The sequence below is a fragment of the Bufo bufo genome, chromosome 2 (assembly GCF_905171765.1).
Source record: "Bufo bufo chromosome 2, aBufBuf1.1, whole genome shotgun sequence".
Classification (NCBI taxonomy): domain Eukaryota; kingdom Metazoa; phylum Chordata; class Amphibia; order Anura; family Bufonidae; genus Bufo; species Bufo bufo.
Window position 1 is genome coordinate 773,184,265 of NC_053390.1, and position 144,179 is coordinate 773,328,443.

Genomic DNA, 144,179 nt, shown 5'->3' on the forward strand with positions numbered 1-144,179 from the left:
ACGTTTCCACATCCCAAATACCTTTTTATAATTTTTTTGCACATACACTTACAAATCCTACGCTACTGTATGTGTTACATACTTTCAAATATATAACATTTAATATGAAGAAAGCGAGCAGTAAGGGACAGGAAAGTGGCCGTGATGCTGATGGTGCACGCAGAGGCCGTGGCCCTGGGCGCATTGAAACTGTGCCTGCTGCCAAAGTACAAGAAAAGAATTTATCCAAGATACCTAGCTTCATGTCCCAGTTTGTAGGGCGGCACAAGACAACGCTCTCGAAGTCAGACCAGTGCGACCAGGTGGTCGGTCGGATTGCAGCAGATAATGCTTCCAGTCAGTTAAGTCTTCCACCAAGTCCAGTCTCAGTAGCCAAGAGTCTGGTCAACACAATCCTCACCCTGATCCTCCTTCCTCCCACCATTTACAGTCTGGCCAAACAAGTGATCTCACACTCCGATATTCCGAGGAGCTCTTTTCAGGACCATTCCTTCATTTGGGCCTCTCAACAAGCTCGCTTGAAGAGGGACATAAAATCTTGTGGCCTGATTCCCAAACTCTTGAGCATCCACCACAGTCACAAGAAGATGACGGTGGGGAACGGCAATTAGTGTTTCACGTGGTGGATGATGATAATGAGACACAGTTGCAAATAAGACAACGGTAGAGTTGAGCGGACACCTGGATGTTCGGGTTCGGCAGATTCGGCCGAACTTGAAAAAAATGTTCGGGTTCGGGACCCGAACTTGACCCTGAACCCGAACCCCATTGAAGTCAATGGGGACCCGAACTTAAATGGCTCTAAAATAGTCCTGGAAAGGGCTAGAGGGCTGCAAAAGGCATCAAAATGTGCTTAAAGAGGACCTTTCACCTTGAAAAACATTGTGAACTAAGTATGCTGCCATGGAGAGAGACGCCCGGGGATCTCACTGCACTTACTATTACCCCTGTGCGCCGCTCCGTTCTCCCGTTATAGGCTACGGTATGTTCTCTCACTAAGTTATAGTAGGCGGTGTCTGCCCTTGTCCTGTGAGCGTCTCCTTCTCCTAGGCTGCAGCGCTGGCCAATCGCAGCGCACAGCTCACAGCCTGGGAGGTTTTTTTCTCCCAGGCTGTGAGCTGTGCGCTGCGATTGGCCAGCACTCCAGCCTAGGAGAAGGAGACTCCCACAGGACAAGGGCAGACACCGCCTACTATAACTTAGTGAGTAAAGATACTGGAGGGGATAACGGGAGAACGGAGCGGCGCCCAGGGATAATAGTAAGTGCAGTGAGATCCCCGGGCGTCTCTCTCCATGGCAGCATACTTAGTTCACAATGTTTTTCAAGGTAAAAGGTCTTCTTTAAGAGCATGACAACTGTTCTGCAAACAAATGTGGATAGGAAAATGACTTAAAATAACATAAAATACAGAAAAATTTAAAATAACAATCTGGATCTAGGAGTAGGAGGTTGAAAAAGCTGTGGATGGGTGTATGTGGCGGTGTAGATTGACGTGGCGGTGTAGATTGACGTGGCGGTGTAGGTGGAAGCGGCGGTGAAGGAGGAATAGGTAGCCAACACTGATTTGTGTTATTTTTTATTTTTAAATTGGGGTATCCCCCAAAATATTGGGACATATAACAAAATAAAACAAAGAATAAGTGCACTTGAGTACAAGAATGGATGGTTGAGGCTGGTATAAATGTCTATTCTGCACAAGGTACGGACAAGTCCTGTGGGATCCATGCCTGGTTCATTTTAATAAACGTAAGCTTGTCCACATTGGCTGCGACCTATGATAATGCTCTCTGCCATACTAAACACACGTTCACACTATACACTGGCTGCAGGGCAGGTCAGCACCTCCAGGGCTGACAAAGCTTTTCCACATTTTGGCCATGCTAACCCTGCCTTCTCAGGTGCTGGTGGTGCCCCAGCTGCGTTGGCGACCTCTTCCTCCTCCTCTGCCTTCGCCTTGTGCTTCCACTGTGCCCCCGCTGTCAGGTGGGAATGCTTTCATCAGCGTGCGCTTGTAGTCGCGCATCTTCCGATCAGTAACAGAGGTTTTCACTAAATTTAGTTCCCTGTCAGCAATGCAGAGCAGGGGTTCATTCATGGCAAAAGGGGGTTCATGTCACCCAGCAATAGAACACAGGATTTTGAGCGATTTAGGTCCCTGTCACCCAGGCACAGCAGGGGTTCATTCACGGCAAAAGGGGGTTCATGTCACCCAGCAATAGAACAGATGATTTTGAGAGATTTAGGCCCCTGTCACCCAGGCACTGCAGGGGTTTGTATACGCCAAAAATGGTAAAATGTCATCCGACAATTAAAAATAAGATTTTTTTTAATTTAGGGCACTAAAATTGGCAGTTTTTTTTTATTAAAATGGCTCTGAAATAGTCCTTGAAAAGGCTAGAGGGATGTAAAAGGCAGTAAAATGTGCTTAAGAGCATGGCAACTGCTCTGCAAACAAATGTGGATAGGGAAATAACTTAAAATTAAATAACTAAAAATTACAAATTATTAACCTGCAACTCAGAGAAGGAGGTGGATATGGAGTCGGAGGTTGAGGAGGCGGCAGTGCTTGAAGTGGGCCGGAACGCGGCGGTACTCAGTACCGCCACTTCCAAAAATTGCCCTGGAGAGTACCAGCACCTCTCCGTGCGCCCAGTACGTGGGTTTCCGGTACCGGAGCGCAGCGGAGAGCTGGCAGTATCTCCTCCCTAATGTCGTTGGCTGGGCAGCTAGTGGAGGGGGGCGGGTCGTTGCAGAGTACGGCTCAGGCTGGCGCAGGCAGGGAGTTGACCTCACGTTAGGTGACGTCAACTCCTTCACGCGCGCCTGTGACTGAGGAGCGATCAGTGCGGCGACCAGTGACTGGTCCTCCTTGGAGTCAGGAGTCGGACGGTGCAGCAAAGAACATCGACTTTGCTTTGGAATCCAACTTCTGAAGAGTACTGGTGAGTGACAGGCACCCACCCTCCCCCCACACACATTAGTTCCTCTCTGTACCAGTACCCCCCCCCCCCCCCCCCTGGCAGGGGGGTACTGGTACAGAGAGGAATTAATGTGTGTGATGAGGGGGGGGGGGGGGGGTCTGATGTGCAGGGGGGTACTGGTACAGAGAGGAACGAATGTGCGGTGGTGGGGGGGGGGGGGGGTACTGGTACATAGAGGAACTAATATATATGTGTCTGATGGGTGGGTCTGATGTGTAGGGGGCCCCTGCACATCAGACCCCCCCATCACACACATATATATTAGTTCCTCTATGTACCAGGACCCCCCCCCCCCACCACCGCACATTCGTTCCTCTCTGTACCAGTACCCCCCTGCACATCAGACCCCCCCCCCCTCATCACACACATTAGTTCCTCTCTTTACCAGTACCCCCCCCCCACCACCACCACACATTAGTGCCTCTCTGTACCAGTACCCCTCTGCACATCAGACCCCCCATCACACACATATATATTAGTTCCTCTATGTACCAGTACCCCCCCCCCCCCCACCACCGCACATTCGTTCCTCTCTGAACCAGTACCCCCCTGCACATCAGACCCCCCCCTCATCACACACACACACACATTAATTCCTCTCTGTACCAGTACCCCCCTGGCAGGGGGGGTACTGGTACAGAGAGGAATTAATGTGTGTGTGTGTGATGAGTGGGGGGGTGGTCTGATGTGCAGGGGGGTACTGGTACAGAGAGGAACGAATGTGCGGTGGTGGGGGGGGTACTGTACTGGTACATAGAGGAACTAATATATATGTGTGTGATGGGGGGGTCTGATGTGCAGGGGGGGGGAGCACCGGCGCCTAATAGAGTACCGGCACCTCTTTTGGCCCACTTAAAGCACTGGGAGGCGGTGAATGTGGTGTTGTAGGTGGAGGCAGCAATGGAGGAGGAACAGGTAGCCAACAATGTTTTTTTTTATTTTTTATTGGGGTAGGTAGCCCCCAAAATATTGGGACAAATAAAAAAAAAGAAAACAAAGAATCATTGCACTTGACTTGAGTACAAGAATGTATGTTTGATGGTGGTATAAATGTCTATTCTGCACAAGGTACAGACAAGTCTGGTGGGATCCAGGCTTCGTTCATTTTAATGAACGTGAGCTTGTCCACGTTGGCTGTGGACAGGCGGCTGCGTCTGTCTGTAATGACGCCTCCTGCCGTGCTAAATACACGTTCAGAGAGTACACTGGCTGCAGGGCAGGCCAGCACCTCCAAGGCATACAGGGCAAGCTCTGGCCATGTGGACAATTTGGAGACCCAGAAGTTGAATGGGGCAGAACCATCAGTCAGTACGTGTAGTCGTGTGCACAGGTACTGTTCCACCATGTTGTTCAAATGCTGCCTCCTGCTAACACGCTCCATATCAGCAGTTGGGGCCGGTTGTTGCGGCGAGGTGACAAAGCTTTTCCACATGTTGGCCATGCTAACCCTACCTTCTGAGGTGCTGGCGCTGACACAGCTGCGTTGGCGACCTCTTCCTCCTCCCCTGCTGTCACGGCTGAGGATGGGGGAAATCCTCAGCCGTGTGGAGCCCGGTGATGTTATGGCTGCTTGATGATGTTATGGCTGCTTGACCAAGAAGACAGGATTAGGGAGCAGGTCACCTAAATGCATCCCTAACCTGACCCTGGCTCCTAGCTACATGAGCCAACCTTGATGGTAGGAGGGCTCATGCTCCGGAACCTAGAAGTCCCTGCTAGCCCTCAAGATGGCCCTAAACTAGGAGCTGAGTAAGACAACCCACTCCTCCTAGACACGGAGGAGCAGGAGTCTCAATGGCCAAGCTGCTGGAAAAGGGGAGACATAAACAGCTGTATGGATATGGCAGGCGAACAAAGAGTTCCACCTACCTGCCACAGCCTTGCTGACTGGATCCCTGTGTAAGCAGGGTGCAGATCACAAACGCATCCCCACACAGGGACCCAGATCCATAGCTGCACAAAATCACATGTAAAACATCAAACGGACATCACACATAACTAGAAATAAACCTAATGGGACATTATGGTTATGACCACAGGGGTGGCTCTTACTGGCAGGTAGTAAAGACAGGAGGCTGCTTTCAGCTAAGCATGGCTGAAGCAACCTGCAAACCTGCAAAAGCAGTGAGGCTTTATAGGCCAAGAAGCCACACCCCACAGTCGGACACACCCAGTGAGAAACACACACTAGGAAGGGGGTTAACCCTTCCAGCACCAGGGAAGGGAAACTCACATTAATGGGAAGTGCACAAAATACATACAACGTGCATAACATACACACACCTAACATAAAGAACGTCAGGTGAGACCGCATGCCAGGGCAGCAAGCTGCCTAGCGACGCTCAGGCTGCTCTGCTGTTAACAACAACACTGGTTGCCCGCGGCAACCACAAGTGAGGCCACAAACAAGCGGCCCTCACCCGTGGTTGAACACCCATACAAAACCGCAGGCAACAACATGCGGTAAAGGAGTCACGGTCATGGGCATGGCCGTGACACCTGCCTTCGCCTTGTGCTTCCACTTGTCCCCCGGCGTCAGTCGGGAATGCTCTCAGGAGCGCGTCTACCAGCGTGCGACTGTAGTCGCGCATCTTCCGATCACGCTCCAGTGAGGGAATTAAGGACGACTCATTGTCTTTGTACCGGGGATCCAGCAGGGTGGCCACCCAGTAGTCAGCACACGTTAAAATGTGGGCAACTCTGCAGTCGTTGCACAGGCACTGCAGCATGTAGTCGCTCATGTGTGCCAGGCTGCCCAGAGGTAAGGACAAGCTGTCCTCTGTGGGAGGCGTATCGTCTGCGTCGTCCGTATCCCCCCAGCCACGCACCAGTGATGGGCCCGAGCTGCGTTGGATACCACCCCGCTGTGAACATGCTTCATCCCCATCCTCCTCCTCCTCCTCCTCCAGTAGTGGGCCCTGGCTGGCCAAATTTGTACCTGGCCTCTGCTGTTGCAAAAATCCACTTTCTGAGCCACTTCTAAAAGACTGGCCTGAAAGTGTTAGAGATGACCCCTCTTCCTCCTCCTCGTCCTGGGCCACATCCTCTTCCATCATCGCCCTAAGTGTTTTCTCAAGGAGACATAGAAGTGGTATTGTAACGCTGATAACGGCGTCATTGCCACTGGCTATGTTGGTGGAGTACTCGAAACAGCGCAACAGGGCACACAGGTCTCACATGGAGGCCCAGTCATTGGTGGTGAAGTGGTGCTGTTCCGCAGTGCGACTGACCCGTGCGTGCAGCAGCTGAAACTCCACTATGGCCTGATGCTGCTCGCACAGTCTCTCCAGCATGTGCAAGGTGGAGTTCCACCTGGTGGGCACGTCGCATATGAGGCGGTGAGCAGGAAGGCCGAAGTTACGCTGTAGAGCAGACAGCCGAGCGGCAGCAGGATGAGAGCGCCGGAAGCGCGCACAGACGGCCCGCACTTTATGCAGCAGCTCTGACATGTCGGGGTAGTTGTGAATGAATTTCTGCACCACCAATTTCTGCACATGCGCCAGGCAAGGGATGTGCGTCAAACCGGCTAGTCCCAGAGCTGCAACGAGATTTCGTCCATTATCGCACACCACCAGGCCGGGCTTGAGGCCCACTGGCAGCAACCACTCGTCTGTTGTTCTATACCCTGCCACAACTCCTGTGCGGTGTGGGGCCTGTCCCCCAAACACATCAGTTTCAGAATGGCCTGCTGACGTTTACCCCTGGCTGTGCTGAAGTTGGTGGTGAAGGTCTGTCGCTGACCGGATGAGGAGGTGGTAGAAGAGGAGGAGGAAGATGAGTAAGAAGAGGAGGCAACAGGATTCAAAGAATGATGCCCTGCGATCCTTGGCGGCGGAAGGACATGTGCCAAACAGCTCTCCGCCTGGGGCCCAGCCACCACTACATTTACCCAGTGTGCAGTTAGGGAGATATAGCATCCCTGGCCGTGCTTACTGGTCCACGTATCTGTGGTTAGGTGGACCTTGCCACAGATGGCGTTGCGCAGTGCACACTTGATTTTATCCGATACTTGGTTGTGCAGGGAGGGCACGGCTCTCCTGGAGAAGTAGTGGTGGCTGGGAACGATGTACTGTGGGACAGCAAGCGAAATGAGCTGTTTGAAGCTGGCCGTCTCCAGCAGCCTGAATGACAGCATTTCAAAGGCCAGCAGTTTAGAAATGCTGGCATTCAGGGCCAGGGATCGAGGGTGGCTAGGTGGGAATTTACGCTTTCTCTCAAAGGTTTGTGAGATGGAGAGCTGAACGCTTCCATGTGACATGGTGGAGATGATTGGTGACGGAGGTGGTGGTGTTGGTGGCACATTCTCTGTTTGCTGGGCGGCAGGTGCCAACGTTCCTCCAGAGGCGGAGGAAGAGGCCGAGGCAGCAGCAGAAGAGGGAGCAGGAGGGGCCTGAGCCCTTTCTTGGTTTTTAAGGTGCTTACTCCACTGCAGCCCGTGTCGCATGTAGATGCCTGGTCATGCAGGTTGTGCTAAGGTTTAGAACGTTAATGCCTCGCTTCAGGCTCTGATGGCACAGCGTGCAAACCACTCGGGTCTTGTCGTCAGCACATTGTGTGAAGAAGTGCCATGCCAGGGAACTCCTTGAAGCTGCCTTTGGTGTGCTCGGTCCCTGGTGACGGTGGCCAGGAGCAGGCGAACTGTTTTGGCGACGGCTGCTCTGCTTTTGCATCCTGCTCCCGCTTTTGCTACGCTGTTGACTCGGTCTCACCACTGCCTCTTCCTCCGAACTCTGAAAGTCAGTGGCACGACCTTCATTCCATGTGGGGTCTAGGACCTCATCGTCCCCTGCATCGTCTTCCACCCAGTCTTCCTCCCTGACCTCCTTTTCGGTCTGCACACTGCAGAAAGACGCAGCAGTTGACACCTGTGTTTCGTCATCATCAGAGACGTGCTGAGGTGGTATTCCCATGTCCTCATCAGGAAACATAAGTGGTTGTGCGTCAGTGCATTCTATGTCTTCCACCCCTGGGGAACGGCTAGGTGGATGCCCTTGGGAAACCCTGCCAGCAGAGTCTTCAAACAGCATAAGAGACTGCTGCATGACTTGAGGCTCAGACAAGTTCCCCGATATGCACGGGGGTGATGTGACAGACTGATGGGCATGGGTTTCAGGCGCCACCTGTGCGCTTTCTGCAGAAGACGGGGAGATAATTTGAACGTGCTGGATCCACTGTCGGACACCCAATTGACTAGCGCCTGTACTTGCTCAGGCCTTACCATCCTTAGAACGGCATTAGGCCCGACCAAATATCGCTGTAGATTCTAGAGGCTACTGGGACCTGAGGTAGTAGGTTCAGTAGGACGTGTAGCTGTGGCAGAATGGCCACGTCCTCTCCCTGCACCAGAGGCTCCACCAACACCACCACCACGACCATGACCGCGTCCCTTATTAGATTTTTGTCTCATAGTTAGCCTCATAATTAACCGCCAATATAAACCCTGATGTAGGGTATTGCACTCTATTTTAATTTTTTTTAACTCTATATGACAGCGGTATTTGTGGCCTAAATGTGACAGTCACCTATGCACGTGTAATCCCAGATGTGCAGTATATCAGAGGGTTTTTTCACCCTAACCAAAAAGCTGTATTTCTGTCCTAAATATGACAGTCACTTATGCTTGTCTAATCCCAGATGTGCAATATATTAGAGGGTTTTTTCACCCTAACCAAAAAGCTGTATTTCTGTCCTAAATATGACAGTCACTTATGCTTGTCTAATCCCAGATGTGCAATATATTAGAGGGTTTTTTCACTCTAACCAAAAATAAGTTTTTCTGTCCTAAATGTGACAGTCACTTATGCATGTTTAATCCAGATGTGCAGTATATGAGAGGCTTTTTTCTCCCCAGTATGCCAAAGTGATATTTATGGCCTAAATGTGACAGTCACTTATGCACGTGTAATCCCAGATGTGCAGTATATTAGAGGGTTTTTTCACCCTAACCAAAAAGCTGTATTTCTGTCCTAAATGTGACAGTCACTTATGCACGTGTAATCCCAGATGTGCAGTATATCAGAGGCTTTTTTTACCCCAGTATGCCAAAGCCGTATTTATGGCCTAAATGTGACAGTCACTTATGCTTGTCTAATCCCAGATGTGAAGTATATTAGAGGGTTTTTTCACCCTAACCAAAAAGCTGTATTTCTGTCCTAAATGTGACAGTCACTTATGCTTGTCTAATCCCAGATGTGCAGTATATCAGAGGCTTTTTTCACCCCAGTATGCCAAAGCTGTATTTCTTGACTTGCAGATAGCCTGTGCTGGTGCACTATCGTTGCATAAAATGGCTGCCGATCATGAATTGATATTGAATAACTGAAGAAAAAACAGTTCATTTTCAGCAGTAGTTGGCTCAGGGCAGGCTTAAAAAATTGTGCACTGCAGAGTGACGGGTGGCGCTACGTGACTCCAGCTTAAATAGAGGCTGGGTCACATGCTGCAGTTGGCCAATCACAGCCATGCCAATAGTAGGCATGGCTGTGATGGCCTTTTGGGGCAAATAGTATGACACTTGTTGATTGGCTGCTGTGCAGCTTTTTAAAAAGCGCCAAGAAAGCGCCGAACACCGAACCCGAACTTTTACGTAAATGTTCGGGTCCGGGTGCCGAAAAACCTAAAGTTCGGTACGAACCCGAACTTTACAGTTCAGGTTCGCTCAACTCTAGTCAACGGCAATTAGTGTCTCAAGGTTGTTGTTAGGTCAACAAGTCAGGAGGATGACCAGAGTGAGGAGGTGGTGGACGATGAAGTCACTGACCCAACCTGGGAAGGTGTCAAGACGAGTGAAGACAGCAGTACAGAGGGGGAGGGATCCGCAGCACCGCAACAGGCTGGAAGAGGCAGTAAGGTGGAAAAAGGGAGAAGGTGGGCCACACCAAACAGGCCCGCAACTGTTCCCCGGAGTACCCCCTTGCGGCAATCTACCTTGCCAAGGGGTAGGTGTTCCACAATTTGGCGCTTTCTTGAGGAAAGTGCGGACGACAAAAGAATTATAATTTGCAACCTGTGCCATATAAAAATGAGCAGGGGCGTGAACACTAGCAACCTTACCACCACCAGCATGATCGGCCACATGGCATTAAAGCACCGTAATAGGTATGCCGAAAGCCTGGGTCCACAGTCAGTGTCTGCGGGTCACACCACTGCCTCATCTTCCCCTGTGTTACGTGCTGGCCAATGCCCTGTCGAAGGCGCAGGCCTGGATGCCTCCCGCCCTGCACCTGGACCTTCGCAAGCACCATCAGCGACCACATCTACTTCTGTGTCCCAGCGCAGCGTGCAAATGTCCTTACCCCAGGCATTTGAACGCAAGCGCAAATTCCCAGCCACCCACCCACAGACCATAGCACTAAATACGCAACTTTCCAAATTACTTGCCCTGGAAATGTTGCCATTCAGGCTTGTGGACACTGAGGCCTTACGCAGCCTGATGTCGGCGGCCGTCCCTCGTTACGCAGTCCCCAGCCGCCACTATTTTTCACGGTGTGCCGTGCCCGCCTTACACCAGCATGTGTCTCATAACATCACCCGTGCCCTGACCAACACAGTTACTGGGAAGGTTCGCTTAACCACTGACACATGGACAAGTGCTTTCGGCACACTGGGTAAACGTTGTGGAGGCCAGGAGCGAGTCGTTCCCTGGGATGGCACAGGTGCTACCGACGCCAAGGATTGCGGGCCCTAATTCCATCAGGGTTTCCGCCAGCACCTACGTTAGTGGCTCCAACCCCCACTTCTCCTCCTCCGCCTCCTCCTTCACTTCCACCTCCGAATTATCCTCTTGCAGCACCTGTCAGCCATCAATCAGTAGCTGAAAGCAGTGTAGCACTGCAGTGGGGAAGCGTCGACAGGACGTGCTTAAGCTGATCGGCTTAGGTGACAAACAGCACACCGCTGCAGAGCTGTGGCAGGGGATAAGAGACTAGACTGAGCTGTGGCTCTCGCCACTCAGAACCAGGAATAGTTGTGTCTAATAATGGCCGTAACTTGGTGGCGGTTTTGGAGTTCGGGAAGCTCACACACATCCCATGCATAGCCCACATCTTCAACTTAGTGGTTCAGCGGTTTCTCAAAACCTACCCCAATTTGCCTGAGCTACTGGTGAAGGTGCGCTGCATTTGTGCCTATTTCCACAAGTCATCGACAGCTTCCTCCGGTCTGTCAATTCTGCAGCAGCGATTACAATTGGCAGCTAACCGACTCTTATGGGACGTGAGCATGCGCTGGAACTCGACGTTCCACATGTTGGCCAGGCTTTGAAGCAGCAGAGGGCTGTGGTGGAATACCAACTGCAACATGGTCGTCGCCTTTTCAGTCACCTTCCGCTCTTCACAAGCGAGGAGTGGGCATGGATGTCTGACCTTTATGAAGTTTTATGAAACTTTGAGGAATCAACACAGATGGTGAGCGGCGATAGCGCTATCATCAGCGTCACCATCTCACTTCTGTGTTTACTCAAACGCTCGCTGCTCACAATTAAGGCCGATGCTTTGCATGTGGAAGAGGTGGAAATGGGGGAAGACATTACACAGGGTGAAAGCCAGACCACCCTCAGTTCGTCTTCTCAGCGCAAATTGGATGATGATGAGGAGGAGGAGCAGGAGATGGTTACCTACACTACCGCTACAGAGGGTGGTGCCCATGGAAGTTAAATTCCATCTGTTCAGCGTAGATGGGCAGAAGAGGAGAAAGAGGATGAGGAGATTGAGAGTTATCCTCCTGATGACGACAGCGATGTCTTACCTGTTGGGACTCTGGCACACATGGCTGACTTTATGTTAGGCTGCCTTTCCGTGATCCACGCATTTTACACATTTTGGACAACACTGGTTGTTCACCCTTCTCGACCCCCACTACAAAGAGAACTTCTCATCTCTCATTCCTGTGGTGGACGAGCAAAATGGTGCAATACCAGAAGATCCTTGTGGAAGAATTGCTCCAAAAATTTCCAGCTGACAACACTGGCTGCAGATTACGTAGTTCCTTTGGCAACCAAGGAGGGGAGATGAGGGGAACACACAGCAGTTCCAACAGAGGCAGGGCAACACTCTTTAAAGCCTGGGACAGTTTTATGACACCCCGCCAGCACCCTTACCCTCATGCGCAGCCTAGTGTCACAAGGAGGGAACATTTTTGGAAGATGCTGAAGGAGTACGTAGCAGACCGTGTCAGCGTCCTCAGTGATCCCTCTGTGCCTTACAACTACTGGGTGTCCAAGATGGACACGTGGCACGAATTGGCGCTCTATGTCTTGGAGGTGCTGGCTTGCCCTGCAGCCAGCGTTTTGTCAGAGCAGGTATTTAGTGCTGCTGGGGGCATAATAATATACTGCACATCTGTGATTAAACGTGCATAAGTCACTGTCACATTTAGGACAGAAATACAGCTTTTTGGTTACTGGGGTGAAAAAACCCTCTATTATACTGCACATCTGTGATTACACGTGCATAAGTCACTGTCACATTTAGGACAGAAATACAGCATTTTGGTTAGGGTGAAAAAACCCTCTAATATACTGCACATCTGTGATTACACGTGCATAAGTCACTGTCACATTTTGGCCATAAATACGGCTTTGGCATACTGGGGTGAAAAAAGCCTCTAATATACTGCACATCTGGGATTACACGTGCATAAGTCACTGTCACATTTAGGACAGAAATACAGCTTTTTGGTTAGGGTAAAAAAATAATAATATACTGCACATCTGGAATTAGACGTGCATAAGTGACTGTCACATTTAGGCCATAAATACGGCTTTGGCATACTGGGGTGAAAAAAGCCTCTAATATACTGCACATCTGGGATTACACGTGCATAGGTCACTGTCACATTTAGGCCATAAATACGGATTTGGCATACTGGGGTGAAAAAACCCTCTGATATACTGCTCATCTGGGATAGGACGTGCATAAGTCACTGTCACATTTAGGACAGAAATACAGCTTTTTGGTTACTGGGGTGAAAAAACCCTCTATTATACTGCACATCTGTGATTACACGTGCATAAGTCACTGTCACATTTTGTCACGGCTGAGGATGGGGAAAACCCTCAGCCGTGCGATGACAGAGGATGGTAGTCACGTCTTGGCCAGAACCACAGAACTAGGGAGCAGGTCACCTCCTATTGCCTCCCTAATCTGACCCTAACTCCTAGCGACATGAGCCGACCTTGAAGGTAGGAGGACTCATGCTCTGGAACCTCGGGTCCCTACTTGCCCTCCGCCGGTCCCTACGCTAGGAGCTGGGTAGACTACCTGTTCCTCCTGGACATGGAGAAATAGGAGTCTAAAGATGGCCAAACTATAAAGACAGGGGAAACGGAAACAGGCATATGGCAATGGCAGGTAAGTGCAACTAGTACTAACACCCACCTGCCACAGACACAGGGCCTGGGACCCAAGTATCAGTGCTGCTGTCCACAAACACTAACGACAGAGCACACACACCACACAGGACACCAGGAAACCATACGCTGCAAAGAATAGACATGACACACAAACACATCCTAATAACATTGTGTATAAACAATACATAACAATTTGTTTATGACCACAAGGGTGGCCCCCACTGGCAGATGGAAATACCAGGAGGGTTTCTCCAGCAAAGCATGGCTGAAGAACCCCTCAGCTTCAGATCTCCAAAGAGGCTTTATAGCCCAAAGTGGCCACACCCACACAGACACACACAGGAGAGGGAATTAACCCTTCCAACACTAACAGGGAGTGAAACCACTTAAAGGGGAAGTGTCCAAATGCACATCACACTGTAGCTGTTACCGCAGGCAACGACATGGGTGGCAACCATGTCCTGGGAGTCAGCCAGAAGGCCGAGACACTGCCACCACATGTACACATACCAAACGTTGCCACGGGCAGCCACAGTGAAGGGAAGTGTCACAGTGCACACCTAACATAAACCTAGTGCACACCAGACATACAAAGTGCATAACATACACACACACACCTAACAGAGAGGTTGCTAGGTGCAACCGCATGAACATTGCCGCAAGCTGCCTAGCACCAGCTCAGGCTGCTCTACTGCGACAATACCCAACTACTTGTTGCCCGTGGCAACCACAAGTGAGGCTACACACTAGCGGCCCTCACCTGTGGTTGAACAACTAAACCAGACCGCCGGTAACCGCATGCGGTAAAGGAGTCACGGCCATGACCATGGCCGTGACACATTTAGGACAGAAATACAGCATTTTGGTTAGGGTGAAAAAACCCCTCTAATATACTGCACATCTGGGATTACACGTGCATAAGTCACTGTCACATTTTGGCCATAAATACGGCTTTGGCATACTGGGGTGAAAAAAGCCTCTAATATACTGCACATCTGGGATTACACGTGCATAAGTCACTGTCACATTTAGGCCATAAATACGGCTTTGGCATACTGGGGTGAAAAAACCCTCTGATATACTGCTCATCTGGGATAAGACGTGCATAAGTGAGTGTCACATTTAGGCCACAAATACCGCTGTCATATAGAGTTTAAAATAAATAAATAATAGAGTGCAATACTCTACATCAGGTTTTATATTGGCGGTTAATTATTTTTAACATACTTAACCACTTTTTACTTTGCCTTGTGAACGCTATGAGACAAACATCTAATAAGGGACGCGGTCATGGTCGTGGTGGTGGTGTTGGTGGAGCCTCTGGTGCAGGGAGAGGACGTGGCCATTCTGCCACAGCTACACGTCCTACTGAACCTACTACCTCAGGTCCTAGTAGCCGCCAGAATCTACAGCGATATATGGTCGGGCCTAATGCCGTTCTAAGGATGGTAAGGCCTGAGCAAGTACAGGCGCTAGTCAATTGGGTGTCCGACAGTGGATCCAGCACGTTCACATTATCTCCCACCCAGTCTTCTGCAGAAAGCGCACAGATGGCGCCTGAAACCCATGCCTTAAGTGCTGATAACTTTAAAACGCTTTGACTTATCCAGGCCGTTCTGAGATTGTTTTTTCGTCACATATTGTACTTCATGACACTGCTAAAATTGGGTCAAAAAAGTAAATTTTTTTGCATAAAAAATACCATATTTGCCAAAAAAAAAATTAAAATTTGCAAATTTAAAAGTTGCAGTTTCTCTACTTCTGTAATACATAGTAATACCCCCAAAAATTGTGATGACTTTACATTCCCCATATGTCTACTTCATGTTTGTAGCATTTTGGGAATGATATTAAATTTTTTGGGGATGTTACAAGGCTTAGAAGTTTAGAAGCAAATCTTGAAATTTTTCAGAAATTTGCAAAAAAACTATTTTTAGGGACCACTACAGGTCTGAAGTCACTTTGCGAGGCTTACATAATAGAAACCGCCCAAAAATTACCCCATTCTATAAACTACACCCCTCAAGGTATTCAAAACAGATTTTACAAACTTCGTTAACCCTTTAGGTGTTGCACAAGAGCTATTGGCAAATGGGGATGAAATTTGAGAATTTCATTTTTTTGCCTAATTTTCCATTTTAACCCATTTTTTCCACTAACAAAGCAAGGGTTAACAGCCAAACAAGACTGTATCTTTATTGCCCAGACTCTGCCGTTTACAGAAACACCCCATATGTGGCCGTAAACTACTGTACGGGCACACAGTAGGGTGTAGAGTGCAAGGTGCGCCGTTTGGTTTTTGGAAGCCAGATTTTGCTGGACTGTTTTTTTTACACCGTGTCCCATTTGAAGCCCCCTAATGCACCCCTAGAGTAGAAACTCTATAAAAGTGACCCCATCCAAGAAACTACACCCCTCAAGGTATTCAAAACTGATTTTACAAACTTTGTTAACCCTTTAGGTGTTGCACAAGATTTAATGGAAAATAGAGATACAATTTCAAAATTTCACTTTTTTGGCAGATTTTCCATTTTAATATTTTTTTTCCAGTTACAAAGCAAGGGTTAACAGCCAAACAAAACTCATTATTTATGGCCCTGATTCTGTAGTTTACAGAAACACCCCATGTGGTCGTAAATCATGTTTTAGTGTTTCCATAGTCTAAGAGCTATAGTTTTTTCAGTTTTTGGACGATTATCTTGGGTAGGGTATGATTTTTGCGGGATGAGATGACGGTTTGATTGGTACTATTTTGGCATACATGCGACTTTTTTGATCACTTTTATTACCTTTTTTGGGAAGTAAGGTGGGCAAAATTTCAATTTCCTCATAGTTTTTATTTTTATGGCGTTCACCGTGCGGGGAAAGTAACATGACCGTTTTATAGATCAGGTCGTTATGGACGCGGCGATACCAAACATGTGTAGGGAATTATTTTTTTTCATTTTTAATCAGTGATAAATGTGTTTTTTGATTTTTACTTTTTTTTTACTTTTTTTCACTTTTTTTTTTACCCAGACCCACTTGGTTCTTGAAGATCCAATGGGTCTGATGTCTGTATAATACAGTACAGTACACCATATAGTGTTTTGTACTGTATTTTACTTACACTTTGTCTGAACAGATCTACATGGCAAATGTCGGCTAAAAGCAACAGAAAGACTATGATCAGTCTGCAAAAGCAGAACTCTTAAAAATCGGTAACCACGTGTGACTGAAAAATAATCATCGCACTACTAAGCTGGATAGTAAATGGGAAAGAGAATCCTACGTCATCACAGCTATTTCTAATCGTGAGACTGATATCTACGAAATCACCAAAGAGAACAGAGCACCACAAATAGTGCATCGCAACCGTCTCAAGTTGTGTTTGAAAGAAATTATCCAAGAAGAAGCTCCAGCTATAGAACAATGGTCCGAAAAGTCACCTGACCCAGTGGAACCAACACAGTCTATTGGAAACCTAATATTAGACTCAGAACCTCCACACTGGTTCTTTACACCGTGGCTTAACCTCCTTGTTCCCGCAAAGACTAATACAGCCCCACTTCAGCCAGAAGAACTACCTACTGAAGAATCCTCACTAGCTCAAGATGTACCAAGTTACCTAGAGCCAAGACCTGTAGAATCACAGCCACTTCGGAGATCTGACCGGATTACCAAGGGAAAACTACCTGCCCGATACCAGTATTAACTGTTACTGCATTCCTGCATCATTTGGAGCTACAGAGCCAGGGTAAGAAACTCATTGCTTTGATTATTTGCCTTGCTCTAAGGACTCTCTAAAGACTCCTTTGCCGTTGTTTTCAACGTTCAAGTCATGTGCCCGGAGATGGACTTTCCCATATTAAAGCCCTCTGTGATGTTCTACAACCATTATGCTTCATGCCCAGGGAACGGACTCATGCCCTGTGAGCCTCCTGAGAAGTTTACTTTTTGGTTACATTATGGACTATCCTGGTCTTTACTGTTCGCTGTGCCCAGATCCCCAGTTACAAGAGAAACTATGGCCCTTGTCATTTGTTTTATATTGTGATGCTCCTGATATATATATATATATATATGCCTAACCCAATTCTCTTATAGCCAAAGAAAAGAAACCACAAGAATGGTGTAATGGTACTGTGTATATGCATGCATGCTCTTTTTATATTTTTCCGGTGATGCATCATCGTAGCAAGAGTGCGCCAAGGACGACTTACATTAAAGCAGGGGGGGATGCAGTGTCATGAAACACACTGCTTAATACTGTGATTATGTTTCATGTAAATTGGGCTTGTATAGGAATTCCAATAAAGTTTCCTTAGAATTAAAAAATAAATACATAAATAATAAAAAATATAAACATCATGGGCATCGCCGCATCCAAAAATGCCCATACTATTAAAATCTAAAAATATTTTTTCAATACGGCGAATTGCGTTACAGTAAAAAAGTATCAAAATGGCCGATTTGCAATTTTTTCATTGCATCTCTTACCCCAAAAATTTTTATAATAAAGGGTGATCAAAAAGTCACACACACTCCATAATATCAATAAAAACTACAGATCGTCTCGCAAAAAATTAGCCCCCACACAGCTCAGTAGACATAACTATAAAAAGTTACGGGGGTCAGAATATGGCTATGTAAAAAACTTTTTTTTTTCAAAGTTTTTATTATTTTTTTCTGTATTGAAACACACAAAAAAAACTACACATATGTGGTATCATTGTAATCAAACTGACCTAGAGAATGAAGGGCACAGGTCAGTTTTGCCACAAAGGGAATGCTGTAGGGACAAAACCGGTAAAACGGTGGGGGAATTACTTTTTTTTCCAATTCCACCCCATGTGGGTTTGTGAACAGAAAAGTAAAAAAGTTATGGCTCCAGGAAGATAGGAAATAAAAATAAAAACGCGAAAACCTCCGGTATCCAAAGGGTTAAACCAATACATTGTTTCGTGGAGCGTACAATGACAACCGACATGGTGGAAATTACTGGGGTTTGTCACCCGGCTGTTATAGGGTCCTCTTACTGGCATTGCTACGAGAGTAAGCTGGTTTACCATTTACAACTGGGTGGCAATCCCTGTAGGAATAATAATCCTGGCCATAGTGGCCGTCACCCAGCTTTCCTAGGAACAGATATAACTACGAAACTGCTAAATAGAACTTATAATAAGGGCACCGGAGAGGACGACTTGAGAATTTCTAGTTACTGGCTATATTTTCTCTAAGAGGAACTGCTCCTTGTATGTTTCAAGTTCTTCTAAGAATGGGGAAGAGAGAAATGTCCCCCGTCGTCTACCACTGTTCCTGTGCTGTCAGCTCGGCCATATACGGACTACTCCACCCAGCAGAATAAACCTGTGCACAGGACAGCCACATTTGGTAAAGTTCCATTCATCGGGGAGTGATAAGAGCTGATTATTATCTGAGACCTATGTGACAGCAGCTACATATAGCCATGAGCTCACGCTGCACACCGGTGACACATGTAACACGAGTACCTCCAGTCACCGCTCCTCATCAGTCACAGCCCATAGCCGTCCACGCCGCTCCTTTTATAGGGCTCCATAAACACGGGGACATATTTAAACTGAGAATTTCTCTTTCCTTCTCTGACTGGACATCCTTCACCAGAACAGAGTAAAAGAACCTAAGTGGTAGACACTGAAACTGAAGGGTTTTTCTGTTTTGCCCACAGTAAAGATGGTGCCAGCTTTGCCTGCCTTAATGATATGGCAGCCATATTTAAAGAGGGAACAGCCCTTCCATCCATAAATAGGAAGCATATCATACTCCAGCGCTAAAAACCACAAGTCCCACAATGGATTACATGCCATGTGCTATTACTCAGATGATTTCATAAAAGGTTACCAAATAAGGCTACTTTCACACCAGCGTTTTTGCTGGATCCGTCATGGATCAGCAAAAACGCTTCCGTCGCGATAATACAACCGTCTGCATTAGTTATGAACGGATCCGGTTGTATTATGTCTTCTATAGCCACAACAGATCCGTCATGAACACCATTGAAAGTCAATGGGGGACGGATCCGTTTTGTTATTGTGTCCGAGAAAACGGATCCGTCCCCGTTGACTTACATTGTGTGCACCACATCGCAAACAGAAAAACGCGGACAGGAAAGCGCAAGTGTAAAAGTAGCCTAGTGAACAGCAGATACACCTTGATGCATATGGAAATTTAAAGAAAGTCGAATGAATGAATTGATGAATGGCTGAATGAATGAATGAATGAATTGGGATTTCAATATATATGTATTTGCGCAGATTTAAAGGGGTTGTCTCGCTTCAGCAAGTGGCATTTATCATGCAGAGAAACTTAATACAAGGCACTTACTAATGTATTGTGATAGTCCATATTGCTTAATTTGCTGGCTGAATTGATTTTCACATTACATTATACACTGCCCGTTTCCATGGTTACGACCACCCTTTAATCCAGCAGTGGTGGTCGTGCTTGCACAATATAGGGAAAAGCGCTGTACTGTGGGAGGGCACTTTTTCCTATAGTGAGCAAACACGACCACCGCTGCTGGATTACAGGGTGGTCGTAACCATGGAAACAAGCAGTGCATAATGTGATGGAAAATTAATCCAGCCAGCAAAGGAGGCAATATGGACAATCACAATACATTAGTAAGTGCCTTGTATTAACTTTCTCTACATGATAAATGTCACTTTCTGAAGTGAGACAACCCTTATATAATATAATTGTACCACAGTGCTAGCTCTATAAATGATATGAACTACACCACTGTGTCTGAGGGAATGAAGATGAATTGATCTCTGTAATGATGGCTCCACTGATTGGGTAGGAACACACAGCGAGGCCGGGCTCTAATTAATCTGTGTGGTCGGTCCGTATTGTTAATAGCTGCACGGCACCTTCAGTACAGCGCGACCATGAACAAACCAGTGTGGTCTTCATTAGATTCATTAGAGCCACCACCGGGGCGTTACAAGTGCCGCGTGACCTCGCCGCGTGGTCGTACCCTTATGGTAAATGAAGCTAGCACAGGTAAAGATCGTTAAAACCACAAAACTGTGGTCATTTGTGGTAAAACCAGGGCACATCCGCAGCATGTGAATACAGAACTATGTGGTTTGAATGAATGAGCTTTGGCTGCACAACTGTAAGGGAAGAATGAAGCCTGCTGTCCACGAGGAAACAATGGATGGGGATTACTACAGTGGTCCTTCAAGTTACCATATGACTTGGTTCCGGGACGACCATTGTACGCTGAAACCAATGTAACCTGAGTCCATAAATCTATGGAAAACCAGTTATTGGTTCCAAACCTTCAAAATGTCATCCCAAGATAAGAGAAAATGAAGGTTTACGAAAAATAAGCAGATAACTAAGACAGATAAAGCGAGTCCTCACATATAAGGCTAGGTCTAAACGATGACATTCTTCGCGCGATATTTTTAATAATGGCAGTCTATTGTGTGGCACTGCAACATGTGCCCTATCTGTCGCGCGACAAATGTCGTCATGTAGACCTAGCCTAAGGGTCCATTCACACGTCCGTTTTGGTGTTCCGCATCCGTTCCGATTAAAAACGGAACGTTATGCGGATCCATTCATTTTCAATGGAATCCGCAAATAATCGGAGAGCACTCATGGTGCTCTCCGATTCCGTGATTCCGTTCCGTGGGTTCCGTTATTCGGATCCTGGAAAAAAAATATACCCTGTCCTACTATTTGTCCGATTTTGCGTTCCGTCATCCCATTCTAGTCAATGGATCCGTCAAAAAATCGGATGACATGCTAAAAGCATCCTCATGTCATCCAGATTTTCGGATCCGCAAAAAACAGGAACGTTTATCTGGAAAGGTAAAAATACTGACGTGTGAATGCACCCTTAGAGTCAGGAGTGGCTGCTGGAAGCTGGAAAGCACTATCTACGGTGAGGACAGGAGCTTCTTCAGGGTCCTGTACAATATACACAGTAATAACATGGAGCCGTCCACATAGGAGCAGCTCATCCTGACAGAGGTTAGGCCTCTTTCACACGAGCATGACGGATTGGCTCCGGATGCGTTCAGGGAATCTCGCACCATTTCGCAAGCAAGTTCAGTCAGTTTTGTCTGCGATTGCGTTCAGTTGCTCCCGCGCGGGTGCAATGCGTTTTGATGTGTTTTTCACGCGCGTGATAAAAAACTGAAGGCTTACAAACAACATCTCCTAGCAACCATCAGTGAAAAACGCATTTCACCCGCACTTGCTTCCGGATGCAATGCGTTTTTCACTGAAGCCACATTCACTTCTATGGGGCCAGGGCTGCGTGAAAAACGCAGAATATAGAACATGCAGGGTTTTTCACTGATGCGTGAAAAAAAACCCACTCATGTACACAGACCCAATGAAATGAATGGGTCAGGATTCAGTGCGAGTGCTATGCGTTCACGTCACGCATTGCACCCGCGCGGAAAACTCGCGCGCCTGAAAGGGGCCTGAGAGCAGTACAGGACATGTAATACCGCACTGTACTGTAGAGAGCGGCCACTACACCGCCAGTACAGGTGCTTTACCAGAGAAACGCCCATGTTGGTTGGAGTCTGAGGCATTGTATCTTCAGTCTAGTTTTCAATTGCGACGGCCAAAGAAAGACCATTGTGTCACGAGAGGGCAAGGAATGATTATACACAGAGAACGGACTAAGGGTCCATTCACACGTCCGTTTTTTCTTTCCTGATCTGTTCCGTTTTTTTGCGGAACAGATCTGGACCAGATCTGGACCCATTCATTTTCAATGGGTCCTGTAAAAAATCGGACAGCTCAATGTGTGCTGTCCGTTTCCGTTGTTCCGTTCCGCATGTTCGATAAAATATAAAACATGCCCTATTCTTTTCCGCAAAATTCGGATCCTGGTACAATACAAAGTCAATGGATCCGCAAAAAACGGAAGACATTCGTATGTCATTACGTATGTCATCCGTCTTATGCGGATTCCGTTCCTGGAAATTACATTTTTATTTTAGAAACTTTTATTCACTTTTTTTTTTTCTTTTTTTTTTCAAAGAAATCCAAACAACTTTATTTGCTTATTGAAATGTATACATGTTTCCGTTTTTTGCGGATCCGCAAAAAACGGATGACATACGGATGACATACAGAAACATTTTCAGGAACAACGGATCTGCAAAAAACGGACCGAAAATCGGGATATAGAAAAATACTGACGTGTGAATGTAGCCTAAGATGGTTACGCTGCTATGTATGAAAAAAGACATAAAGAACAGGGACAGAATGAATGAATTAACCCCACCAGAGCGTTTAGCTTGGGGGGAAGCATGGGGGCAACGACACCTTAGGTAGATTTAAAGTTAGGGGCAGCTTCGGGTGCTCTTTCTTACCTTCCCTGTCTCTCTTTTCCCGCCTTTTTTCTATTTCAGGTAAAATCACCTCAGAAAGCAGTTTACCTGCATTCTAGATGATTCCGGCTTCTGCGAGTCAAGAGTGCAGCTGATTGGTCGCTGCCTGTTGCTGGGGGAGATTTCCAGCTCCCTGATTTGTTGCTGGTCTGGAGGCGGGAATCTGTTCCCTCTTATATTTGCAGGTTGGGCGGAGCTGGCTCAGATGTGCCTGAAGAATTGACCAGCGCCCCACCCCACCTTCCCTACCTGTCGCTGGGCTTTATTAGAGGGGTAGTGTCGCTCAGCTCATGCTGAGTGGATCTTGGTCTTTATATGGTTCATTTATTATTGGTCTTTTGGTATCGGTTATGGTGGTATTTTTAAATTAATTCATTTATTTAATTTATTGTTGTAAATATTTTAAGTGACCCTTAATAAAGCACAGCGGCCATTTCCTCCACTATGTTGTTGGTGTCAATTATTTATTTAGTGTCCAAGTTAGTATTAGAGTCTGTCATTTGCCCCCATGACCGATGACATGTATTATTACTAAAGAACACTGATATTTATGGGAAGTAAAGAATGAATTAAAGGGGTATTCCGGCTGTTTGAAGTTATCTCCTATCCACAGGATGGAGGATATATATTAGATGGGTGGGGGTCCTACCGCTGGGACCCCCACCGATCACAAGAACTTGCCCCCTGCAATGAACGGAGTGGCCGCTCCCACATTCGCGTGGCCGCTCTATTCATTTCTCTGGGAGTTCTGGCGAGTACAGCGCTCACAGAAATCCCATAGAAATGAATGGAGCGACTTGCACGCACGTGTGACCGGCCGCTCCATTCTTTTCAGGGGGCCGCAGGGGGTACAGGGGTCTCGTGATCGGTGGTGGTCTCAGCGGTAGGACCCCAACCGATCTAATAATTATTCCCTGTCCTGTGAATAGGGGATAACTTCTAACAACCGGAAATACCCCTTTAATGTTTTTGCTTATATTTTTGTGGATAGATATTGGTTACACTCATTTCAATAAGGAATTCATGGCAGAATGAATGAATGAATGCATCAAGTTCTGTATGTCTATTTATTATCTATATTATTATGTAAGTGACTGGAATGAATGTTGTTACATTGATCTCCATGGTAACAGAAGGCTGTGACTAGAATGAATGAAATCTGTTACATTGATCTCTATGGGAATGAATGAATGAATGAATGAACACTGATTTGTGGCTGGAATAAATAAAGAATGGTAGTCTCCTATCTGCACGGTGGAATGTCCGTCCGTCGGATAAACCCCGGTAAATGATATACCAAAAAATGACCACACAAGAAACTTCACATTCTAGTGGAATGCCATAAAAGTACAAGCTAGCCCGTAGTAAATATGGCGCCGGCGGTCTCCCCGCCTCCGTGGTGACGTCACGGCAGAGTGACAGCGCTGAGCGTGGGGGGAGCGGCTGGAGGAGCGCTCGTTGTTGACCATATATGGTCAAAGCCACAGGGAGACGTCGCAGCTGGGCGCTCGGCTGAGGCTTCCGGGTTTGAATCGCTGGGCGGCCGGGAGCAGAGGCTCATCCATAGACACTCCGTGCAGGCTCCGTACTCGCAGCAAGATGCCCTATGAGCTGAGTAAGTGACCGGGGGGAGCAGGGGGGACACGGTCCGTATGAGCGGGGAGCCGTGACGTCAGCACTGTGTGTATACACCTCGCCCAGCGCCGTGTACCGCAGCGCTCCGCACTTGTCAGGGAGTTTCCTGGCGCTCCCAGCCTGTTGCAGTCATCTCCTCCGGCTATAGACGAGGATGATGGTGCTTCTCCAGCCCAGGCCCACCCATGGGTGTTATCCCTGTAGGCAGCAGTGTGTGTGCGTGTGACTGTGTGTGTGTGTGTATGTATGTATGTATATATAGTGTGTGTAATGCTGCACCCAAATGCTGTAGTGACATCAATGTATCTCAAATCCAGAAAACTGAGCAACCTCATATAGACGTAACAATGTTCTGGTATGGCTGCTGTCTTATTTATGTGCCTGTGGCCGGCGTGCCGCCTGGAAGAGGGGGTGCTCCCCCTGGGGGGGGCTGGCATGGTGCCTGGAAGAGGGGGTGCTCCCCCTGGGGGGGCCGGCGTGGTGCCTGGAAGAGGGGGTGCTCCCCCTGGGGGGGCCGGCGTGGTGCCTGGAAGAGGGGGTGCTCCCCCTGGGGGGGGCCGGTGTGGTGCCTGGAAGAGGGGGTGCTCCCCCTGGGGGGGGCCGGCGTGGTGCCTGGAAGAGGGGGTGCTCCCCCTGGGGGGGGCCGGCGTGGTGCCTGGAAGAGGGGGTGCTCCCCCTGGGGGGGGTCGGCGTGGTGCCTGGAAGAGGGGGTGCTCCCCCTGGGGGGGGCCGGCGTGGTGCCTGGAAGAGGGGGTGCTCCCCCTGGGGGGGGCCGGCGTGGTGCCTGGAAGAGGGGGTGCTCCCCCTGGGGGGGGCTGGCATGGTGCCTGGAAGAGGGGGTGGTCCCCCGGGGGGGGGGGGGGGGCGGCGTGGCGCCTGGAAGAGGGGGTGGTCCCCCCGGGGGGGGGGGGGGCGGCGTGGCGCCTGGAAGAGGGGGTGGCGCCTGGAAGAGGGGGTGGTCCCCCTGGGGGGGGGGGGGGGCCGGCGTGCTGCCTGTTGCAGACTGTGGGACTCTGTCAGGATGGAGGGGTGCCCTCTTTCCCTCTGTGCTCTGGGGGCTCCCCACAAATAAGCTGTCATGTTTGTGGGGTGCCCCGTTTGGGGAGGGGTTTCCTGTGAAAGCTACTTTGGGCCCTTTAATAAGAGGTATAAATAAAATGGTGCATACATCATTGTGGGTGTCCTGTTGAGGTTTGGGGTGCAGCAGTGGGTATACGGTCCATGTGTTATGTGCCATCTCGCTGACGCAGGCGATTCCTCGGTTATACGAGTATTGGACCGCTGCGGGTTTATTACGGTTTGTCTGTTCTTTATACTGTGTTTCTGTGATTATCCGGAATATTAGGTGACTGGTATGAATCCTGCCCTGTACTGGGATCCAGTTGTTTCTTACATGATGCGGGTTTGGTATCTGTGCACTTAGTAACTTTTGGGGGGTAATGGAATTAACTACGGCGGGGATCAGCACTCCAGCTGTTGGGAAACTACAACTCCCAGCATGCCCACTTTCTCAGCTCTTCTCAGAACATCCATAGAAGTGAATGGAGCATGCTGGGAGATGTAGTTTCACAACAGCTGGAGTGCCGGAGGTTGCTGATCCCTGATCTACAGACGTGGAGGTAATATAACGAGCGTGCCCCGCAGGTCGGATGTGGCGCCGGAGCGGCGATGCTTCCTGTAGGGCACAGATGATATTTGCCATATAGAAGCTTTTCCAGGATTAGGAGCCTCTGACCTGGTCATGGCCATGGTCGGTCCCTCTCCTTGTATTGGTGTCTGGTGAACCGTTGCCTTGTTCAAGTTCTGCTATTTTCTGCTGCACTTTTTTTTTTTTTTTCCATTTCAGTATCTCTGCTTTCCGGCTGTGAATATTGCCTCCCACAGTTGTAACGATCCTCTGTGACCTGAACAGTCAGGACTCCACGCGGCCCGTTAATTTTCTAAACGGATACATTGTAACAAAGTATAAAGGGTCCTTTACACAGGAGGAGAATCCCGCAGATAATCGCTAAGCAGTGTTTATAGGAACGCTCGTTGGCGATTATCTGGCGGTGTAAATGTGCCGCCATCAGATTGTGCAGTGTAAACAGCACCTGCTGCCGGCAAACTACGAGTCTGTGTGGGGACGAGTGAAGGCAGTAGCGATCACTGCTCCCTATACTGTGGAGGAGATCACTACATGTAAATGCAGCGCCCTTCTCCACTGACGAGCAGGCGGTTTCCCAGAAGGAACGCTTTCTTGCTGACAATCTGCTGATCTGTCGTTCCGTGTAAAGGGTGGGTGTTACATTGATCTCTATGGGGATAGAATGAATGAAGTATAGTGTAATGATATGGGGACAGAATGAATGAATGGACTATAGTATGCTGTTATGGCGATATAATGAATGCCGTATACGGTGCTATGTTGCTAAAATGGAGTATAGTATAATGCTCGGTGCTATGTGACTAGAATGAATGGGGTATCGTGTGGTGGTCTGTGACTAGAATGAATAGGGTATAGTATGGTGGTCTGTGACTAGAATGAATGGGGTATAGTATGGTGGTCTGTGACTAGAATGAATGGGGTATAGTATGGTGGTCTCTGGCTAGAATGAATGGGGTATAGTATGGTGGTCTCTGGCTAGAATGAATGGGGTATAGTGTGGTGGTCTCTGGCTAGAATTAATGGGGTATAGTGTGGTGGTCTCTGGCTAGAATTAATGGGGTATAGTGTGGTGGTCTGTGACTAGAATGAATGGGGTATAGTGTGGTGGGCTGTGGCTAGAATGAATGGGGTATAGTATGGTGGTCTCTGGCTAGAATGAATGGGGTATAGTATGGTGGTCTCTGGCTAGAATGAATGGGGTATAGTGTGGTGGTCTGTGGCTAGAATGAATGGGGTATAGTATGGTGGTCTGTGGCTAGAATGAATGGGGTATGGTGGTCTGTGGCTAGAATGAATGGGGTATAGTGTGGTGGGCTGTGGCTAGAAGGAATGGGGTATAGTGTGGTGGGCTGTGGCTAGAATGAATGGGGTATAGTGTGGTGGGCTGTGACTAGAATGAATGGGGTATAGTGTGGTGGGTGGTGGGCTGTGACTAGAATGAATGGGGTATAGTGTGGTGGTCTGTGGCTAGAATGAATGGGGTATAGTATGGTGGTCTGTGGCTAGAATGAATGGGGTATAGTATGGTGGGCTGTGGCTAGAATGAATGGGGTATAGTATGGTGGGCTGTGGCTAGAATGAATGGGGTATAGTGTGGTGGTCTGTGATCTCTATAGGAATAGAAGGAATGAATTACATTTCGCACTCTTCTTCTGTTGATGGAACGTGGATAGTCGGGAGTCCCGCACATCAGTCACTGACCTGTATTGGGGATGAATTAGGAATGACACATTGCTGCCAGTGTGAATGGATGGAGTTCAGTGGCTAGAAGGGATAAAGATTGGTCTCTGTGGGGATGAATGTGACCGTGTGGATAGATAGACGGATACCTATGGAAGGCGAGGAATGAATGAAGAGTAGACATTGGGTGCAGGATGGTGATGACTGAATGCTGCTCTCTCTGTGGTCAGGATGAATGCTACATCAACGCAGTGGACCCTTTTAATTCTGAGAGGTCGGACCCCACTGATCATAAAATGGTGGAATGATTTGGGAATAGCCCTTTAATGCTTGAAGCTTATGCCGTTTCTTTCTCCTTTAGAACATGTGTTTGCCAGCCTTCCTCAGACGGAGAGAGGGGTGGCCAAGGTGCTCGGAGGAGACCCCAAGGGCAACAACTTTCTGTACACGAATGGAAAATGTGTGATCATCAGGAATATAGAGGTACGGAGACCTTCTCTGCTCCTGTCCATCCACCAACCCGGATCCTGCCGTTAGAGGATGTGGGAAAATTGCATCTTGTCTACATTTTTCTCTCCTCTTAAAGGGGCTTTTCCTGAAATAATAAAAAAAACTATAGCCCCAAACCCTTATGTACGTTGGCCAAGGGTTAAAAAGGAGCCTTCACCTCTCCTGACATGTCTGTTTTTGTAACTGCTTGCACCCCCCATGTAATAACAATTCTGGAGAATATATTCATGACTCTGTGTTGTGCCATTCCTGCTAGAAACTGCTTTAAAAAATATTTTTTTTGCTGAAGTATGTAATAAGGGAAATAAGTGCCGCAGTTGTAGGGTCCCATACAGTACATGGCGGAGTATGTAGGAATATCTCTGGGATCTCCAGCCTGTACGGGCCATGTAGGTATGTGCCGCAGTTGTAGGGTCCCATACAGTACATGGCGGAGTATGTAGGAATATCTCTGGGATCTCCAGCCTGTACGGGCCATGTAGGTATGTGCCGCAGTTGTAGGGTCCCATACAGTACATGGCGGTGTATGTAGGAATATCTCTGGGATCTCCAGCCTGTACGAGCCATGTAGGTATGTGCCGCAGTTGTAGGGTCCCATACAGTACATGGCGGTATATGTAGGAATATCTCTGGGATCTCCAGCCTGTACGGACTATGTAGGTATGTGCCGCAGTTCTCTGGGAGCTCCAGCCTGTACGGGCTTGTTCTCCTGAGTTGGGAGGCAGTGGCCGCTTCGCACTGTGAGCCTTTCACTCTCCTGCCCGTAGGACGTACGTAACTGAGGTGAGTCAGAGCCGCGCCCGCAGACTTCACTTGTGTGATTCATTCCTGAGAGGGCTAGTCTGAATATACCCACTTATCTTCCAGCTAAAACTCATGTGACTGCAGGAAATCCCAAGCACCCCTCAGGGGCCTAGGGCGCTGAGACATAAGGAGTGTTTGTCAGGAGAAGGGCTCGTTCACACGACCATATGTCTTTTTCAGTGTTTTAGGGTTGTTTTTCCTGGATCTGTGTTATATATAATTTTTTTTATTTATTTTTTTTCAGTAGTGGTTCCGTTCTGTTTTTCCGTTCTGTTTTTTCATATGGCATATACAATAATTACGTTGAAAAAATTGGTCTGGGCATAAAATTTTCAATAGATGGTTCCGCAAAAATTGAACGGATACGGAAGACATACGGAGTACATTCCATGTGTGTTTTTTTTTTTTTTTTTTTTTTGACTTGAATGGAGCCACGGAACGTGATTTGCAGGCATCTATAGGACATATTTTATCTTTCAACGGAATGGAAAAATGGAAATACGGAATGCATACTGAGTACATTCTGTTTTTTTTTTTTTCCGGAACCATTGGAATGAATGGTTCTGTATACGGAACGCAAAAAGTGTCCTGTCAACAAGCCTGAACTGTGGACACATGATTGCTCTTTTCCTGGCTATGTTCCCTCACCCCCATGACCCAAATCTCTGCTGCGTGTGTGAGAAATGATTGTCTCGCAGGTGTATATAAGCCAGTTTACGTGTTAGTATTCGGTGCTGTGAAGTATTACGATCATGAAAGGGGTTGAAGGACTATTCTTGGAGTGCTTCCACATCTGCCATTTTGCAGCCTTTGAAGCAGGGGTCAGGAGTGGATTGTAAAGAAAATGTTCTTCTACAAAAGTCGCACATGGCCATCAATATAGGCAAGGGTTCCAAAAACCGGTACCCCGGAAGGGTTCCTTTTGATTTTTATTTTATTGTTTTTACCAGGTAGTGATCAGGTCTGTTTTTTGTAGCCAGACCTACTGAAGTAAATGCCATACATGGACCTTCAGTGGTCGTGTCATGAGGAGGATCCTGGTCAGTGTGGGTCCCAAGAGTCAGACATTTATCATCTATTCTGTGGATCGGTGGTGGTGGCCCCAGTAGCCGGCTGTGCTGCTGTTATGGCGGAGAACACTCTGCAGCCTGTCAGAGCGGACCTGATGCATTGCTGACATGGCGGCGGTGTGGGTCTAATGCTCCTACCCGTGCAGTAAGCCTGTGCACAGCTGGAGATCCCCGATCTGTTGATCTGTAATGGGGATGGATAGAAAGCAGGAATTGGAGAATGAATGCCCCGGCTCGTAGATCCGCTTTGATTCCTTGGTTTTATGGTGTTAAATACAATTTCTCTCCATACGTCTGAGACTTGACACTGCTTACCCTGTGACAAGAGGCAGCGCGTGTAATGGGGCCGGGGCTCTTTGCACCTTGAACCTAAGATAAAACGTGCTGGGTCTGTATGTGGCAGTCATTACCTACCTCTCTCTGATCTGCTGTGTTGTCTTATTCCTCATCGTAGAACCCGGCCATTGCAGATGTCTACACCGAGCATGCCCACCAGGTGGTTGTGGCCAAGTACGCTCCCAGTGGGTTCTACATTGCATCTGGAGGTAGGTTACTGCAAAGCATGAAGAAGACTATGACAACTGCTGATTAACCCTTATATAGTAAATGCCTGATATAAATACCAGTACAGTTAAAGGGTCTGACCACTATTACTAGCTGCACGTGTGCTGGTGATAGGCATTATTAAACCATGGCCGCCGGTGAGCCTAATTTAGGTCTGGTTACCTGTTTCCCGGTGCTGCGGTTCCATGGCCGCTGATGGAGGAACATGTGACCCCGTCCCACCAGTCAGCAGCCTCTATTCGCTTACAGCGGGGATGCGCAGGGACCTAGCACATGCGCGGTCTGTACCCTGTGTTAGTGACAGGACTGATATGTCCCTCCATCAGTGGCTAATGTTGGGAGCACGGCGCCAGGAAGGGGACCCGCAAGTAAATATGAATTAGGCATCTGAAACCATTAGAAATCTGAGCCAGTGGTTTAATAATGTCTGTTACCGGCTGCATGTATGGACTACTCAGCTCGTAATGGACAGTGGCCAACCCTTTTTAAAATTTCCCATAATGATGGAGCCGCCCACTGTATAGTGTCTGGCACCAGCGGCTACCTACAACAGTCACGGTCCCCACTGATCTCCTATGGATGACCTAGCCTGAGAATAGGCCATCATTATCCTTTCACACAGGAAGGATTGTTCCCGATAACTGGCCCAAACCTCAACCTATGTGCACTCATTCCCGATATTTGTGACTATGCGCAAAGCTATTGATTGTCTGGTGACTTGATCATGTCTGTAGCACATCGTCCTGTGTGAACAAGGATATGCTGCCGGCAAACAATCAATCTGCCTGGGAAGGAATGATCGTTTTATCTCTTTCATCCCTATACAAAGGAGGATGACTGCTGCATGTAAGTGCAGCTCACACATGTGGGCAATGCTCGGGCACTAACAGTACGCTCCCAATCATTTCCCTGCGTGTCAGCTCTTGTAAATTGGCCCTTTTTCCTCTTACTAGTTACAGTGGGACAGTATTACGTAATTTACCAGGAAGCCGTACTATTTGTGCCTACATCATATACCGAGAACTAGATTGAGGAAGTACTGTCTGTGCCTATATCCTTTTATACAGCGAGACAGGATGGCAGTACTATCTGCCTACATCATTTACTGGGGGAGACCGGGTGGCACTACTTTTTATGCTGGCATCATTTACTGGGAGAGATTGAGATGTTGTACGGTCTGTGCCTGCATCGTATACAGGGACCTAGAGTGAGCTAGTACTGCATGTGCCTTTATATAGAGCAAGGCAGGATGGAGGTACTATCTGTGCCTGTATCCTTTTTATAAGAGACAGGGAGGCGGTACGGTCTGTGCCTATATTATTTAATGGAGGGAAAAAGGAGGTAGTGCTCTTGGAACAATACAGGCACCACTATGCAGTTACTGCTCTTCCCCTCACAGTTTTGAGTTTCTGGCTGAACGAGACATTTACAAGGTGTGGGCTGCCACCCGTCCATCTAGCACTCTCTATGTTTTGCAGTTCAGGTGTCCGGTCCTCTCTGCAGCGCCACCACAGGGGAAATAAAGCATTACAAAAGAACCTTTGAAATCTATAGGCTGGCTGACCGAGAGACCTCCATCCACTAACTCCATGTATAATTTCCTGAGAGAGAGAATTTGAAAATGGATTCTGTAGATCAGACCCCCGTTATTTCCGTGGGCTTCTCTCTTCCGCGGTCGTAGGTGGGCTTCTCTCTTCCGCGGTCGTAGGTGGGCTTCTCTCTTCCGCGGTCGTAGGTGGGCTTCTCTCTTCCGCGGTCGTAGGTGGGCTTCTCTCTTCCGCGGTCGTAGGTGGGCTTCTCTCTTCCGCGGTCGTACGTACGTGGCAGGCTCAGAAGATGTTGTAGGGAAGGGAATAAGTGAAAGGAGTAGACGCAGCTGGTTTTTCCAGCTCTGTGACAATGAATGGCAGCAGACTGTGTACAAATGACCCTTCATTATTCAGTAGGCTCAGTGGCGTCACACGTAATGTGATGATTGAAGTGTCCGTGTGCTTGTTCGTCAGATATCACTGGTAAGCTAAGAATATGGGATACCACGCAGAAGGAGCATCTCCTGAAGTATGAGTACCAGCCGTTTGTGGGGAAGGTTAAGGACATCGCCTGGACAGAGGACAGCAAGAGGCTTGCCGTGGTCGGGGAAGGAAGAGAAAAGTAAGTAGCCTTGAAGGATGTGCTGCTGTTTTAGGTCATGTGTGTATCCTGATTAGGGATGAGCGAATCGACTTCGGGTGAAACATCCGAAGTCAATTCGCATAAAACCTTGTTCTGTTACTGTACAGCGCTCCGTACAGTATTAGAATCTATTGGCTCCGATGAGCCGAAGTTATTGCTTCAGTTCTCTTGAAACCGAACCAGAGTTCGGGAAATGTTTTTTACAGTACAAATTAATTTATGAAGTTATTACCCGAAGTCTCGCGAGACTTCGCAAAGCAATAACTTCGGCTCATCGGAGCCAATACATTCTAATACTGTACAGAGCTCCTGCTCCGTACAGTATTGGAACGAAGTTTTATGCGAATCGACTTCGGATGTTTCATCTGAAGTAAATTTCGCTCATCCCAAATCCTGATCTTTGTGGTTCTGAAGTCTTGTAACCTTCACATGATAAAGAGTTATTTCCTTTAAACTTGCATTCCCAGCAATGGATGCTGATAGGTGAGATTATCAGAGATGGGGAAGTGTGTGCTCAAAACAATGGACGTCTGAAAAGTCTTCCCTCCTGGCTGTGTCTCTGTTCAGACTTCTGGCAGAAGGCCCAGCCGGCATCATCATCGATGGTGTGCACTTTGGCAGGGATCCTTAAAGGAACACTAAACCTAGAAAAGTAACAGTTATCGCTGCCCTCACTGCTTGTCAGTCTTCAGCACTTTCTGCATGATCCGCACACAGTCTAGGCGAAATCCCTCTGGTTATTCTACAATTGATCTACTCCATCTTTGGCTGGTGGCTGGCTGAAGGAGAGGAGCTTTAAAGAAGGACTGGCTTAACAGCATTTTTGTCCTTGGGCAGACAGGCCACAGCGTGGAGAACATGGCTGGCCTGGAGCACAGAGCAGAGATATCTTTTATGTAGTTCTCAGTTTTAAAGGGGTTCTCCGGGCTTTTAATATTGATGACCTATCCTCAGGATAGATCATCATTATCAGATCGGCGGGGGTCCGGCACCTTGCCGATCAGCTGTTTGAAGAGGAGGCGCTCCCCGTGCCAGCGCTGCCTCCTCTTCACTGTTTACACCTAAGGATCCATTCACACGTCCGTATGTGTTTCGTGGATCCGCATTTTGCGGACCGCACATCGCCGGAACTTAATAGAAAATGTTCTATTTTTTATTTTTTATTTTTTTCGGGAACGGAATTGCGGACCCGGAAGTGCGGATCCGCAATTCCGGATCCGGGCAGCACATAGTGCGGCTCCATAGAAATGAATGGGTCCGCAATTCCGTTCCGCAAAATGCGGAACAGAATTACGGACGTGTGAATGGACCCTAACCGTCTCAAGTGTATGGGAACGATCCGTCCCATTGAAATGAATGGGATGGTTAGGTGTAATTACACCTGCTGCAGAGGCGACGGCAAGAAGGTCAACAGTGGCTGGCACGGCGCCCGCCTCCTCTTCAAACAGATAATCGGCAGGGTGCTGAGGATAGGTCATCAATATTAAAAGCCCGGAGAACCCCTTTAATTGTAGTACAAGACAAAATCGGATCAACGGAGGAAGGCTTGGGATTATTAGTATTATTTTTTTGAGCAGAGCAGTAAGGACGCTCGTAGACGTGCGAGATATGACAGGACTCCATGTGTCTCTGTACAGCCTCATAGTTGTGTGCAGGAGGCTTTATGGAAAAACCTAGATATTTGGAACTTTTAGATTGTCTATTGAATTAAAATACTTTTCTGGTCAGCCATGGTCTATAGCAGTAGTCCCCAAGCTATTTTTGTACACGTGGCTTTAAAAAGCTGTATACTTCACTAAGGCTACTTTCACATTAGCGGCAGGCTGTTCAGGCGGGTGAAGAGCCTGCCGGATCCGTGCTGCCGCTAGATCTGTGTGGAGTAGCGGTAAGAACGGAAGATCCAGTCCTTTTGTGGTGTAGTATCTGTGCCGGCATGACGGGCCGTACATCCTCTGACTTGGATAGCTGACAGTATATTTAAGTGCTTTGTCATACCCTCCAAGAACCGGCTCTTAATCTTTCGCACAGTGCATTGTACTCGTTCCAAGGTGTGTGGTGGGAAAATCCTTAGAGAGTAAAAGCTTATATTGGTGGGCTTTAGCTTTAAAGGGGTATTTTGGGATTTTTACTTTCAGAAAACTTTTGATATGTTATAGGGACATGCCAAAAGTTTTGGTTGGTGATGAGACCCCCACCTATCTCTAGAATGAGGGGAGAGAAGCTCTCACTTAAGACGATCCCTTAGCTGCACGACATGAGCCCATAGACTTTCTATTGAGGAGGGAGAACGTGCTAAGCGAGCGCTTTTCTGCCCTCGTTCTAGAGAGCGGGTCTCAATGCTCAGACCCCCACCAATCAAAACTTTTGGTATGTCCCTATAACCTATCAAAAGTTTTCTGAATGCACAGTGACCCTTTAATACTGATGGACTATCCTCAGGGATCTGCCGCCCTGCACCCGCTCCGTCCCCAGGACTACAGGTTCATGCGTTGTGCTGCGGACGGAGCTTGTAACTGTATCGCTGCTTCCATTCACTTCGGTCTCTGTCTACTACACAATAGATGAATTTGTGTAGTTTCAGTGCCAGAGCTACCAAAACCAGCCGATCAACGGATGATAGGTCACCAATGGTGAATTCCTGGAATTGCCCCTTTAAGGCTACATCTATACAATGAGGTTTGCCTGATAATGGTACTAGGCTAGAGCCGCTGCTACATTATGTGAGTACTTTTACACTTCATACAAATCAGTGGAAATTGCTGGACACATAGCAGCTCTGTAGGGGAGAGCATTCTCACTTGAAATGCACGCAATGCCTCTCAGGTCTGCGGCCCTTGTGGGGAAAAGTAGTACTACACGCTATGAGCACGGGTAGTGACGGATGCCCTGCTAGTGGCTCTCCTCCTCCTGGGCATTTTATATTGCCCATATCAAGAGATGAGACGCCGTGCAAGGCCTTGTGAGGGGAAGCTGTGACGTGGACGTGGTGACATCACTGGTTGGAGAGACTTACCTGCCATGTCATTTCTCTAATGGATGTGTGAGGGTGCTGTGTAGAAGGTTGGGTTGTGCATGGTCTGTCCTTCCAATCGGATCATAAACATCGCAGTGTGTGAAATCTGGCGTTCTATAAAAGGCAGCGTTCAAAATCCTGTAATGAAGGTCGTCGTTATCAGATCAGCGGGGGTCTGAGTCCCGGCACCCCGCCGATCGGTGCCATCACATGGCATAGGAGAACGCTGCAGTGCTCACGGACTGCCATCCTCTTCCAACAGCTGACCTGGGACCCAATCCTATGTGACTCAGTTATTGTAATGAAAAAGCAATTTCAGACGAGCGAGCGTGTGTCGCACTCAGGACTCGCAGGGTAGCACCCGTCCTGAACTTCCAGCACTGCCGGGGTCACATAGCATTATATTGATTTTATGATGCTATGTAACCCTTAGAGGTCTGGAATGTATTGGATAACACTGACAGCATTATGTCACCGTTATCCAATACATTCCAGACCTCTAAGGGTTACATAGCATCATAAATCAATATAATGCTATGCGACCCCGGCAGTGCTGGAAGTCTGGAGCGTGACACTCGCTCGTCTGAAAGTGGCCTTATAATCTGGTGGATCGTTGCTGAGCCAACCAGTCTTTATTGTACAGTTTTGTGATCCTAAAATGTAAACTTAGAGAATGTTGTTGTTGTGTTTTTAGGGGGATCACTGTGTCCAGAACCTGTTCGTTCAGGTCACCCGTGATTATTTCAGCTCCTCTACTCTGACGGTGATGGCTAACCTCCGGCACTCCAGCTGTGGTGAAACTACGACTCCCAGCATGCTCCATTCATTTTTGTGGAGTTCTGCGAACAGCCAAGCAAGTGTACATCTTGGGAGTTGTAGTTTTACCACATCTGGAATGTCGGAGGTTAGCCATCACGGCTCTATGACATTGATGCACCTTCAATGGAGGCAGACCACACAACTGCTACGGGGCCCTGAGGGAGGAGAGGCCCAGCATTTTCAGGGGAGCTCAGTATTTTAGCTTCCATTTCAGTAAATGGTAACTGTATAGATTCCTATGCACTGAGCTCCCTCTAGTGGTGGCAGCCAGCTTTGTAATACATTGATAATTATAGCGTTCAGAATAAGCGCTGTACTTATGAAGCATCTATTCAACCTTTTCCAACATAGAAGTCGGATAAACTGAGTGAAGTGGAAGGTGACTTTTTATTACTTCTCGTACATTGTGGCTGTATCACTAAGCTATACCACCTCTGGGACCTGCACCCATCTCTAGAATGGGTCCTGCAAAGTGAAGGACATAGACATTTTAGGGTCCATTCACACATCCGCAGTGTTTTGCGGATCTGCAAAACACCGGGCCGGCACCCCAATAGAAATGCCTATTCTTGTTCGCAGCTGCTGACAAGAATAGGACATGTTCTAGTTTTTTGCGGAGCCGCGGACCGGAAATGCGGATGCAGACGGCACACTGTGTGCTGTCCGCATCTTTTCCTTCCCCATTAAAAATGAATGGGTCCGCACACGTTCCACACCCAAAGTGCGGACGTGTGAATGGACCCTTATGGGAATGCTGACAATATCATTTCAGTCAGCCCCATAGAAGTGAATGGAATGGTGGATGCCCTTGCGTGGATTGCTTCCCATTTAGTTCTATGGGACTTCCGAAAAAAAGCTGACCTCGCTGCTCTGCTATTTTGTCAGTCCCATAGAAATGAATGGAGGGCGACTGCGCATGTGTGTTCCACTCTCCTTCACTTTGAGGGCTCTGTTATAGAGATGGATAAGGGTCCCTCCCACCTCTGGGACACTCTCTCTGTTTTGGTATTTGGGGGCATATCCTAGCGATATGCACGCAATGTATGAGATGGGCCTTAAAGGATAACTGTCGTGTTTTTTTTTTTTTTTTTTTTTTGGGAGTATTGGATTGTGGTGATTAATATCACCTTGGTGGCCCTATTTCAACCTTTTCACTGTGTATTCAATTACCCCTTGATTCCACATTTTTGTTCCCTGTACTGCCTACTTTTACCTGTGCTTAAAATAGGGTTGCTAGGCATGGTCCGTCTATGTGTTGAAGGACGGAGTACGCAGCGTGCAGGCTCACATTACTGACAGCCAGGGACTGTAAGTAAATGATTAAAGCCAGGTCCTCCCCAGCAGCTGATAACAGTGCCTGGGCTGTGTGCACTTCTCCCTGTCCCTGCACTTGGCAGACACTCCCTCACTCAGCAGAGCTGGAGAATGCAGAGTTGGAGCAGCGCAGACCAGGGAAGGGAGATCTGCCATCTGCTCAGTGTATAAATGAAAGCAACATGTGGTAAGAGGACCCCTTTGTGCTGCAGGAGATTAACCCTTTAGGGGGAGGGCTCTGGTTACTGACACTTTTGGGGGGCTATTGTTACTGGCTAGTGAGGGCAGGCGGGATTAGCCTCACGGTGAGGGCAGTGGCGGCCATCTTTACTGAATAGTGAGATTGCAGTTTTATGCAGACTGGTTGCTAAGGGCTGAATCTTATTAAATATGGGGTAAGTCAGTCTAATAGTAACTGATTCTGGAATATCATGTTATTAGTAACTACATATATGAAAATGGAAATTAGGGTCTAAATGTGACAGTTATCCTTTAAAAAAAAAAAGTCAGAAATCTGGGGGGGTTCCTCTTTTCTTTGCCTAAAAGTGTTTGTCCCATGGGAACCTGGATGGGGCCCATACTGAGAGCTCATGCACATGACTGTTACCTGTTTTGCGCCCTCTCGCCGCAGATCTGCAAAACACGGATACCGCCCCTCTGTGCGTTCTGTCTTTTGTGGAACCGAACCTCTTGCCCTCTATAGTACTGTCCTATCCTTGTTTGTAAAACGGACAAGAATAGGAGATTTTTATATTATTTTTTTTTTTCTCCAGGGGGCCGCGCAACGGCCACTCAGATGGGTCCGCATCTGATTCGCATTTTTATTTTATTTTTTGTTCATGGGACCCTCCTATGAGATCTGTGTATACCCCGGCTTCACAGTCATGGCTGAAGTGTGGTGTGATGTCTGTGACTGTTCCTCGACCCCATGAGTTGTTTCCTTTGTAATAGGAACAGACGGGGCAGCACGCTGGCTCAGTGGTTAGCACTGATGTCTTGCAGCGCTGGGGTCCTAGGACAACATCTTGCAGCTCTGAGGTCCTAGGACAACATCTGCATAGAGTTTGTATGTTCTCCCCGTGTTTGTGTGGGCTTTCTCTGGTTTCCTCCCACACTCCAAAGACATACTGATAGGGAACTTGGATTGTGAGCCTCATTGGGGACAGTTGGATGCTAATGTAAAGCGCTGCAGAATATAGTAGCGCTATATAAGTGCATTAAATAAATAAATACCATCCCAGAAAGACAACAAATGTTGCTATGGCAGTAATACCACTTGAACCCGGTCATAGGGTGCTGCAGAATTGTTTTCTGCTATGTACGGGGTGGAGGTATTTTATTAAGGGCTCATCCACACAAGCGTCCATGTGTCAGCGCATCTCCTTTGCCTTCTGCAGTTTCTCTTGTCTGTACCTGGTCGCAGGCCTATTGCAATGCACTCGCATCATCATGTTAGCGCTATGTATTAACCCATGTTCAGATAGGAACTGACTGGTCATAAATTACTATGATGCACTCACTTTGGGTCAGGGGAGCTGTGGACGAAATATGGACCGTCTAGCATATGCAAATGACATGTTTTAAACCAAATTTTGATGTAGCGTTTGTTTTCTGATAACCCCTCATACAGGACAGGGATCGGCAACCTTCGGCACTCCAGCTGCTGTGAAACTACAACTCCCAGCATGACAAAATGCTTGGCTGTTCTCCTAACTCCCTTACAAGTCAATAAACAGCTGGAGTGCCAGAGGTTGCTGATTCCTGATATAGGAGTGCCTTCAGGACCCTGGGATTTTCCTTTTTTTTTCGTTTTTCACTCCCCGCCTTCCAATAGTCCTAACTTTTTTTTAATGTTTCCATTCACATAGCCTTATGAGGGCTTATTTTTTGCGGGACAAGTTGTACTTTCTAATGGCACCATTTACGGTTGCATACCAAGTAGTAGGAAGCGGAAAAAAAATTCAAAATGGTGTAGAATTGGGGAAAAAACGCAATTCTGAAAGGTTTTTTATTTTTTTTACATTGTGCTCTATGCGGTAAAATTGACCTGTTATCTTCATTCTCCAGGTAAGTATGGTTACAACGATACCAAGCTTGTATAAATTTTTCTTGCGTTTTAATACAGATTTTTTTTTTTTTTAAAGGGAATCTGTCACTAGCAATTTACCAATTTTTTTTTTTATGAATCCATGTTTAACAGAGTACCTTTTTTCCATCTGTTTGATTCTTTTGATTGTCAGTCTTGTCATTTCTTCAAAAAATCGATTCTTGTGATATGTAAATGATGCTGTAAGGAGCCCAGAGGGGCGTTCTTCTTTCTCCACGGTGCCCAGGAACGCCCCTCTGAAGTGCCGTGCCCGCCGAAATTTCAAATCTAATAACGCCTCAAAGTTCATCTAAATCCCCTCCCAGAGGCGCGGCTAAGTGCTCAACACCCCCCCTCCTCAGCGCCGCGCTCTGCGGCAAACACCCCGATCCTCCTCTCGCCGGCATCCCAAATCCCGCGCAGGCGCAGTGCCGGCGATTGCCTGCGTTATGATGAGATGAGTGACGGCACTGCGCCTGCGCGGGATTTGGGATGCCGGCGAGAGGAGGATCGGGGTGTTTGCCGCAGAGCGCGGCGCTGAGGAGGGGGGGTGTTGAGCACTTAGCCGCGCCTCTGGGAGGGGATTTAGATTAACTTGGAGGCGTTATTAGATTTGAAATTTCGGCGGGCACGGCACTTCAGAGGGGCGTTCCTGGGCACCGTGGAGAAAGAAGAACGCCCCTCTGGGCTCCTTACAGCATCATTTACATATCACAAGAATCGATTTTTTGAAGAAATTACAAGACTGACAATCAAAAGAATCAAACAGATGGAAAAAAGGTACTCTGTTAAACATGGATTCCCTTTAAACCTTTTGAGGAAAATACATTTTTTTATAATCATACTCTGACCCCTATAACTCTTTTGTGGTTATCTGTACGGGGCTGTGTGAGGGCTCATTTTTTGCAGGACGATCTGTTCTTTTCAGTGATACCAATTTGAAGTGTGTGCCACTTTTTTTGATCACTTTTTATAAAAAAAATTATTCGGTAGTTGAAGTGACAAAAAATGGCAAATTGTCTGTTTTTATTTTCCTGTTACGCCATTTGTCATATGCCATTAATATTGTGATATTTTATTGTATTGGCATTTTCGCAAGCGGTGATGCCCATGATGTTTTTTTTTTTTTTTATTGGTTAAGTATTTTTATTTTAAGGAAAGGGGGGTGATTTGAACTTTTATTTATATTTGTAAAAACTTTTACTTATTTTTTTTTTTTAAAAATTTTTTTGTCACCTTGAGTGAAAATAACTGCCAATCATTCGATTGCCCATAGTGTTCATTGATGGCTAAATAGCCATCATTGAACACTTCATTTGCACTATACGAATATAAGGCTGCCACCTAGTGGCCTGTATTGGTATATTCATCTAATTGACTCTGAAGCCTGCTTGAGGCTTCGGTCGAATATCACAATGTAACAGGCTCCCCGATCCGGTCCGGTAACAGCGTTCCCCCGACTGAAAAGCGCGCGACTTTCGGTTCCTGGCTGATCAGATGCTGTGGTCACATTTGACCACTGCAGCCTTATGGCTGATCGCATACATGTGCCATGTGTCTCTGCTATTTAAAATAGCAGAAACCCCAAGCCTAAGGCACCCGCTGCACGTGCGTGCGGGCACAATGTTTGGGGACCGGACCTCCGCTGTACATGTACAGCAGAGTTCCTTAAGGGGTTAAAAAACACCATCAGTAGATACTGGGGTTATAATTATTGATTATTGTACTGCATGAACTAGATAGGCAGGAGTAAATCATTAAAAAAGGGTTTATTTTTCTCATGTGGCATATGAACACTCCTTTACTGATTGGTTCTGTCCTCTTCTTCTCTTTTTTTAGTTTTTTTTTTCTCTTTATATTACTTAGTGTTCTGTATGCGCAGTGTCGTCATAGTGTTCCTTCCCTGTGCCGTCATCAGCATCAGGGAACTTACTGCGCATGCGCTAGCTCGCGCATCGCGAGATTACGGCGCTCTAGCTTTGTGAGGTCGGGGAGCAAGGAGGAAATTCGGAGGATGCGGGGCGGTGCTGGGCTCCTTCACGATGGACTCATCTCAGGTTAATTTGCATATGTATCAAGTCGTTTTTTTTCCCCACAATAAAAGCACACAGAGCTTTGGGGACTGGGTATTACGGATGTGCTAGCGGCCATCTAGCAGCCCTTGTCCTCAGCTCTATACCCAAAATCCCGGTGACAGGTTCCCTTTTAATAGCTTCATGCATTCCCCGTGTAATAACAATCTATTCTTATGACTATGTTGTGCCATTCCTTTATTATTTTTACTATAAGTTATGAATGAATTGCTAGCAGTCTGCAGTAAGGGTACACAGGGGTGGTAACCAGTTGGGGGAGTGTACCTGCACAGATTCGCTCTATCCAATCAGTGCTGCCATTTTCAGATTGTGCAGGTACACCCCCCAACTGGTTACCTCCCCTCTGTACCCTTACTGCAGACTGCTGGCAATTCATTCATAACTTCTAGTAGAAATAACAGAAGAACGGCACAACATACAGACATAAGACATAATTGCATATTTAGGCTACTGATGTTTATTATTCTGTATGTGATTTGTCTGTGTTATCTTATATTTAATCACACTTAGTAAATATATTTATTCACTTGGCCTGCGTAAGCTTATTCATTCTCAAATCTATTGAATTCATGTTATAACATGTCCTTTCCTTTGTAGATCAGTGTGCAAAAAGTAGGGGTAGAAAAAAAAACACCGTAAAAAATATAACTTTTTTTTTTTTCCAAGTATGGCCAAAAAAAAACAACTATGGATATCTATGGAACAAAAATGCAAGAAAATTAGGCAAAAAAGCCAGACTCCGAGCATGCTGTGATTTTTTTTTTTAAATTCCATTGATCCAAAAAACACAACACAAGTGAAGAAAAATGGCAAACCCCCATATTTGTAATGTGTGATTCCCATAGACTTCCACAAAAACACGAAACAAAACCTGCTGAAACCACCCTAAAGGGAAAAAAAACAGGTGCCCATAGCAGTCAGTCAGGTTAAGGACTATGCGTTTCTATGAAGCCTGAGTGACTGTCACTAATGAAATGCGTCAGCTAGAAATGGCCAATTGCATAAGTACCAACCTACATTAGGTGATTGCACAATTGGTAATGGGTTTATAAGCGGAAATTATCCAGAAAACTCTGAGCTGATGTGTTTTTTTTTTTTTTTTGTTTTTTTTTTTTGTTTTTATATGTGAGCTTGTTAAGTCCTATGGGCAGTGTATTTCTGCTTTGGATCATGTGTTAAACACTTTTCAACCCTTTTTTAATTTTTTATTCGATCTGGTGCTTCCGTGCCCGGCAGCTTTGCATGTGTTCTCCACTGTGTTATATAAATTACTTATTTGTGGTTTGTCTCCAAGACTTTATGCAAATCTCTAATTCAGAATCTAATTGTACAAACCAGAAAAAAACTGATTTGACAAGTTGCATGTAAACGTCCCCCCACGCAACTGTAGCTGACAAATGTAAGATCTCTAAAGAGTTTGGTTGCCATGAAGATGCCTGAAAGTAACTGAAATTCCTTGAAATATAATTATAGACTCTGTCTGCTTTTTTTTAGTTGGCATCCAAATTCCATGATTTGTACAGATCCTGCACACTAAACACAAAAAAAAAAACATCCAAACCCTTCCTCCCTTCAGCTCCTACTTTCCCTTGGTCCTATTTTTTCATGTTACCACTTAAACTGAGAACTATATAGAGAAATCCCCACTGTGTGTCCCAGGAGCCCAGCCATGTCCTCCCTCCACCTCACCGTCCACTGACGAGCTGTAAGACAAGTGGCTGGAGCAGGAGCCTCCCTACTGTGTCCTTTCTGCAGTAGGTCAAAAAGATTGCTACATGTTCCTTTTAAAGGCAATGTTCACCTTAAGGGGCAATTTGTTTACGATTGCTTTTTTACTCATTTTAGGCAAAAAATCTTTTTTTCAATTGGTCTTTATATAAAAATATTCAGCCGTTCTGTCACAAAGGGTTAGTCTAGCTGTGAGAATCCTACCGGTCAACTAGTAACCCTTCGCACTAAATTACTCAAAGGTTATAAGCACTTATTGAGCCACATGCCTATCAGTAAGATAATAATTGAGCTATGATGAGTCTTTAGGAGGACAGAGATAAGGAGCCGTCAGCTGAGCTGCCTGATGGAACAGAGTGAAACAAGACAGCAGGCTACTAGAGAATCTCAAGGCTGTACAGAGAAAAGGGTTCAACATTTTTAATAAAGACCAGTTGGAAAAAAAAGAATTTTTAACTAAAAAGTACAATGCAATACTGATTAAAAAAAAAAAAATGCCCCCAAAAGTGTACATAGTCTTTAATAAAGCCCTAAGCTAGCGGTGAATCCGCCAAAGTTATGAAAGGCTCCGGCCTGTCCATAACATATGCACATCCAGCACTAGTTCTAAATGTAAGACGGCTTCCTAGCTGTCTTATATTTGGACCTTTTTCTACGCCTAAAACAGGCGTAGAAAATGGTAAATGAGACATGGTTGCCGGCCTCTACCCTTCCTTGCCCCCACAATTTTAGACCTGGCGTGAGCGGTGTAAAGTTGCAGAGAGCGGCGCAACTAACCATTGCGCTGCCATCTGCGCCTAAAATACGCCTAATATAGGTGTATTTCAGTATAATAAATAACCCCCATAGTAGGGGTGGGCAATATGGCCTAAAATCTATATTGCGATATAATTTTAAGCATGTGCGATATGTGATATATTCTATATTTCGGTGGGTTAAACTTTTTTTTATTTTTATTTAATAACGATTAGCCTCCTTAGGGGGCTAGAACCCTTGTCCTGTTCACCCTAATAGAGCTCTATTAGGGTGAATAGGACTTCACACTCTCCCTGCTGCCCTGTGCTTTGTGCACACAGCAGCAAGCTGACTATGGCAGCCAGGGCTTGAGTAGCGTCCTGGCTGCCATGGTAACCGATCGGAGCCCCGCGATTACACTGCTGGGGCTCCGATCAGAAGCTGCCACCCTAGGGCCACTGCCACCAATGATTTAGTCGTGTGGAGGGGGGGGGGGGGGCACAATTAATATAATACAGATCCTGAGGGGTTAATTGCGGTGCATCACGGCGCGCAGTCATAGAGTCCGGGTATGGGATATGGCTGGCACATGCAGGCTACGTTTGTATTCAGGCATATTAACTATATTCATTGGTGGCGCTGTGGCCACAGTCCCTCCTCCTCTCTGTTCTCATTGGTGGCACAGTGGCCACAGTTCCTCCTCCATCTCCATCATAGTCTTTTTAACCGTTTAGGTTGTAAACCTAGTAAGTTGGATAAAATGTTGTGCAAATCCGTGAGGAGACAGAACTGTGGTTAACATGGACACTCGTACCTCGTCCTTGTCTTGTTATGTCAGACGCAGTTTATTTTTGTGATGTGATCAGCTAATAAAGGAGCGTTGGCCCATTTTCGTCTGATGGATGGACTGTGTACATGGGGTGGTGATCGAGCGTTCACTCGGCAGGGCTGAGCTGCATACAGCGCACTGTGGGGCCCTTTGTTCTCTTGCTCGGTGAGGGGCGCCAGCAGTTGGACCCCTGCTGATCCCACATTGGATGAGATTATGATTTTAATGAATAATGCGGCGATGCATCCCATTTACGCCTGTCTTCTCCACTTTCAGGTTCGGCTCTGTGTTTCTCTGGGACACCGGCTCCTCAGTGGGTGAAATCTCTGGACACATTAAAGCAATTAACAGCGTGGACATCAAGCAGACCCGGCCCTATCGTCTGGTGACCGGCAGCGATGACAACTTCTCGGCTTTCTTCGAGGGACCACCGTTTAAGTTCCAGTTTACAATTGGCGTGAGTGACCTGAGGCCTTCTGTCTCTGACCTGGTTTGAACTGTCATTTCATCCCTGCTGGATTTGCTTACTTAGAGATTATGTGGGGCAGAAATAAAGCAGCGAAACCACACGGGATGTGGAGGAGGAACGATGAAACTGTGGGACTTGTGTGTTGGTAAATTTCGACTTCTTTGGGGAAAAGGAATACTTTTTTTTTTTTTTTTTTCTTCCCCCAGCTATACTGGGGGATCACAAAGATATGTGCGCCCTTAGGGGTCATGTGCATTGCTTTTCCACATTCCTGATCCTAACCCACCTCCAGAAGCATCTGGCAGCGGCTTATTTCTCTCTTCCCATTGAGAATGCATGCATGCTCAGCTGAGCTAAGCATGCATGTGTATTCGCCGCCAGGAGGAATAGCCATGAGCCGATGTCAAATGTGTATGGCCGCCTTTTAGTGCTGTAATTGTTTTAAGGCTACTTTCACACTGGCGTTTCTGGGTCCGCTTGTGAGATCCGTTTCAGGGCTCTTGCAAGCGGTCCAAAACGGATCAGTTAAAGACCCAATGCATTCTGAACGGATAAGGATCCGTTCAAAATGCATCAATTTGGCTGCATTTGGCCTCCGTTGCGTTTCTTAGTTGGTCACTAAAACGCAGCTTGCAGCGTTTTTGTGACCGTCTGACTATGCGGAGCCTACAATGTAAGTCAATGGGGACGGATCCATTTTTCACTGACACTATATGGTGCAATTGAAAACTGATCCGTCCCCCATTGATTTTCAATGTAAATCAAAACAGATCCGTTTTGACTTAGACTTTTTTTTTTTTTTATGAATAATGCAAACGGATCCGTTTATTAAGGATACAAGCGTTTGCATTATCGGTGTGGATCCGTCTGTGCAGATACAATACGGAACCGCACAAAAGTAGCCTAAGAGGAATACAAATATTCACTGTAACAGACATGTCAGGGAAGCTGTTGTGTTTTTTTTTTTTTTTTTTTTTAAAAAGGGGTTGTCCCGCAGACTAGGGGATGGATGACTAGTCGGGGGGAAGGGGGCGGTCCGACAGCAGAGGCCCCTGCAGATCACAAAAACTGGGTCCTGTTTTTTCCCCGTTAGAATGGAGCAGCATTACCCGTACGCTCTGCCGCCCTGTGGGACTGCCGGAGATAGCGGAGCACTTGTAATCAGCTCTCTCCAGCCGTCCCATAGAGTTGGCTGGAGCAGCGTGACTGCTGATCCGTTCAAATGGGAAGCATGCCTCTCCGTCCCCACCCCTTCTCGATCCGCGGGGGCCTGAGCTCTGTGGATGGGGAATGTTATCCTAGTGGGTCAAATCAAGCTTATACAGAATCTTTTTTAAATTTTTTTTTTTTTTTTTTTTTTACACGAGATGCCAGGCTGCTTGTCCAGCTGACAGCTATCTTACCCCACCCCGGTACATGGCTGAGTGTGCATGTGCACTTAACGGGGAGTTAACCAGTTAGACGCCGCTAGCGTTTGCTTACCTCTAGGAGAACAAAAAAGATCTGGCACACTGAAACCAAACAGCCCTATTCCCATTTCCCCTACCACATATGTCAGGAGGCACCCACACATACTAGATGTCTGTCGGTAGCCCCCTCCTGGAGGTTTCGGCTGACTTGCATCTAATGTATATGGCCAGCTTATCACCTTTTCTTTCAAATAGAGGATTCCTAACCTTATGAATTTGGTTAGATTGTGCCATATGTGCAATGGCAGAGCTGCCATGCCAGGGTGACGGATGCTCTCAAGAAGCCTCAGCTGCTGTACTAAGCTGTAAATATTCCGGCTTATTATTTTTTTTATTTTATTTATTATTTTTAATGTTTTTTCTCCCCCTGAGTCTTCTCCGTATTTATGAAAATTTAAAGGGGTGGACTGCAAGGTCTGGTAATCCTTTTAACTTGGAATGGCTTTGGGCAGGCAAGTGTAAATGCGATGCCACGATGAATAAATTCACACGAGGTTGTGGCTGGTTGTGCATTGTTATAAAGCCCCCCCCATCATTTAATACTATAAAGAAGACTCGGGATGTTGGTCAGCAGTGTGACATTAAAGTGACAGGCTGGACTTTATTGCAGGGATTGTGCCGCACTGTCTGGTTCCCGCTCAGGCGTACAACACTGGGGTTTCTGTGTCCCTAATGATCCATTCTCGGCTGTCCCTCTGAATTATTCATGCCTCCACAACCCGCTGCCTGGGTCAATCTGTTTCCGGAGAAAAGCCGTCTGGTGAATCTCTGTTCGGCCTCTGCTTGCTGTGTTAATACTTTAATAGCTTTTCCAAATGTATTTTCTATTGTGCCCCTGCACTGTCTGCTTATCACCGACGGAACACACTGCTAAGATTTTAGCCATTGGCCGGTAAGGGTGTGTTTTTAAGGGCTCGTCTGAGCTCTTCGGCAAGGGGTATCAGGAGTCGGACGCCCAGATAGTGATGATATATCCTGAGGCTCATCATTGTTGGACTTCCTGAAAACCCCCTTTAATGGCGTCCATACGTCATCCTTTACCAGGGGCACGTGGAATCCCCTCAAGACTCTATACAAGGAATCGTAGTGTATCTGGTTTGTCTGCAATGTTAATTTTTTGAAAGTGAATTTCCGCCTGTGAGCGCCTGCATCCTCCAGTGAGAGCTTAAAGGGGTTATCCGAGCCCCCCCCCCCCCCCAATGCCCGGGCCTCTTGTATAGATTATACTTAACCCGCTCCCCAGAATCCACGTCATTCTGGATCCCTGCACGGCCACCCCTGCATCGCCCGGATCAAAACATGCGGGGGGAGGGGGGTGCAGGCCGTAACGGGGAGGAGTCCCCCTGAGGCTGATTCCGCACCTACTTCTTGCAGACAGATTACGTGTATAAATGAAGCCCTACTACTGTTGGAGTTTTCTATGGAGTTGCCCTTTAAGACTTTCCCCGCCATATTGTGACATGATGACTGAGTGTGTTAATATTTACCACTGCCTTCATTCACTTTCATGACAGTTTATCCACCTGATCCTTCCATGGAAAGTGGATCTGACATCCTGTGTAAATTAATTATTAGTTTTCCATTGAAGGCTTCTTCTCACAGCGATCTACTCTCCTGGTACATGGATAGTGAATCAGAAGTGGCACTGCGCCTTAGGACACGTTTGTATTCTGATGTAATTTAAAGGGATTGGCAGACCCATTGTGTTCACGGAGTAGCCAGTGCATCTGCCCTCAGCAGAATCAGCTGAGGTCTTGGGAGCCGAACCAATAGCGATCAGATGATCGTCTCAGCGGCTGTTTTTAAGGTGTCTCTTAGAAACAGTATATGCTCAGCCAATCACTGGCTGAGGCGGGTCACTGTTGCTGCCAGTGATTGGATGAGTGTGCATTTCAGGTCATTTCCTGTGTGTCGAGACTGTACCAGGAAGTGGGGACTGGAGCAGCAGCAGGTGAGGAGAGTTTTCTTGTATTTTAGGCGTATTTCAGGCACAGATTGGCAATCTGCGACTTCGCCATGTCTAAAAAAAAAAAAAAAAAAAAAAAGGGGGACAGGACGGAAGCTATCTTAAGGCAAAACATTACAAAGATTGGTGCACCACAATGGTAAATGCAATTGACAATATATGGCAAAACCCTCACTCTGACTTTAAAAATGAGACTTTCGCCAATATTTTTATATCGAGAACATACCGGAGCCCGCGCACCTCATCAAGGTCTCTCACAGTGGCACGGGACCGAATGTTAACCTACCTGTGGGCAACTACAGGGGCCATATGGGCAATTACAGGAGCATGAGGTCCGACACACCGCGAACAGCTCCCAGGTTACCTCCAGCGTGAAATCGCACCTACAATGGGAGGAGGCTGTGAGTCCCGCTGATCACTGACTTAAGCGGTGCAGGGCACACAGGTAGGTTAGCGTTAGGTCCCGTGCCACTATGAGAGACCTTGACGAGATGCGCTGGCTCAGGTATCTTCTTGATATAGGAATATATTTACCATTGTGGTGCACCAATCTTTGTAATGTTTTGCTTTATATAAAATCCATCACATCCACATATTGGGCTGTACTGCTTTGGATGTCTTTTTGGTACATGTGGTCCGCTGCAGGCATCCTCCATTGTATGCATTTTTGCTGGGGATTGCTGTTGGCAACGGATCACATGTGCAGCATTTGCTCCCCAGTTAGAAATGCGCAACAGCATATGGGGTTTTGAGCATTTTCTGCTTTTCAAGACCTATGTAGGATGTTTTTGTGGTACATGTGGTCTGTTGCTGGCATCCTCCATTGTTGAGAATTACTGCTAGCAGTGGATCACATATTCAGAATTGGCTCCTACCTGAGAATTTATTTATTTTTTTTGCCGTTTAAGACCACGTCATTTAGTTATTTCAGAAGCTGTCTTACATTTAGAACTGGCGGAGGATCCGCCACAGTTATGAGGAGCCTGGCGCCTCTACATACCTTCGGCGGATCCACCACCAGCTTAGGGGTTTATTAAGACCGGTGTCTAAAACGCCGGTCTTATTAAATGTGCCTCATAGTGTTGAAATTTTTGCTGTAGCCACTAAACCTAATAACAGATGCCACTTTCTGGTTTGTACTGATCACTTTACTGCAGTTATCTGCATATTATTACAGGCAGGATTACAATGATGGATATCACCTCCTATACAGTGCTGCCCATAATTTATTCATACCCCTGGCAAATTTTGACTTAGTTACTTTTTATTTAACCAGCAAGTAATTTATGAATAATTATGGGCAGCACTGTATATAGGAAACTGTCTCCACCACTCACTATAGTTGTTACCACAGCTTAACCACTCCCTACTGACCTTTGCATAGGTCATGGAACATGCCTGGAAAACTGCCATAGAAGTCATTGGGGTCAGCTCCTGTTCATTGTGTTTATGGCCCATGGTGGCTGCTGTAAAGCATCTCTCTATATGCTGTTAAGAACAGCTCGGGCAGGATGCAGGCCCAATATCATGTCCTAAGGCTAGTTTCACCCTAGCGGCAGGCTGTTCCGGCGGGTGAACAGCCTGTCGGATCCGTCCTGCCGCTAGTTCACGTGTGCCCCTGAACTGCCGCTCCGTCCCCATTGACTATAATTTGGGCCGGGCAGAGTCCCGGCAGCGCACAGCGAGAGGCAGCTGGACTTGTAAAATCAGAAAATCCAGTTAGAATTATTATTATTATATTTTTTTTTTGTTGCTATCTGGTTTTAACTGGCAGAAACAATTTTTGGTGACACATTCCCTGTAAAAACAAGTCGGGCTGCTTGCTAACTGAAGGATCAGATTACATCATCTCTTAGAAGGAGGAGGGAGAAAATGCAGAGAGAACCAAGCAGACAGACATGATTCAGCAGCAAATAGTGTTATATCTCAACCCATGTGCTTTATTCACATCTGTACTGCTCAGCCTTTTTGTATTCTGTAGGCAGACATGATGAGCAACTAATCCCCATGCACCAGCTCAGGGACAACTGAGAATTGGAGATGCAGCGTATAAAGCGGATACACCTACTGCAGCTTAGTAGCTTATTCAAATAGCTATCTGAAAGTGTATCCAAAAATTAAGTCCACATATGTCCGCTCTGAAACCATTCAACCGTTTCTAAAGCTTTTTCGTCAAGCATTATTATATGGATATCACAAGTCTGTATGTCATGCCTCAGGAGGATACATAGAAATGTACAACACTCCATATTAATTGCTATGAAATGGTATTGGGCCTTTCTAAAAAGTTATAAAAATTAGTTATGAATTTTTGCGGGTTTCGTGGTAGACTTGGATGCCAATTTGTTTAATGTGCCTTTTTTTTCTTTCAATACAGGACCACAGCCGTTTTGTTAACTGTGTGCGATTTTCACCCGATGGCAACAGATTTGCAACTGCCAGTGCAGATGGCCAGGTAATGGATGGGGAAATAACTTGGTAGACTGTTTGGCGGGCAAGCAGTGCCCGTTTTGTAGGAGTTTGAAAAAGTGATACTTTTCTATGAGTGTGGCATTCTTTTCATCCTTGTATTGTGTTTATTTCTTATTAGATTTTCCTGTATGATGGAAAAACGGCAGAAAAAATCTGCTCTCTTGGAGGTGGAAAAGCGCACGATGGAGGAGTTTATGCAGTAAGCTTTCTTTTTTTATTTGTATTGGGGTTCTGGAGCTCTGGGGCGTGCTCATACTCCTTACAGAGATCCAGCTGGTGTACAAAGTCCTAGAGGCACAAAGCTTCCTGGGTTAAAGTATGCAAATAAGCTATCCAAAAGGAAGAAAACTATTCTCGCTAGTGCCACCTTCTAGGTAGCTACCCAGTTAGTGTTAATAAAAAATTAATAAAAATACTCTTGTGGAACGAGTGAATATTCTCAGGAAAAATAAAAGCTGAACAGTGATTGCTTGCTATGGGCGATAAAGGCAGTTTTCTTTAGATTTTAATAAATTGAAATTTTTCTGTGATTTTTAAACCAGAGCTTGGGGGGGAGGGGTACTATCTCTCCTTGGGGGGAGAGCGCCTTAATCGGCATGAGGAGACTTATAGACCATGCATGCTCCTCAGCAATTCTAGGACGAAAGGGATGCAAATGAGCTCTTAACAAGCTCTGCCTCTAATGCCACCAGATGTAAGGCAGCTATCCTATAAGTCCAGTGTTCAGCTCTTTAGCTAAGCCTTGAGACATGACTGGTATTAAATAAGCCAGCACCTCATCTGCAGACAGCTGTTTCGGTGGAAATTACCCTCATCAGAGCAGAGTGCACTAGATGACAGGCCTAAGTCAGTATTTGGGGGCTACTATCTCTCCTTGGGGAATGAGTGCCTTAGTTGGTGTGAGGAGACTTATAGGCCATACATGCTCCTCTGGAAAAAGGATGCAAATGAGCTCTTAACGAGCATGATGGCGATAAAGCCTCCTTTGCATGCGTCTGAACTTTTAATTTGCCAAAATCAGGCCATTTAGACCCCGCTCTGGGAATGCCCCCAAAATGTGCTTTTAGATGTTGTTACCATGGACTCCACAACTTTTGGGATTCTACCAAAATCGGGACTGTGCCACACTGTTGTTGATGGTACCTCAGACACACCAAGCACAACTGATGTACTAAAGAGTATCCATGGTATTTGTAACTAGTGTTGAGTGAACTTGTGTTTTAAGTTCGGCGTCTAAAGTTCGGGTTATCGAAGAATTCCGCTACCACGGACCATAACAGAACTTAGAATCCATAACTGGATTCTTCGATAAGCCGAACTTTAGACGCCGAACTTAAAACACAAGTTCGCTCAACACTATTTGTAACGACTACTGTCACATGGAGCATATTTCACGGACAGAGTATGCTCATGTGAAATTGCCCTTGGGATTACCCCAAGAACATGCACTTTTGGGTGGGCTTGTACATAAGCTCCACTCCTTTGCAGGCCGCTTCAGGGGGATTGTCTTGGCAAAATTGGGAGTTGGCAAATGTGCCTACAGCTACTGTGGTAGGAAAAAGCCTAAAACAGGAAAATGATTTCGAAAGAGGGGCACCAAATCTTTATCCAGTTAGATGGTAGTCACCTAGACGGGTCAAGAGCAGATGCTTGGCAACCTGAATGATATCCTTTATTATTCACAAGGTGTGTGGGGTAAAATAACTGCATAAATCGCTTTTCTCTTCTGACTCTCATAAGTCGCCTACCAGATGTCCGGCTGTAGTACTAGCTCTTTGTTCTCGCGCAGATTAGCTGGAGTGCTGACAGCACCCAACTCCTTTCTGCATCTGGGGACAAAACTGCTAAAATCTGGGATGTTGCCGCTAACTCAGCAGTCACCACGTTTAGGCTGGGGACAGACACGCTCGATCAGCAGCTGGGATGCTTGTGGCAGAAGAATCACCTGCTGACTGTTTCTCTGTCTGGCTACATCAACTATTTGGACAAGAATAACCCAGACAGACCCCTCCGTGTGATCAAGGTATGGTGGACGCCATAAATACTCTGATAAATGCAGTGCCTGGGGTTATTGACTGATTCATGAATGTTTCCCCTTTTTAGGGTCACAGCAAGTCAATCCAGTGCATGACCGTCCACAGAAACGATGGGCGGCCCACCATTTATACAGGAAGCCATGATGGACATATCAATATCCTTTAAAAAATAAACTTATGGTATTAAAGAGAGATTCCCATCACTGAATGTTTGGGCTATCCTAGTGGTTGGTGGGGGAGCCCATCTGGAGAATGGAGGGACTGAGGTCTCTTGTGTTTTCTTCTGCACAGTGGTAAAGGGTGGTCCTGGCAGGTGACTCTCATGAATCGGTAAGAGGTTTCAATCCGGGCCATAAACCATCACTTAAGATGGTAAAATGTTTTGTAAAAGGAACTTTAAGGAAACCACTCTGTTCCTAGTCATCTCTGTGACTGTGCTACAGCATTCAAAATGGGAACTAGAGGAGCCCTTAATTTTTATTATTTTTATACCCCCTTGCTGTCTAGGAACATAGACCCTACTGACTGTCGGTGTGTGGATCCATTGTAAAACGGATAACGCTCGTGTTGAACATCAGGAACATTGTAGATTTTCCATACCACTGTGTTGGCTCTGAGATTTACGTGTCTCAACCATTCATCTGTCCACCTCTCTTCATCCTCTCTGCAGACCCTGAGCTCCTTCACTTTTGTTCCATGCTGTCTAAATATTTCCATAAAGGGAAATCGAGCTGTAAGACTGTTCTGGAGAGCATGACTACATTTTCCCCTTAAAATTGATATGGGGCACTTCATTTTAGAGGGATCTGGGCATATCGGAAAGCAGGGGGGGGGGGGGGGGGCGGGACACCGACATGTTTATCGCGCTCTTCACACTGGACCGTGCTGTCAGGTTTCCATGGTCCCTGGAGGACAGAATAGTGTGGTCTGCTGCATTATTCTAAAAAAAAAAATAGTATTCTGCATAGAAGAAGTTATCCACTGGACAGGATATAACCGTTTGGTCAGAAGCCGCCTGACTGCACAGCGCTTGACTATTTGCAGTATTCACATAGAATAGATGCAGCATGGGAATGCTCGACCTGCTCCTCCATTCATACTGGGGCATGGGGTCTCAGCGGTGACACCACCACAGATCTCATTATCTTCTACCCAGTGTCCAACAATACCTCTTTAATAGCAAACTAGGTCCAGCATATCCATACTACATCCAGTGCAGAATGAGTCAAACTCCAATGTGAAGAGCTTAAGATGAGCGGCCATCATGTGAGTAGTGGCCGGACAATGACAAGTGGGGTTTTACTATTTGAACCCCCACAGTTCATGAGTATGGGGGGGTTCTAGTCCCTGTTCCCTAGGGAGTAGTGTCTTTATGTGCACAGTCACTATTCTTAGTAATTTTAGGGGACAGAAATGGCTCCCCATCAGTTACTCTTCTCTGGCACATCCATTGTCTTATGAGCCCTCCCAGAATGCCTCCTATTCTCTAAAGCTGTCCGTATGCCTTAGATAGCTTGAACTGCCAGTTTCTGCAGGACCAGTCATCAGTCTGGCGTAGCTTTGTTGGCATAGCCTAACGGTCCATTCACATGTCCATATAAATGGGTCCGAATCCGTTCTGCAATTTTGCAGAATGGGTGCGGACCCATTCATTTCAACCGCATGCTGTCCGCATCCGTAGTTCCGTTCCACGGCCCGCAAAAATATAGAGCGTGTGCTATTCTTGTCCGCCTGCCATGGACCAGAATAGGCATTTCTATCAACGGGCCGGCCATGTGCAGTCTGCAAAATGCGGAACGCATATGGCCGTGTTTTGCGGATCTGCAATTTGTGGATCGCAAAACACTTGACGTGTGAATGAACCCTAATGGAGAGGATTGAAATTCAGCCACAGGCAGACGTCTTACTTATTCATAATATCTACAGTACAACTGGATTCTGTCTTGCCCCTTCTCCTTATGACGGCATCCATGGAGAGACCGCCTCCTCCTCTGGACAAGAAACAGGAACCAGAATTGCTTAAAAGAGGGAATGCCCTTTCTCAGTTCTGTTTCCTGTCCTTAGGAGACGGGATGAATTGGAATTACTGGAATAGCACTGCGGGGGCCCCATTAAGAAGGTAGAAGGAGGAAGTCTCCACCAGAAGCCGCCGTTATAGACTGGGGTCTGTTTCTCCTCCTCTTAGCTGCTCAGGTTTATTATTTTTTTTCCTATATAATAATAAATTTTTCTTAACAATTGACCATACATTATTTTGATGCTGAGACGGGGGAGAACGACACCTTTTCCGGTAAAGGCCACACAAACCAGGTGTCCAGTATGGCTATTGACGGCTCCAACCAGCTAGTCACTTGCAGCATGGACGATACAGTGCGTTTCACTAGCATCACGGACAAAGACTACAGGTTTGTATAGTGCATCCCGCTCATGGTGCTTCTTTTTGTTAATATATATTATTTTTTTAAAGATTGAAGGGGTTGACCAAGTTTAGAAAATAGCTACGCTTGTCCTTTGGGTGTCTGGTATTGAAGCTCAGCTCTATTCAGTTTCAGACCAGCCCTTTAAGTTTAATATATTGCAGAGGATAACTCCTCACAGGTAAAAAGCAATATTTGAAGAAGCAGATGGAGGACTGTCTGTTCATAGTCTAAGGCAGGGATCGGCAACCTTCGGACTCCAGCTGTTGTGAAGCTACAGTTCCCAGCATGCTCCATTCATTTCTATGAGAGTTCTTAGAAGAGCAGAGCAAGTATGCACGCTGGGAGTTGTAGTGTCACAACAGCTGGAGTGCCGGAGGTTGCCTACCCCTGGTCTAAGGCACAGTGTTTGCAGCATATATTAAAGGGAACCTGTCACGTTGAACATGGTGTCTGAGCTGCGAGCAGCATTCTGTAGAGCAGGAGGAGCTGAGCAGATTGATAGTTTTATGGGAAAAGATTCCGTAAAACTTGTGTTTTATACAAGTACGGATGGAGTAGAGTTAACACTCCTGTTTTCTGAGATTTGAGTTGTGTTATCTAATCTAAGCAAACGCCTTCAATTGCTTTTCAATGGCTTTTGTCTCAAGATAACGCGATGAGTTAAGAGCTGGAGTGCTAACCCTGCTACATCTGTATATCCATGCTCATTCTGGGCTTTGAAGTCCAGGAGGCGGTCCTATCGGTGATTGAAAGTCTTCCCTCTATGACTGTGTATACAGAGAGCTGTCAATCACTGATAGGACCGCCTCCTTGACTTCAAAGTCCAGAATTTTTATATAAAACTATACATCAATCTGCTCAGCTCCTCCTGCTCTATAACCTGCTGCCCACAGATTACACTGCATTTTCATGGTGACAGGTTCCCTTTAAACTAGACTGACAGAAAAGTGGGATCTCTAAGAGGATTTTCCCATGAGCAGCCCTTTTACTCTTTTTTTGGGGTCTGACTGCTGGTACCCCCAGCGATCGAGTGAACGGGGGTCCTTTGTGCCCCTGTTTGAATGGAACAGCTATCGCACATGTCCATTCTACTCTATGGGACTGATGAGAAGCAGAGGACAAAGCTCGGCTGCTTCTGGCAGTCCCATGAGTGGAGAGGTAGCAGACCTGCTGCAGCCACTCCATTCCGATAGGGGAACACTGCACCCCTGTTCTCATGAACGGTATGGGTCCCAGCAGCACTTAACGCCAATCCTGTTGATGGGGAATAAGCATTGATGGCTGGGAGAGTTCAGCTCTGAAGCCTGCAATAAATGCAGCCCTCCAAATATAGACAGGATCGGCGATTATTCTCACTTGTATTACATTTCAGTATTCTTATTGGTCTCTGTTCCTTCACTTTTAGCCCCCAGAATTCTGTGAAATTGGATGTCCAACCAAAGAGCGTGGCTGTCGGTACTGGAGGGTACACCGTCGCCGTGTGCATTGGCCAGGTACGCGCTTTACACCTTAGTCTGTGTGGTTCTGTTATGTTACTGTCCTGGTTATTTCTGAAAGGCCTATAAAGAGGACCTGTCACCACAAAATCCAATGCAATCTGAAAGCACCATGTTATAGAGCAGGAGGAGCTGAGCAGATTGATGTATATTTTTGTCGGAAAAGATTCAGTAAAACCTGTAATTTACACATTTATATCTTTCTTTTTCCACCTCCTGTGAGCAACTATCGGTACGGGAGGGAGGGGTTATCATTGTATGTGTATACAGAGAGCTGTCAGTCACTGATAACCCCTCCCTCCTGTACCAATAGCTGCTCACAGGAGGTGGAAAAAACTGATATAAATGTATAAATTATAGGTTTTACTGCATCTTTTCCCACAAAAATATGTATCATCTTAATCCTTAATATGGTGCTTTCAGATTGCACTGCATTGCATTTTTTGGTGACAGGTCCTCTTTAAGAAGAAAAGGAATTTTAGTTTTAAGAGCATTAAACGCCAATCTCGTATTCTATGGCCAAATGTAAGGGCTCATCCACTTGGACATATTATTGCCCCATTTTGTACTAAGCTGTAATAGTAGTATGCTCATTTAGACTCTCGTGGAGAATATCCTCCTATCTACAGCGCCTGTGCAGATGCCGGCCCATGTGGGCACTGGACAGACAGCTCTACCACACGCATGATCCCTAAGAACTTAAAGGGAACCTGTCATCAGCTTTATGGTGACCTCACTGAGGGCAGCACAAAAATAGTGACAGAAATGCTGATGTCAGCGCTGTGTCACTCATGAGCTAAAAGTAAGTGGTTGCTGAGAACCAGCATCATAATCATTGCAGCCCAGGCCTTGAAAAGTGTCAAATCTACCTGAGAAGAGTCCTGGTTATTATAATCTCCTGCTCTCCCGCCATCTGCTGATGATTGGCAGTTCTCTCCTAGAGAGAAAGGGAGAAAACCAGGTAGAAGACGGTCAGTCATCAGCAGGTGGGCAGGAGAGCAGGAGATCATGAATAACCAGGACTCTTCTCAGGTGGCCGGGACTGTAATGATTGTGATGTTGGTTCTCAGCAACCACTTACTATTAACTTATAAATGACAGACCGCTGAAATCAACTCACCTGTCTCTACTTTATTCTGCCGTTAGTGTGGGCAGCATAAAGTTGATGACAGGTTCCCTTTAACAAAATTAGTGAAATAATCTTAATTTTTTGAGAATATATGACCACTTTATATCATGGAAATTCTGTATCCTGGTGGTCTTCATACCTATGAGCAGACCCTGACCTCAGGACACCTCCCCGATCTCTCAGCCTTCAGGGGCTGTGACACAATTATATTTTTTGTGTACTTCTGAGAAGGTGGAAAGCAAGGAGGCTGAAACTGCACAGGGACACTATCCGAAGCTTAAGGAGTAAATGTTTCCACCATGCGCTGTTTAATCAATACCACTGGTCATTAACTTTTCTTGCACATGACCCTCACTGAGCAGCCCTTCTGCGGTATTTCTTTTTTTATTTTTTGCAGCTGGTTGGGAGTATTGTCCACTATGTAGGAAATAAAGTTTATTGAACCGATCGTTGAGTGCACAGGCTTGGTTAGAGAGGATGTGATTACGTATATATCCAGGGTGAGGTTCTGTGTTCTGCCCTGATCAGTAGAGGTAAGGTATGTTCACACGTTACGGCATTGCAAAGGGGGAAATCCGCAATGAGGGTCTGCAGCCTAGATTGACCCGTGGCACGGATTTTCAAATCTGCAGCATGTCAATTTCTGACCATGGACTTTTCAGCAGCAGGTGGATGACCATTACTAAAAACACATTCACTGTGCTGGTACTGTAAAGTGCTGCTCATTTTTTGCACACAGTTCCGCAACCGAGAATCTGCAGAATTTCTGCGACATGTGAACATACCTTTTTATAGTGTGCAGTAACTGCATGGTCCATGTAGATGCTGCCCCTGACATCTGCTCTCCATGAACCACTTTTTGGAAGAGGTTATTAAAAAAAACAGGCACAATGTAGGCACAAGCTCATTACACTATGACCTCCATTGACCGAGCCGGACATTGCTTCTGGTATGTTTTATGACTCCACAGATTGCGCTGCTAAAGGACAAGAGAAAGGTTTCAGTCATTGATTCTCTGGACTATGAACCGGAAACTGTCGCCATTCACCCAGGCTCTGGGGACGTTGCAGTCGGCGGTGCGGTAAGTGTCTTGTCTCTTACTTTCTACCTGTGTGCCGTTAAGGCCCCTTGCAGACGAGCGCGAGCAGATTAGTTGCGAATGCGTTCAGTGAAAAAATGCGCGATTTTGCAAACAATACATTCAGTTCAGTTTTTATCGCGCGGGTGCAAAGCAAATTTATTGTGTTTTGCACGCGCCTGATAAAAAAAAAACGGAATGTTTACAAACAGCATCTCTTAGCAACCATCCGTGAAAATCGCATCGCCTCCGCACTTGCTTAAGGATGCGATTTTTGACGCAGCCCCGTTCACTTCTATGGGGCCTACGTTGCGTGAAAATCTCAGAATATAGAGCATGCTGTGATTTTCACGCAACGCAAAAGTGATGCGTGAAAAACATCGCTCGTGTGCACAGCCCCATTGAAATGAATGCGTCCGGATTCTGTGCGGGCGCAATGCGTCCTCATCACGCTTCGCCCCCCGCACGGAATACTCGCTTGTGTGAAAAGGGGCCTTAGGGTAGGGCCGTGCGGGCAGGGTTTTCTGCAATGGAATTGTGTTTTCATGTGGACTTTGCTGCAGATTGGAATTGGGTGCAAACCGCCCTGAAAATCCGCAGCATAAGCTAACACGCAACAGATAAAATCCACAGCGCAGGTCAATTTCTGCTTTTTTAATTTTTCTGCAGCATGTGGATATAATTTAGTAAAATCTCATCCGCTGCTGGTTCTGTAGTACACCATGGATTTTCTGCCTGCGATTCTGTGGTTAACGGTTTGGCCTCTAGGTGGCACTGTTGTAACTTCTAAGTAACAGCGAAGGATATAGCGGAAGCATCGGCTTTAATTATGTTTCAGACGTGCTTGTTTTCTTAGCACTAAAAGGGGTTGTCTCTTAAAGGCCTATGAATATCATAGAGTGGAGACCTCCCACTCTGTGAGCCAAAATGGTTCATCAAAACATTACATGGACTTCCATTCATGTAACTGATTCTCTTTCTCGATAGGACGGCAATGTCCATCTGTATTCCATTCAAGGAAACTCTCTGAAGGACGAGGGGAAGACTCTACCGGTTAAGGCTGCTGTCACCAGCCTCGCCTATTCCAACGATGGTGCCTTTCTTGCTGCTACTGATGTGAACAGGGGTGTCACAGTCTTCACTGTTGCTGATGGATATGCGGTAGGTAGATTCTGATGGCTCAGAACACGCAGCGCGTCATATCGCCCAGATGGTTTATTGTAGCACAAGACGTTCACATTTAGTTTCAAGCTTCCGTGGCCAGTTCTTGCTGCTGTTCCAGATTCACAAATGGATCATTTTTAGAAATGACTACCGAGCAGCTGTTTTGGACCAATCGTTTTTCTTCCTTTTTTTCATCGTCTCGTTCCAAGAGCTATAACTTTTTTTTTATTTTTCCATCTATATAGCTTTTTGAGGGCTTGTTTTTTTGCAGGAAAAGTTGTAGTTTTTAATGGCGCTATTTTGGGGTACACACAACTTTCTGATCAACCTTTTTATTAACGCTTTCTGGGAGGGAGATGGGGAAAAAACAGCAATACTGCCACTGCATTTTTGCGTTATAAATTTTACGGTGTTCATTTTTTGGTATAAGTAACTTAATATCTTTATTCTCTGGGTCAGTAGGATTACAATGATACCAAATACATATAGCTTTTTATGTTTTACTACCTTTTTGCAATAATACCTTATTATTTTTTATTTTTTTTTGCATTGCCGCTTCCCAAGACCCATAACTTTTTATATATTTTTTTTTTATTTAATAAAGGTGTTTTTTTTTAACTTAGCAGGGGCTATAACAGACAATACCAGACAATTTTCAGATTGATTATCATTATCCCCATAGTGCATTGCATTTTAATGACAGTGCTATACTGACATTGACCAGCAAGCTGCGCCAGAGAGGCGCAGCCTGCTGGAAACTACTCAAGGCAGGCTTGGGGCCCTCATAAGACCCCAGGCTGCCTTTACACACATCGGCACTCCGCGATCGTATTTGCGGGGTGCCGATGGGAGACGGAGGGAGTCTGCTCCCTCTGTCAGGGCTTTACATGCGGCGGGCGCCATTGGGGCTGTTAGAGAAGGGCCTTGGCTCATGTGAGAGCCGGGTCCCCGCTTCCCACTGCACGGGAGACCTGTGCAGTGTCTGGAGTAGGCCGCCGTAAAAAATCAGCAGCCCAGCCTAAGGCCTCTTAGTGACCGCCGTAAATAGGCTTATGGGTGGTCACTAAGGGTTAAAAGGATTCTCTCAGCTCTGAAACATCCTCCAAACTAGAGTAAGCCGGTATGCAGTGTAACTGAAGTCCAATGAAGTAATGTGTATCTTCATACTCCCTTGCTTTCTATTGCTGTGCTCCCCCCTAAACCATCAGTAAAATGCATTGAGAGGAGTCCCGAGCTCGCGCACAATGGAGGGGACGCCAGCCATTTTTTGCCAGATTGTGAGCGTTCAGCTCTGGAAAGAAAGTGAGTATGGAGATGCAAATTACAGTCGGACTCTGCGTCACTTGCACTCCACTTAGTTTAGCTTGGGGTATGTTTCGGAGCTGACGGATTCCCTTTAAAGGTTGTTTGATAATGTGAACATGGCTTCAACTTATAGTATTCATCAATATCCATTTTACTGAAAAAGTGAGTCTTTAGAGGTCTTGTCCCATTAAAATAACTTATTCCCTATTCACAGAATAGGGGATAAGTGTTTGATTTGTGGGGTCTGACTGCTGGGGCCCTATCAATCATGAGAAATGAGGCTTGTGCTCCCCATTTGGAACATGCGTGTCCGCCACTCCATTCTACTCTGGTACTGCCAAAGATGGCTACAGTACAAGCTCTTGGGTGTGTACAGCGTGCGTATTTAAATGAGGGCCCAGTCTGATCAGATACTTAGGTGGTCATTTATTAAGACCAGCATTTTGGATTGCCAATCTGAATAACCCCTGCGCTGGTGGTGGATCCGCCGCAGTTATGTAGAGGCACCAGTTGAAATCTTCGCCAACTTTTTAAATGACCCCCTTATTCCATATCTTGTTGATGGGGGATAAGATGTCTTAATAGGAAAATCCTTTTAAATTTCTTCAATTCATCCAGAATGAAAACATAACTAAGCATCTCCTAGTTTGGTGTATACAGCTCCTGTGCAGACCTGTGTGTCTCCATGTTAAGACGACCCTGCGTAGTCTGATCCTGCAGTCACACTCCATACCATCTGTCCCTCACTTCTTACTTACATTTGGTAGGTCAGAAAGAAGCATGGGAAAGTTGGATAACCGTATCGTTAGCGGGTGAGACTACAGAATTTGTAGTCTGTTACCTGTGTACAGATCTGCTTAGGAGTGGTAGACGCAAACGGAAGTTTTTGACTTTCCTTTTTTACCCTTTCGCTTCTGGGAAATATTCATGTTTGACATGCATAATGAAATTAAAAAAAATTATACTCCCATACCCATATATCGCCCTGACATTGTACGTCATAATGTAATTTTGCATCAAAGCTTAACTAAAAAAAAAGCCTAAAAGTTTTTGATCCAAAAAGAGCATGAGATGCATAAACCCTCCTAAAATAAAAGTACAAGATGTGAAATGTTCATATATGTCACTTATGCCTGCTTTTACAAACTGAAATTATCGCATCATCACAAGGGTCAGATGACACCAAAAATGTCCCTCATGCAGATGCTGGTAAATAATGAGTTAACAAGTTGCCTTATTAGGCGCAGGGGTGATTTTTAGCTGTTCAACTGTTTATCAACTTATTATGTATTTAGAAGCGCCATTAATTCCATGGTGCAGTACCTCTAAGAGGGGTATACATACATAATATAAAACACAAGTACAATAGACATAAACTTGTCAACAGATGGGGAGAGGGCCCTGCCCACGAGAGCTTACAATCTAAAAAAAAAGACCCGCACCCTCCTGTGACAGTCGGGGAGCGAATATGCTCTCTGACTGATAAGAGGGATGATGAAATGAAGAAAGGTTCCTGTATTACTCACATGTGGTTGCTGGAGGCTGTACTGCAATAGCGGTTGTACGTAACAGGTTGTGATATTTCTTGCAGCTGTCTCTTAAACCCACACGCAACCAGAAACGAAAACCTTTTGGCGCTGGAGCAATAGGCACGTGCGTTTCAAACAGCAGAAACCGGCGTCTAATTACCAATCGTGGTAATTTAAAGCCTTTAGATGCTGTGATCAAGCTTGCTCTTCTGGGCTTCTTATCAGCATCCTCTGTGGCCAATGAGGATGCCGGTAATTGGTTTCATTACGCTCAGCCTCTCTGAAGAGGCTGAGAGCCTTGAAGGTGCAATTCTTATTTTGGCCACCAGGTGGCAGGCCAACATAAGAAATGAGCAATAGTCAGTAATAAATGCATTTTAAAAATCCATGATTGTTCAAAATGAAAAAAAATAAAGGATTTTGTACGCTCAAATACGAGCTTCAAATTCATTACAAAAAAGTTTAAAAAAAACAAACTTCCATTTGGAATTTTTTTTACCGCTTCCCACTACATTGTATGCCATAATGAATGGTGGCATTAGAAAGTATAACTTGTCCTGCAATAAATAAGCACCTCATACAGCTATGTGAACGGAAATATAAAAGTTATGGCTCAAGGAAGATGGGCAAGAAAAATAAAACGCTAAAACAAAAAAACCTCCACTATCCTATGGGTTAATCCGGCTTCCAGTTGTAACCCCAAATATTGTAGCTAGAGCTTTGATCCTTAGTATTTAAAGGGGTTCTGCAGTTTGTTTAAACTGATGATGTATCCTCTGGATAGATCAGCGGGGGTCCGACACCCGGGACCCCTGCCGATCAGCTGTTTGAGAAGGCAGCGGCGTTCTCACTGTTTACCGCTGGCCCAGTGACGTCACGACTAGTATCAACTTGCCTGGGCGGGGCTAAGCTCTGTTCACTTGAATGGAGCTTAGCCCCGCCCAGGCCAGTTGATACTAGTCGTGACGTCACTGGGCCAGCGGTAAACAGTGAGAAGGCCGCGGCGCTGCTGCCTTCTCAAACAGCTGATCGGCGGGGGTCCCTGGCAGAACCCATTTAAAGTCGTGACGTATTGTATCAAATCTCCTTTGCTGTACTGATGCTTCTGAATAGCTTCACGTTATTAGTGTAGACTTCTGCAGGACCATGCTCTACCTCCTTATGCCTCCAATTTCACACACAGGCCCACATTTTGCAGGTTTTTAGTTGCACGACTAAAAGCCCCTCCTGACAATGTGCTTTGTGGCTAGTTAAAGAAAAAGCTCTGATTCCCTGTAACGGATGTTGAACCTGTGCGTGCCTCACATGCTTATTGTTGGTTGTAATTTTGCGCTTTGTTGCTCACCAGGAGAAGGACCGCTATTATGGGCACCATGCAAAGGTAGTCTGTGTGGCCTGGTCACCCGACAATGAACATTTTGCCACTGGGGGTATGGATATGATGGTTTTTGTATGGACCGTGAGTGATTCAGATAAGCAGCTCAAAATGCCAGGTAAGACTCTTACCAATGAGTAACTGATTGTAACTTGTAAAAAACTGTAGCGTAGGGGGGCAAAAAGTCACGAAATTTGCCTTGTTACTCTAAATGAACTAATAAATTAAACTGAACATAACATGTTATCCACTAGGGGGCATTCTTATATTGTAATATGTTCTGTGCAATTATTATTAGGGACGAGCGAATCGGCTTCGTATGAACATCCAAAGTCGATTTGCATAAAGCTTCGTTCTAATACTGTACCACTTGGAACCGAACCCGAGTAATGGTTCGGGAAATGGTTTTTTACAGTACAAATTTATGAAGTAATTGTGTGAAGCAATAACTTTGTCTCATCGGAGTCGGTACATTCTAATACTGTACGGAGCTCCTGCTCTGTACAGTATTAGAACAAAGTTTTATGCGAATCAACTTCGAATGTTTCATCCAAAGTCGTTTCGCTCATCCCTAATTATTTATTTGAAAGCACTATTAATTCCATGTCTCTCTATGTCCAGCCGGGGTTACACAAATATCAAAAAATACAACAGACTGGTACAGAGGAGTAACATACCCTGTCCACAAGAGCTTACAATCTACAAGAATCTACAGCTGTGCACATGTGGTTGCTGTTCATGTATACATATGTACTAGTATAGTTATGACCCACAACACTGGACACAGTAATGCAGACCTCAATCTCACATTTGGGCACTCTTCTCATGCTTGGGAAACACATTCATTTGATCAGTACCCTAGACGTATGTTAAGAGGTTAACATTAATGGTGTCTAGCAGCTTACCTAACTCTACTCATTAAAAAAAAAAGTTCTCTTTGCAACTTGACACCCATCAGATTGGACCATTACCAAGACCAAATGGAAAATATTACTCTGGTGACTTAAAAACTTCTGACATTTCTATAAGGTGGAAGTCAGAAGGGAGTGTATGGAGCCAGCTGTGTTATACAACTGACACCCGCCTGCAACAGCCTCGGGCATCAACTGCAGCATCTAAATGGTGAAGGCCCCTTTACACTTCAGTTGAGCAGACGATTGTCAAGAAGGAAGCGTTCCTTCCCAACAATCTACTGCTCGCCAGTGGAGAAGACCACTGCTTTTACATGCGGCAATCTCCCCCCACATTATGGGAGGAGTGATCTCTAATGCCGTCGCTCGTCACCATACAGAATCATTGTTTGCCGGCAGCAGAGGCTGTTTAGACACCAAGATCTGCTGCCGGCAAACCATGATTTAGGTGACGACATGAAAGATCCAATTACCCGATGAATGAGTGTTTTGCTCATTCGTGAGGTAGTTGGCGGCACCTTTGCACCGGCAGATTATTGCCAACTATCTTTGTACGAATGCTTGTTGGCGATGACCTGTCTGAACATCAGGCGGTGTACAGGAGCCGTTAGACAGAACGAGGGGCCTTCCAGTCTTGACAGGATGGGGGTAAAAAAAAAAACTGCATGTGATCAAAAGGGTTAAAACAAATGTGCCCCCTTGTGTACAAATTTCTGGCTTCTCACTTGTAGAGATTGAGATCTGTTCTAACATCTAGCAGGGGTCTCTGTACAAAAAGTTTGTGGTACCATGCTTGTTTTGGGTCTGTGTTGGCCTTGCTTGGCTTCATGTGACATTGGATAAATGAAGCCCAATTACAGCATAGATTACATTTTTCAAGAGCAATTAAAGCTGAGCTCTGGTTGCTGTGGGCATCTAATCACTTAGGGTAAGTTCACACGAACGTGTGTGATCCGTGGCCGTATTGCGGGCCGCAATACACTGCCACAGTTCCGTGTGCATTCCGCATCACGGATGCGGACCCATTCACTTCAGTGGGCGGTGATCGTGCATTGCGGCCCGCTATTTGCGGGCCGCAGCACAGGCACGGGTCACACACGTTCGTGTGAACTCGGCCTTAAAGGGGTTCTGCAGTTTGTTTAAACTGATGATCTATCCTCGGCATCTGATCGGCGGCGGTCTGACACCCGGGACCCCCGCCGATCAGCTGTTTGAGAAGGCAGCGGCGCTCCAGCAGCGCCGCGGCCTTCTCACTGTTTACCGCTGGCCCTGTGACGTCACGACTAGTATCAACTGGCCTGGGTGGGGCTAAGCTCTGTTCCCTTGAATGAAGCTTGGCCGCGCCCACGCTAGTTGATACTAGTCGTGACGTCACTGGGCCAGCGGTAAACAGTGAGAAGGCCGCGGCGCTGCTGGAGTGCCACTGCCTTCTCAAACAGCTGATCGGCGGGGGTCCCGGGTGTCGGACCCCCGCCGATCAGATGCTGATGATCTATCCAGAGGATAGATGATCAGTTTAAACAAACTGCAGAACCCCTTTAATACAGAGGATACAATACAAAAAAAAGACAAATTAGCAACCATTTTTCTGGAAAAAAAAAACAACCCTGCTACATCATAGCGTGTCAAGTTAAAAATGTAATAGTCCAATTACCAGTTATAAGAAATCAAGGAAAATATCCAAACCAGAGTGTTACAATGACCACAAGGTGAATGGAAATATATATAAAATGTGTGAGATTAAAATCCGTCAGTCAGATGTCAGGTCCTCCCAGTCATAAGGTCCACACTGGAAAACCTGATGGGATAATGTTGCACCGTCCCTATTTCATCACCCCTCACTCCCCTTGTACAGCACCAGTGTTTTAAATCTGTACCCTGTTAATTAGTGTAAAAAATCGGACATCATCTAGTACATTTACCTCACATGGATCCAGGAGATCTCCCTCATTAATTTCTCCAATTGTTCTCCTAGATTTATTTCCAGCTGTCGGCTTAGGGGGGTGTCCTGTCTGCTACAGCTACTGGCAGTTGAAGGATAGAACTGAGCATGTGCTTCCATCTCAATCAGCAGGGTAGATAAACTAGAAAAAGAGGAAACAGCAGGTGGCGCTATACAGATAGATTCCATTGAACAACTCCTTAGGGCTCTTTCACACCTGCGTTATTGTCTTCCGGCATAGAGTTCCGTCGTCGGGGCTCTATGCCGGAAGAATCCTGATCAGGATTATCCTAATGCATTCTGAATGGAGAGTAATCCGTTCAGGATGCATCAGGATGTCTTCAGTTCCGGTACGGAACGTTTGTTGGCCGGAGAAAATACTGCAGCATGCTGCGCTTTTTGCTCCGGCTAAAAATCCGGAACACTTGCCGCAAGGCCGGATCCGGAATTAATGCCCATTGGAAGGCATTGATCCGGATCCGGCCTTAAGCTAAACGTCGTTTCGGCGCATTGCCGGAGCCGACATTTAGCTTTTTCAGAGTGGTTACCATGGCTGCCGGGACGCTAAAGTCCTGACAGCCATGGTAAGTGTAGCGGGGAGCGGGGGAGCAGTGTACTTACCGTCCGTGCGGCTCCCCGGGCGCTCCAGAGTGACGTCAGGGCGCCCCAAGCGCATGGATCACGTGATCACATGGATCACGTCATCCATGCGCATGGGGCGCTCTGACGTCATTCTGGAGCGCCCCGGGAGCCGCACGGACTGTAAGTATACCTCTCCCCCGCTCCCCGCTCCTACTATGGCAACCAGGACTTTAATAGCGTCCTGGGTGCCATAGTAACACTGAAAGCATTTGGAAGACGGTTCCGTCTTCAAATGCTTTCAGTACACTTGCGTTTTTCCGGATCCGGCAGGCACCTCCGGCAACGGAAGTGCATGCCGGATCCCAACAACGCAAGTGTGAAAGAGGGCTTAGTCTTTGTAATTACATGCAATTACAAAAGTATTCCGATCCAGGTGCCGGTGTACAACACTGTAGAAGATGTTTTGTGGGACCTCAACAGATCCATTACAAGTCTTTATGGTCAGTTGAGCGCAGTTAATGGGAGTCTGTCACCTCCATATGGCCATATACAGCGCTTACATTGTCCTATCGCACACCTATACGTGAATGTTTTGGTACCTTTGTCTTTACACTTGCAGAAGCTGGATTGATATGCAAATGAGCACTCGCAAGTGCCCAGGGGCGGCGTTCACTGTGTTGGTGCCCAGGCTGCTCTGCCTTCTTTCATTGTCCCCCGCCCTCCTATTCCCTTGCGTCATCCTTCGGTCCGGCCGAGATTCCGCGACTGTGCAATGCCTCGCCGGGCTGGAGCATGCGCACTTTGATGCCCATTGTGGGCACTGCATCGCTTTTAACTACTGCGCATGCGCCGGCAAACGCCACATTGCCGCTAGTTTTGCGCTGTTCACCGGAGCATGCGCAGTAGTTGTGCATCGCAGTGAGCATGCCCCGGCCCGGAGGCAGTGCGCAGGATGTCGGCCGGACCGAAGGATGATGCAAGGGAATAGGAGGGCATATGCAGAGGCTGGGGCGGGGAAACAATGAAAGAAGGCAGAGCAGCCTGGGCACCAACACCGTGAACGCCGCCCCTGGGCACTTGCGAGGGCTCATTTGCATATCATCAAAGTTCGTTTTTCCAGCTTCTGCAAGTGTAAAGACCAAGACAAATGTACCATTACATTCATGTATAGGTGTACAATGTAAGCACTGTATATGGCCATATGGAGGTGACAGACTCCCTTTAAGATCCTTCATGTGACTTATAAATGAATAGAGCCTAAAGGTCTATTTACATGGGCCGTGATTGGGTACAAACCATTGGCCCGCTTGTTTAGCTGCAGCAGTCATCTTCTCTTTATGCGGATGGATGATCATTAATATGATCGTTCGTCACCATACTGCGATCATTCATCCCTGTACAGCTTCATTGTTTGTCGACTGCAAATGCCTGTTTACACAGGGCTACGTGCTGACCGCAAACAATGATTTTATGTGGTGCATGAACGAGCATTTTGCTTGTTTGTCAGGTGATCAGTAGTTTATGCGATCAGGTGATCGGCAGGACATTGACATGGATCAGTTTATCATTTGTTCCTAATAATTTGCTAAAAGTTACCCCATTGTACAGGTCCTTCTCAAAAAATTAGCATATTGTGATAAAGTTCATTATTTTCTGTAATGTACTGATAAACATTAGACTTTCATATATTTTAGATTCATTACACACAACTGAAGTAGTTCAAGCCTTTTCTTGTTTTAATATTGATGATTTTGGCATACAGCTCATGAAAACCCAAAATTCCTATAAAAAAATTAGCATATTTAATCCGACCAATAAAAAGTGTTTTTAATACAAAAAAAGTCAACCGTCAAATAATAAAGTTCAGTTATGCACTCAATACTTGGTCGGGAATCCTTTTGCAGAAAGGACTGCTTCAATGCGGCGTGGCATGGAGGCAATCAGCCTGTGGCACTGCTGAGGTGTTATGGAGGCCCAGGATGCTTCGATAGCGGCCTTAAGCTCATCCAGAGTGTTGGGTCTTGCGTCTCTCAACTTTCTCTTTCCAATATCCCACAGATTCTCTATGGGGTTCAGGTCAGGAGAGTTGGCAGGCCAATTGAGCACAGTAATACCATGGTCAGTAAACCATTTACCAGTGGTTTTAGCACTGTGAGCAGGTGCCAGGTCGTGCTGAAAAATGAAATCTTCATCTCCATAAAGCTTTTCAGCAGATGGAAGCATGAAGTGCTCCAAAATCTCCTGATAGCTAGCTGCATTGACCCTGCCCTTGATAAAACGCAGTGGACCAACACCAGCAGCTGACATGGCAGACCATCACTGACTGTGGGTACTTGACACTGGACTTCAGGCATTTTGGCATTTCCCTCTCCCCAGTCTTCCTCCAGACTCTGGCACCTTGATTTCCGAATGACATGCAAAATTTGCTTTCATCCGAAAAAAGTACTTTGGACCACTGAGCAACAGTCCAGTGCTGCTTCTCTGTAGCCCAGGTCAGGTGCTTCTGCCGCTGTTTCTGGTTTAAAAGTGGCTTGACCTGGGGAATGCGGCACCTGTAGCCCATTTCCTGCACACGCCTGTACACTGTTTCTACTCCAGACTCAGTCCACTGCTTCCGCACGTCCCCCAAGGTCTGGTATCGGTCCTTCTCCACAATCTTCCTCAGGGTCCGGTCACCTCTTCTCGTTGTGCAGCGTTTTCTGCCACACTTTTTCCTTCCCACAGACTTCCCACTGAGGTGCCTTGATACAGCACTCTGGGAACAGCCTATTCGTTCAGAAATTTCTTTCTGTGTCTTACCCTCTTGCTTGAGGGTGTCAATGATGGCCTTCCGGACAGCAGTCAGGTCGGCAGTCTTACCCATGATTGCGGTTTTGAGTAATGAACCAGGCTGGGAGTTTTTAAAAGCCTCAGGAATCGTTTGCAGGTGTTTAGAGTTAATTAGTTGATTCAGATCATTAGGTTAATAGCTCGTTTAGAGAACCTTTTCATGATATGCTAATTTTTTGTGATAGGAATTTTGGGTTTTCAATATTAAAACAAGAAAAGGCTTGAACTACTTCAGTTGTGTGTAATGAATCTAAAATATATCAAAGTCTAATGTTTATCAGTACATTACAGAAAATAATGAACTTTATCACAATATGCAAATTTTTTGAGAAGGACCTGTATGTAGTTTTAGCTGATGGCGCACTGCAACTACTGCACATTTCGAATGGCATGAAACAACCTTACTAACTGACCTCCCCCTTTTTTAAATTTTACAGATACCCATCGACTACACCACGTCAGCGGTTTGGCTTGGCTGGACGAGCACACACTGGCCACCGTGTCCCACGATGCTTGTGTCAAACAATGGACAGTCACCTACAAATGAGCACCGAGTATATGCTGGCAGGACATAGCTAGGACTACTGCAATTGGAAATTCTATTAAAAAAAAAAAAATTATATATATATTTCTGTTCTATGCTCCGTGGTTACGTGGCTGCATTCTCATTCTGCAGACATAAATGGTGTGTCTGTCTATAACCCATGTACTTTCAAAAAAAAAAAAAAAAAAAGCTTTAGTCAGTGACTGCTTGCAGATGAATAGCACTTACATGTCAGATTCTATCATTGACATTCCAGAGGTAACAGGCCAAATGCTGTAGCACTCGCAGGAAGGTTGCAGGCGGGAGAGACTGTACTGTGCGCTGTACTTTCCGTATCGGCTGCCATGGTGACAATAGTTGTGATCTATTTTTACAATCCTGGTGTGCATCTACTGTGTTTTCTTGCTCTGCTTGTCCATGAAACTGTTGCCTCAAAAAAAACAAGTACCCTTCAGATGATAACTGGGTGCATAACAGAAAATAAACTTTTTTTTTATGTATAATTTGCTTTGTGGGTCTCTTCTAATGCTAAGGAGTTGGTGACTTCCTGGATATTACCGTGTAATTGGGTTCTAATTCTATATCTAAATGCAAGTAATCCATTACAGAGATTGTACCATCCTACGCACATGGGATTTGGATTAGGTAAACCTATTCTGATGTGTCCTTCCTCACCTTTCATTTGACTCAAAGATGTCTCGAGATGACCAGCTTTTAAAAAAAATTAAAAAAATAAATTCTCAGTACTCTGTCACGAGATGTCTACGCAGTGTGTCTGTCCCACCCAGTGGTTGGGATGTAAATTGCAGCCTGTCGAAGGTTTTGCACTAGCCTGTTTTGATATTGTATGGAGTTTGTTTCATGAGAGATTTACGTCTTTAACCAACATTGAGGAAAGATACCATATTTTCCGCACTATAAGACTCGCCAGACCGTAAGACGCATCCCAAGTTTAGACCACATATTAGTAAAAAATATTTTCAACTTATTAAAGCTTCCCCTGGTGGTTTATTGAAGTGGAGGGGCCAATGTCCGTAACTTGCACACCTGAGACACACAGCTCTGCTACACAGCTGACTCTATATCTCTCTGTCTATCTACCATATACACACAGCACTGCTACATATACATCTCTCTCAGGGCTCTTGCACACGACCGTTGTTCTTTTGCCGTCTGTTTTTCACGGATCCGCTGTTCCGTATCGGAGTTTCTTTTTTCTCTTATTTAAGTCCTCCTCCGTTACGTTATTCCACAAAACATATCCGTATGCGATCCGTTTTTTGTGGATTGGAAACAGTAACTTGAGTAAATAAATAAACCAGCACTCTCCATGCAAAACACATTTAAGACCAAGAACTTGAGTGGGTAAAATTTATTCGAATAAATGGTAAAAATCGATTAATAGTATACTGATGTATACTGTACATAAAATCGATAAGACCTATGCAAATAAAATGGAAAAAAATAAATAGATAATAGATGAATATACACTTTTACAGTTTTATGCAGCAATTATATGTAAATTGTACAAATAACAATAAAAAAATAAAAATGGAGACTTCGAACTACTGGTTGCACTTTAGTAGTACTAGGTAGATAGGTAAGTCAATGGTTATGGTCCAATGTATACTCCTTGCGGTGTAGTGGTTAAACCAGTGAATATGAACTTGGTAGAAAAATCGAAGTATTAAAAATATTCGACCTGTCCATCAATATAAAGAACAGTCCTTTGAATAATTGAATGTAAAAAACAACAGTCCTTTATAAAGAAACGATGATCCTTTAGATGATATGTAGCTTGATTTACTTGCAAATATTAATAAATAGTTCTCACTGTATGGTTGCTTCAGCGTCTCCACCAGAGGCGTCCCTCGTGGTGTATAAAAACCTCACCCTCCTTTGTATTTCTGTATATTCGATATGTCTCGAATCTTTATGCAGCAGCCAAATGGTTTCAATTTTCGCAGTGGAGGCTGGCGTCTCATGTAATGCTCTGTCATTTGCGGAAAGGTAATACGGAATGCACACAGGGTACCTTCCGTTTTTTTTTTGCGGACCCGTTGAAGTGAATGGTTCCGCATAGGGTCCGCAAAAGAACGGAAGCGGAAAGAAAATCCGTTCGTGTGCATGAGCCCTCACACACACCTATTTTCTTTACTAAAACCTCACTATTAGGCCTCTTGCACACAAACCTATTTTTTATTTTCGTGTCCGTTCCATTTTTTTTTTGCGGACCATATACGGAACCATTCATTTCAATGGGTCCGCAAAAAAAACTGAAGGTTTTTGCGGATCTGTTTTTTGCAGACCACAAAATACATAGTCGTATGCAAGAGGCCTAACACTTTCCTTCTTGTGACCTGCTCTCATTCACCGGAACTGAATCCTGCATCAATGCAGCTACCTACCTGGCTGAGAGTTCTAGCCCAGACTGTGATCACGGGGCTGCCATGGCCAATGGCAAGCTCTGGAAGTGAGGCATGTTGGATTGGTGGTGATATCAGCCATCACTCAATCATCCTCCCTTCCAGAGCTTTACGTCGGCCAGGGCATCTTCGGGATCACAATCGAAGTGTCTTCTGAGGACTGTGAACCAAAGCCTGCCTGGACTTCTGGATGCCACAGACCATCCAGCATTACTGCCCACTGGTAGAGCTCTCAGGCAGGTGCATTGATGCAGGCTTCAGTTCCGGTGTATGCGAGCATGGCAGAAGGAGTGCGAGTCATTACAGAAGCAGGTGGGGTGTTGCTGAACCACCCTGACTATAAGCCACAGGCACTTTTAGCAAGTTTTTTTTTTTTTTTCTCTAAAAAGTGCGATATAACCTGAAAAACACTAACTACTGAACATGAAATCTGGGGTGCCCAGCACTTGGATATTTCCATATTACATGTCCAGTCACTTCACAGTAACTGCTTGGCTGTTTCTGCACCTCCCTTCTTTTCTTTCTTTTTTTTTTTTTTTTTTTAAATACAGGGTGGCCCACAAAAAAGTACTTCACCTCCAGCAATAGTCTTACAAGATGAACAAGCACGTGGATTTATATATTTTATTTTTTTTAATCCCCATGTCACAAAAGATGCTGAAAGTGGTCCCCGTTCAGGCCTTTTGCTTCTTTGGGCACGTCTGATTATGGGGGCTGATACTGGAGGCAGCTCTTCAGCAGTGATGCTGGAGATAGTGTTTGTGATGTTCTCTTTGAGTGTGGATTGTTAGAAGACACTTTCTGGTTTAAATTTCCCCACAGATAAAAAATCTCATGTGGACAGCTCTGCGTAACGTGGTGACCATAACCCCTTGCTCACAGTTCACTCTTCCGTAAACAGTTCATGAACCCGTGCCAGTGAGATCCGTGAGGTGTGGCATGTTGCCCCATCTTGTTGGAGAAAGCAGGACATTTTTTTTTTCTTCTGGTGTTAATTGGCTGTAAAACTGTTCAGAGATGTCCAGGTAAATTGTGGTATTCACAGCTTATCTGAAGAAAATTGGGCCCACTATTCGTGTTCCTGACATTGCGCACCAAATGCCAATTTTCCATTTCACCACCGTGACGGCACACATGAGAGATTGACCCCGGACCTCTGTAGGGGCAGGAACAGAGAAAGGTTAAAATGACCCCTCCCACCACCAGTGTGTTCCTGCCCCTGCAGTGGCTAGGAGAGAGAAAGTCCTCTTTGCCAGTCAGGGAGGTGAAGTGTATTATTTATCTACCCCCTCATTTATTTTCAGTACCTGGGACAACGTAACAACAGTATCCTACCTAAAACATCAGGGTGGTACAAGATCAGTAAAACTACAGAATCTATCTGCAAAAATATTCTCCTAGGCAGAGAAGTAAAATCTGTCTCAGCCATTCACCTAAAAGGAGAACAGAACTTGATAGCAGATTTCCTGAGCAGGACCACCATAGATCAGGGAGAATGGTCCTTAAACATCGAGATATTCAACCTGTTGGTAGAAAAGTGGGGTCATCCATCTATAGACCTATTCGCATCCAAACTAAAAGCAAAAGTCCCATTATTTTGCTCCCTGAACCCAAGGGACAATCCTTGGGCAATAGATGCGTTTTCCCAAAACTGGAATTGGGACCTCTCTTATGCCTTTCCCCCATTCCAGCTAATACCCAGGGTTCTACAGAAATCCATGCAAGAGTCGGGAAGACTAATCTTAATTACCCCGTTCTCGCTACTAATGAAACTATCTCCACAGGAACCATTAATTCTTCCACTCAGGAAGGCTACCTTGGTCCAGGGCCCGATCTCACATCCACGTCCGGAGCTCTTCAAGCAAACGGCATGGATCTTGAATCCGACATCCTAAGACGCAGAGGCCTTTCTGAGAAGGTAATATCTACACTCAAGGCAAGTTGAAAAAAAAGTAGCCGCTTCTATTTACCTCAAAATATGGAGAAAATTCTGTACCTGGAGTGGAGAGGAGACACCTAACCAGAGCCCAATAGCCAGAAGATCCTAGACTTTCTTCAAAGGGGTCTAGAGCTGGGCCTCAGTCTACCCTGAAGGTTCAGATTTCAGCCTTAAGTGCCTTCTTTGACATTGAACTGGCCAGTCATAGATTGATCAGGAGATTTATTAGATCCGCATCTAGACTAAGACCTTTAATCAGACCCCGGATGCCTTCTTGGGACTTACAGTGCTGCCCATAATTATTCATACCCCTGGCAAATTATGACATTTACTTTTATTCAACCAGCAAGTAATATTTTGACGGGAAATGACATAGGTGTCTCCCAAAAGATAATAAGATGATGTACAAGAGCCATTATTGTGGAAAAAAAACATTTCTCAGCTTTTATTTACATTTGAGCAAAAAGTGTCCAGTTGGCGTAAAAAAGGAGAAGTCTTCAACTCAAAGAACACCATCCCCACTGTCAAACATGGTGGTGGGAACCTAATGCTTTGGGGGTGTTTTTCAGCCAATGGACCAGGGAACCTAATCACAGTAAACAGCACCATGAAAAAAGAGCAATACATGCGGATTTTTAACGACAACATCGGGCAGTCTGCAGAGAAACTTGGCCTTGGACACCAGTGGACATTTCAGCATGACAATGACCCAAAACGCACATTAAAAGTGGTGAAGAAATGGTTAGCAGACAACAACATTAATGTTTTGGAGTGGCCCAGCCAGAGTCCAGACTTGAATCCAATTGAGACTCTGTGGAGGGAGCTAAAGATCAGGGTGATGGCAAGAAGACCCTCCAACCTGAAAGATTTGAAGCTCATTGCTAAAGATGAATGGGCAAAAATACCTGTGGAGACATGCAAAAAGCTGGTCTGCAATTATAGGAAGCGTTTGATTTTTGTAATAGCCAATAAAGGCTTTTGATTATTGAGAAGGGTATGAATAATTTTGGACTGGACACATTTTGCTCAAATGTAAATAAAAGCTGAGAATTTTTTTTTTCCACAATAATGTCTCTTGTAACTCATCTTATCTTTTGGGAGACACCTATGTCATTTTTTCGTCAAAAAATTACTTGCTGGTTGAATAAAAGTAACTTTGTCAAAATTTGCCTGGGGTATGAATAATTATGGGCAGCACTGTAAATACGATTCTTAAAGGACTTACAGAGGCTCCATTTGAACCATTGGAGGATAGCTCTTTAAAAAATCTATTAGAGAAAACAGCTTTCTTTCACAGAAAATGGCAGTATCGAAAGCAACCATCGCTAGATGGATCAAACTGACGATTTCAGATTGTTACAAAATCCAGGGTATTCGTTGCCCCATAGGAATTAAAGCCCATTCTACCAGGGCAATTTCTTCTTCATATGCAGAAAGAGCAGGGGCTTCTCTGGAACAAATATGCAGAGCAGCCACCTGGTCTAGTATGAATACTTTTGTAAGACACTATAGTTTGGACTTATCCAGATCCTCGGATCTTTCATTCAGGCGTAAAGTTTTACAAGCCTGGTAAGTCTCTCATGTGTGCCGCCATGGTGGTGAAATGGAAAACCGGAATTAGACTTACCGGTAATTCAGTTTCCATGAATTCACCATGACTGCACAATAACCCACCCAAAAAAAATAATAAAAAATAATATAGAGGTATGAGGAAATACCACCCCCCCAAAAAAAAATAAAAAAAAAAAATATATATATATATATATATATATATATATTTTCCCTATGCATGTTACACTTATAGTGGGTCGGAGCACTGTATTCTGGAACTCACTGGTGTATGGTGGTGGGAGGGGTCAATTTAACCTTTCTGTGTTCCTGCCCCTACAGAGGTCAAGGGTCAATCTCTCATGTGTGCCGTCATGGTGGATTCATGGAAACTGAATTACCGGTAAGTCTAATTCCGGTTTTCTGGTCGTTAAGTGGTGTTTTGTCAGTCAAATGGGGATTTTCAGGGGACCATTACCTCGTATTCTGGGTATTTACGTGACCTGATAAGTGGTATTGAGCTTCGTCCGTCATGAAGTCCAGCAATGGGTCCAAATGTCTGTCAGCAATCACAGTCAGCTCCAAGTCCAGTAATTTACGTGATTAGCTTTGTCGGACTCTCAGTTCCTGCACACACGTTATTTGGTGCGGTTTCAGGTTTGGAGGTTTCAGCACTCGCTGACACGTCGTTCCTGATACACCAACTTGCTGAGACAGACTTTGAGTTGATTTTTGGGGGCTAATTGCAATCTGCTGCTGAATTTCACAACTTTAGCCGTCCTGATCGATGAAGGCCTCAGTTTCTTCCATGTTTGAGACAGTTTGATGCCATTTCCGAACCAGACTCTTAATACAATGTTTAGCTGGTGGTTTTGTTCCTTGGTACTTGTTGGCAAGTTCTCCCTGCTTGCAGGGGTAGACTGGGAACTTAAAGTGGCCCCATTTTGTAGGCAGGTCCAAATTAACAGAAGGCAGGGCAACACAAGTAGGCAGAGCCAGCAATACCATAGTGCAAAATACCATCCCAGCAGGACTAAATAACAGTATAGCACAATATACTGACCCTCTGAGGTGGCCATTAATAGCTGCCAATTTCTGTTCTCCTCCTCTAGTTGGAACAGACGTAACCTTTTGTTGTAATCCTACCTTTGATAATTTGCTGACTGCTGAGAAGTGATCTCTACATAACGAGAAGTGTCAGCCTATACTGAGGAGCAGTAGTCAGTGTGAAAACTGCTAGATTTCAGGGTTATCTACATTTTAAAAAGAACACTTGGAAAATTTAGAGAAGGAAATGCCAAAAATGTATAAAAATTGTTTAACATAAAAGCTTGACTTGGTCATTTTCTAATAAAACCATCCCTTTAAGGTGGCTGTGGAAACGTGAAGCAGTTCAGATCACCAGGATCTTGATCTTAGCAGATAAGGAGTGTGCTGACTACTTGTAGAAAGCAGTGACTCCTCCACTCCTAGTTACGTAGATGAGGATGGGACTGTGAGGGATATTGGAGTGGAGATGACTGCTTCTTCTCACTGGCCACCCTATCATAAAAATAATGACTACAGCAAGACAGGATTGTGCTGACCTTGCAGGAACCTCTAGAGCATGCACATGACAGAAGTAGAATATTCTTTGTGTGGACAGGATCTGAAGCAGATGAGAAACTGCACGGTTAGCTAATAAGATGAACAGTGTCCTGGGTCAGTGGTGGAACTTCATAAATCAGTCTTTGTATCTCCCAGAGGATTGGAGCTCAAGGTTACTTTAGCCTATTATTGCAAGTGCATGCAGTCTAATGTACATGGTGTTTCTCTGTACTGTACTTGGCAATGCATAATTATAATGCACAAACCATAGTTTATAATATTCATTGCATTGAATGGATTTGGAACGATCAAAGGTCCACCACAAGTCATATACTGAAAAAGCAGACCAAAAAGTACTGCCGATGAAGCTACTAATGCTAGTACAATGGGCCATGTTAGTGTATATAAGATGGACCTCCCGTGGTTCAACTTGGCTTAGGCTACTTTCACACTAGCGTTTTTGCTGGATCCGGCAGGGCTCAGCAAAAACGCTTCCGTTACTGATAATACAACCGTCTGCATCCGTTATGAACGGATCCGGTTGTATTATCTATTACATACCCAAGACTGATCCGTCATGAACTCCATTGAAAGTCAATGGGGGATGGATCTGTTTTCGATTGTGTCAGAGAAAACTGATCCGTCCCCATTGACTTGCATTGTGGGTCATGACGGATCCGTCTTGCTCTGCATCCCAGTTTGCTCTCTGGTTTGATCTCCAGTATGAGAACGGAACGGAATGCATTTTGGAGCTCTCTGTTCTGTTCAGTTACATTTTGTCCCCATTGACAATGAATGGGGACAAAACTGAAGCATTTTTTTTCCGGTATTGAGACCCTATTTTAGTGTAGCCTAAGATCATCATATGACTGCAATAGGTGCACTACATGCACAACGCGTGCATGGTCAGTCCATTACATATGGTGGAACTGTGAGAGTTCACACCAGAGATGCACAATTTTTTTTTTTTCTTCATGAAGAACTTGTAGATCTGGCTGCAGCTTTCACTCTATGCAAATGGTAAAGTCCACAGTGGAAACCTGCAGCATGAATTGATATACTACAGATTTGAATTCTACGTTGCACATTATTTTCCCCACAGAATGTTTTATGCAGCATGTGGATAACATGAATCCGCTGCTGCTACTTTAAATGCTGCGGAACTTCCATCTCCAATTCCAAGGTGGGAAATCTGCAGCATGTACTCCCTCAATAGACGTCCACTAAAGAAGCCCAAAAAAAGCTTATTCATTATGATAATTTCTTCAACTTTCTAATAAAAGTAACTTTTGCATCAATTCCTCACAGATTTAAAAATGTCAATGAAATCCTTTTCAGGCAAAACTGTGAAATCACTGGTAAAATTACATGCCCTATGAACTATTTGAAAACCCCACCCCACTAGGCTGCCTCTATCCTCGTTCCTTACCCCCAGAGCATAAAAATCCCTCCTTGTTATTTGATGATACACAGATGTATGGCTTGTCACAAGATGGAGCAATGACAATAAACCATAGATGAGATACTATCCCATCAATATCAGATTGGTGAGAGTCCAACACCTGAACTAATAGTCCTTTTACGTGGACTGCCGTTTCAGGTAGTTTTGGAAACCAACCAAATCTTTGAAATAATTGTCTGATCACAAAGGAGGTGAGAGCTGCATATACATGCGGCAATCATCTCTTTTCTATTGGGACAAGCATTTGCTAAAGTGATCTCTTGTCCCCAGAAGGAATCCTAGTTTCTGGGCAGCAGATCTCTGTTTATACAGGACAATCTGCTGCTCAGAAACATTTGCTCATTCATCAGCTGATCGTTGCACCTTTGCTTCTATTCAATTAAATATCTATAACCTGGAAAACCCCTTAACTGAATGTTTAATTATATGAGATCACTGACAGGGATAGCCCCAAAAAATTCCTACTTTTCCACGCATAGGTCCAGTTTTAGAACTATTTAATTCTATGAAGCTGATCACAAGAAATTTATATTTTTCTGTAGTTTGTAATTAGAGCTGGAGAGGCAAACAGAAAACCTCATATAATTGTGCATGTTGCAATAAGATATTTTAGATGTTCTGACTCCTTCTTTGATCAAATCCTTAAATGGAGCAGTTAAGGTAAAGGGGGTTTCCGAGATTTTAATAATGATGACCTATCCTTTGGGTAGGTCATCAGTAACTGATCATAGGGGTCCGAGGAGGACATTGGCGCCGGAATCACTGCATGAGAACGTGGAGGCGGTAGTGCCATCACTTGGCCAAGTTGCTGGACTTCCTGGGCAGGAACCACATTTACCCAGTGGGCCGTAAAGGACATATATTGTCCTTGACCATAGTTACAGCTCCACACGTCGACGCTGCCATGAACTGTACCAAACACCGACAGGCTCAAGGACTGGCCTACCTTCTGCTGTACATAAGTATGCAGGGCTGGTACAGATTTTTTTGAGAAGAAATGACGGCTTGGGACTCTCCACTTTGGCTCGGCACAAGCCATCAGTTCTCTGAAAGGCGCAAAGTCAATCACACGGAAAGGGAGGTACTGTAGTAACTTGGCCATGAGTATGTTCAGCTTCTGTGCTGTTGGATGAGTGTACGCATACTGTTGTTTTTTTTGCACTAGCCCCAGTGATCGATTGCTGGTGAAATGCGTGATGAGGAGTGGGAGGAGGAGGAACATTAGAACCAGTAGACAATGGGAAGGAAACACAGTTCCCCACTGCTGTGGTGGTGGAGCCTTGACAGCTGGAGAAGAGGTGTGGGCCGCTGGGAGATGCGTCAGGCTGTACCACTGTATTAGTGCCACGGTTTTATGGTGACCTCCATGTGTTGATGCAGCGCCGTGGTGCCAACACTGGCACCCTGGCCGCGCTTCACCTTCTGCCCACAGATCCTACATATGGCTATGATGATGTCTTCCGGCCATAAAAATTCCCACACTGGCAAGTATGGCATTTTACAACCACCACTGCATGATGACTGGCTGCCGCTGCCTCTATGAAGCCGTGCGTCGTTAGGTAGGCTCCTGAGTAGCAGACGGTCTACCCCAGGCAAGTTTGGCTCCAGATCTCACACTGCTTCCACCCTGCTGGCTCAGCCGCATGCTGCCACCCTGCCGCTGTCTCATGGCCTAATGGAATTGCTTATCTATTAAACAAGGTGGACGCTGTTCAATTAGATAGCACTGTGCCCTACACAGGGATTAATGCAAAGCGGGCTGTCTCCTATGGATCCCTCCAGCTTCAGATTACACAGCCCGCACTGTTCCTGCAATCTTCCTGTGCTCTCCCTATGCTCACCCTACAGTGTGTAAAAACTCTTCCTATGATCTCCCTACACTATCCACGCATTGTCCCTGCACTCTCCCTATCCAATATTCCACCATTTTAAGGCTTCTTGAACACTGTCCCTAGTGCTTATCACATCTCTATGCTCAGCTTACAGTGAAATGGCTGACACCGATGAGGCTTTTTTAGGGCTGTGACATCACAGGGACTGGCTAGCTGCTGATTAGCTGTCTGGATAGCATTATGGGTGATTTTTACTTTTTAACACATGTAGCCGCCATTTTTGGAAAAAAACTATTTGTTACACTGTGTATTTATATGCTAAATCGCATGGCCAAAAAAAATCCCCACCTAATAATGGTAAGATCCAGTAGCAAACATAAAAATGAAATAAAGATTTTTAAATACCCTAGCTAGAAGAGAAATTCAAATGATGTTTGACTTTGATGTCTGACTTTGCTGTCAAGCCAAGTTCAAAAATTATAAAAAAAAGAAAATGGCTGCACACCATTATACATACAAACAATAGAGCTAAGAAATGGGGGTCATTCTAAATAAAAGTGGTATTATACCTACTATAAATGAGTCAATGGAAGCTCTTAGCGCACATATTTGATCAAACATGTGTCGGGCCCATCTACCAGGCGTCAAGGTGGCTTCCGCAGATGGGTCCCTAACACTAAATATACTGCTTCTCTTTGGACTTACCTAAGCCTACAATATTCAGGGCAGTGTAGAGACCAGCTACATACGTACTCTGCTCAGAAGCCCCAGGTAGATGGGCGTGTTCAGTCTAAAAGATGCGCTACCCTCAATATATACTACAAGAGAATCTAGACTAGAACTTCAGAATCACAGGTGCATATCCATGAAGCAAACATAATTACAAAAAACAAAATGGCTGCACGCCATTATACACTGCTCAAAAAAATAAAGGGAACACAAAAATAACACATCCTAGATCTGAATTAATTAAATATTCTTCTGAAATACTTTGTTCTTTACATAGTTGAATGTGCTGACAACAAAATCACACAAAAATTAAAAAATGGAAATCAAATTTTTCAACCCATGGAGGTCTGGATTTGGAGTCACACTCAAAATTAAAGTGGAAAAACACACTACAGGCTGATCCAACTTTGATGTAATGTCCTTAAAACAAGTCAAAATGAGGCTCAGTAGTGTGTGTGGCCTCCACGTGCCTGTATGACCTCCCTACAATGCCTGTGCATGCTCCTGATGAGGTGGCGGATGGTCTCCTGAGGGATCTCCTCCCAGACCTGGACTAAAGCATTTGCCAAATCCTGGACAGTCTGTGGTGCAACGTGACGTTGGTGGATAGAGCGAGACATAATGTCCCAGATGTGCTCAATTGGATTCAGGTCTGGGGAACGGGTGGGCCAGTCCATAGCATCAATGCCTTCGTCTTGCAGGACACACTTCAGCCACATGAGGTCTAGCATTGTCTTGCATTAGGAGGAACCCAGGGCCAACCGCACCAGCATATGGTCTCACAAGGGGTCTGAGGATCTCATCTCGGTACCTAATGGCAGTCAGGCTACCTCTGGCGAGCACATGGAGGGCTGTGCGGCCCTCCAAAGAAATGCCACCCCACACCATTACTGACCCAATGCCAAACCGGTCATGCTGGAGGATGTTGCAGGCAGCAGAACGTTCTCCACGGCATCTCCAGACTCTGTCACGTCTGTCACATGTGCTCAGTGTGAACCTGCTTTCATCTGTGAAGAGCACAGGGCGCCAGTGGCGAATTTGCCAATCTTGGTGTTCTCTGGCAAATGCCAAACGTCCTGCACGGTGTTGGGCTGTAAGCCCAACCCCCACCTGTGGACGTCGGGCCCTCATATCACCCTCATGGAGTCTGTTTCTGACCGTTTGAGCAGACACATGCACATTTGTGGCCTGCTGGAGGTCATTTTGCAGGGCTCTGGCAGTGCTCCTCCTGTTCCTCCTTGCACAAAGGCGGAGGTAGCGGTCCTGCTGCTGGGTTGTTGCCCTCCTACGGCCTCCTCCACGTCTCCTGATGTACTTGCCTGTGTCCTGGTAGCGCCTCCATGCTCTGGACACTACGCTGACAGACACAGCAAACCTTCTTGCCACAGCTCGCATTGATGTGCCATCCTGGATAAGCTGCACTACCTGAGCCACTTGTGTGGGTTGTAGACTCCGTCTCATGCTACCACTAGAGTGAAAGCACCGCCAGCATTCAAAAGTGACCAAAACATCAGCCAGGAAGCATAGGAACTGAGAAGTGGTCTGTCGTCACCACCTGCAGAACCACTCCTTTATTGGGGGTGTCTTGCTAATTGCCTATAATTTCCACCTGTTGTCTATCCCATTTGCACAACAGCATGTGAAATTGATTGTCACTGAGTGTTGCTTCCTAAGTAGACAGTTTGATTTCACAGAAGTGTGATTGACTTGGAGTTACATTGTGTTGTTTAAGTGTTCCCTTTATTTTTTTGAGCAGTGTACATACAAACAAAAGAGCGAAGAAATGGGGTCATTCTAAATAAAAGTGGTACAATACCTACTATAAATGAGTCAATGGAAGCTCTTAGCGCACATATTTGATCAAACGTGTGTCGGGCCCATCTACCAGGCGTCAAGGTGGCTTCCGCAGATGGGTCCCTAACACTAGTATACTGCCAAGTTCAAAGTCAGAATGACTGTGTATTTACTTGCTAAATCACATTGCCAAAGCAAATCCACTCTGAACGATGGCTGAGCCTGTGGCTGAATGGTAAGGTCTATGCCAGGGGTGTAACCACCATGCGCCAAAGTAGCAGGTTTTGGATTCAAGACATGGTAGCAGATAAACAAGAGGAATTAACGTTTTTAAATGTGCTAGATGACAAAGGTACAGTAAGTAGTACTATTTTATTAAGAGTACAGGGGCAGCACTATTGTAAGGGAGGAGTATTTTACTGCATTCTTATCTATTTCCAGGCGAATGAGGAGTATTTTATTTTTTCTTTACAGAGTCAAGAGTGCATATTTGCATAAATTATTCTAATTTCTTAGGAAAAGGTCTAATTATTAAATCTGTAAATCACTTTGTTGAAAATATTTGTCCGAATCCACCCAAAAACAAGCTGCAAAGTCATGACCACTAGGGGTCTCACTAGTCCACTGCCTGTAAGGCATTATCCTTTTCTAGCCGCAAAGACAGGCAGAAGGAATTGTGGGAGTGTCATAGAGTTGCTCAGGCTGCAGGAGACTTGCAAGATTTACTGGCTCTTGACAAATCTGCAACAAGCTTATCTTACCGTGTGTTCTCCTTCTGCTATCTTTCTGGCTTCTACATTGATTCAACTATTTCACAAATGTAAAATAAAGTAAGTGGTAAGTCTTGCATGTAGATGTCCCAGGTTCAAATCCGAGGAGAGACTTCTAGATTTTTTTCTTGAATTATTTTTCCCGCTCATTTAATCCATAATTAAATACTATTGCCTTACTATATTGAGAATAGTGGTGTTCTGTGCTTAAAAAGCTAATACATATTACTGGTTTATTTATAGGTATATATGATTATAAAAAAACCAGTATTTAGGGATCAGAGAATTTCATGTTTTGAAGTTTAGGTTCGGCGTTTGGGTTTAGCCTGAATTTCGTTATGGATTCCGTTGCCATGGAAATCTATGATGGAATGCACCACGGAAGACTTTAAGAGGCATTCCGTTATAATAGAAGTCTATGGGCAGCATAACGGATCCGGCCGGTTTCCGTTATGCAGGACAGGATTCCAGCATAACGGAAACAAGCCGGATCCGTTATGCTGTCCATAGATTTCTATAATGATGGAATGCATCTTAAAAGCTTCGGTGGTGCATTCCGTCATTTATTTCCATTATGTTCCATGGTAAGGGAATCCATAACGGAATTCAGGCTAAACCCGAACTCCAAGACATGTAGTTCGCTCATCCCTACCAGTAGTATATATTAGCTTTCTAAGTATAGAAAATCACTCTTTGCAATATAATAAGGCTGTGGTCAGGAGGTAAGTGGTCAGCCCTGTGTGTAGATGTCTCAAGTTCAAATCCCAGAAGATATTTGTAAATTTTCTTTCTACAATGCAGTAATATATAATAGTTATGCTCTGGTTTTAGTCCAGCCCAAACCCAGTGCTCATGCCTGGAAACGGGATGGATCCCTGCCGGATCCCGTTATAACCAATGGTCTCTGGCAGTGAATGGCAGTATCTTGCTAGGCTGTATTTGGTGAACCCTGGTAGGTTGTTGACAGAACAGCCTGCTGGCTACCGTTAGCCTTAGAACAATCCATATTTTGACTCCACGTGTTTTGTAGCAACATAGTTTTCTTCTAAATCAAATTATTTACCATCTTTTTTCATCTATAAAACACACCTGACCATAAGATGCACCTAGGTTTTAGAGGAGGAAAATAAGAATTTTTTTTTTCATCAGACTTCCGATCAGACCACCAATCTTCATCAAACCTCTGAATGAGACTGACAAATCACACAAATGTTCAACAGACCTCAAATCAAACCCCCCAATCTCCATCAAACCTCATATCAGACCCCCAATCTAGGATCAGGTATAAAATAAATAAAATAACTTACTTTGCCTGCTCCGGATGGCTCTGCTGATATTCGAAAGATTCAGCACTCTCTTCTTGCAGCTCTGCATTCTTCTGAAATACTTTGTTCTTTACATAGTTGAATGTGCTGACAACAAAATCACACAAAAATAAAAAAATGGAAATCAAATTTTTCAACCCATGGAGGTCTGGATTTGGAGTCACACTCAAAATTAAAGTGGAAAAAGACACTACAGGCTGATCCAACTTTGATGTAATGTCCTTAAAACAAGTCAAAATGAGGCTCAGTAGTGTGTGTGGCCTCCACGTGCCTGTATGACCTCCCTACAACGCCTGTGCATGCTCCTGATGAGGTGGCGGACGGTCTCCCGAGGGATCTCCTCCCAGACCTGGACTAAAGCATCTGCCAACTCCTAGACAGTCTGTGGTGCAACGTGACGTTGGTGGATAGAGCGAGACATGATGTCCCAGATGTGCTCAATTGGATTCAGGTCTGGGGAACGGGCGGGCCAGTCCATAGCATCAATGCCTTCATCTTGCAGGAACTTCTGACACACTCCAGCCACATGAGGTCTAGCATTGTCTTGCATTAGGAGAAACCCAGGGCCAACCGCACCAGCATATGGTCTCACAAGGGGTCTGAGGATCTCATCTCGGTACCTAATGGCAGTCAGGCTACCTCTGGCGAGCACATGGAGGGCTGTGCGGCCCTCCAAAGAAATGCCACCCCACACCATTACTGACCCAATGCCAAACCGGTCATGCTGGAGGATGTTGCAGGCAGCAGAACGTTTTCCACAGCGTCTTCAGACTCTGTCAAGTCTGTCACATGTGCTCAGTGTGAACCTGCTTTCATCTGTGAAGAGCACAGGGTGCCAGTGGCGAATTTGCCAATCTTGGTGTTCTCTGCAAATTCCAAACGTCCTGCACGGTGTTAGGCTGTAAGCACAACCCCCACCTGTGGACGTCGGGCCCTCATATCACCCTCATGGAGTCTGTTTCTGACCGTTTGAGCAGACACATGCACATTTGTGGCCTGCTGGAGGTCATTTTGCAGGGCTCTGGCAGTGCTCCTCCTGTTCCTCCTTGCACAAAGGCGGAGGTAGCCGTCCTGCTGCTGGTTTGCTGCCCTCCTAGGGCCTCCTCCACGTCTCCTGATGTACTGGCCTGCCTCCTGGTAGCGCCTCCATGCTCTGGACACTACGCTGACAGAAACAGCAAACCTTCTTGCCATAGCTCGCATTGATGTGCCATCCTGGATAAGTTGCACTACCTGAGCCACTTGTGTGGGTTGTAGACTCTGTCTCATGCTACCACTAGAGTGAAAGCACCGCCAGCATTCAAAAGTGACCAAAACATCAGCCAGGAAGCATAGGAACTGAGAAGGGGTCTGTCGTCACCACCTGCAGAACCACTTCTTTATTGGGGGTGTCTTGCTAATTGCCTATAATTTCCACCTGTTGTCTATGCCATTTGCACAACAGCATGTGAAATTGATTGTCACTCAGTGTTGCTTCCTAAGTGGACAGTTTGATTTCACAGAAGTGTGATTGACTTGGAGTTACATTGTGTTGTTTAAGTGTTCCCTTTATTTTTTTGAGCAGTGTATTTATATTGTATATAATATATATATATATATATATATATATATATATATATATATATATATACACCAAATTGGTATGTCTGTAATCGTACTGAAAAGCAGACAAAAGTTATATGTAATTTTTTCCACACAGTGCACGCTCTAATAATAAAACCCAAAAAGCATTGGTGGAATTGCTGCCTTTTCTTTATCCTGCTTCTCCAAAAGCAAAATAAAAAGTCATACAGACTCCAAAATAATACCAATGATAATGGCAACTTGTTCCTCAAAAAATAAGTCCTCACACATCTCCGTCAATAGAAAAAAAAATAATGTTTGGTTGTCCGAAAATAGTGGTGCTGGTACCTAAGAGGCTGTTTGAAAGCAACATGGCGCCTGTAAACCAAATCCGCAAAATCTGCTCTGCAAAAGCCAAAACGTGGTCTTTCCCCTCTGAACCCTGCAGGGTACCCAAACAGCAGTTTACCTCCACATTTATGTCACTTCCACACCCAGTAGAACTTACCTAACAATTTAAGGGGCATGGTATATCTTAGATGGCACAGGCTGGGTACAACATATTGGGGACTGAAATATCTTATCTGTGGAAAACTTGCATATTTAATTTTGCAGTCACCTGCTAATTAACCCTTTCTACCCCAGGCAAATTGCGGTTTCCATTTTTTACTTCCTGCCTTCTTGGAGCCAACTATTACTTTATTATTTTGTTCACATAGCATTGGATTTTGCGGGACAAGTTCTACTTTCTAATGAAACCATTTAATATTGCATAGGATGTAGTAGGAAGCTGGAAAAAAAATATGAAAATGGCGTGGAACTGGAAAATATGCAATTCCGCCACAGTTTTATGGGTCTCTTATCAAATCAGATGTGTCAGTTTTGTGGTGTAAATAAAAATCACGTCATGGCAACTGCGACATTTCGTGATACTCTCCAATTTCACAGTGGTCTATGTTTAAGAGCTAAAAATTAGGTTAGACCTGGATTATGGCTTATTTACTATGTGTGATTTTTGCAAAAGGCGTCAAAAATTTGCAACCCTTGCCAGGCAACCCCCTGGTCTACTTTCACACCTAACAGTGTAAACCCCATTGCACGCCACATGTATTATTAAGGTGCACCAGTTCAGCTGCATACAAAGCAAGGCCAGACTTAAAACTGACATACAAACCTTAAATGATAAATTACTTCTTTTATTTTTATGGCGTTCACTTTGCTGTAAAACTGACTTGTGCTCTACATGCTTCTGGTCATTACGATTACAACTATACCACATATGTTTAGTTCTTCTTGTGTTTCAATATTGAAAAAAAATTAACTTTGGGAACATTTTTTATTTTATTGCCATTTTCTGACCCCCATAACCTTTTTATGGTTAGAGCTGTGTGAGGATAAAAATTTTTGGGAGGTGAACTGTACTTTTCAGTGATTCCATTATGGGGTGTGTATGACTTTTTGATCATTCTTTATTGAATTTTTAGGGGGAGGTGTAAGCGACCAAAAAACGGCAAATAGGCCAGTCGAAAACAATACTAGCAAAATTTGTGCTCCAAAAGCCAGATGCTCCTTCCCTTCTGAACCCTACCATGTACCCATACAGCACACATTTATGGCCTTTCCGTACCCAGTAGAACCCACCTATGAATTCAAGTAGTGTGGTATGAGTCTCAGATGGCGCAACATAATGGACATTGAAATGTCATATCTGTGGAAAAAATGCAATTTTCATTTTGCACAGTCCTCTCTATGGCATCAAAATGCTTAATCCACACCTTAATACCTTGAGTGGCAGAATTTCCAAAATGGCACACTGGCATCTGCTGGACACTACATATTGTGCACTAAGACGGCATATCTGTGTAAAAATGGCAACCTTCTCTTTGCACCATCTAGTTCCTTCAGCCCACCAAAGGAAATTATTATTCCCGCTAAACCCCCAAATCATCAATAAGTCTAATATAATTTTAATAAAAAAAATAGAATAATTTGGCAATTTCTTGTCTATGAAGGCAGGTCCAAATGTTTTTTTTACTCCTGTCCCTTTGGGGCCCACTATAGTATTAGATCCAGAGGGCCAGTCAGACGTTGCCCTGCAGTGTGCCCAAAAAGCAGTTTATGACCAGAAAGGGGGTATTGTTGTACTCTGTAAAAAATTATATAATAAAATTTGGGGTGCTTTTTTCCTATTACCACTTGTGAAAATGAAACATTTAAGGCTAAAACTACATATATTTGAAGTAACAATTACTAAAAGTGATCGGATTCACCCAAAATGCATTGGTTAAGATGGTATCTGCACACTACCTGCATAGTCTATTAACATGGATTAAATAAAGTATTTTGATTTTATTTTGCGAGTACCAAAGATTTTTCTCTTTTTCGAAGTTTTAATTGACACAAGACGACACAGATCTGCAGTACTTCAGAGCACCTCAATCATACGGAAGTGGAGGGATCACATTTGGGTGAGATACGCCAATTCCCTAAAACATTTTCTATTGTTGGATTTATAATTGAAATACAATGTCCCAATCTTAAAAAAATTCTACGAAGTAACTGTGAAGTCAAGCGCTTGTTCCTATACCACCCTGAACATTGTAGGCTTTGGTCAGGCCCAGTGGAGTCAGTTGGCGTAGATTTAGGTAATTTTCTACGCCAAAAACTGGCGTTAGAAAATGATAAACGAGAAGGGTTTGCTGGCGTGCTCTCTTGCCCGCCCATGCCATGCCCCCTTATTTAAAACGTGCAGATTCGGCTGCAAATCCCCTTTGCGACCGAATATGAGACAGGTATACGCCAACAAGTGGCGAATATCTAATCATAAATTACTCCCTTTGCTTTTTCTTTTCGTGCAGATCTAAAAATTCACAGCATATGAATTCATTGTGGGGATTTCAACGTTTGCAATAGGTGAGATCTGTGACAAGACTACATCAAATCTGCAACGATAACCACAAGTTACACCTGTATGCAGGCACCTCACCCAACCAGCCATAATCCTACTCCATACTGATAAAGGACAAACCCTGAAACTGCTGTCTGTAGATGGATATTTGGCTTGGCTGTATTTCCTTGTCATGTTTCAAGGCTTGTTAAAAGGTGGACATTAACTGATAGGAAGACAATTCCAGAAGGTGGCGCTAGCAAGACAGTTCCTTTTCTCTTAAAGATCAATGATACAAGGATGTCATCCGCGTAACATCACATTCTGTAGTGTATATCGTCATGGCAAGTTCTGTGCGCAAATTAAGCCCAGGTGAAATGCTGGGAGATTTCATCTATGATGACTGCAGCTCTGGAATAAAATACAGGCCACTTTTATTTGTCCCCTCTGCACCTACCATATCTGCTGTTTAAAGGGGTTCTCCCATGAAAAATATTCTATAGCTTTCAAACCAGCACCTGGATCTGAATACTTTTGTAATTGCATGTAATTAGTATGGCCACTGAGTTATTTAATAAAATCTATTTGTATAGCACCACCTACTGTTTTTATTTTTATTTTTATTTCTTTGTCCTCCTAACTGAGATGGCCGCACATGCTCAGTTTCATCCGTCAACTGCCTCCTGAGTTGTGATAGGGAGAGAATGAACACGCCTCCTGAGTTGTGATAGGTAGAGCAAGGACACGCCTCCTGAGCTGTAATAGGTAGAGCATGGACATGCCCCCTGAGCTGCAGCAGTAAAGACACTCCCCTTGAGCTTTCAGCTTGATATAAATCTAGTGGAGCAATGAATGGGGAGATCTCTGGATCCATATGAGGTACAGGACTGGTTCTAGCTTTGTTAGAAAATGGACTATATGATGTCTGATTTTCATTTTTTACATTAATCATGGGATAACCCCTTTAAATAATAAGAAGGTACAGATAGACTGAAGAGTTTGTAGTCTATTATCACAGAGACGCATAGGAGCTGTAGACACGATGAAGATTATTTACAAAGTTGCTTCATTTTTTTTATTTTAGATGCATTGAAACAATGAGAAATGGCTGCACATAGCATTAAAACAATATTCAATGTCATCAATAAGCTCCACGTAGTAGTTTCAAGACCTCCCTCCTTCTAGTCCAAATATCATATTAACCACCTCAGCTCCCCTAGCTTAAAGAGGACCTTTCACCGATTCTTACCCTATGAACTAACTATACAGATAGGTAGAGCGGCACCCGGGGATCTCACTGCACTTACTATTATCCCCGGGCGCCGCTCCGTTCTCCCGCTATGCCCTCCGGTATCTCCGCTCACTAAGTTATAGTAGGCGGAGATACCAGTCCCTAAGTTATGGTAGGCGGAGTCTGCCCTAGCGCTGGCCAATCGCAGCGCAGAGCTCACAGCCTGGGAGGTTATTTTCTCCCAGGCTGTGAGCTCTGCAGTGCGATTGGCCAGCGCTAGGGCAGACTCCGCCTACCATAACTTAGGGAACGGAGATACCGGAGGGCATAGCAGGAGAACGGAGCGGCGCCCGGGGATAATAGTAAGTGCAGAGAGATCCCCGGGTGCCGCTCTACCTATCTGTATACTTAGTTCATAGGGTAAGAATCGGTGAAAGGTCCTCTTTAAACACCCTTAATGACCAGACCACTTTTTACAATTCTGCACTACACTACTTTCACGGTTTATTGCTCGGTCATACAACTTACCACCCAAATTAATTTTACCTCCTTTTCTTCTCACTAATAGAGCTTTCATTTGGTGGTATTTCATTGCTGCTGACATTTTAACTTTTTTTGTTATTAATCGAAATTGACCGGAATTTTTGCAAAAAAATGACATTTTTCACTTTCAGTTGTAAAATTTTTCTAATAAAACTACATTTCTATATAAATTTTTCTCAAAATTTATTGTTCTACATGTCTTTGATAAAAAAAAATGCAATAAGTGTATATTTATTGGTTTGCGCAAAAGTTAAAGCGTTTACAAACTATGGTACAAAAATGTGAATTTCCGCATTTTGAAGCAGTTCTGACTTTCTGAGCACCTGTCATGTTTCCTGAGGTTCTACAATGCCCAGACAGTAGGAACACCCCACAAATGACCCCATTTCGGAAAGTAGACACCCTAAGGTATTCGATGATGGGCATAGTGAGTTCATAGAAGTTTTTATTTTTTGTCACAAGTTAGCGGAAAATGATGATATTTTTTTTTTTTTTTTTTCTTACAAAGTCTCATATTCCACTAACTTGTGACAAAAAATAAAAACTTCTATGAACTCACTATGCCCATCACGAAATACCTTGGGGTGTCTTCTTTCCAAAATGGGATCACTTGTGGGGTAGTTATACTGCCCTGGCATTTTAGGGGCCCTAATGCGGGAGAAGTAGTTTGAAATCCAAATGTGTAAAAAATGCCCTGTGAAATCCTAAAGGTGCTCTTTAGAATTTGGATTCCAGACTTCTTCTCACGCTTTAGGGCCCCTAAAATGCCAGGGCAGTATAAATACCCCACATGTGACCCCATTTTGGAAAGAAGACACCTCAAGGTATTCCATGAGGGGCATGGCGAGTTCATAGAAGATTTTTATTTTTGGCACAAGTTAGCGGAAATTGATTTTTTTTTTTTTCTCACAAAGTCTCCCTTTCCGCTAACTTCGGACAAAAATTTCAATCTTTCATGGACTCAATATGCCCCTCAGCGAATACCTTGGGGTGTCTTCTTTCCAAAATGGGGTCATTTGTGGGGTGTTTGTACTGCCCTTTTGAGGGTCTCCACAATCATTACATGTATGGCCAGCATTAGGAGTTTCTATTGCTATTCTCCTTATATTGAGCATACGGGTAATGAGATATTTTTTTTCCGTTCAGCCTCTGGGCTGAAAGAAAAAATGAACGGCACAGATTTCTTCATTCGCATCGATCAATGTGGATTAAAAAAATCTTAGCCAAAATGAAAAAGGAGGGGAAAGGTGTCTGCCAGGACATAGGAGCTCTGCCCAACATCCAAACCCACTTAGCTCGTATGCCCTGGCAAACCCGATTTCTCTATTCACATCAATCGATGTGGATGAATAAATCATTGCCGGGATTTTTTTTTTTTATATACAAAGTGTTTGCCAAAGCATATGAACACCGCCACTCAGCTCATATGCCTCGGCAAACGTATCTTTTTTACTGCAGAGGAGAAATCTCGTCTTGCAGCGCCGCATACACCGACTTTTGTGTAATCTGACAGCAGCGCAATGCTTCTGTCAGAATGCACTTCAGTGCTGCAGCTGGTCGATCGGTTGGTCCACCTAGAAGGTAAAAAAAAAAAAAACAGGCCGCAACGCAATAAATTTATTAACATTAACTTTTATAACATTTGAACAGAACATAACTTTTATAAACTTTATTGAACTTTTGGAACAGAACATGAACTTTTTTGCTTACCGGTGATTTGTTTTTTGTTTTTTACCTTTATAGAACAAACCTCTCCTTCCCCATGGGACAATGTGCAAAGCGCAAATCGCCCAGAGATGTGGCGAAGTACATTATGCACTTTGTCCCAGGTGAAAGGAGAGGTTTGCAGCAGCTGTGAGTGAAAGGGCCCTAATAGCCCTGTGTGCCTGTCCTGTGTAACACAATCCTTATGCTAAGTGTACCTGTGTGTGGTACTTCCGGAAACACTTCCCTAAGCATAGGGCAGGGTGGTCAGGGCAGTCAGAACAGAAATAGCGGGTGTCACGCCTTATTCCACTCCTGCTACAGACACAACATTTTTTTCAGGGTGACGCTTGGGTTGAGGTACCAGAAACGACACTGGGGAAATGTCGCTCGTGTAGACGGCTAACTACACTGGTGGATGGGGCCACGGAACCTTCTGGATACAGGAGGTTCTCGATGATCTCTTCCTGAAATTTGAGGAAGGATTCTGTTCTCCCAGCCTTACTGTAGAGAACAAAACTATTATATGCAGCCAATTGAATCAAATATACAGACACCTTCTTATACTAGCGTCTGGTGTGTCGGGAAACTAAATAAGGAGCCAACATCTGGTCATTGAAGTCCACCCCTCCCATGAGCAAATTATAGTCGTGGACTGAGAGGGGCTTTTCAATGACACTGGTTGCCCGTTCTATTTGTATTGTCGTGTCTGCGTGAATGGAGGAGAGCATGTAAACGTCACGCTTGTCTCTCCATTTCACCGCGAGCAGTTCTTCATTACACAAGGCAGCCCTCTCCCCCCTTGCAAGACGGGTGGTAACGAGCCGTTGGGGGAAGCCCCGGCGACTAGGTCGCGCGGTGCTACAGCAGCCAATCTGTTCTAGGAACAAATGCCTGAAGAGGGGCACACTTGTGTAAAAATTGTCCACATAAAGATGGTACCCCTTGCCAAATAAGGCTGACACCAAGTCCCAGACTGTCTTCCCACTGCTCCCCAGGTAGTCAGGGCAACCGACCGGCTCCAGGGTCTGATCTTTACTCTCATAGACTCGAAATTTGTGCGTATAGCCTGTGGCCCTTTCACAGAGCTTATACAATTTGACCCCATACCGGGCGCGCTTGCTTGGGATGTATTGTTTGAAGCCAAGGCGCCCGGTAAAATGTATAAGGGACTCGTCTATGCAGATGTTTTTCTCAGGGGTATACAAATCTGCAAATTTGGTGTTAAGGTGGTCTATGAGGGGCCGAATTTTGTGGAGCCGGTCAAAAGCTGGGTGGCCTCTGGGAGGTGCTGTTGTCGCTAAAGTGCAGGAAACGCAGGATGGTCTCAAATCGTGTCCTGGACATGGCAGCAGAGAACATGGGCATGTGATGAATTTGGTTCGTGGACCAATATGACCGCAATTCATGTTTTTTTGTCAGGCCCATGTTGAGGAGAAGGCCCAGAAAAGTTTTAAATTCGGAAAGAGTGGGCATAAAAGCTTCCCGGGTTGGCGGCTATAAATTGAGTGGCATACCGATTTGTTTCTGCCACGACTAAGTCCAAGAGCTCCGCAGTCAAGAACAGCTCAAAAAACCCCAGTGCCGATCCGATCTGAGCTGTCTCAACCCGAACTCCAGACTGGGCGGTGAAAGGGGGAACTACAGGTGCGGCTGAAGTTGGGGGCTGCCAATCAGGGTTTGCCAGCACCTCAGGGACTCTAGGGGCTCTACGGGCCTGTCTCTGCGGTGGCTGCGACGGGGGAACTAATGCACGTGCCACCGTACCAGCTTCAACTGCCCTTCTGGTGCTCGCCACTTCACCATGTTGTATGGCAGTGCTGGTACTAGGTCCAGGATGGGCTGCGCTGCTGGTGTATTCCTCACCACGTAATCCGACAGCGCCAGCCCCACTCTGCTGCCCATAAAGCTGATCCTGCGCAACCTGTGGTCTAGCGACACGGGGCCGGGTACGCCTGGTGCTGCCAGGGACCTCAACCTCCTCGTCCAAACTTTCGGTCAGACTGCCACTGCTTTCTACAGGTTCGTATTCTGACCCGCTGGATTCGTCAGATGAGGGTTCCCATTCCTCTTCCGACTGGGTCAGAAGCCTGTAGGCCTCTTCAGAAGAATACCCCTTATTTGCCATTTGGTCAACTAAATTTAGGGGGTATTCCCTGAGACTACCCAAGAAAAAAAGCAAGCCTCTCTTACAAATGGGAGGCTAGTGAAGTACCGGAAGCCGCTGCGATTGATAAAAAATATCAAAACTGATTTTTTTTTATCGCCGCAGTGCTTGTAAAGTGATTGTGCAGTGATCAAAAAATATATTTTTTTTTGTCACTGCGGCGGGGCGGGCGTGGGTGAACGCACGTGTGGGCGACCGATCAGGCCTGATCAGGCAAACACTGTGTTTTGGGTGGGGGGGGAAATAAGGTGACACTAATACTATTATAGATCTGACTGTGATCAGTTCTGATCACTTACAGATACTATAAAAGTACTAATGCTGATTAGCGATACGCTAATCAGCGAATCAGTGACTGTGGTGCGGTGGGCTGGGGCTAACCGACGCTAACTACCTAACAAAGGTGCCTAAACTATCCTAAAACCTAACCGTCAATACTAGTGGAAAAAAAAAGTTACAGTTTACACTGATCACTTTTTTCCCTTTCACTAGGTGATTGACAGGGGTGATCAAGGGGTTAATTGGGGTGATGGGGGGTGATCTGGGGCTAAGTGTAGTGTTGGTGTACTCACAGTGATGTGTGCTCCTCTGCTGGGACCAACCGACGAAAAGGATCAGCAGAGGAGCACAGAAGCCATATAACACATTATATTTATAAATATAATGTGTTAACTGGCTTGTGATTTGATTTTTTGAAAATCACCAGCCTGCCAGCGACGATCATTGGCTGGCAGGCTGGTGCCGAAATACTCCTCTAATTTTACTCTAACGCGTTCCGGAGGCGGTTGTTTTGTTCCTCCTGGACACGCCGGCGCGTCATCTCGCGAGACGCGAGATTACGCTCACAGCCGGCCCGCGCATGCGCATTGCGGGCCGGCTGTGAGCGTATTCTCGCGTCTCGCGAGATGACGCGCCGGCGCGTCCAGGAGGAACAAAACGACCGCCTCCGGGAAGGCAATCCTGCGTTAGGCGGTCCGGAGGCGGTTAAAGCAGTGAAGTGAATATTCCGGGGACATAATCCATATGGTAAGTTTGATATATAGATGCTATACATGCCAGAGCTGCAATGATTTGCAAATTGGAAGATAGATATGTATATTAACAGTGTGACACACAGATGTAGCAGATCTGAGTTTGTCATTTATTGCTATCCATATACATAATTTAGCTATAGGGTGAATGCTTGTTTAGCCATCAGCTATCTCCACTAATATACAGTATACAGTTGCAAGAAAAAGTATGTGAACCCTTTGGAATGATATGGATTTCTGCACAAATTGGTCATAAAATGTGATCTGATCTTCATCTAAGTCACAACAATAGACAACAACAGACTGTTCATCAGTCCACGGTAAGACAAATTGTCTATAAATGGAGAAAGTTCAGCACTGCTGCTACTCTCCCTAGGAGTGGCCGTCCCGTAAAGATGACTGCAAGAGCACAGCGCAGACTGTTTAATGAGGTGAAGAAGAATCCTAGAGTGTCAGCTAAAGACTTACAAATGTCTCTGGCATATGCTAACATCTCTGTTAGCGAATCTCCGAAATGTAAAACACTAAACAAGAATGGATTTCATGGGAGGATACCACAGAGGAAGCCACTGCTGTCCTAAAAAACATTGCTGCACGTTTACAGTTTGCACAAGAGCACCTGGATGTTCCACAGCAGTACTGGCAAAATATTCTGTGGACAGATAAAAACAAAGTTGAGTTGTTTTGAAGAAACACACAACACTATGTGTGGAGAAAAAGAGGTACAGCACACCAACATCAAAACCTGATCCCAACTGTGAAGTATGGTGGTGGGGGCATCATGGTTTGGGGCTGCTTTGCTGCATCAGGGCCTGGACGGATTGCTATCATCGAAGGAAAAATGAATTCCCAAGTTTATCAAGACATTTTGCAGGAGAACTTAAGGCCATCTGTTTTACCAGCTGAAGCTCAACAGAAGATGGGTGTAGCAACAGGACAACGACCCAAAGCATAGAAGTAAATCAACAACAGAATGGCTTAAACAGAAGAAAATACGCCTTCTGGAGTGGCCCAGTCAGAGTCCTGACCTCAACCCAATTGAGATGCTGTGGCATGACCTCAAGAAAGCGATTCACTCCAGACATCCCAAGAATATTGCTGAACTGAAACAGTTCTGTAAAGAGGAATGATCAAGAATTACTCCTGACCGTTGTGCACGTCTGATCTGCAACTACAGGAAACGTTTGGTTAAAGTTATTGCTGCCAAAGGAGGTTCAACCAGTTATTAAATCCAAGGGTTCACATACTTTTTCCACCTGCACTGTGAATGTTTACATGGTGTGTTCAATAAAAACATGGTAACATTTAATTCTTTGTGTGTTATTAGTTTAAGCAGACTGTGATTGTCTATTGTGACTTAGATGAAGATCAGATCACATTTTATGACCAATTTGTGCAGAAATCCATATAATTCCAAAGGGTTCACATACTTTTTCTTGCAACTGTATATATTATTTCACCAGAACAGAGGCCCTGTGTTACACCATTTCAATGTAGCATCGGTCACGCATTGTTGTTACATTCCCGTGTATGGGACTGCTGGAGATCACTGTGACAGTCCCATAGAGTTGAATGAAATGGCACATCCGTGGACACTACTCCATTTAAATAGCTGAATAAGGAGCCTTTTTTTGTGATTGATAGGGGTCCCAGTGGTCAAACTCTTGCCGGTCAGACCCTCATGCCTTGTCCTGTAGATAAGGGTTAAGTGTCTGTAATGGGACAACCCCTTAAAATGAATATTAGCTGCAATACCACAGCCTCTTGATATGAGTGGCACCATTTTTCTGAAAAAGAAAAAAACTTTTACTACACCAGAAAACCCCTTTAACCCCTTAACTAATAATCACGTACACATGCTGAGCTCACTCCATACATGGCGGCTGCCGCCTGTATAATACAGCCAACACCTGGATACAATGACCAGGACCAGTGATGACTCCGAATCCGGTCATTTAATCCCTCAGATGCTGTGGTCTTTAGCAATTGCAGCATCTGCCTTCCAGTTGGAGCACCCGTAGTAAAATTCTGGTGCTCAGATCGCTTATTTTGGCAGCCTCGGAACTTCCAAAGGTTTCCAGGCCTTTCATGGTTAATTGCATTTAAAGCTGTGTCAGGGGCATGGCTCTGTAGGCAGTGTTTCTGAATTCCATAGACCACATATGTACATCATTGTGGTCTTTTAGTCCCCTAAGGGGACTAAAAGCTTGTTATCGAGAGAGTAAAAGAAAAGTAAAAATTCAAATCACCCGCTTTCCCAAACTTTATATTTAAAAATATATAAACGGTATTGCTGCATCTCAAAATGCCAGACGTATTAAAATATTAAAATATTTTTCTTGCACAGTCAGTGTGTCACGGTGCGCTCTGTGTGGAGACAGCATCGCCCGTTCCCATGGAAACCGCAATGTGGCTGAGCGCCGAGCTGCTCACTCGGCACTCAGCTGTATTGGAAGTCAGGAGTCATGTGGCGCTGGCAACGTCACATGACTCCACCAGCGCCCGTCATTAAGGTCCTTCCTGCGATTACTTACCTAGTTTGTTGTTCTCCTGTGCGTGTTGTACTTCCCATCCGTCTCATCCCTTGGTCTTGGCGTTCCCTCCTGGTTCTGACTTCGGCTTCCTCCTGACGATCCTCTGCTTGCTCCTCTGGTACCTTCTGCTCTCCTGGTTATTGACTCAGCTCGTTTGACTGCTCTGTTGTGTGTTTTGTCCGTCTTCCCTGCACTTATCCTAGTTGAGGGTTTGTCGACCAGAGGCTATCAAATATATGGAGTGTTCACTAAATTTCTTGTTCACTGTAATCTTTTTGATATACTAATAAAGAAACTAAATAAAAAAAAAAGATTGCCCCGCAAATAATGAGCCTTTATAAAGCTCTGTAGACATAACTATAAAAAAGTTTTTCAAGGTTTTTGTTTTTTTAAGTATTAAAACACAAGAAAAACGATATAAATGTGGTATTGTTGTAATCATACTGACCAGAAAAATGATGGTAATGTCATTTTTACTGCATACAGAACATCGTAAAAACTAAGGGGGTTATTTATGAATAGATATATTTTTGGCATATATATCTGTCGTAGATTCGGTCACAAAGGGGATTTTCAGCCGAATCTGTGACTTCTTCCCCATCCACGCCATGTACAACAGTTCTAAAAAAAGGGGGGCGTGGTGTGGGTAAGGAAGGGGGCAGTTCATTGGCCCTTCTCATTTAGTGAGCTGGCGTAGATTTAGGCCAGCGGTGGATGCGCCTAAGTTATGTAGAGCCCGACACCTCTACATAACTTAGGTGCATCAAGCGCCAGCACAGGGTTATTAAGACCGGCGTCTAAAATGGTATTTCTTTTTTCAAATCCACCCCATTGAGAATTTTTTTTCAAGCTTCCTACTACATCATATGCAATATTAAATGGTGCCATTAGAAAGTACAACTTATCCTGCAAAAAACAAGCCCTCATACGGCTATATGAATGAAAAAAAAAAAAGGTTATCGCTCCAGAAAGGCAGGGAGTGAAAAATTAAAACACAAAAACAGAAAATTGTTAGGTAATGAAGCTGTTAAAGTAGTAAAATAGAATAAAAACTATACAAATTTGGTATCGCTGTAATTGTATTGACCCACAGAATAAGGCCATCATGTCATTTTTGGTGCACAATGAATTCTGTAAAATCAAAACCCCAAAACTTTGGCTGAATTGTGGGCTTTTTCAGTTGCATCCAGTAAAGAATTTTTTGCTCTTTTTTTCCAATACAAGATACGCTAAACTAAATGGTACCATTAAAAGAAAAAAAAATTCCTCCACAAAAATAAGTCCTCATATGGCTATATGAATTGAAAATTTAAACCGTGGGGAATTAAAAACAAAAATGCAAAAACCAAACGGGACTGGTCCTTATGGGGTGAAGCTCAGCTGTACTAACTATGTCTGCATGTTCCTTACATTCTACCACTTGCAAATCTCTCTTGGCATACCAGGTAGTGTCAGTGATATGGGTTAAAGGGTTATAAAATACATAAAGTAGTCAACCAGTGTGTTGAATGTATGCTATGATAAGGTGTGTCCCGGATTTCTAGCCAGGTTTCAGATAACACACGGCAGTATATAATTATGCTTGAATGGCTTCATACAATCACAGCCTGAGATGTCAGCTTCTGCTCAAGGTACCTGTTCATATGACTTTGCTCGTTTGTTATTTTATGGTCAGCTCGGGGAAGTTTGTGCCTGGGATGCCATGTACTGCATTGCTCAGCAGCGTTATATAGATGGACACTTTATAGTCACTGCACCAACATATCTCCTGTCCTGCAGCTCTGAGCATTGCAACAAAGCAGGACATGGTAGATACTGAGCCTCTAGCTAGCTTCAGGTGAGCATATTACAGGCACATTTATGCACCTGCATTACAGACCGATTATGGGTCTACTGACCTGAAGTCACAGCATCCAAGGGATCCATGATGTTGTGAGTTTGGGTCCATAGACCTGCCGTCATAATATATTCTCCTGAAGCTGGCCTCTTAAGTTAAATAAGGAATCATTCACTGGCAGCAAGTAGAAAAATGAGGAGTTACTTGCACGTATTTGGAAAGTTTAGCCTTTTGTTTCACAGTCACTTTAAAGTCTATTTAAATAAGACAAGGAAATTACTAATTTAGTCCTTCAGGGCAAATTTTTCTGTGTTCACATCACTGCATTCCACAAACCATAACAGTGATATTAATACGGTGATGTTGCTGTGCAAGGTCTTGTTTTTTTAAGGTTTTCTTTTTTTCACCAGATGTTGTTTTATTTTTTAGATAATTGTGTTTACTCATTTTTATGTGAGTAATTTCTGTGTGTTTTTTTTGTAGTATGTTCTAACAAAATTTGCCTCAGAACAGCCCTATAGGTTTTTGTTCAGAGGCATAGCTAGGGAACCTGGGGAAACGGCTGTTTTGGGACCTGAACTCAGAAGGGGCCCACCCAGGATGAGGACTGAAAGATTTTATTGTCAGGGCCCCCTCAACAGTTTTATACAATGACATTATATACAGAGACGCTATATTAAACGGACAGAACGACTGCAGGCCTCGTCTGAGAGAGCGATCTTGACAAGGTACAGGAGTGCGTAGTGTTAGGAGTGTAGTCAGTCAGTGCGTAGTGTTAGGGGTAAAATCACCTACTCGGCGGTGTGGCAGTTTTTTGTTAAGCCGCCAGAGGAGATGAACATGGCCATATGTAGAATCTGTGGGCAGAAGGTGAAGCGTGGCCAGGGTGTCAATGTTGGCACCACGGCCCTGCATCAACATATGCAGCGTCACCATAATGTGGCCTGGAAGAACTGTGGCTCCGATGTGGTGGTCCAGCCTGCCGCAGCAACCACTGCATCACCCAGTGGCACGCACCCAGTTTCAGGCAGTCAAGACTCCACCACCTCAGCCGAAGGGAGCTGTCTGTCCTTCCCATCATCTGTTGGTCATGATGCTCCTTCTCATAGGCCCTCTTACTCCTCGTCAGTCATTCCATCAGCAATTGATCACAGAAGCGATTGCCAAGAGAGAACATGACTAGGGTATTGGTTAGACTGCTCGGGTCTTCCTACCCCTTACCCCTCTTACCCCCATCTACAAATAAGAGCCAGACTCAAGAATCGGATTAAATTCGGCCACAGCAGCCGTTTTATTACATAAATAACATAACAGAACATGAATAATTTAACATTAACTCCCAATAGACCGAGTAAATGACGAAGGAGGTCCTAGAAGCCCACATAAGATAAACTACCAAAACCAACTGGCAACTCCATCTTGCCCCCAGCCGATGAACGCCAGCTCGGAGGCACCAGCTGATGGGCGCCTAATCCTCGATTCCTGATAACCGCTGAGAGTCCAGCCCCACCCGTGGGGGCCCTCCCATTCTCCACTAACACCATATCCACCAACTTCTAGGACCTCCCACCGCCACGACTGCCGCAACAATTCCACCCATCTCTATGCCCCAATTCTCCATCTGATCCCTCGTCCATTGTCCCCCGTTTTTTTTTATTTTTTATATACCGCCCCCCCGATACCCTGTAATATAGGGCGGGAGGGTGGGAGTTGGCTAACCGCCTAAACAAAATGGCACCCGAACCCCTCCTCACTTCCCCTTTTTATAACCCCCACCACACCCCCTTAGTTACCCCAGCAACACCCTCTACCTCTCGGCTACCGGCCTATTAACTCTTTTAATGCCTGACCCCTCGCCAACCAAACCAGCGTCATGCTGGCCTCCCTTTAGCTCCGCTCTAGTCCGGCCTCACTTTATGCGTGCACTCATCCAACGGCGCATAATCTGAACGTGCTCCTGTCAAAGTTGCTGGTGCTGCAGTCCCTCCCTTTCTAAGTGGTGGACTCTGCACCTTTCAGAGAAATTATGGCTGGTGCCAAACCAAGGTGGAGAGTCCCAAGCCGTCATTTCTTTGCCAAAAAGAGAACAAAAGGTGGGCCAGTCCTTGAGCCTGTCAGTGTTTGCAAAGTGCATGGCAGCGCCGACGTATGGAGCTGTAACTACAGTCAGGGACAATATTTGTCCTTTACAGCCCACTGAGTGAATGTGGTTCCTGCACTGCCACACCAGCAACTTGGCCAGGTGATGCCGCTTCCACCTCCACGTTCTCACGCCATTGGTCCTGCGACAATGTCCGCCTCTGCCTCCTCATTCTCCACCATGTCCTCAGCCTTCACTTCAGGGACAATTCACAGTGCCCCTCCAGCATACCACATGTGCAGGGCACGCAGGTGTCACGCTGTTCTGCACCTCGCTTGCCTGGGCCAACGGAGTCACACAGGGGAGGAACTGCTCCATGTCCTTCATCAAAAAGTCAAATCCTGGCTTTCTCCGCGACAAATTAAAATCGGAACCATGGTGACCGATAACGGGAAGAACATGGTGTCGGCGCTGCGTCATGGAGTGCTGAGCCATGCAGCCTTCAATCTGGTTGTCAAGTGGTTCCTGAAGTCTTCCATCCATCTGCAAGACATCCTAAAAATGGCCAGGACACTTTGCATGCACTTCAGCCATTCGTTCACCGCAAAGCACACCCTCCTTGAGCGGCAGAACGGCATCCCCCAACATAGGCTGATATGTGACGTTTCTACCTGTTGGAATTCCACCCTCCATATGTTGGACTGACTGTACGAACAGAGAAAGACCATAAACAATTTCTTGATGATCCAAGCGGAGAGGAGTACTCCCCTGTGTAACTTCGATGTCAGCCAGTGGCAGCTCATGAGTGACATCTGCCGATTGCTCAGGCCCTTTGAGGAGGCCACGTTATTTGTCAGTTGCCAGGACTACGGGATGAACAATGTCATTCCACTGCTTCATGTCCTGGAACAGATGCTGGTAAATCTGGCTGGTCAGGGGACTGGAGACGTGGCACCTACATCTCATGGCCACATTAGCCCTTTGGGGGCTGAACTGGATGAGGAGTAGGAAGAGGAGGAAGAGTACATTGGAGCACAAGCAATGTGTAGCAAAATGGGTGGTTTTTCTACACAGGTGACAGGATAGAAGGAGCAGGCAGAGGAGCTACAGGGTGATGAGGAAGACGAGGCAGAGGACCCAGACACACCGTGGCAGTATGCAGTGGAGATGGAGGCAGGGAGTCCCTCCGAGTCACTTCACAAATGACCCGATGCATGCCCACTTGCTTGCGTAATGACAGCCGAATTGTCACCATTAGGCAGAGGGATGACTTCTGGCTCTCCACCTTGTTGCACCCTCGCTACCGGTCCAAAATGGGGGCCTTTTTTTACACCCGCTGATAGGGAGGACAAACTGAACTACTATAGAGACATCCTATGTAGTCAGTTGGCCGCTGCCTATCTGCACCATCGTCCATTCTCTCGCAGGTCTGCTCTCACGTTCCACTGTCATGGCTGCTGGGGAGGGGTGGGGTGGCAGGAGCAGTACCAGCTCCATCAGCACCCACCTAGTGAAGAAATTACTCACCAGCAGCTAGACATAGAGCAGAACCAGAATCAGCAGGTGGTGGCATACTTGGAGTGCACCCTGCCAGACGTCATTGAAGATCCGCTTGACTACTGGGCAGCCAAACTTGATTTGTGGCCGCAACTGGCCGAGTTTTTCCTGGAAAAGCTGTCCTGCCCGGCCAGTAGTGTGGCATCAGAGTGGGTGTTTAGTTCGGCGGGGGCCATAGTTACCCCAAGAAGAACTCGCCTGTCCACCCAAAATGTGGAGAGACTGACCTTTGTCAAGATGAATCCGTCGTGGATCAGCCAGGATTTCCACCCACTAATGCCTGATGCATTAGACTAGATCATCCATGGTGCCACACCAACACTTTGACAAAAGAGACCGGTTTCTCCTGGCTACCTGCCTCAGCTACTATTCTGATGCTGCCACCCGCCTGATGCCACACATCTGATGCCAAGTGCTCCTTCTTTCACTCACCATCTTCAGCTGGTACTGGTATTTCCACCCACCTCCCCACTCTGTCAACGGGTCACTCTGTGGTCTCCTGATGCTGCTGCCACCTCCACACTATGTCACCTTGCCACTCTGTGGTCTCCTCATGCTGCTGCCACCTGCACGCTATGTCACTTTGCCACTCTGTGGTCTTCTGATGCTGCTGCCACCTCCACATTATGTCACCTTGCCACTCTGTGGCCTGCTGATGCTGCTGCCACCTCCACACTATGCCACCTTGCTACTCTGTGGTCTCTTCATGACTGGGCCACCATTTTGCCTTTCAGCCTGGCTGACATCATCACTTATTTGACCCTTCTTCTGATCTGTCAGAAGGAAGGAAAAATGAGACGCACAACGGATCCTGTCTGTGTAGCAGCTGTAAGGCCTGTATGGTCCCATCAGAATTGGCTTATGGTTTGGTAGCCAAAATCAGGAGTGGGTACAAAACACAGAAGATAGGCAAATATTCAATTCACGTGTCATCTTTGTTTTAGATCCACTCCTGTTTTTTTTGGCATTAGCAATAGTGAAGAGTGAAGGCGGATGCTCAACAGACAGGATCCTTTTTTGGGGGTTATTGTTCTGACGGATCAGAGGAAGGGCAAAATAATCAGTGATGTCAATCGAGATGGCCTTGCGGTTCGCCAGGAGGCCGTTTCACGGCAAAACTTTGTTAATTCGCGGTTCGCCGAATGGGCGAACATATGGCAATGTCCCCCGGCGCAATATTCTTTTACATTGTGAAGAACTTTGACCCATGACACATCCATCAGGTGGTACAGGACAGCCAATTGAGACGTTTCAGCATATGGACATACCCCCTATCTTATAAATAAACCTGATCTGGCTGCCATTTTACATTCAGTCTTTTGCCAGTGTAAGGAGAGGTTGCTTTGTGGAGCAGGGACAGACTGTTAGGGACACCAAACGCTAGCTAATAGGGCCACAAAAGTCCTTTTAAGGACTAGTATAGGTGTGCTATCGATAGGTGTGACATACTGAGGGGTGTAATATTTTTATAATATACTTTCTAACATAGAAAGTATATTATAGTGCATTTGTATTGTGCAGCAGTTGTGTGCGGTTCTGCTGCGATACTGCAGTTACACAGATTGCCAAACGCTATTGGAACAAATAATTTCTACTGGAGTGATATTCCAGTTGCCCTCCCCCCCCAAAAAAAACTGATTAAAGCAGGGGTGTTATATACCAATAATATACTTTCTATATAGTGCATTTATGTAGTGCAGCATTTGTTTGCGGTTTTGCTGCGTTACTGCAGCTACACAGAGTGACAAGCGCTATTGAAACAAATAATTTCTACTGGTGTGATATACCAGTTGCCCCGCCAAAAAACTGATTGAAGCAGGGGTGTAATATACCTTCTTCACCAAATACTGCTCTTCTATAGGGACTTTTGTCACAGGGTCATTTTGAAATTGACAGGCAGAGAAAGAGGCAGCCGTGGTAGGGGTCGGGCAGGTGCACCAGGCCGGAGCCTAAGTGGAAAGTTGCAGAAGGTGCAAGCGATTATGTCAAAGGACGCACCAGACTTGGTTGAGTGGCTCACTCAGGCTTCCGCTTCTGCACCCTCCTCATCCTCTCTATCTGCACCCTCTTCACTCTCTTCTGTGTGCACCCCCAAAGACACCACCACCACCATATCCCCTCCGCTCAAGACCTTACCGATGCGCAGCCATTCTTGGCATCGGATCAGGAAGAGGAGGTATCAACGGTCGCCACCCAGCAGTCTGACGACAGTACCCAGATCAGCCCAAGGAGGGTGGTCCCCGCTGTTGCTGCCTACTGCGAGATCTCTTATGTCAGTGGTGGTAAAGGGGACGATGAAGATGTGTCTATGGACATTACGTGGGTGCCCACAAGAGAGGAAAAGGAGGGGAGTTCAGAGGGAGAGACGGAGCAGCAGATAGGGAGGAAAAGGAGGAGAAGCAGGCAGAACTCGCAGTGCACAGTAGGCAAAAATCCGACTGCTAATGTATCTGGAACGAGCCATCCACCATGCACGGTCACATCTGGCGCTCCCAGGATGCCGGCACATGGCTCAGCAGTGTGGGCTTTTTTTAACGTGTCTGCTGCTGACAATAGTGTTGCAGCCTGTGCTGTCAACGCATAAGTCGTGGTAAGCCCAACACTCACCAAGGGATGACCGCATTAAGAAGGCACCTGGCCTCCTATCACCGAGCCCAGTGGGAGCAACACCATCAGAATCCACAAAGAAACACTCCTGGTGTTCAACGTCCTGCCTCTTTTCTGTCTCCTTCTCCTCTCTCCTCTCTCCTCCCATTTGTCCTCCACTCCGCCTTCCACCGTGCCATCGTCGCATTCATCTGGCAAAAGGCAGGCTTCCATGGCCCAAATGTTCGAGCAAAAAAAGATGATGACGCCGGATAACCCTTTTGCCCAACGGCTGACCGCTGGCTTGTCGGAACTGCTAGTCCGCAAACTACTGCCATATAAACTGGTGGACTCGGAGGCCTTTAGAAAATTTGTGCCCATTGGCACACCACAATGGAAGATCCCCGGAAGGAAATATTTCTCCCAGAAGGGCATCCCGGAGCTATATGGCCACGTTCAGTGGCAAGTGAATGTATCTCTGGCACACAGTGTCGGTGCCAAGATACATCTGACCACAGACATGTGGTCTAGCAAACAGGGGCAGGGAAGGTACATAACTTTTACTGCCCACTGGGTGAACCCTCTGACGGCCGTCAAGAATTCAACCCGTGGCACCCATGTGGATTTGGTGTTTTGCCACGGATTGCATGCAGGCCTGCCTCTTCTTCTCCTACTCCATCCTCCGTCTCCTCCTCGGCTGACTCCTCCTTTTCCACTACTACTGCCTCTTCTGCTGCACCCCCAAGCTCTCCAGAACCTATTCGGTGTGCCAGGTGAGACGTTGCCATGCTGTGCTGCAGCTGTTGTGCCTGGAAGCCAAGAGCCACACCGGTCCTGCACTGCTTTCAGCTCTGCGGCCGATCAGTGGCTAATCCCGTTCAATTTGACAGTTGGTAAAGTGGTGTGTGACAACGGTGCCAATCTGCTTTGTCGTGCAGTGATTCGTTACCAAACACCCGGGGGTCCAGGAGGTCTTGCGGCAGGCCAGGAAAATCTCTGGCCATTTTAGAAGATCTTACACGGCCATGGCTCGCCTGGCTGATGTTCTGCGGCGACACCACCTGCCCGTCAGACATCTGATTTGTGACTGTCCGACGCGGTGGAACTCCACATTGTATATGCTTGATAGGCTGCTCCAGCAGAAACGTGAAGTTAACGACTACCTGTACGAACTGTGCGGCAGGATAGGTTCTGGGAAGCTTGTTTTTTTTTTTCACCGCACCAGTGGCTTCTCATGAGCGACGCATGCAGACTTCTGCGGCCATTTGATCAGATCACCAAACTGGTCAGTCATAGCAAGGGTGCCATCAGTGACATCGTACCTTACGCCTTCTTTCTGGAGTGTGCATTGCGTCGTGTCATTGATCAAGCCATCGAGAAGCAGGAAGATGAGGAAGTCGCAATGCTGGATGAATGTCCAGGGGGGTCTACTCCATCTGAGACAAGTCAACAGGACTCTGAAGAAGAGTCAAAGGACTATGGTGCCGGGGCGGAGGAGGAGCAAGTAGAGCATGCTTTAAACTTTTCTGGGCTCCCAGGTGTTGTCCGTGGCTGGGGGGAGGAGACCGGGGACGACATTATCCTGGACGATGAGCAGGAGCCAGGCCACTCCACTGCTTCCAGTTTAGTGCAAATGGGGTCCTTCATACTCCAGTGTTTGAAGAGGGACTCCCGTATAAAAACCATAAAGGGCAAGGACCAGTACTGGGTGGCAACGTACTTATACCCCCGTTACTAACACAAAATGGCGGACATGTTACCAGCATCACAGAGGGCTGTCAGAATGCGGGTGCTGGCAGAGGAATTTCCACTCACAGAGAAAGAGTTGCGGGTACCAATCCAACAGCGCATGCAAGAGGAGGGCGGTTTGAAGATGTGTTGGTCACTTTGGATATGAGATCATTCTTGCAGCCAACCCATCGACGGCCGCCCTCCGGATCCAGCCTCAGGGAACGCCTAGAGAGACAGGTGTCCGACTACATCGGGTTAACGGCCGATGTTAACGCTATGAGAAGCGAGGAACCCCTGGACTACTAGGTGTGCAGGCTTGACCTGTGGTCAGAGCTGGCACAATTTGCCATGGAACTCTTGGCTTGCCCCTCGTCCAGTGTCCTGTCCGAAAGGACGTTCAGCGCAGCAGGGGGGATCGTAACCGATAAGCGCACTCGCCTAGCTCACAACAGTATGGACTACGTCACATTTCTAAAAATGAATGAGGCATGGATCTCTGAGGAATTCAACACACGTGACAACCACGTTTAATTGATTTTCTTCATGACAGCCCACAAATATCCACCACCACCGAGAACAAATAATGGTCCCTGTCTTAGGTAAATACAGCAGCATAAAAGGCCTTTTCTGTCCGTTAAATGCCTAATGTTTTGGGCCTCGGAGGAATTCAACACCTGTGACGACCACGTGTTTCAACTATTATCATTAGGGTTTTTTTCAAGAGGGGGGATTTCCTTAGCCATGTTCTTAATCTAATTTTATATTTTTAGTTCTTTCAAACATAGAGTGGATATAAAAAGTCTACACACCCCTGTTAAAATGTCAGGTTTCTGTGATGTAAAAAAATGAGACAAAGATAAATAATTTCCGAACTTTTTCCACCTTTAATGTGACCTATAAACTGTACAATTCAATTGAAAAACAAACTGAAATCTTTTAGGTAGAGGGAAGAAAAAATATTAAAATAAAATAATATGGTTGCATAAGTGTGCACACCCTTAAACTAATACTTTGTTGAAGCACCTTTTAATTTTATTACAGCACTCAGTCTTTTTGAGTATGAGTCTATCAGCATGGCACATTTTGACTTGGCAAGATTTGCCCACGCTTTTTTGCAAAAACACTCCAAATCTGTCAGATTGCGAGGGCATCTCCTGTGCACAGCCCTCTTCAGATCACCCCACAGATTTTCAATCGGATTCAGGTCTGGGCTCTGGCTGGGCCATTCCAAAACTGTAATCTTCTTCTGGTGAAGCTATTCTTTTGTTGATTTGGACGTATGCTTTGGGTCGTTATCATGCTGAAAGATGAAGTTCCTCTTCATGTTCAGCTTTCTAGCAGAAGCCTGAAGGTTTTGTGCCAATATTGACTGGAATTTGGAACTGTTCATAATTCCCTCTAGCTTAACTAAGGCCCCAGTTCCAGCTGAAGAAAAACAGCCCCAAAGCATGATACTTCCACCACCATGCTTCACTGTGGGTATGGTGTTTTTTTGGTGATGTGCAGTGTTGTTTTTGCGCCAAACATATCTTTTGGAATTATGGCCAAAAAGTTCAACCTTGGTTTCATCAGACCATAACACCTTTTCCCACATGCTTTTGGGAGACTTCAGATGGGTTTTTGCAAAATGTAGCCTGGCTTGGATGTTTTTCTTCGTAAGAAAAGGCTTTCGTCTTGCCACTCTACCCCATAGCCCAGACATATGAAGAATATGGGAGATTGTTGTCACATGTACCTTACAGCCAGTACTTGCCAGATATTCCTGCAGCTCCTTTAATGTTGCTGTAGGCCTCTTGGTAGCCTCCCAGACCAGTTTTCTTCTCGTCTTTTCATCAATTTTGGAGGGATATCCAGTTCTTAGTAATGTCACTGTTGTGCTATATTTTCTCCACTTGATGATGACTATCTTCACTGTGTTCCATGGTATATCTAATGCCTTGGAAATTCTTTTGTACCCTTCTCCTGACTGATACCTTTTAACAATGAGATCCCTCTGATGCTTTGGAAGCTCTCTGTGGACCAAGGCTTTTGCTGTGGGAATGCGACTAAGGAAATTTCAGGAAAGACCAACTAGAGCAGCTGAACTTTATTTGGGTTTAATCAGAGGCACTTTAAATGATGGCCGGTGTATGCTGACTCCTATTTAACATGATTTTGAATGTGATTGCTTAGTTCTGAACACAACTACATCCCCAGTTATAAGAGGGTGTGCACACTTATGCAGCCACATTATTTTTATTTTTTTTGTATTCTTCCCTTCCCTCCACCTAAAAGATTTCAGTTTGTTTTTCAGTTGAGTGGTACAGTTTATTGGTCACATTAAAGGTGGAAAAAGTTCTGAAATGATTTATCTTTGTCTCATTTTTTTACAGCACAGAAACCTGACATTGTAACAGGGGTGTGTAGACTTTTTATATCCACTGTATGTATTTGACCTGTATTTGTACTGGGCTTCAGTAAAATTGATATACATTGACCGTCTAATAGACCTCCAGCCACATACTTACTTGTTCTTTTATGTACGCTGAATGCATAATTTTTGGGGCCTGTAGTATACTGGCCTGCTGTAAAATTGATATCCAATGACCGTGTAATCTACCTCCAGTCACATACTTACTTGTTTATTTATGTACGCTTAATGCATAATTTTTGGTGCCTGTAGTACCCTGACCTGCTGTAAAATTGATATCCAATGACCGTGTAATCTACCTCCAGCCACATACTTACTTGTTCTTTTATTTACGCTGAATGCATAATTTTTGGGGCCTGTAGTCCACTGGCCTGCTATAAAATTGATATCCAATGACCGTGTAATCTACCTCCAGCCACATACTTACTTGTTCTTTTATGTACGCTTAATGCATAATTTTTGGTGCCTGTAGTACCCTGACCTGCTGTAAAATTGATATCCAATGACCGTGTAATCTACCTCCAGCCACATACTTACTTGTTCTTTTATTTACGCTGAATGCATACTTTTTGGGGCCTGTAGTCCACTGGCCTGCTATAAAATTGATATCCAATGACCGTGTAATCTACCTTCAGCCACATACTATCACAGTGGGGAGTGGGGGAAACCACCACCGTACAATGTAAAAGGATAAGAGATAGCTGCTAGGCCAAGAAGCCAGGAAAAGGAAGCAGGTCACCTCCTATATCGTTCCTAATTCTCTCCCTAACTCCTCACCGTATGAGCGGACCCCGATGGTGGGACGGCTCATACCCTGAAAACCTGGGACCCTGAGTCACCCTGATAATCCCTCATATAGGAGCAGGGAGAGAAGTCCTGTTCATCCAAGACACGGAAGAACAGGAGTCTCTGAAGACCTAGTTGTAGGGAAAAGGAGAGACCATACACAGCAAGAGGATCGGCAGGTAAGAACACAAGACAACACACTTACCTGCCAAAGTCTCCATAACTGGAACCCGTGCATACGCACAGGAGCCCTAACACCAAACAGAACGCTGTACCAGCAACTAACACAGGTATCCAGCACACCAGACTCCGCCAGGACCCCCATGCCGCAAGGTGCATGGCAGCCCTAGGCAGCGCTGCATAAAGGCTTGTGGTTCACCCCTCCGGGAAACCAACCTCCTTCTGGAGGACACAACACACAGGGAAAACATCTTAAATACATGCAGGGACAAACACTAACAACAGCCCAGACATGTAACAACAATCAAGACGTACAACACACCCTGAATGTCAACCCACACCAAACATACAAGTGAGGTAGGGTATAAGGAGCATACAAAAGTAAGACAATGACTCCAGCCAGGAAGCCACAGGTAATATCCACAAAGTGGCCACACCCAGGACACACCTAAATCCCCACCAGCTAGAAGATTAACCCCTCGCTCACCAAACAGCAGGGAGACACACCTTAATGGGGAAGTACGCGTGCAAACCGAAAACTACACATTGCCCCCGGCAACCAGTCTGCATGGCAACCGCATCACGGTCAAACAACAATACGACCGTGACACATACTTACTTGTTCTTTTAGGTACGCTGAATGCATAACTTTTGGGGCCTGTAGTACACTGGCATGCTGTAAAATTGATATCCAATGACCATGTAATCTACCTCCAGCCACATACTTACTTGATCTTTTATGTATGCTGAAATCATAATTTTTGGGGCCTGTAGTCCACTGGCCTGTTGTAAAATTGATATCCAATGACCGTGTAATCTACCTCCAGCCACATTCTTACGTGTCCTTTTCTGTACGGTGAATAATTAATTGTTGGGGCCTCGGAAGAATTCAACACCAGTGACGACCACATGTTATCGAATTTCAACTATTATCATTTTTTTTTTATAGAGGGGGGATTTCGTTAGCTATGTTTTTAATCCAATTTTATATTTTTAGTTCTTTTAAACATATGTATTTGACCTGTATTTGTACTGGCCTGCAGTAAAATTGATATCCATTGACCGTGTAATCTACCTCTAGCCACATACTAACTTGATCTTTTATGTCCGGTGAATGCTTAATGTTTGGGGCCTGTAGTCCAGTGGCCTACAGTAAAATTGTTATCCATTGACCACATAATGTACCTCCAGCCACAAAATCACTTGATGTTTTCTGTCCGGTGAATGCCTAATGTTTGGGGCCTGTACTCCCGTGGCCTAAAATAAAATTACATAATTTTTGTGGCAAATTTTGCCATTGATCCCCCTCTGGTATGCCACTGTCCATGTTGTGGGACGATTTGTGCACTTCTTGTAAGTATTTGGAGGCTGCAATAATGACCTAAAGGTTTTTCAGCTTCGCCTACCATTAAAGTGAATAGGGCCTGATAGCATTTGATCGCGTTCGCAAACCGTCCTGGCCGATGTTCCTCCATCACTAGACGTCAACACAAACTTACTGCTGACACCCTCTCCACTCTGTCGGGGGGCTCTACTTGTATAAGCGTTTAATAAAACAGGTTCTGTTGACATCTATGTGGAATCAGCTGACGACGGTGTAAAAGGAGTATGCTTCTTCGTGGCGCTAACATCGACCTGTAAGGCTGAGTTCATAATCTAGTTATTTGGTCAGTTTTGGCCCCGTGACTGCCCAAATAAGTGACATGTGCAGTGATTCTAAGAGCTACGCTTGTCATCTGAATGTCATACTGACTCAGTATTATTTCACTACAAGAGCAAACTCACTATGCCTGTTACTGCAAGGCACAGTGTTCTACACCACTATAAAGGCTCTGGGCAGCCAGGAAATAGCCATTTTTTACACGATTCGCCACAAATAAATTCGGATTGAAACAAATTTTTTAAAAAAATTCGGCGAACCGTCTGAATCAATTTTTTTTTTAAATTTGCTAATTTTTACTAAATACGCCACTGCTTTTGCTGGTGCCACAGCAACTCACAAGGGTTAAACACCCAGAATTTGTGTTTTCCCCAATCCTAACCTTGTGGCAAGGCTGGAATCACACATGCATATTTAACACAGTTTGGGCTCATGCACACGAACGTATTTTCTTTCCGTGTCCGTTCAGTTTTTTTTGCGGACCGTATAAGGAACCATTCATTTCAATAGGTCCGCAAAAAAAACTGAAGTTACTCCGTGTCCATTCCGTTTCTGCATGTCCGTATTTCCGTTCCGCAAAAAAATTGTACATGTGCATGAGGCCTTTTTTTTTTTAGACAAATAGGAATATCTAACAAGAACATTATAGTAATATGAGTGGAAAGTTTGTAATAGGCTTTTGTAAAAAATTGGCCTAAAGGAAATACTGATTCTTCTACTCTCTTTTGTATCTACATAACTCTGTATTTAAAAAATAAAAAATAAAAACTGTATAAAAATGTGGGAAAGTGTATAAAAGAAAGAACCCCTCCACTACCCCTTCGCTTATGTACCAGTGCCAGCACATGACAGAAAAACAGTGAATCCCATGCAATAAAATGATAACGGATACAAGAAGAAAAAGCACACACGATGGAGCACACCGGAGTAAATAATGTAAATAAGTTTATTAGATGCACAAAACTCTAAAAGACAAACTCAAAACTGTTAAAAGCACTAAAATACATACAGCAAGGAGATATAGACAATTAAAAAAAAACACAATACCTCCACAACTGCAGCACACACGTTTGATATAGTAGCATGATAATGTAAATTAGAACCCAAAAAAATACACAAAGTGCCAATTAAAGCAATAATGCATGATCAATAAGCTATGCTAATGTGACATACAAACATACAAAGAATGCTATGTGTATGAAGAGCACCAGAAAAAGAAAGGCCTCACAATAGATGTACTGTGGGGGAAAAACAACCATTCCTGAGCTAGGTCTCCTATTAGAGATGAGCGAATGTCATATTTTGCAATTCCTTTGTGCTTCGTTTGGTGGTAAAAGGAGAATTGCGTTATGGATTCCGTTACCACGAACCATAACGCAATTCCATGGCGGAATGAATAAAGGAATGCCATTAGAGGCATTCCGTTGTTCATTCCATCATAATAACGGAAACGAGACGGATCCATTATGCAGGCCATAGACTTCTATTATGACGGAATGAATAACTGAATGCCTTTAGCATTCCATCATAGAATTGCGTTATGGTCCATGGTAAAGGAATCCATAACGCAATTCTCCTTTTACCACCAAACGAAGTGCATAACATGAAATTCGCTGATCCCTATCTCCCATCCTTGGGAGACCGGAAGTGTGATGTCCATTCCGTGGTCATTTGCATAGCTGCAGCCATTGACTGGCCTCAATGATGACATATCCCCTAAAATGAGAGGTGGTAGCAGCGATGGAGAACCTAAAGTGGCTCTGGAAAAAATCTAAAAGTGGCCCTATGTTGTAGACATGTCCAAATTGATAGAAGACAGGGCCAAAAAAAGTAGGCAGGGCCGACATAAGTAGGCGGGGCCAGCAATACTATAGTGCAGCACAAAAAACTGCCCCAGTAGAACCAAATACACAGTGCAGAGAAAAATACTTCTGCCCCCACCACAGCATTCAACTCTATCACCGTCCTGAGGATAGCAATGCAGTTGAATGCAGGAGGGCACTTTCTTCTGCCAGCTAAGTACATGAGTACCAGATGCTCCTAGCAATTATTAAAGGGAACCTGTCACCAAAAAATCACCTATTAAGAGTACCTTATAGTGCTACATAGTTGTGTCCTATAGCACTTTTTCATCCTTTTCCTGCATTTATCGTCACTGAGAAATCAATGTTTTAATAAGCCGCTGCCCCGTGTTTCAAGTCAGGCTTGAAGTCAAGGGGGCAGCGGCCTAGGCGTCTCCAATCCTGCTTTTCCAGCCTCTCGCCGCCTTGATTGACACGCCGCATTTCAGTGCCGGGACCGCGCTCTCAGCCCGCATGCGCAGTAAAGGGCTGCTGTAGCGCGATTCCGGCTCCTACACTCAGCCGGCTTCAGTCTCACTACTGCGCATGCGCCCGCCAGCCTTACATGCCCGCGCCCGGCATCTTCTCTTCCTGCGCATACAGAGCGCGAGTATGTAAGGCTGGCGGGCTCATGCGCAGTAGTGAGACTGAAGCCGGCTGAGTGTACGAGCCGGAGCCGGGATCGCGCTACAGCAGCCCTTTACTGCGCATGCGGGCTGAGAGCGCGGTCCCGGCACTGAGATGTGGCGTGTCAATCAAGGCGGCGAGAGGCCGGAAAAGCAGGATTGGAGACGCCTAGGCCGCTGCCCCCTTGACTTCAAGCCTGACTTGAAACACGGGGCAGCGGCTGATTAAAACATCGATTTCTCAGTGACGATAAATGCAGGAAAAGGACGAAAAAGTGCTATAGGACACAACTATGTAGCACTATAAGGTACTCTTAACAGCTTAATAGGCGACTTTTTGGTGACAGGTTCCCTTTAATGCTGAAAGCATCAGAACCTTTTGTACCCAACCAAAGAGGGCTTGGGTGGCCCCCTGGGCATTAGTCTGCAGAAAAATTTCCCTGTAGACCGCCCCTGCGGAGTAGGGACAAAAACTAAGTTCCTTCCTTCTTCCTTCCCTTCCTTACTTTCTTCTTTCCTCCCCTTAACTTTTTTTAAGCTGATGCCTCACTTGTGACATTAGTTGCAGCTTTCCCAAGAAAAAAGACGTTTATTGTTTATGCAAATGAGGGCTTCAGTGTATTGAGGGGCTTGGAAAGGAGGTTAAGAAATTGTCCTAAAAAGTTCATGTTGACCTCCAGGTCTTGAGGAAGAAAACATCTCTACACTATAATGCCAGCTTCATCATATTTGATTGTAGGTGCAGCGACCGGGCCGCAGGGGCAATATGTGAGTGTTGGTGGGCCGATGGGAGTAGTAGAAGTTTTACTCATGGTTAGCAGCGCTCCCTGGGCCGGCGTGCAGTGCATGGAAGAACAGCGCCAGTTCCTTCGGGGCACACTCTGTTGTCCAGGGACTCCGGCCAGATGGTGGTTGAGATGCCCTTGGTGGTGGGAGTTTAAGGTGCCGTGGAGGCAGGGTCCCTGGTGTTCGTGACTAGTGTTGATCGCGAATATTCTAATCGCCCATTTTTATAGTGAATATTGGCACTTCGAGAATTCGCGAATATCTAGAATATAGTAATCACGAATATTATAGATTCTTTTCATCAGTGCCCATGATCCCTCACTGCTTCTTGCTTGTGGGCCAATGAGAAGGCTATAATATCTTTGACTTTAGTAATAGTGTTGATCATGAATTTCGTATTGCGAATTTTCCGATTGCCGATTTTCACAATCAAGAAAATAATGACGAGATCACAAATTCTCGAATATATGACAAATATTCGCCCAAATATTCACGAAATATCGCAAATTCGAATATTGCCCCTGCCGCTCATCACTGTTCGTGATGCCAGCACCGTGAGGTGCAATTAGGAGATGATGTAAAATAAGGAGACCAAGTTTCTTAACAAACTCCCAGTACTTTACTGAAGCTGATCCAAAGGTCATCAATGTATGAAAAATTGATTTACAGCAAGGCAGCTTTTACAGTGATTCAGATTAGGAAGTTGCATAAGGAGCAGTTTTCTATGACAATCAATCTTTCTCCCTTGTTTCTCCAGGCTGGAAGGATGGACTATCTCTGCTGTACTGTATAATCATATACTTCTGTATCTGCAGCACGCCAGACCTGCAGGGTATAGCGAAGTGAGGTCACGGTTATGGGCAATCGAGGGTTGCTCACTGTATTGGAGAACCCTGGGCAGGCATGCGGCAGTGAAGGAGAGGTAGACACAGTTCCTCTGGGACACACTCGGTATGCAGGGACCAGGCCTGATGGTGGAATAGGTGCCCTGGATGTTACAGGTATTTTGAGTGCCTGAAGCAAGGTCCCTGTTGGATTCGTGACGCCAGTGCCTGTAACGGTGGCACACCGATTTATAGTTGGAATAAGTGAGGTACACAGGTGGTATAGTGAACCAAACGTTGCTTTACTTAAACAGTCCAACTTTGTACATACAGATGGTAATACAGTCCTTTAGATCACAAGCAGGATTATTTCACAAGATGGCAGGTATTGATCATGCAAGATACTCAGAGGGTAAATCCACAACACACTCAGAATCAGGTTGTACCTTTCCTCAGAAATAGCGTACACTGTTCCTTTCTAGAACTCCTGTCTGGTTTCAATCCCAATGCCCGGATGCCTAAATGCTGGCTTAAATCCTTGGTATATATATATATCTTCCTCTCGTATTAAATCCTTGCTTTGCTTCCTAAAGCATCTGCCTATCAGTGTTACTTATCTTTGCTTGTGATATCCTTGCTTGACTGGTGAAGGACTGTGGGTTTCTCCCAGGAGGTTCTGTCCTGCAACTGGGGTGTCTTCAGAGCTAACTTAGGCTCTCTTGGACTTCAGGCAGGCTAGGGGTCCTCACTAGCCTCCTGGTCATAGCTAGCAGCCAGGGCTATCCAGCTGCATGTCAGGAGGAGGCCCTCAGCATATCTCTGGCTGGTGCCTTCTTACTTCTGTCTCTGCAGACTCCTGACTCTGAACTCCCTCTCCCTGTCTGGGCCTGAACATTTATACTAGGGGCTCCCTATCTCCCTCTAGTGTCTGGGATGTCTAACTACACCCAACTAGGCCTGCTTCAGCATAACACAGGGGAACATAGCATATAAAAACACATTAGAAAATACATTAAATGCATAATCAAATATAACATTCCTGTTCCTTGTGAGTACACGCACACCAATTGACCCTTGTGTAGTGCCCACCTTTACCTAGTGGGACACTACATACCACCACGCTATAACGTTGCCCGTCCTCGGCGCAACATGGAGGGGCCCTGCCCAGCTGGATACTGCACCTGAAAAAGAGAAAATAATGCAAAGCAGGAAAATTTCATCTACATTTGCAAGAATACATAATATGCATAAATCAGGCAGTTCCACTGGCTTAGGAACAAGTAACGGTGAAAAGGGTCGTCGTTCTATTCTCTAACGGAAGGGAACAGGGGCGCTGACCTGGTGCAGCGTATCAGTGATACTAGGATAGTCCATAAGTGCAAATTGTCCATAATAGAACAGTAGACAAAATATAAAAACAATTCAAAGTTCTTGGAGGCTCCGTACCCAGGTTTCTTTCTTATTTTGGAGCAGTGTTACCAACAAGCTAGGCAGAGGAACTATAAAATCACAGAGGCTCACCTACAATGGAGTCCATCTCTGGGCACATTTCTTTAAAGTAGCAATATCTCAGAGGCTCATGTACTTTTGAGTCTATCTCCGGGTACGTTTCCTTGAAATTTAATGTTGCACAATAAAAAGACAGCACATAAAAATAGCCCACATTATTCCATTGGCATATATATATAAAAACAAGTGCTGTAATACCATTTATTAACCTGAAAAGGGGGTTAAAGGGTTAAAGGTGCAACATAAAAATAGGCACAACTTGGTGTAATAGAGTAGAAGCAGGCAGGAGGTCCTGTAAACAAGATGGCTTTGCTGACATTGGTGTTTTCAGTGGGTGACCACCACCACTGAGCCGTGGGTAACTGGCAGCAGCAACAAAGGACCAAAACAAAGGACTCCTGTCCTGGAAGGGTTAAATTCTCAGCAATGAGTTCCCTTTGATGAAAGAAAATAAATCAACGGCCTAGCAGGCCAATTCACAGGGGCATATCATAATCACTTGTCATCTCAGTGGTGCTCCCTGGCTCTGCTTGTAGATGGGGCCTGTAATAAGCTTCCACAGGCGGATGTGCCCACAACACGGTATTGGGGGGCAACTGCAACATAAACGGATCCCTAATAGGTATGGGCCCCATAGGCCTAGGGGTAATCACGGTTGCTGACCGCACCGGTCCAGGCATAAATATTGTAGGCCGTACTGGCCTAGGTACGGCCGCCGCAAGCGGTCCGGTGGGCTCTGGAATAACTGGCTCTGCGCAGCAAGTCACAGTGTGAGAGGGCCTTCTTGGGGGCCTCAACGCAGCTGCAGTAGCTGTAGGTGGCCGGCTGGTAGGGACAGGTACCCTTACCTCTTCCTTCCTCGGTGGCGTCTGGATTCTGGCGGTGGCAATTCTGCGTAACTCCCGCAACTTTTCCTCCAGACGGACGATCTGGTCATCCAGGCTCTCGGTCCCAGGATCGCTGTCCTCCGATGTCGCCGCCGGCACTTGTATCATAGAGGGTGCATCCTGCGCAGCCGCTGCAGGCTCAGGTGGCGCATCAGGTCTTTTACCCTTCCGGATATTGTCCAGGCATACGTGGAATCTTTCCAGGTTCTCCATCTCTTTAATGGTCTTCTCCCGGCGAGGCAGCTCAGGGGACGGATAGGGGCTCACCCATTTCTCCACTACCGTTGGCTGCCAGAATACATTTGGGCCAATGAAAGAGCCCCGCTCTTGAAACGCATGATGGGCCGGTTCTGGAGAGAGCGCTGGTTCGCGCTCGCAGCCAGTATAGTCCTCATCTGCTTCCCAGTCCTCCGGTTCTTTTTTGGGACGGGTCATGGCAGTGGCATATGGGCCTCGCAGGCCCTCGGCAGGGGTGAACTCCACCTCTTCTCCCTCGCGGAGGTTATGAATATATTCGGAGAGGTAACTCCGCTTGATGGACCTCCGGTTTACATATAAGTCTCTGCCGGTGGTATAGTCTTGTATAAAACCGTAGCCACTGTTCTTGTCGAAGGCCACAACCAACCCCTTTCTCCTTTCCAGGCGGGGTTGGGTGTCAGTGTGGCGCTCATGAATGGTCTTTGCCAGTTCCTCATAATAGATCTTGGTCCTTGTATTTTTCTTTATAGCGGCCTCCCGGATCTCTGCCATCAACGCTGACCACTTGAATGAGGGCTGGAAAAAGTCTCTCCAGGAGCCGTAATAGGTCTCCGGTTGCGTCCTCGGTGGCGGGCAGGCAGGTCTCTCCGGTCCCGGAGAGTAGGCCGGTGGAGCGTCCTCTGGCTCTACACCAATACAATCCATCTTTAACAACTCAGGCGCGGACATCCCAGCAGAGCAGTCTTCACTCTTCAACATGCTCGATCCTTCTCGGGAGAGCGACAGGGTGGCGCCAATAAGTTCAGACAGATCCTCCCATTGCACTGGGAGGCCGCCCCCCAGGTACTCCAGTATGGGGGAGGCGGAGTCCATTTCTGCAGACATGCAAATGTACAGACAGGGCGGTGGCGCCGACAGATAGCGTTTTCCCTCTCTTTTCAGCAAAAAGACGCCAACTTTTACCGTCAATTCAGGATGAAGATGACGCAGCAGTAAATTCAAGCAAGCTGAGCGGCCATCTTTAGCAAAACGCTGTCTATTCACGGACAGCAAGCGGTGGCTCAAATAAGCAGCAAACAGTCCAGAAAATATTATCTTCACACCGCTAATTTTCCAGTTCTTTGGCCTAGCAATTTTTAATAAAACGATTAGGGCTTAGTCACTTTAAGGCAATTTTCAGCACACAGTTTTATATCCACAATGGGGCAGGAATGTTCGTTATCCTGTTCGTGACGCCAATTTATGCAGCACGCCAGACCTGCAGGGTATAGCAAAGTGAGGTCACGGTTATGGGCAATCGAGGGTTGCTCACTGTATTGGAGAACCCTGGGCAGGCATGCGGCAGTGAAGGAGAGGTAGACACAGTTCCTCTGGGGCACACTCGGTATGCAGGGACCAGGCCTGATGGTGGATCAGGTGCCCTGGATGTTACAGGTATTTTGAGTGCCTGAAGCAAGGTCCCTGTTGGATTTGTGATGCCAGTGCCTGTAACGGTGGCACACCGATTTATAGTTGGAATAAGTGAGGTACACAGGTGGTATAGTGAACCAAACGTTGCTTTACTTAAACAGTCCAACTTTGTACATGCAGATGGTAATACAGTCCTTTAGATCACAAGCAGGCTTATTTCACAAGATGGCAGGTATTGATCATGCAAGATACTCAGAGGGTAAATCCACAACACACTCAGAATCAGGTTGTACCTTTCCTCGGAAATAGTGTACACTGTTCCTTTCTAGAACTCCTGTCTGGTTTCAATCCCAAGGCCCGGATGCCTAAATGCTGGCTTAAATCCTTGGTATATATCTTCCTCTCGTATTAAATCCTTGCTTTGCTTCCTAAAGCATCTGCCTATCAGTGTTACTTATCTTTGCTTGTAATATCCTTGCTTGACTGGTGAAGGACTGTGGGTTTCTCCCAGGAGGTTCTGTCCTGCAACTGGGGTGTCTTCAGAGCTAACTTAGGCTCTCTTGGACTTCAGGCACGCTAGGGGTCTTCACTAGCCTCCTGGTCATAGCTAGCAGCCAGGGCTATCAAGCTGCATGTCAGGAGGAGGCCCTCAGCATATCTCTGGCTGGTGCCTTCTTACTTCTGTCTCTGCAGACTCCTGACTCTGAACTCCCTCTCCCTGTCTGGGCCTGAACATTTATACTAGGGGCTCCCTATCTCCCTCTAGTGTCTGGGATGTCTAACTACACCCAACTAGGCCTGCTTCAGCATAACACAGGGGAACATAGCATATAAAAACACATTAGAAAATACATTAAATGCATAATCAAATATAACATTCCTGTTCCTTGTGAGTAGGAGTACACGCACACCAGTTGACCCTTGTGTAGTGCCCACCTTTACCTAGTGGGACACTACATATCCTCTCTAGGAATACTATATTCTAAAAGATAGCCTTTCTGTCTTTGGGTATGGTGGGCAGCTTGTAGCTTAGAATCTCTCCACTTAATGCAAAGGAGACTAGAACCTGATAAACGACAGTTACCTTTCTTTTGCCAATATTCTCACTCCCTCTCTGAGTTGCCTGGTTCTTCTGTAATCTTTCCCTTCTATGGGCTGGTACATGGAACTAACTTTGGAGTTTTTGTAACAGCCGGTTCAGACCTGAGCGTACCCACCTGAGCGCTCGGTATGCGCGATTCTCCGGGCGTCTCACATACGCGGCTCCGGAAGTATGCGAACGCCCATTGTCGCGCTTTTCCAGAAGTCTATGTACGGGAACGCGTGACACTACGCCCCAAAGAAGCTCCTGTACTTCTTGGGGCGTAGGGCGTTTTACAGCACGTAGGTGCAGCTTTGTCCTCAGACATCACACACACACACACACACACTGACCTCCTTCTCCTGTGTACTATGTATAGGGCAGAGTCAGCCCTGGGAGGCTTCTTAGACCCCCCCCCCCCTCCCTATGCAACTTTATTGGAACTCCTATACAAGCACAACTTACATGAAACACAATCACAGTATTAAGCAGTGTGTTTCAGGGCACTGCATACTGACCTGAAGTCACAGCATCCAAGGGATCCATGATGTTGTGAGTTTGGGTCCATAGACCTGCCATCAAGTCGTGACACCCGTCCATAATATGTTCTCCTGAAGCTGGCCTCTGAAGGTAAATAAGGAATCATTCACTGGCAGCAAGTAGAAAAATGAGGAGTTACTTGTACGTATTTGGAAAGTTTAGCTTTTCGTTTCACAGTCACTTTAAAAGTCTATTTAGATAAGACAAGGACATGACTAATTTTGGCCTTCAGGGCAAATTTTTCTGTGTTCACATCACTGCATTCCACAAACCATAACTGTGATATTAATATAGTGATGTTGCTGTGCAAGGTCTTGTTTTTTAAGGTTTTCTTTTTTTGCCAGATTTAAAAAAAAGAGTATCTCCACTATTTTGTGTTAAAGTTGTTTTGTTTTTTAAGATAATTGTGTTTGCTCATTTTTATGTGAGAAATTTCTGTGTGTTTTTTTTAGTAGTATGTTCTAGCAGGATTTGCCTCAGAACAGCCCTATAGGTTTTTGTTTAGCGTCGTAGCTAGGGAACCTGGGGAAGCAGCTGTTTTGCGACCTGAACTCAGAAGGGGCCCAACCAGGATGAGTACTGAAAGATTTTATTGTCAGGACCCCCTTTACAGTATTATGCAATGACATTATATACAGAGACGCTATATGAAACGGACTGAACGGCTGCCGGGCCTCGTTTGAGAGAACGATCTTGACTAGGTACAGGAGTGGGGGTTGCACGGGATGAGGGGGTTGTGAAGAAGTTGTTAGTGGGGCCCATTCAAAAATTTGCTGTGGGGCCCAGTCATTTCTAAATACTGCTTTTGTTGGTGCCACAGCAACTTTTGATCACAAGGGTTAAACACCCAGAATCTGTGTTTTCCCCAATCCCAAACTTGTGGCAAGGCTGGAATCACACATGTACAGTACAGACCAAAAGTTTGGATACACCTTCTCATTCAAAGAGTTTTCTTTATTTTCATGACTATGAAAATTGTAGATTCACACTGAAGGCATCAAAACTATGAATTAACACATGTGGAATTATATACATAACAAACAAGTGTGAAACAACTGAAAATATGTCATATTCTAGGTTCTTCAAAGTAGCCACCTTTTGCTTTGATTACTGCTTTGCACACTCTTGGCATTCTCTTGATGAGCTTGAAGAGGTAGTCCCCTGAAATGGTTTTCACCTAAAATGAGAGGTGGTAGCAGTAGACGGAGAACTTTACGTGGCTCTGGGAAAAAAACTAAAAGTGGCCCCATGTTGTAGACAGGTCCAAATTGATAGAAGATAGGGCCAATAAAAGTAGGAAGGGCCAACATAAGTAGACGGGGCCAGCAATACTGTGGTACAGCACAAAAAACTGCCCCAGTAGAAGCAAATACACAGTGCAGAGAAAAATACTTCTGCCCCCACGACAGCATTCAACTCTATCACCGTCCTGAGGATAGCAATGCAGTTGAATGCAAGAGCGCACTTTCTTCTGCCGGCTAAGTACATGAGTACCAGATGCTCCTAGCAATTATCAATGCTGAAAGCATCAGATCGTTTTGTACCCAACCAAAGAGGGCTTGGGTGGCCCCCTGGGCATTAGTCTGCAGGGAAATTTCCCTGTAGGGTCTATAGCCAGACCATCCCTGAGGAGTGGGGACAAGAACTAAGTTCCTGTCATGCCCCACTCTGACGATGTGCGGAGGTCGGCCAGGATTGCAGCACGAGTTTAGTGTTTGTTTTGGAGTCGTGCTGGATCCGCCCCTCATCAGGTGCACTGGGTGGAGTCATTAGTTTAAATAGCTCCTCTGCCCAGTGCCCTGAGCGGATTATATTCATTATTGTGATCTTGGAAGCTAGGAAGGAAGGTTGGCTGTCTGCTCCAGCTCAGGAAGATAAGTGTTGTTTCTAGTTGGTTGTTTTGTGTCATCTTTCCCATCCAGGTTCTGTGCGAGCAGGCTGCTCCTATTTCCCACTTCACCATCTCAGGGAATTCAGGGTTTTGTCAGCCCAGGCACGGGGACATCTCAGATCTACCTTCAAGATCTGTAGATGGGCTGAGCAGTGCAGAGAAAGAGGTCAGGGATTAGCTAGGAGGTGACCCTTCCCTGTCTCTCGCCCAGAGCCTGGTTGGTTCGTTATCTGTCATACTGAGTGCACGCCCGCCGTGACATTATAATCCGCCAAACTGTGACTGCCATCACTCAGCGCTTTTGTGATGGCTTCAATTGATGCACTGGTTGACCGCATGCAGGGTTTATCCCTAGAGGTTGCGGATCTGCGTGGTACGGTCACACAGTGTCAGAGGTTTCTGGCATCAGGTACAGGTCAAATTGGTGGGGAGCCTAAAGTCGCTCTTCCCGACAGATTTACAGGGAGTACGGATGATTTTTTCCGCTTTAAAGAGTCATGCAAATTGTACTTTCGACTGCGTCCATTTTCGTCAGGTAATGAGAATCAGAGGGTTGGTATCATCATGTCTCTGCTTAAAGGGGACGCTCAATCCTGGGCTTTTTCTCCGCCGCCCCGTTCTCTGGCTCTCCGGTCAGTGGAGGAATTTTTCCAAGCCCTGGGATTGATTTACGATGACCCAGATCGGGTCTCGATGGCAGAATCGAAATTGCGTAACTTACTGCAGGGTGAACATACTGCAGAGGGTTACTGTACAGAGTTTAGGAGGTGGGCTACTGAGTTGGGGTGGAACGACCCTGCGTTACGTAGTCAGTTTTGTCAGGGGTTATCTGAAAGGTTGAAGGATGCCCTGGCTTTTCATGAGTATCCGGATACTTTAGAGAATGCAATGTCTTTGGCTATACGGTTGGATAGACGTATCCGAGAGAGAGGTAAGGGTCCCTCTGTGCAGGGGATCCCTCCTGCGTGTGGTTTTGTTTCTTCTTCTGCCCAGGGTGATATTGCTTATAACTCTGGAGTAGCGGAGGAACCCATGCAATTGGGTCAGATTTCTTGCCATTCTGATAGTAGAGACTTTAGGAAATTGCACAAACTATGTTACTTTTGTGGAAAGAGGGGTCATTTTATTTTTTCTTGTCCTCATGTTAAATCACAGGTGGAAGAGAAAAGGAAAAAAGAAAAAAAAAACTCCCTCACACTTTGTAGTATGAATGGTGTGGTGGAGCAGACAGGTATGCAAGCTCCCTGCAGTTCCCATTTTCTCCTTTCAGCTATGGTGGTGCTAGAGTCAAAAAATGTGTTTGTTGATGTATTCCTTGATTGTGGTGCTGGGGTAAACCTAATTGACTTTCTTTTTCTTCAAGGCCTGGGACTAAGTACTTGCACGTTAGAGAACGAGATTCGTGTTTTGGCAATTGATTCTTCCCCTCTTTCTCAAAGGAGTCTCACTCACATTGTTCATGGTATTCATTTAAGGGTGGGTGATTCACATGCTGAAATTATTTCTTGTTTTGTCATGAAGGATTTGCCAGCTCCTATAGTTTTGGGGTTGCCATGGTTGATTAGACATAACCCAATTATAGACTGGCAAGCGAAACAAATCATTGGTTGGAGCGAGTTTTGTTCAGACAATTGTCTTGTCACATCTATTTCTGAAGTGTCCATTACGGCTTTACCTCCGTATCTCTCGGATTTTGCGGATGTTTTTTCGGAGGGTGGGGCTCAGGAATTGCCCCCTCATCGGGACTATGATTGTCCAGTTAATCTCATTCCTGGCGCCAAGTTGCCAAAGTCTCGGCTTTACAACCTCTCTCAACCCGAAAGAGAGGTCATGCGAAAGTATGTCGCCGAGAGTTTGGCAAAGGGTCATATTAGACCATCTAAGTCTCCAGTGGCAGTGGGTTTGTTCTTTGTGAAGAAAAAAGATGGATCACTGAGACCGTGTTTGGATTTCCGGGAGTTGAACCGTATTACAGTCCGGGATCCATATCCCCTGCCCTTGATCTCTGATCTTTTTGATCAGATTGTTGGAGCCAAGGTGTTCTCCAAGTTGGATTTGAGAGGAGCCTACAATCTGATCAGGATCAAGGAGGGGGATGAGTGGAAAACGACCTTCAATACGCACGAGGGTCATTTTGAAAGCCTGGTGATGCCTTTTGGGTTGACGAACGCGCCAGCAGTATTTCAGCGATTCGTCAATGACATTTTTCATCACTTGGTGGGGAGGTTCGTAGTAGTTTACCTGGATGACATTTTAATTTATTCTCCTGATCTGAAGACCCATCAGGATCATGTGAGACAGGTTTTGACGATCCTTCGGGAGAATAAGTTGTATGCCAAATTGGAGAAATGTTTGTTTGCGGTGCAAGAGCTTCCGTTCTTGGGATACATGCTTTCTGATTCCGGTTTTCGTATGGACCCCGAAAAGGTCCGGGCGGTTCTGGAGTGGGACCGACCAGAGAATCAGAAAGCTTTGATGCGGTTCTTGGGGTTTAAATTATTATAGGAAATTTATTTCGAATTATTCTACCCTAGTAAAACCTCTTACTGATATGACCAAGAAGGGCGCCGATGTCTCTGTCTGGTCGGATGAGGCGTTGCAGGCCTTTTCGGCTGTTAAGGAGCGTTTTGCGTCCGCTCCCATTCTGGTGCAGCCGGATGTGTCTCAACCATTCGTAGTGGAGTTTGATGCATCAGAGGTGGGGGTTGGGGCGGTGCTGTCACAGAGTTCATCTCCTGGCAAGTGGGTCCCGTGTGCCTTCTTCTCCAAGAAGCTCTCGGTTGCCGAGAGGAATTATGATGTTGGAGATAGAGAGTTGTTGGCTATCAAGTTGGCCTTTGAGGAATGGCGCCACTAGTTGGAGGGGGCATCTCACCCCGTTACGGTGTATACTGACCATAAGAATTTGGCTTACCTGCAATCTGCCAAGCGTCTGAACCCTAGGCAGGCCAGATGGTCACTTTTTTTTACCAGGTTCAATTTCGTGGTTACCTTTCGCCCAGGGGTCAAGAACGTCAAGGCTGATGCCTTGTCTCACAGCTTCCCTGGGGGAGGTGATTCAGAAGATCCAGCGCCGATTTTGGCAGATGGAGTGGTGGTCTCCGCTCTGTACCCTGAATTGGAGATGGAGGTGTTGGGAGCTCAGGAGGGGGCTCCTGGTTCGTGTCCCCCAGGGAGGTTGTTTGTTCCTGAGGGCCTACGATACAAGGTGTTTAAGGAACATCACGATACTGTTCTCGCTGGACATCCTGGTGGTAAGTCCACCTGTGATCTGGTGTCCCGGAGGTTCTGGTGGCCAGGTTTGCGTAAGAGTATTGAGAATTACGTGGCAGCTTGTGAAACCTGCGCTCGGTCTAAGGTTGCTCATACTCGACCGCCTGGTTCACTTCTTCCATTGTCTATTCCATCTCGTCCTTGGACACATTTTTCCATGGACTTTATTACGGACATACCGAGTTCCCCTGGGAGAACAGTGATTTTGGTGGTAGTCGATCGTTTCAGTAAAATGGCTCACTTTATACCACTAACAAGTCTGCCTAACGCTAAGACTCTTGCGCAGATTTTTGTGGATAATATTGTTAAATTGCACGGTATTCCTTCGGATATTGTCTCTGATAGGGGCACGCAGTTTGTCTCCTGGTTTTGGAGGGCGTTCTGCTCTCGACTTGGCATTCAACTTTCTTTCTCGTCGGCTTTTCATCCACAGTCGAATGGTCAGACGGAGCGTACCAATCAAAACCTGGAGACCTACTTGAGGTGCTTTGTGGCTGAGAATCAGGAGGACTGGTCCTCGTTCTTGCCCTTAGCAGAATTTGCATTGAATAACCGTAGGCAGGAGTCCACGGGTAAGTCGCCATTTTTTGGCGCATACGGTTTCCATCCTCAGTTTGGTACCTTTTCTGGGTCTGGTTTCTCCGGGATGCCAGAGGAGGAGAGATTCTCTTCTGCCTTATCCTCTATCTGGCGGGGGATTCAAGGGAATTTGGAGAGGATGGGTGAGAGGTATAAACGAATGGCTGACAGGAGACGTGTGACTGGTCCGGACCTGTGTGTGGGTGATTTGGTGTGGTTGTCCACTAGGAATATCAAGTTGAGAATGCCATCTTGGAAACTGGGTCCAAGATTTGTTGGTCCATATAAGATTTCTGCTGTGATCAACCCTGTGGCATTTCGACTTGATCTGCCGCAGACTTGGAGGATCCACGATGTCTTCCACAAGTCTTTACTAAAAAAATATGTTAAACCGGTGGTACCATCGCCATTGCCTCCTCCTCCTGTTCTGGTCGAGGGAAACTTGGAGTTCGAGATCTCCAGGATTCTCGACTCGAGAGTTCTGCGGGGTTCCCTCCAGTACCTGGTTCACTCGAGGGGATACGGTCCTGAGGAGAGGATGTAGGTTCCGGCGTCAGATGTCAACGCCAGCCGTCTGGTGAGGGCCTTTCATAGGTCCCATCCGGATAAGGTTGGTCCAGGGTGTCCGGAGGTCACCCGTAGAGGGGGGGGGGTACTGTCATGCCCCACTCTGACGATGTGCGGAGGTCGGCCAGGATTGCAGCACGAGTTTAGTGTTTGTTTTGGAGTCGTGCTGGATCCGCCCCTCATCAGGTGCACTGGGTGGAGTCATTAGTTTAAATAGCTCCTCTGCCCAGTGCCCTGAGCGGATTATATTCATTATTGTGATCTTGGAAGCTAGGAAGGAAGGTTGGCTGTCTGCTCCAGCTCAGGAAGATAAGTGTTGTTTCTAGTTGGTTGTTTTGTGTCATCTATCCCATCCAGGTTCTGTGCGAGCAGGCTGCTCCTATTTCCCACTTCACCATCTCAGGGAATTCAGGGTTTTGTCAGCCCAGGCACGGGGACATCTCAGATCTACCTTCAAGATCTGTAGATGGGCTGAGCAGTGCAGAGAAAGAGGTCAGGGATTAGCTAGGAGGTGACCCTTCCCTGTCTCTCGCCCAGAGCCTGGTTGGTTCGTTATCTGTCATACTGAGTGCACGCCCGCCGTGACAGTTCCTTCTTTCTTCCCTCCCTTCCTTACTTTCTTATTTCCTCCCCTTTCCTTTCTTTAAGCGGATGCCTCACTTGTGACATTAGTTGCAGCTTTCCCCCAAAAAAAGAAGTTTATTGTTTATGCAAATGAGGGCTTCAGTGTATTGAGGGGCTTGGAAAGGAGGTTAAGAAATTGTCCTAAAAAGTTCACGGTGACCTTCAGATTTTGAGAAAGAAAACATCTCTACACTATGATGCCAGCTTCACCATATTTGATTGTAGGGTACGCTCGTTACCGATGATCTGGATGACAGACAGTGTAATACAGGCTTTAGTTGTGAGATGTCCCAGTTATCTGAGAGATACGAAACGTGTTCTCAAATAATCATCATCTTTTCACTGGCAGGATCATTTATGTTGGATAATGGCAGATATTGAATCCCTTTATGCATGCATCCCTTTTAGTTTAGCTATTAAAGCAGTGGCTTTTCATCTATATAACTATTCTCAGGGGTGCACCACCAATGAGGCCAGGTGAGGCACCAGGTAGGGGCAAGAGGGGGGGCCAGCAGAAGGGCCATGAGAGCTTAAGGCCTCTTTCACACGGGCGTTACGGATTGGGGCCGGATAGGATGCGGGTGCGTGGCGGGGGAAATCGTGCGAGTGAGCACACAATTTCAGTCAGTTTTGACTGCGATTGCGTTGCGTGGTTCAGTTTTTTCCACGCGAGTGCAATGTGTTTTGCACGCGCGTGAGAAAAAACTGAATATGGTAACCAGACCCGAACTTCTTCAATGAAGTTCTGGTTTGGGTTAGTTGTAGTGTAGATTGTATTATTTTCCCTTATAACATATACGTACAGAATGCACAGTACAATAGGGCTGGAGGGGTTAAAAAAAAATATAATAATTTAACCCACCTTAATCTACTTGTTCGCGTAACCCGGCTTCTCTTCTTTCTTCAGGACCTGGGTAAAGGACCTGTGGTGACGTCACTGCGTTCATCACATGATCCATCACCATGGTGATGGATCATGTGATGGACCATGTGATGAGCGTAGTGACATCACCACAGGTCCTTTTCCTCACAGATGAAGGCAGAAGAGAAGCCGGGCTGCGCGAACAAGTGCATTAAGGTGAGTTAAATTATAATTTATTTATTTTTTTAACCCCTCCAGCCCTATTTTACTAAGCATTCTGTATTAAGAATGCTATTATTTTCCCTTATAACCATGTTATAAGGGAAAATAATAATGATCAGGTCCCCATCCCGATCATCTCCTAGCAACCATGCGTGAAAATCGCACCGCATCCGCACTTGCTTGCAGATGCTTGTGATTTTCATGCAGCCCCATTCACTTCTATGGGGCCTGCGTTGCGTGAAAAACACACAAAATAGAGCATGCTGCGATTTTCACGCAACACACAAGTGATGCGTGAAAATCACCGCTCATGTGCACAGCCCCATAGAAATGAATGGGTCCGGATTCAGTGCGGGTGCAATTCGTTCACCTCACGCATTGTACCCGAGCGGAAATCTCACCCGTGTGAAAGAGGCCTAAGGGAAGGGGTTAGGTTAAGAAATTGGCATTGGGGGGGCTGTTTCAGTTTTCGCCTCAGGCAGCAGAAAGGCTAGGTGCACTCCTGACTATTCTGGGTATTCAAATGAGCGCCTACTGTTTTTGTTAAAGGGCATCTGTCAGCAGTTTTGTACCTATGACACTGGCTGACCTGTTACATGTGCACTTGGCAGCTGAAGGCCTCTGTGTTGGTCCCATGTTCATATGTGGCCGCATTGCCGAGAAAAATGATGTTTTAACATATGCAAATGAGCCTCTAGGAGCAACGGGGGCGTTGCCGTTACACCTAGAGGCTCAGCTCTCTCTGCAACTGCTGCGACCCCTGCACGTTGATAGACGGGACCTGGTGTGATCATGTTTACACTGAATGGTCCTGTCTAGAGATGAGTGAATTTCATATTTTGAAATTCGTTTGCTCTTCGTTTGGTGGTAAAAGCAGAATTGCGTTGTGGATTCCGTTACCACGGACCATAGCACAATTCCATGACGGAATGTTATTACGGAATGCCTTTAGAGCCATTCCGTTATTCATTCCATCATGATAGAAGTCTATGGCCTGCATAACGGATCCGTCCCGTTTCCGTTATGCAGGGGAGTCTGTTATGAAGGAGACAAGCAGTTGTGACCCCAAATGATTCAACTAAATTTTGAATGTGACAGGTTAGCTTATAGAACTGCATCCATTAAAGGGGTTGTGCCAAGTTTTAAAAATGATCTGCTATCCATAGGATAAGAGATAAATAGCTGATTGGTGGGAGTCTCTGGAGAGAGACGAGTACAGCGCTCAGTAATTGCCAGCGGTCCCAAACAGAATCAACCTACTGCCCCATTGAGACGGGGGAACAGCACCTCCGTTCTCAAGATTGATAGTTGCCCCATAATTGCTCGGACTCTTACGGATCAGTTAGTTATTGCCTATCCTGTGGATTGTGTATACGTTTTAAAACTTAGCACAACCCCTTTAAGCTTGTGCCTTCCCCTTGACACAAGTTTGTTTTCCCCTTGCAGGCCCATTCCTCTGCTGGGGTAACCAATGCCCCATGTGCCTACCACCCTACCAATTTATACAACGTCTATAAAGGGTGGGGGAATTTATTTTGCCGTGGAGCCCTGTGCAAATTTGTTACAACCCTGGCTGAGAGATTGTCGAGCTGCGGATCCTGGTCCCTATGGAGTGCAATAATTAAGGTTTGGGGCCACACTTGGCAACCCACGTTCCATCCCTGCATTAATTTGACTGCACAGTGTAAATAGATCCTAATGTAGGCAGCGATGCCTTGCAGGTGAGAGAACAGCAGGGGGCAGTGTAACATAACATATACATTGACTGTCTATGTCTTCCTTTGGAGTTTCAGATCTCTTTTAGGACTGAGTACAGTTATATTTGGTATGGCCTGGATGTTCCATGATGCTTAGTTATCACAGGGCTGACTGAATACACTGTAAATCTATGGGAGTTCTAATCTGGAATAGATTCCCCCCCCCCAATTCCACCCCATTAAAATTTTGTTTCCAGCTTCCCACTGCATTATATGGAATATGAAGTGGTGCCATTAAGAAAGTACAACTTGTCCCTTAAAAAAACAAGCCCTAATTTGGCTATGTGAATGGAAATACCAAAAAGTTATGATGTCTGCAAATCAAGGAATTAAAAAACTAAAATGAAAGAATAGAAAATGGCTGTGTGAAGGAGGGGTTAACTCTTGCACAGCTTCAGGCGAAGTGGTTTCAGTACACATCAAAATGTTATTCTGCTGATTTACCGTCGTTTTCATGCCAATTTCCTTGGGCTTCGTATAATCCTCTCCAGGATGTCTGCTGAATGAGTGGCTGTCTATTTTTATTTTTTTGCTATATGCCACTTCCATACCAAACCATGTATGATGTTTTTTTTCTGGACTGATAGCCACCTGGTATTTTGCTCAGACTGCTGGTATCATATAGCATTGAGCTCTATGGCTTAGTGGCTAGAGTCTTTGCCTTCAATGCAGAAGGTTGTGGGTTTGAGACACAGCAGAGACAACTTAAAAATAGAGACTTAAAGGGGTTTTCCGAGACGTAAATACCGATGATCTATCCTCTGGATAGGTCATCAGTACCTGATCAGTGGGGGTCCGACACTCGGGAACCCCACCGATCAGCTATTTGGGAAGGCAGTAGCGCTGCGGCCTTCTCACAGCTTTGCCTAGGCCATGAGATGTCACGTTCATCGTTCACGTGGCCTAGGCACAGCTCACCCCTATAAAAGTGAATGGAGCTGATCTGCAATACCAAGCACATCCACTATACAATGTACAGCGATGTGGTTTGTGAGAGTAGTCTGTGGCCCTACTTTGAGAGCGCGTGCCTTCTCAAACAGCTGATCAGCGGAGGTCCCGGGGGTCGGACCCCCACCATTCTGACACTGGTGACCTATCCACAGAATAGGCTATCAGTATTTAGATCTCAGAAAACCCTTTAATGAATACACAGAAGTGGCCCCAACAGGGAAAAAATTTAGTTTTATTAAGAAAAAAATATTCTTATCCAATAACACCTGTCCTAGGCCACACCCCCAAACCACATCCCCTTTTAGCAGTGTAAACCTGACTGGTATTTTTTTATTGGGAAAGGTGGCAACCCTACTAATAGGATCTGAACACTGACCAGCAAAACAGTCCTGCAATTCTGTGACAACTTGTTTATATCGCAACTCTATGTTGAATCCGCCATGTTGGACCTTCTCACACACAACACTATTGCCATCTGCAAAGAGGAACACTCAACTGGTGGGAAAGGATGGGCCTCTCTCATCTCTTACACTGCCGTTTTTTGATGAATGAGGCCCAATAAGTGTAACACTAGACAAACCCCATAAGAGGAGTGGGGGACAGGTTTTGGGGCCCACCCTGTAGTATGGGGTTTGTACAATACTGTAAAAAACAGGCCTGCTTTCTTCCAGAAATCAAGGTAACCAATGGCCACTATTCACCTGAGTGTGAAGATAATGCTGATTTTTATTTTTTTTTGTTTCAGAGTAATAGTGTAGAGGAAATTAATAATGCAAAGCACAAATATATCCACACACATACTTACCAACTCTCCCAGAATGTGCAGGAGGCGTCCTGAAAAAGGAGAAACCTGCTGGAGTGTCCCAACGCGGAGTAACTGTACACTGCAAAAGGGGTTAAACTGTATTTTTTTGTGAGGTATTACTCTAATAATTCCGTCAAGGTATTAATAGGCCGTGTTTACATCCACCACTAGATAGGGCTGGTTCACAAATACCTTTCATTACTTAGAATGGCTTGTTTTGTCTAAGGAGCAATCATTGGGAGAAATAAAATGGCCACCGTCTTATCAGTACACACAAAACCTGTCCTAATCACACAGGAGGACTAGTTACTTCACCACAATGAGCCATAGTGCTGCCTCATCCTCCTCTCTGCTCTGCTTGTCAGGAATCATGATCCTGAATACAGGTGAATCTCTGTGGAAATGGAGATGATGAGGAGACATGAGAGGAGGGTGAGGTGTGGATAATGAGCAGCAGCTCTTGTTACAGTCTCCATTACCACAGCCCCACATTACCGCAGCCTGTCCTGTCCGTCCTCTCTGTACTTCATGTCTCCTCATGAACTAAATTCCCCAGAGATTCAGCTAAAGTTCTTATCATTTGTATTCAGGAACATAATCGATGACAAGTAGATCAGAGAGGAGGATGAGGCAGCTCTTTACCTTAGTGTTGTAAAGTAACTTGTCCTCATGTGTGATCAGGACAGGTTTTGTGTGAACTAATACGACAGAGGCCATTTTTCCCCCCCCTGATGATTGCTCCCCAGACAAAACGAGCCATTATAACTAATGAAAGGTATTTGAGAATATATTTATAATAAAGTAATATTTAGGTATTTTCATTTTCTTGATTCCCAGAGAACCCCTTTAACTACCTTTGCAGACCTGTAAGAACTGTGGAAAGTGCATGTTGTGAACTGATGTTATTACATTTGAATCTTCAGTAAAGAACTGTTCTACTGCAAAACTGCCGCATCATTGCCTACACCGCTGCACCGGATCCTGCCTTGCACTTCACATTTCGTCACCATCAGGGCACCCAGCACCATCACCAGGCAGTGGAATTCAAAGACCAAGGTGCCCAAGGGGAAGAAAGGTGCGCCCTTCACTTGATGGCACAGCACAGGGGAGCATCAGAGTGAGTACCAAATACAGTACAACACCATTTTTTCTACTATCACTACTCTCCTCTATTTAATAAAGTTCTTAGTTTGTGGCTAGATGTTACTTTCATGATTATAGAATATAAAATAGTGTAAAAAGCTTTCTTTTTAATTGGCATTATTGAGTATGATACTTTTAGGCTTTTCTATAGAATTTTAAAAATGTCAGAAAATCCCCCACATACAGAATGTTACAAAAAAAAACCACAAAATGTTTAATAAAAAAAAGAGCCATTAAAAGTTCTTTTAAAATGTGTTCTATTTTTATTTATTTATTTACAAGCATGTAAATGCTGAAAAAAGATGTTTGTGAAGAATGGTTGTTGCAACATACTTTGTCATGGATGTTTTATACCTTTGCACCTTGCTGTTCTTCCTTTAAAGAGGAGTTGTCACCTCTCCTGACCTGTCTTTTTCAGTAAATATTTGCACTCTCCATAAAATAACAATTGTGAAGCATTGCTTTTATCTATACCTCTGCATTATTCAGTTCCTCTGTTATTCCTCTTAGAAAATGTATGAATAAATTGACAATTGGCAATTAGGCTACATGCGCACGACCGTATGCATTTTGCGGTCCGCAAAAAATACAGATGACATCCGTGTTATATCCGTTTTTTTGCAGATCCATTGTAACAACGCCTATGCTTGTCCGCAAAATAGACAAGAATAGGTGCAGCACGCCAGACCTGCAGGGTATTGCGAAGTGAGGTCACGGTTATGGGCAATCGAGGGTTACTCACTGTATTGGAGGAGAACCCTGGGCAGGCATGCGGCAGTGAAGGAGAGGTAGACACAAGTTCTTCTGGGGCACACTCTGTATGTAGGGACCAGGCCTGATAATGGATGAGGTGCCCTGGATGTTACAGGTATTTTGAGTGCCTGGGGCAAGGTCCCTTTTGGAATTCGTGACGCCAGTGCCTGTAACGGTGGCACACCGATTTATAGTAGTAATAAGTGAGGTACACAGGTGGTATAGTGAACCAAACGTTGCTTTACTTAAACAGTCCAACTTTGTACATCAAGATGGTAATGCAGTCCTTTATATCAAGTGCTTCACAAGCAGGCTTATTTCACAAGATGGCAGGTATTAATCATGCAAGATACTCAGAGGGTAAATCCATAACACACTCAGAATCAGGTTGTACCTTTCCTCAGAAATAGCGTACACTGTCCTTTCTAGAACTCCTGTCTGGTTTCTATCCCAAGGCCCGGATGCCTAAATGCTGGCTTAAATCCTTGGTAAATATATATCTTCCTCCCGTATTAATTCTTGCTCTGCTACTGTATAGTTCCTCTGCCCATCAGCTTACTTATCTTGGCTGGAAATATCCTTACTTGGCTTGAGGGTAACTGCAGGTTTTCTCCCAGGAGGTCCTGTCCTTCTACTGGGGTATCTCAACTGAGCTAATCCTAGCCTCAGGAGCTTCAGGTAGACGAAGTGACTCCTCTAGTCCCCTGGAATGCACTACCTCTCCCCTGTCTGGGCCTACCTATATATAACCAGGGCTCTCTGGCTCCCTCTAACGTCTGGGAGGCTAAACTGCACCCTGACAGGCCTGACACCCAGTTAACACAGGGAAATGCATACACATGACATTAAGTGCAATAAGGCACATTAACCCGTGTGTAGTGCCCACCTTTACCTAGTGGGACACTACATACAACCACGCTATAACGTTGCCCGTCCTCGGCGCAACATGGAGGGGCCCTGCCCGGCTGGATACTGCAGCCTGAAAGACAAAATAGAGAACAGGCATACACAGCAATTATCACAGCAACAATATAAAGATTAACAAACAGTGTCACTGAAAGGAATGGTGAAAAGGGGCGTCGTTCTCTTCTCTCAGAATAATGTAAGGGAACAGGGGCGCTGACCTGGTGCAGCGTATCAACAATACCAGGATAGTCCATTATAAACTTTGAATGCAAATTGTCCATAATAATGCAAACAACCATAAGTCCTTGGAGGCTCACAGGATCACATGAGTCCATACCCAGGCTTGCAAAGGGTTAAACAGGGGTTTCCCGTGAGGGGCTACCTGGGCCCATAATGTAGTCCCCAAACCTCACAGGTGGGTGTCCCCTGGTAGAACGAGTGGACCTCCTGAGTGGCAGGGATTCTTCCTGCCTGGACTCAGGAAGGTCAGGGGAGCTCACCGCCTCTGGAGCCACTTCAGGAGCTCCCGAGATGGAGGACTAACAGGAACGGGAGCAGGAACCAGTAAATTCAACCAAGGGCGTGAGGGCCCAGTGGAGCGGCTCTTATAATGTAGGGAATCCTCTTATAATGTAGGGAATGTGGCAGTAATAATGTAGGGAATCCTTTCCCATTTGCTGTCCAACTTGCTGGTCCGGTGGTTGTTTTTCAACCATACCTTATCTCCAAGAGCCAGGGGTCCCGCATGGGCAGTCTGGTCATAGTCTTTTTGCTGGCGTCCCCGGACATTTTCCATGCGTTCTTGCACGATCTCTTTGGCATTAAGAAGACGCCTTTGGTGCTCCACTACACAATCAGTCCTGGGCAGTGGGTTGATCACATCCGGCACTTGTACCCCCAGGGAGTGATCCGCAGGTAATCTCCCTTGTCGCCCAAACATCAGATAGAACGGGGTGTAACCGGTGGAACAATGGATGGTGTTGTTATAAGTGTACATAAGCTGTGGCAACAAAGTAGGCCAATCACCCCTCGTCTCAGGGGGTACTGCCCTCAGCATTTCAATGAGAGTCTTATTCATTTTTTCACAGAGTCCGTTACCTTGCGGATGATAGGCGGTGGTCCGGACTTTCTGGCAGTTGAGCTGTGACTCAAACGCAGACCCTTGGTCGGTGAGGATCCTTTCTGGGCAGGAATGCTTCCAGAACGCCTCCGCTGTGGACTTGGCTGTCAGGTCTTTCACAGGCACTGCTACGACAAACTTGGTGAAGTGATCAATTAGTCATGGCATACGTATACCCAGAGCGACTCGGCTCCAACTTCACATGATCAATAGCGACAAGTTCTAAAGGAGCTGTACTTACAATAGGATGGAGAGGCGCCCTCTGGTCATGGCGTTCAGTCCGCCCCACAGCACAGGCAGTGCATTCTCGGCACCATTTCTCGATATCTTCTCTCATCCCAATCCAATAGAATCTTCTCCGTATGGTGGCCTCAGTCTTTTGCACACCGAAGTGTCCGGACTGGTTGTGGTACATGTCCAGTACCAGGCTGGCATCCCGACGTGGCAGGAGAATTTGGTAAACTCTATCACAGGACACTGGATCCAGACTCCTTCTGAGCAACAGGCCTCTTTGAAGGAATAGTTGGTGGCGATGTCTCCACAGTCCCTCACTAGTTCTGGGTCTGCACTCTCCTGCGGATTCTCTCAGGGATTTTCCCACTGGTAAGGAAGTCGAGCAGTCACCCGAGGACTCTACATTCGACTGGAGCTTAATCCATCTTTCTTGATCGCCTCTGGACTCAGGTCATCTGATGAGGGATGATCAGCAGCAGGAGATTTTCAGTACGGATATTATCCTGCAGGGCAAATTTATTGTAGAAACGCGGGCATTTGCACCTTCTTCCCAGGCATCTTTCGGTTCATCTGGGGTCTCTGTAGTGGGATGGACCGCGACAGAGCATCAGCGTTATCGTTGGAGGCGGCCTGCCCGGTACGTTCACAGTAAGTCCTTAGTTGGCAATGCGCGGGAGGCCCATCTTTGCTCCAGTGGCCCCTAATTTGGCTGTTATTCAGATTGCGCCAGGGTATTACTTGTCCGTGAAGGCAACAAATGGTGTGGCAGCGAGATAGTCTTTGAACTTTTCAGTCACAGCCCACACTAAGGCAAGAAACGCCAGCTTGAAGAACTGTAATTCTGGTCGTTCTTTTCTAGCACCCTTCAGGGATCTGCTGGCGTAGGCAATTACCCTTTCTTTTGTTGTCTTGCACTTGAGCCAACACCGCCCCAGGCCTCTTTTACTGGCATCCGTGTAGAGGTGGAATGGTTTCTGATAGTCTGGGTAACCCAGAACAGGGGGTCAGTCAACTTCCTTCTTTAGTAGTTGAAAGGCAATTTCCCGTTCTTTGTTCCATTCAACAGGAATAGGAGTTTACAGGAATAGGAGTTTTCCGGCTCTTCTTTGGATGCCCCCTCAAAAGTTCCTGGATGGGATCCGCAATTTGTGCGAAATGCGGGGATGAAACGCTGTAGTACCCTGCAAAACGGAGAAAGCTTCTCACCTCTTTCACAGTGGTAGGAGTAGGCCAGTTGCGGAGCAGCAGCAAGTTTATCAGGATCAGGCTGTACTCCTTCGGCAACTGACAACGTGCCCGAGGTATTTGACCGCTGGGTTCAGCAGGTGGCACTTGGATGGCTTGATTTTGAGGCCATATTTAGCAAGAACTTGAAACACCTCACCCAGTGCTTTAAATGGTCCTCATTACGTCTTGGAGTATACAATGACGTCGTCCAGATATAAGAGTACAGTCTCATAAATTCCTATGGCCTAAAACAACGTTCCATCAGCCTCTGGAACGTTCCTGGAGCGTTAACACAGTCCAAACGGCATATAATTGAATTCAAACAGGCCCATAGGTGTAGTGAAAGCAGTCTTTTCTCGATCTTCTGGGGCCATGGGTACTTGCCAGTAACCACTGGTTAAGTCCAAGGTGGAGAAATAGGCTGATGACCCCAGGGCAGTCAAGGACTCTTCAATGCGTGGCAGTGGATATGCATCTTTGTGGGTGATTTGATAAATTTTTCTGTAATCCACGCAGAACCTTATGCTGCCATCTTTTTTCCGGAAAAGTACTAGGGGCGCAGCCCAGGGACTATGACTGTCCCGGATTATGTTAGAGTCTTTCATCTCTTGTATCATCTCTTTCACAGACTGATAGGTAGTAGGCGGTATGGGTCTGTGCCTCTCCTTAATAGGAGGATGAGAGCCGGTGGGTATGGTGTGTTTGATTACACTGACCTCTCCGTAGGCCGTGGAGTGCTTGCTGAAAGCCTGGTGGTGCTCCTTCACCAGCTTCAGGACTCCCTCTATCTGCTCCTTTGGGGTGGATTCGTCCCCCACATGTAGTTCTTCCCACCAGGATGTTGAAGGGGTGCTGCTGCTCTGTGTGGTCTGGAACGCCTCCGTGGCAGGCAGACGGATCACATCCTGGAAAGACACCTGGAAAAGCTGAGCAACGGGGCAGTGTTTAAGGAGAGTAACTGGATGATCACCAAAGTTTATTAAGCGGACAGGCACTTTACCTTGAGACACGGTCACCAGGCTCTTGGCTGTCCGTACGAAGGGATGATTTTCAAAGGGAATAGGTTCCACTAGGGCTTGATAGTCCTGGCCCTGGATCCCTAACACCGCACGGCACCACAGGATGATCTGGGATAATTTGGAGGCAGAGTTACCGGCCGGTTATCCCGGATCCGGACAGTGCAAAATTTCTCCTTTCTTGTTGGCGAACCTTTGTTGAGCACACACAGCACACTAATAGTATTTTTGAATAACTCTTCTGGAAGCAGGTGAGGCTGAAGATATAGTTTGATTAATGCGTCAAGCACTTCAGAGTAATAATTTTTATAGAACGTTAGTCTCTAATATCACAGGGTGTCCTCCTTTATCTCCCTGCTTGTACCACAATCAAGCCTTGCTGTGGCAGGGTGGCTTCTCCACCTGAAGGCTAGGTTCCCAATACCCATGCACTTTCACTGGCTTACCGTTGCTGGCAATGATATCTAGCCAGGACTCTGGTGGCTGGGTGAGGAGACTTGGATCCCAGAACTT

General features: G+C 45.8%; 1 protein-coding gene across 1 annotated transcript; it reads left to right on the forward strand.

The window, feature by feature from the left end:
• The first annotated feature begins 24,185 nt into the window (after positions 1 to 24,185).
• On the forward strand, positions 24,186 to 72,598 carry WDR1 (WD repeat domain 1). Its single transcript, XM_040419102.1, has 15 exons — positions 24,186 to 24,334; positions 28,044 to 28,165; positions 30,521 to 30,611; positions 32,634 to 32,781; positions 45,696 to 45,876; positions 51,701 to 51,778; positions 51,914 to 51,994; positions 53,585 to 53,818; positions 53,899 to 53,986; positions 56,080 to 56,236; positions 57,657 to 57,744; positions 59,847 to 59,957; positions 60,942 to 61,115; positions 65,301 to 65,445; positions 72,029 to 72,598. The coding sequence occupies exons 1-15, from the start codon at positions 24,319 to 24,321 to the stop codon at positions 72,136 to 72,138; spliced, it is 1,824 nt and encodes a 607-aa protein (XP_040275036.1). The 5' UTR covers positions 24,186 to 24,318; the 3' UTR covers positions 72,139 to 72,598.
• The last annotated feature ends 71,581 nt before the right edge of the window (positions 72,599 to 144,179 follow it).

Bases quoted from the DNA above. Each gene is read 5' to 3' on its own strand.
- WDR1 (XM_040419102.1), top strand. The intron at 30,612-32,633 runs GTAGGTTACTGC...CTTGTTCGTCAG, and splicing joins GTTCTACATTGCATCTGGAG to ATATCACTGGTAAGCTAAGA. The intron at 51,995-53,584 runs GTAAGCTTTCTT...GTTCTCGCGCAG, and splicing joins ACGATGGAGGAGTTTATGCA to ATTAGCTGGAGTGCTGACAG.